This window comes from Nuphar pumila, chromosome 8 (genome assembly GCF_984573655.1).
Source record: "Nuphar pumila chromosome 8, dmNupPumi1.hap1.1, whole genome shotgun sequence".
Classification (NCBI taxonomy): domain Eukaryota; kingdom Viridiplantae; phylum Streptophyta; class Magnoliopsida; order Nymphaeales; family Nymphaeaceae; genus Nuphar; species Nuphar pumila.
The window spans coordinates 89,243,049-89,387,227 of record NC_143256.1 but is presented as its reverse complement, the minus strand read 5'-3'; positions in this window follow the sequence as shown (position 1 = coordinate 89,387,227).

The following is a 144,179-nucleotide window of genomic DNA, read 5'->3' as shown; positions in this document are numbered from 1 at the left end:
GTTTTTAAAGGTTTTAAATTCAAGTTTTAAAAACCAAATGTGGGTCCATACTAGGTGGTGCCACATTTGGTCTTTCTAGGGTTTAATTAGGTGTTAATTAGGGATTAATTAGAGTCTATTTAGGTTAGAATTCTCCAAAAAAATCATCCTCCCCATGTGGTTTATCAAAAACAATTAAAAAGAGTCCAAAAAATCAAAACTCTTCCTAAACAAATCTAAAAAAAAAAAATCTATAAATAGGGGACCTAAAGGGGGTCAAAGGGGGCTCTTTTCTCTCTCAAATTTTTGCGGCTTCTCTCTCGTCTCAAGCACCTCCACCTTCCTCCATTGCATCTGCAGCCCCAAGGTGAGTTATTTAATATTATTTTATTATTATTTTTTTTATGATTTTATATTAGATTTCACCATTGGCACCTCCCCTTTCATGGATTAAACCATGGATTCAAGTTCAATAACCTCAAGAGAGGTTCAAGAAGATGATCTAACTCTGTTTTGGTGTTTTTCCAAGGATTCTAATCCGTTAGAATCGATTGTAGCATGGGTTTTCATGTTCTTAACCATTAAAACATGTGATTTACCCGTTAAATGGGTCAAATCCATGCTTTTTAAGGTAAAATCAAATTCCAGCCATGGATTCCCTGTATTTTATTTATTTATTTGCTTATTTATGTTTATTACACATTTTTCAGCATAGAAATCAATTTTATTTTACTGTTTTGGTATTTTCTTTATTGTTTTCATTGATTAATGCATGCTTTATAAGGTTTTATCAATTTTTTTTGTGTTTTAAGCTTGAATCAGCAAAGAACATGTTATTTTGTATTAAAGTACTCACTATAAATTTTTGATTTTTTAATATGTGATACATGAATATGTCAGTGAACTACTGTAAAAATTTCGGATGTTTTGGAATTCGGGAACTCTGTCAAAAAAATAAAAAATTAAACTGTGATTTTCAGTCGTTTAGACTTGCAGTTGTGATATTTCTTTCATCTGATATTCAATTTGAGATCCGTAAAGTGCAGTGGATTCCTATTGATGTGAACTATGTACTGTGAAATTTTGATAATTTTTAGCCTCTGTTTAGTATGTTTCCTCTGTCAGAGAATCAGATTTAAAATTTAAAACTCGTTAGGGTTTACCAAAACCCTAATCTGACTTGTGTTGATCATAGATCTCAGACCGTAGATCCGATTCATGATCTGTAAAAAAAGAGTTTCATTATTTTTAGGTCTACGATTCACTGATAAAATTTCAGAAATTTTTTATTAAGTTTGCTATTTATTTCTGTATTTTCAACCCAAAGTATCTGTTTTAACCATTGTTAAATTCATTAAATTTTAGTCTAAATTGCCGGAAGGGTTTCTCCCTAACCGGAGATGCCTTTTCCAATCTGTAATAAGGAAAATATCTTTTTTTCTGTCTAGTTTGCCTCTATGAAATTTTAGAAATTTTCATGGTGATTTGACCCCTGATTCAGGTCTAACATTGGAACTGATCTATGAACATGGGAGAAAACAACTTATTTTAGGGTTTTAATGTAATTTTTGAATTAAAATAATGTCAAAAATATATTTTTATGATTTTAATCTGATTTTAGAGTTATAATAAGTGCAAGTGTCGATTTTTATTAAATTTGGAATTCATTTGATGCTTGAATAAATCAAATTGCAAAACAGGGTACTTGAAAGATCCAAAAACACTGCCAAAATCATGATATTCGTAATATTTCTTGATTTTCGTGTATAATTTCACAATTTTTTGGTTTATTCATGTTTAGAAGCATATTAGAATGTTTCATGCTCAATTTTGTGCTTATTTGACTTCATTTAAACCCTAAACCCAAAGTTTTTACCAAAATTTATTTTAAAAAAACCTGATTCCAAGGCCATAGTCTTGTTATCAGGGACATTTTGGTCATTTGACCTCAATTTCGAAATTCTAAACCCTAATTTTTATGTTTTTAATCATATCATGTCATATTATGTTTGATTTATCCTCATTTAAATTTCAAAACTTGCATTTTACAAAATATCTTTCTGAAAACCCTGGTTTCAAGGCCATAGTCTTGCTATCAGGGGTATTTTGGTCATTTTGACCTAAATTTCGAATTTTCAAATCTCATATTTATTATTTGTTTAGTTTTATTTCATATTTTATTAAGTTTATATCAGGGAATCATGGAAAAAGGCTTATATCTAGCAAAATCCAGCAATTTACAGATATTGCTGGATAAACCTAGAAAAGCCAAGATATCTTCACTAACAAGTTTTTTAGTTTTGCAGGGACATTGAAGACTTTGTTTTCCTGTTTTTAAATTTGATTAGTGATGTAAATTGTAATTAAATTTGGAATAAGAATTTCAATTTCTGCATAGAATATGATGCATTGCATATAGTTTTAAAGTTTGGTATATAACTGCTATGTATGCCAATTCATGCACATTCTTTGTAAATCCACTATGGTCTACACGAATGGCACGTGCACTAGATCTTATGGAGTTGACAAACTTGGTGGAATTTGTATTTATGGCCATAGTCAGAATACAAATGATACCCAGATTTGTAATCTTCGTATTAGCCATATTCAGCCTACACTCTTAGGCTAACTTCAAAATGCATTGCATTTCTCAAAAATACAAAAAGATTTTTTCAATTTCTCAAAATCAAGTCTTTCAAATCTATATTCATTCATTTCATTCATTTACAAATTCCAATTTCAATTCAAAGAAATCGATTTTCTCAAAATTTCTAAGTATTATTCAGAAATTGATTTTCTCAACACATTGATTTTCCAATGATATTTCAAGCATTTCCCAAATTCAAAATCCTTATTTTTCAAATTACATTTTCAATTCCTAAGTTCTAATTCAGAGAAATCAAATTTTCCAAAGTTATTGGGGTTTTCTCAGAAATCGATTTTCACAAAACCTCTAAATTCCTCAGAAATCGATTTTCATTTTCCTCAGAAATATTCTCTCACCATGCTTCACGATTTTCCAAGTGTTATCTTTTCCAAGAATTTTCCAAGTATTTCAGTTATTCTAAGCAAACATCATGTTTTCAAATATGCATTTTCAGAAATTCATAGCACATGTCTGATTCTTTGTGCATTTAGGAAATAGAATATGATTTAGACAAATTAAGCAAAGTTAAGCATACAATTGATCCTTGGTTTGATTACCCCTGGTAAAGGCGCCAGTAACGGTTGAACCTCGTACCGACAGGCGAGTCTCATTCTTCGGAATTATCCCGCATTTTAAAACGGAGGCGAGTTATTTTCAAAATCTTTTTCAAAGGTCAGTTTGACTTGCAAAAGTAAAAAATTTGTGATGATAACAGGTTTGGCTACCGTGATGGGACCTGTCTTCGTCTGATCAATTGTGTGCTTAACTTAGTTCAAATTGTCAAAATCGTGTTCCATGGAATGTCAACTTTTATTTTATGATATCATGTGAACCTAGGAGCCTAGACTTGAACCCAGCTGACATGCATTACATGTAGACTAGGCATGGTTTGGTAGGACCATATTAAGGAGAATTATTCATGCTCACATAGACTTAGGTCTAATACAACACTCCTCAATCTAGGAATTGTATGAAAACAATGTTTGCTTCTTCAAAATTTTCAAAAATCTATCTCTCTAGGTCTTAAAGCCTTCTGATTTGCTTGCATGTGCTCATGTTTTCAAAAACCACCCCACCTATCTCTACCCGGTCTTTGCGTTGCTAGGCTTTCTTCCAAAACCATAGTTCAGGACAAAGCCTCACAACTGGGCCACCTATTTGGGTTAACACCCCTCTGCCACGTACCAAGGGCCATAGTCCAACGTATATTGGCAGGTGCTCAAGGATGTTGGAAAACTTGAACCTAGAACCAAAGAAATTGATTTTATGCCACGTACATCGGGCCTTGGCTCGAGTATATAGGCATAGCATGATTGGACACAGATGATCTGAACCTTAGAGTTAGGATTAAGGTCCTAAAGATATTTCAAAACTTGTGCATCTAGAGTCAGCTTTTAGAGAATGTTGTATGTGCATACTTGTTTGTACAGGATGTGATTGAATGCCAGTTTCTTTTATTACATTTTTCCATAAGTTTTCTAAAATACTGGACGATTTTAAAAAATCTCCAATTTTTCCATCTGTTTCCATATACTATCTAAAAATCCTGTTTTATTCTAACCCTGGACAATTTTTCAAATTCCCCTTTATTTTCCTCAAAACTCCAGGTGATTTTCCATCCTTTCGTTCTTCTGGATCTCGAATTTTCTGCTTCATTTTTATCCTGCATGTATTCTTTTCAAAATTCCTGTATTTTTCTAAGTCTTATTCCAAATTTCCATGTTTTTCAGTCTTATGGCATCCAGTCAACTTGATTCAGTCTTTCCTAAGGGTCACATCTCCTACGAGGTGCGACAAAGTCTTCCTGAACATCGAGTCCTCAGCACCAGATCCTCCATTCCTCGGTGATATTATTCATGGCTCAAAAACTTCTCTCGTATGTTTTCGGACCATTTGAGCGATTGTGGACTAGAACTGACATCCGCAGTGGAAAAGCAGACAATCAACGACAATTTGATCCATGCACTGGCAGAGCGGTGGAATCTGAGCACTAGTACCCTCTGGTTCCCATGGGGGGAAATGACTTTACTGATGGACGAATTCTCGAAGATTATGGGATTACCTGAACCAGTTGGTCAACCTGAAGATCCATTAGAGAAATAATTTTTGATCAATGTCAAGGGTCTAGATCCCCGAGACGCTTTAGCTCGCATGACAGGACGCAAGTCTTGGTCCTTGATCGAGGAGAATGGAAACGAATATGTGAACCTGCTCGAAATCTACAGACAGTATGGAGCCTTTGTGGAAGTCAGTTCTTTATCTCAAACAGCTCGAGAAAGAATTCAGCATGTGATGGTCTTATGCACTGTGGGATTAGCTCTCTTTCCAGATGGACGGAACTAGATGGATATCAGGATAGTTCAACTTTTGCGAAGGTGGGAAAGTCGACAGACCAGCCGCCTCTCCATAGCCATGACTGCACTCGCTTTTTTATACCGAGGGTTGACCCGTTTCACACTCGGAGAATCAATTCTAGTCGAAGGGTGCACCTATGCATTGCAATCTTGGTTCCTCCGGCATGTGCCAGCCTGAGGCAGCTCATTCAGATACAATGGTGAAAAGCTTCTTCCAGTTGCGCGATACCAGTTCTTGATCGATAACCTTCAGGAGGAAGAAGTCATATGAGACTACTTTGATCGTCAGGAATCACCTCCCAGATATACTTATGCATATGGCAAGCGATTCAGGCTACTTGGCTCATTCTTCTGCGCGTACTACCATCCAGAGCGGTGCGTCAGACAGTTCTCTCAAAGACAAAAGCGCATAGAAATTCGCCCACTATCAGGGATCTTGCCAGAGTTCGATCTCACATCAGATCAGTAGTCCGGAGCATACCATTCTGTCAGACATGGCTGGGATTCTTTTGTTACCCTCACTATTTTTCCTGGTCCTCGAGTGTCCTCTAATTATCAGGAGTGGTGGAAAATTGTTCGACCCCCTCCCCTTTGTCAAGTTTATTATTAATAAAATCAAAATTCCTTTAATTTTCATCCTATCTTGGTTTGACGACCTCGCCTAGGTGACACGATATATTTTTTAGTTGTTTATTTTTGCAAAGGAATGACAACGCAATTGTTGTAATCTCAGCGACGACTCAATCCCTAGTAATGGGATACTCTTTCAATTGTCTACCAAAATTCTCAGTAAATATTTTACTCCAATCAAAATCTCTTTTAAAAGCCTAACCATCAATTCTACCCTGCAGAGAGCATTAGTGACATTCAAGAAAGCTTTTATGACACTCAATGGTTCAGACAAGATCCGGAAAGAAAACCGCACCAGTCAAAGGCATGGCATACTCAACAGCTTCAGAAGAAGAGATGGGCTCCCCGCATTCCGGCAAAAATCAAGGGCAGCAGGTTGAGGACGACATTGATCCTCAAATGTATGCCATGTTCAAGAAAATGATGACCAAAATGCTGGCATAGCAAGCTGAAGCCAGTACAAAGCAGACTCAGGTCAAACAGAAGGCTAAAGGTCATACAACCAAGAATGTAAAGATCACTAAAAAGCAGAGTCGTCATGAAGAAACATCTGATAAAGCAGAATCAGCAGATGATACTGAAAAAGAATATGAGACTCGACAAGAATTCAGAAAGTCAACTCAGGGGCAGGGGTCGGCTTATAAGTCCAGGAATCAGTCCGTTGATGATCCTACTCAGTCACAACTCCGAGATGTGGTTAAAATGGTCAAAGATCTTCAAGCTCGTGACAAGGGCAAAAGGGTCTTCACAAGTGAAGATTTTTATGACGGACTGGATGGGGATGATGATCTCGACAATCTCCTCAAGAAATTTATCAAGTTTGATGGTTCGGGCGATCCGAAAGCATATCTCGCCTTATTCTTCGCAGAATGTTTCAGGTTCAGGAGGAACAACCGAGCCTTATTTCTTTGTTTTCCCCGCAGTTTAGAGGGTATCACAACAAAATGGTATTCAGAACATATTAACTCTATAGAGCTGAAAGAGTTTGACAAAGTGGTCAATTTGTTTATTGAGCGCTTTTTATTCAATGCTGAGGCACCCCGACTCTCAATCATCTCTGCAGTCTAAAGCAGAAGAAAAATGAGAAAGCCAGGGATTTTATTCATAGGTGGAGATCCACTTGTAACAAGATGCGTGATCCGATATCAGAGGGACATGCACTATCTTTGATCTTGAGTAACTTCTCGCAACCTCTAAGGGGACTGATTTTCACCTCTCCATCCAAGACCTTTATAGAATTGACAGAACGAGCTGAATGGCTCGAGTTGAGTATGGAAAATGGATCTTACGAGGGTTTCATCTTCACCAAGAATAGCAATCAACAAGAATCAAAAAAGAAAATCAATTTCACCTTCTCTTTTAACGACGGCCACAGTGACTTCAAAAATAGCAAGAGCAACCATACAGGCCAAAAAGAAAAGTCTTCAAAGCAAAATAAAAAGTTGGATCAACAAAAAGAAAAGATAAAGCGAGATGGTTGGGGTAGCGATCGCCAGTTTACTCCTCTCAAACAAACACTCGAAGAAGCCCTTGAATTCATGCTAACCAAGGGATTAGTGAAGCTCCCAAAGGCCACAACTCCTCCCACCATCATGGGAGGGTTCATGAATCAATTCTGCAAGTTCCATCGGGCAGTAGGGCATGACATTGATCATTGTTTTGTCTTCAAAATATTGTTCAGGACTGCATTGACAAGAGCCTCCTTGCTGACGATGAAGAAGAAGACGAGTTGGCCATCCTGACCAAGCCTTTCCCAGATCATTCAGAAAATTGATGATGCCAAAATTTTTTGCTTTCTTCCTTTCGTTTTGCCAGTCACCTCGTAGGGGAAAGTCCGCCCAGTTTTTGCAACCTTTTGGTCGAGTACTTATAAATATGCAGTCTTTTTGTTATCAGTTCTGCTTATCAATAAAATGTCCATTTTCTTCATCCAATACTTCTTTCTTTTGTCCCATTAGGGCACCTTTTCAAAATAAATAAATAAATAAATAAATAAATGTAACATTTTCGTTTTAAAGAATCCTCTTTGCCATCGGCTTCTATTAAGCCACATTAAATTCCCTTTCTTTTCGAGATGAGGGGCAATCCCAACATCATTCATGAGAGAAATGAAATTACCTATGAGGGTTTTTCAAAAATCGTGAAATTTTAAAAATTTCTACGAACATCTTCATTATGATCACCCAAAAGTTTAATACTTCGGTCCAATCTTTTTCAAAAATCAACCATCGCGATGATTTTATTTTCTTAAATTTAATTTTGAACATTATCTTTAAAAATCAACCCTTGTGTTGATTTTCTTTTCCAAAATTATTGTTAAACCAATTCGTTTTTAAAATCAACCCTCATGATGATCTCTCTTCAAAATCAACCCTCGTGTTGATTCCCCTTTCAAAGATCAACTCTCACACTGATTATTCTTCAAAATCAACCTTGCAGTTGATTTTCTTCCCAAAATGATTTCTCACTTTCAAAGTAACATTCTCCTTTTACTTTAAAGATCCCATGCGCAAGCACTTTCTCACTTCTCATTTTGATTTTATCATTTCAAAGGTATAATATAATTCTTTTTCCTTTCCTTGATTTTTAAGCATCAATAAAATTATTAAATGTGCCAATAATTTGGCACCATTTTATTTGCGTCTCTTTCCTTTTCACAATATGTCTCTTGTGAGGAATGACCTTGAGGATGTCTCTCAATCAAGAAGTCTGTCACCTTATTCCTCGATTATCCTTCTTTGTATTCAAAATCTTCCTCCCTAGTTACACTGGGGCATTTTTTTTGAAAAATCTATCTTTACCTCAAAACATCCTGTATGCAGGCAGGATAAACCAATCTCTCTTTTTGCATGTATATGCACCCACTTGCATTAATTTTGCATTCATTTACATTTCATGTGCATTTGCATTTCATTTTGCATTAATTCTACATTTATTTTCTTCCCCTTAGGGTTAAGGGATAAACCTGAATCATTTTCCATGATTTTCCCAAAATTCTCTAACTTCTATTCATATCCCCGTTTAGGATACAAGGTTAATCCTGAAAATCAGACCACATACATCTAAACATGATGGACTTTTTCATTGCAAGTCCAATAATCCAGTCCTCAAACTAGCCATTCTCAAAACTTTCAATCCCAGTCCTCGCACTGTCGATTTTCAAAATTCAATCTTCTGATTAAAGATTTTCCTTTAAGATTCGAACTCAACTCGACCTTTCAATTTTTCATGTTTCTACTCGAACTTCTAAATTTTCTTTAAGATGCGAGTTTTGACTCAAATTTTTCAATTTTCCTTAAAGATTCGAGCCCCAACTCGAACCTTCCAGCTTTCCTTTGAAGATTTGAGTTTTAAACTCGAGTTTTCTTTCCTTCAAGATCTGAACTTTTAAGTTTTTCGAGCCCTGACTCGAACCTTCCAGTTTTCCTTTAAAAATTTTGAGTTTTAAACTCGAGTTTTCCTTTGAAGATTTGGGTTTCGACCCAAATTTTCTCTCCTTAAAAACCAAACTTCCTAACTTTCCTTCAAAGGCTCGAGTTTCGACTCAAATTTTTCTGTTTTCCTTGTAGAACCTTAGTTATGATTTGGTCGTTCTTTCAAAACCAACTTCTGAATTGGACTTACCTTCAAAATTCATCATTGTGCTAGGACTTACCTTCAGAATTCCAATTTCGTATTGGATTTACTTTTAGAGTTTAGTTTCGTGTTGGACCTTCATCCAGAATCCCACTGATGTGTCAACTCGGATATCAAGCAATTTCTTTCACCAAAGATTTCAAGAATATTTTGCCAATTTGTCATAAAAAATAGTTGTTGATCTCAAAACCTTTATTGCATAAAAGAATTACCTCAAAATTACCTTCATTATTACTTCCAAAAGGACAAATCTTTTGCGAAAAAGGATTCAAAATTCAAAATCTTTCTATTGGCCAACCAAAAGGATGAAGAATAAATCCGCGATATGGCCAGCAAAGAAAATTCAATGTTGTTGCAAAGCCATAAGTGATTGATATTGATTGCAGTCAATGGCACACTTTTAAAGATCATTCTTGGAAAATAAAGCAGTCGAAATATCCTGGGTGATATAGAAAAATCCACTCAATCTCCATATCTCCTCAATCACCTAAGCTGCAATTAAATATTTGCAAAAGGGATCTCTCAATTGTCGTCGAGATGAAGACGAATTATGCGAGTAGACCCCCGGGGCCAAAGAAGATTTGAACCATCTCCAAGATGACGGAGTTTGTGACGGATCTTTCCAAGGAAAGTCCAAAGCACTGTCGAGATGAAGGCAGATGCGATGAGCCTCCCGACAAACCCTAAAAGATATTTAATTTTTGCTATCACCAAGAGATTTCCAACTCATGAGCCAATAATCGTCAATATAATCCCTAAGAGAAAAGAAGGATCAGAAAATCTCTGAGATGAAGGAGTTTGTGACGTACCCTTCCAAAAAAAAAAAGAGAAAGAGAGAAAAGTCAGGACATCTCTAGAATGAAGGATGATGTAATCCCCGAATACCCAAGAAAGCTCCAATTCTGTAAAAAAGAGAGTGCAAAAAGATCATCATGAGAAAAGAATCCCAGGATATCAGACTGCCAAATCTGCCAAGAATCCTCTTTAAATTTTGTGAAATTCTACTATCAATATTCTTTCACCAATTGCTTTCACAATATCAAGAATACTCTCTTTTCTGCTCATATCAAGGAAATTGATAGCTTCCTTGAAAGAAAGCCAATCGCAAGCAATTTGAATTCAAATCTTGATTCTATGGAGTTAAGCCTAGTCGGAGGTAATACTTCAGGTGGAAAAGAGGAAAGATTTTCATACTAATATACATCAATTTCAAGCATTTTGAATCAACAAACAATTTTTAACATTTTTGCAATATTTTCTTACTATGTTGACATGAAGTGAAGAGCTCAATGTCCATCTTGACACATCCTGGTATCACCTTTTACCTCCTTGAAAGAGTAACCTTTATCGTCTTTCACGTTGTTGAAAGATTGGCCTTTTCTCTGAAAGGATCGCCTTTATCATCTTTCGCGTTGTCAAAAGAATTCATCTTTTGCATTGACAAAAGAATCGCCTTTCTCCTTTGGATCGCCTTGTCATCTTTCGTATTGTTGAAAGAATTGCCTTGTTCCTTTGGATCGCCTTTGTCATCTTTCGCGTTATCGAAAGCATTCATCTTTTGCGTTGACAAAATAATCGCCTTGCTCATTTGGATCGCCTTGTCATCTTTCACGTTGTTGAAAGAATCACCTTGTTCCTTTGAATCGCCTTTGCCATCTTTCGCGTTGTCGAAAGAATTCATCTTTTGCGTTGACAAAAGAATTGCCTTGCTCATTTGGATCGCCTTGTCATCTTTCGCGTTGTTGAAAAAATCGCCTTGTTCCTTTGGATCTCCTTTGCCATCTTTCGCGTTGTCGAAATAATTCATCTTTTGCGTTGACAAAAGAATCGCCTTGCTCATTTGGATCGCCTTGTCATATTTTGTGTTGACAAAAGAATCGCCTTCTTCATTTGGATCGCCTTTGCCATCTTTCGCGTTGTCGAAAGAATTCATCTTTTGCGTTGACAAAAGAATAGCCTTGCTCCTTTGGATCGCCTTGTCATCTATCGTGTTGTTGAAAGAATCGTCTTGTTCCTTTGGATCACCTTAGCCATCTTTCGCGTTGTCGAAAGAATTCATCTTTCGCGTTGTCGAAAGAGTCACCTTATTCTTCTTCAAGAAAATTGTCTTATTCACCATCCAACTTACTATTTTCATTCTCGTTCAGGTTAAGGGTTAAACCAGAATTTTCTGCAAAAAGGTCATCTGTCTTAAAAGCCATTCAGTCTCAGCAATGAGACGCCCAAGATCAATCCCTTTTCAAGCTTTAGGGAACCCCCTTTCTTCCTTTTGCAAACCCCTCTCGGATTTATTGTGCAAAATTCGAAGGTCCCATCATGGTTTCTTCATTTGAGGATTCTGTTTATTGTCCCCTTTTTGGTTAAGGGTTAAGCCTAAACCGCGTTTTTCCATGAGGTATCGTCCCCTTTCAGGTTAAGGGTTAAGCCTGAACCTTGTTTTTTCATGAGGTATTGTCCCCATTCAGGTTAAGGGTTAAGCCTGAGCCTCATTTTTCCACGAGGTATCATCCCTTTTCAGGTTAAGGGTTAAGCCTGAGCCTCGTTTTTCCACGAGGTATCGTCCCCTTTCAGGTCAAGGGTTAAGCTTGAGCCTCGTTTTTCCATGAGGTATCGTCCCCTTTCAGGTTAAGGGTTAAGCCTGAGCCTCGTTTTTCCACCAGGTATTGTCTCCTTTCAGGTTAAGGGTTAAGCCTGAACCTTGTTTTTCCACGAGGTATCGTCCCCTTTCAGGTTAAGGGTTAAGCCTGAGCCTCATTTTTCCACGAGGTATCGTCCCCTTTCAGGATATGGGTTAAGCCTGAGCCTCATTTTCCCACGAGGTATCCTCCCCGATCAGGTCAAGGGGTTAAACCTGAGCCTCATCCTTATGAGGTATTTCGTTTCCCATCCCATCCAGGTTAAGGGCTAAGCCTGAGCCTCATTTCGATGAGGTAAATCTTCCTCTTTGTTCTCTATTCCATATCTATCATCATCATCTGAATTAATTCTTTCACACCCAGTCAGATTTTTCTAACTGGGGCATTTTTATAGTCCAAATTTGGTGTGTTTTTCTTTGCCACTAAGCTCGGCCCTATACCGGCTTAGTAGCAAAGAGGGGCATCTGTAAACACCCCAAATTTCCACTCTCATCCAGTGTTTGCATTTCATATATCATCGCAATATCATTTCATCCATTTGACATGCCATTTCATTGCATTGCATGACATTGCATGTCATTACATCTCATTTTCGAGATCCAGCACTCCTGTTTTCAAAATATCTAATCCAGATGCGGGTTTTAAAAATTTTCTTTCAAAATCAATTTTAAAACCTGGGTTTTTAATCAACATTATGTCATTTGTCAACCCCCAGGATCTTACATTTTGAAGTGTTTTTCTCAGAAAACAATTTGGATTTGTTTTAAACTCCATTTTCAACCGATTTCAATTCTCAGATGAGACACATTCTGGTGGCGTCGCTTTTGAATTCCTTTACTTGTCAAAATTTCAAAAATCTTAGAGTCCTAGTTGGATCAGGACTCTTTTTTCAGAGTCCAGTCAGATCAAAACTCTACCTTTTACTACCTTTTCTACTTGTTTTGGAGAAAACCTTTCAAAATCTTACGTTCTGGCCAAAATCCTAGAGTCTTAGTTGGATTGGGACTCTTCTTCAAGAATCCTAGTCGGATTAGGACTCTTCTTTAGAGTTTCAGTCGGATTAGGACTCTGTCTTTTGTCACTATTTTTACCTGTTTTTAACCAAATCTTTCAAAATTAATCAAAAATTCCGAGTTTTAGTTGAATCAGGACTTTGTTTAAAGAGTCCTAGTTGGATCAAGATTCTGATCCTGATTCCAATTTTGAGAGAATCTTTAAAAAATCTTTCCATCTATCAAAACTATTGCACTTTTATCAAAGAATTTCAAAATTCTGGGATTTTATTTCAGAGTCCTAATAGAATCAGGACTCTGCCCAAGAGTCCTGATCGAATCAGGACTCTATCCAAAATTGGTTTTCATACTTCATTTTCACTGGTTTTCAAAAGCTTTGCCTAAATTTCATCATTTTCTTATCAGAAAACCAAAATTCTTAGAGTTCTGATCGAATCAGGACTCTTTCTTAGAGTCCTAATCAGATCAGGACTCTGAAACAAAACTTCAATTTCATCCTATTTTTAACTATTTTTTTTAAATTCTCTCATTTGTTTTCTCAAAAAATCCAAAAATCTGAGAGTCCTAGTTCAATCAGAACTCTAGTTTATTTCAATATTTGTTATTGTTTTCACTCTTTTCACAAGTTCTTTCATCTGTTTTTCAGAAAAATATCAAAAAAAATTTAGAGTTTTAGTCCGATCAGGACTCTGTCCCTGAGTCCTAATCCAGTCAGGATTCTGTTTTAAAGTTCGTTTTTACTTCCATTTTTATTTATTTCCATTTGTTTTCTAAAATTAGGACATTTTATAGAATCCTAGTTGATTTAGAACTCTATTTCAGAGTTTTTGTTGAATTAGGACTCTAACCTTGACTGCATTTTCTGCCTTATTTTACCATTTTTTTTATAAAATCTTTCAAAAACTCCTTCATTTGGCTTTTAAAATCCAAAATCTCAGAGTCCTAAAAATTCAGGACTCTAGCCCAGAGTTCCAGTTCGCTTAGAACTCTATTTTCAAAACTTTGAATTTCAACTGTTGATTTTAACCCTTTTTTAAAGCCATTTTTAGTATTTATTTCAAGTTTTTCAAAACTTCGATGTGGGGCCCCCTCAGTTGGCGCCATATCCAGAGGAGTTCTGGCTCAGTCAAGACTCTGTATCATTTCAAACATTTCAATTTCAAAGTCTACTTTTGAATCTCTTTTGAAAAACCTCTCATTTTCACGTTTTAAAATCGTTTCTGAAAATTCAAGTGGGGCCCACTCGAGGTGACGCCACATTTGAAGAAGTCAAGGTTAGACTAGGGTTAGTCATTGTCCTAGTTAGTCTAGGGGTTTAGAGGAGTCAAAAGAAATCTTAAAAATCCATTTTATTTATGTTTTAAACCATTGGTTTTTAAAAGTTTTAAATTCAAGTTTTAAAAACCAAATGTGGGTCCATACTAGGTGGTGTCACATTTAGACTTTCTAGGGTTTAATTAGGTGTTAATTAGGGATTAATTAGAGTCCATTTAGGTTAGAATTCTCCAAAAAAATCGTCCTCCCCATGTGGTTTATCAAAAACAATTAAAAAGAGTCCAAAAAATCAAAATTCTTCCTAAACAAATCCAAAAAAAAAAATCTATAAATAAGGGACCTAAAGGGGGCTCTTTTCTCTCTCAAATTTTCGTGGTTTCTCTCTCCTCTCCAGCACCTCCACCTTCCTCCACTGCAGCTGCAGCTCCAAGGTGAGTTATTTAATATTATTTTATTATTTTTTATTATTTTTTTATGATTTTACATTAGATTTCACCATTGGCACCTCCCTTTTCATGGATTAAACCATGGATTCAAGTTCTAGAACCTCAGGAGAGGTTCAAGAAGATGATATAACTCTGTTTTGGTATTTTTCCAATGATTCTAATCCGTTAGAATCGATTGTAGCATGGTTTTTCATGTTCTTAACCATTAAAACATGGGATTTACCCGTTAAATGGGTCAAATCCTTGCTTTTTAAGGTAAAATCAAATTTGAGCCATGGATTCCTTGTATTTTATTTATTTATTTACTTATTTATGTTTATTACACATTTTCCAGCATAGAAATCAATTTTATTTTACTGTTTTGGTATTTTCTTTATTATTTTCATTGATTAATGCATGCTTTATTAGGTTTTATCAAATTTTTGTGTGTTTTAAGCTTGAATCAGCAAAGAACATGTTTTTTTTATTGAAGTACTCACTGTAAATTTCTGATTTTTTAATATGTGATACATAGAAATGTTACTGAACTACTGTAAAAATTTCGGATGTTTTAGGATTCTGAAACTCTGTCAAAAAAATAAAAGATTAAACCGTGATTTTCAGTCATTTAGAATCGATATTGAAATTCATGGGTAACTTGCAGTTGTGATATTTCTCTCATCTGATATCCGATTTGAGATCCGTAAAGTGAAGTGGACTTCTATTGATGTGAACTATTTACTGTGAAATTGTAATAATTTTTAGCCTCTGTTTAGTATTTTTCCTCTGTCAGAGAATCAGAATTAAAATTTAAAACTCGTTAGGGTTTACCAAAACCCTAATCTGACTTATGTTGATCATAGATCTCAGACCGTAGATCCGATTCATGATCTGTAAAAAAAGAGTTTTATTATTTTTAGGTATACTGTTTACTGATGAAATTGTCAGATATGTTTGATTAAGTTTGCTATTTATTTCTGTATTTTCAGCCCGAAGTATCTGTTTTAACCAATGTTAAATTCATTAAATTTTAGTCAGGATTGCCGAAAGGGTTTCTCCCTAACCGAAGATGCTTTTTCCAATCTGTAAATAGGTAAAAAATTTGTTTTTTTGTCTAGTTTGCCTATGTGAAATTTTAGAAATTTTCATGGTGATTGGCCCCTGATTCGGGTCTAACATTGGAACTGGTTTATGAACATGGGTGAAAACAACTTCTTTTAGGGTTTTAATATAGTTTTTGAACTAAAATAATGTCAAAAATATATTTTTATGATTCCAATATGATTTTAGGGTTATAATAAGTGCAAGTGTCTATTTTTATTAAATTTGGAATTCATTTGATGCTTGAATAGATCAAATTGCAAAACAGGGTACCTGAAAGATCCAAAAACACTGCCAAAATCATGATATTTGTAATATTTCTTGATTTTCGTGTATAATTTCACAACTTTAGGGTTTATTCATGTTTAGAAGCATATTAGGATGTTTCATGCTCAATGTTGTGCTTATTTGACTTCATTTAAACCCTAAACCCAAAGTTTTTACCAAAATTTATTTCAGAAAACCCTGATTTCAAGGCCATAGTCTTGCTATCAGGGGCATTTTGGTTATTTGACCTAAATTTCGAAATTCTAAACCCTAATTTTTATGTTTTTAATCATATTATGTTTGATTTATCCTCATTTGAATTTTAAAACTTGCATTTTACAAAATATGTTTCTCAAAACCCTGGTTTCAAGGCCATAGTCTTGCTATCAGAGGTATTTTGGTCATTTTTGACCTAAATTTCGAATTTTCAAATCTCATCTTTATTATTTGTTTAGTTTTATTTCATATTTTATTAAGTTTGTATCAGGGAATCGTGGAAAATGCTTATATCTAGCAAAATCCAGCAATTTCCAGATATTGCTGGATAAACCTAGAAAAGCCAACATATCTTCACTAACAAGTTTTTTAGTTTTGCAGGGACATTGAAGACTTTATTTTCCTGTATTTAAATTTGATTAGTGATGTAAATTGTAATTAAATTTGGAATAAGAATTTCAATTTCTGCATAGAATATGATGCATTGCATATAGTTTTAAAGTTTGATATATAACTGCTATGTATGCCAATTCATACACATTCTTTATAAATCCACTATGGTCTACACGAATGGCACGTGCATTAGCTCTTATGGAGTTGACAAACTTGGTGGAATTTGTATTTATGGCCATAGTCAGAATACGAATGATACCCAGATTTGTAATCTTCGTATTAGCCATATCCAGCCTACACTCTTAGGCTAACTTCAAAATGCACTGCATTTCTCAAAAATACAAAAGGATTTTCTCAATTCCTCAAAATCAAGTCTTTCAAATCCATATTCATTCATTTCATTCATTTACAAATTCCAATTTAAATTCAAAGAAATCGATTTTCTAAAAAAATTTAAGTATTATTCAGAAATTGATTTTCTCAACACATTGATTTTCGAATGATATTTCAAGCATTTCCCAAATTCAAAATCCTGATTTTTCAAGTTACATTTTCAATTCCCAAGTTCTAATTCAGAGAAATCAAATTTTCCAAAGTTATTGAGGTTTTCTCAGAAATCGATTTTCACAAAACCTCTAAATTCCTCAGAAATCGATTTTCATTTTCCTCAGATATATTCTCTCTCCATGGTTCACGATTTTCCAAGTGTTATCTTTTCCAAGAATTTTCCAAGTATTTCAGTTATTCTAAGAAAACATCATGTTTTTAAATATGCATTTTCAGAAATTCATAGCACATGCTGGATTCTTTGTGCATTTAGGAAATAGAATATGATTTAGACAAATTGAGCAAAGTTAGGCATATAATTGATCCTTGGTTTGATTACCCCTGGTAAAGGCGCCAGGAACGGTTGAACCTCGTACCGACAGGCGAGTCTTATTCTTCGAAATTATCCCGCATTTTAAAACGGAGGCGAGTTATTTTTAAAATCTTTTTCAAAGGTCATTTTGACTTGCAAAAGTAAAAATTTTGCGATGATAACAGCTAGGCTTGACCTTGGTCTTTCTTAGCAGATCTTCTAGCACTTGCTAATGTTCAGGCGAAGCGTGGGTCAAATCCAGGATAGAAATGTTTGATAAGGCAGTAATTGGCTTCTGAAATGACCCTAAGGTTTCACCTTTTTTCGAAGCTGCCTTAACGAAGCGCTTCGGAATCCTGGGAGTTAGCTTGGCAATTTTTGCCGTTACTTTTGCTGGTTCCTTGTTTGTTTTCTTGTTGCTGGAAAATGCAGTAATATCCACCCTCTTGGCGGAAGACTGCGCTTGACGGAGGACGAGGACCTGATGTTGATCCTGAATATCCTGACTGGAACATGGTCGAATACTGCCTTGAAGGGAAAATACCTGCTCTGTAATCACTGAGGTAGAATGCTTAGGGAAAGGTTTGGACAAGATCTCCGACTGCTCTTCATCTTCGTCCTCAATCAACAAATTCTTGTCAATACACTCTTGAATGATGTTTTTAAGGACAAAGCAGTGCTCTGTGTCGTGTCCAACAGTCCGGTGGAACTTGCAGAACTTATTAGTCCATTTTCCCACAGTAACGGGAGGATCTACCACCTTGGGGAGTTTGATCATTCCCTTCGACATCATATATTCCAAGATGTCTTCGCGGGACTGCTCTAGAGCTGTAAACTCTCGATCATAACTCCATCCCTCATGTTTCAGCTTCTCTAGCTGCTTTGTTTCTGGCTGCGGCGCTGATTGGACGGGTTGTGGCTTAACAAACTTCCCCTTCTGGGCTGCGGAGTTTGCTCTTTCGGCCTTAGAGTGTCCGGCATTCTCGTTGCAATTTTTCTTGCCCTTCTTGCTGCCAGAACTACTGTTGTTGTCTGAAAAAACCGTGGAGTAAGCCATGTGAGACTTTTTCTTTTGATCAGGATTCCCTCTGACAAAAGGATAACCTTCATACAGGCCATTGTCCAAGCCGATCTCGAGCCACTCGGCTCTCTCAATCAACTTGATGAATGATTTGGCAGGAGACGTAGAAATGAGGTTCCTTAGAGGCTGAGCAAAGTTGTTCAAGATAATCTGCAGAGCGTACTCTTCTAGGACGGGAACCTTCATTCTGTTACAGGTGCTTCTCCACCTGTGGATGAATTCTATAGCTCTCTCATTCTCATTCTGTTTCAAATTGTACAGATGGTTGAGGGTTGGTGACGTTTCGACATTGAACATAAAGCGCTCAATGAACAGGTTCACAACTTTATCAAACTCTCGTAGTTCGATAGGGTTAATGTGGTCTGCATACCACTGGGCCGATGTTCCCTCTAGGCTGCGAGGAAAGCAAATGAATAACGCCCGATTGTCTTTCCTGAAACGGCCGCACTCAGCATAGAAGGTGGCCAAATGCGCCTTAGGGTTGCCTGTTCCGTCAAACTTGAGAAACTTCCGAGGGAGATTTTCCAGATTGTCATCCCCATCTAGGCCATTATAAAAATCCTCACCAGAATAAGTTTGTTTGCCTTTGCTTTTGGCCTGATTGTCCTTAATTGCCCAATTCATTTCCCTCATCTGCTCATGCATTGGATCATTAACTGGAATAGGCTTATTTACAGATTCAGGCTCTGCAACGATCTTTACGAATTGCTGTGGAGGATTCTGATGGTAGACAAACTGCTCTTCTTCCTCTGATTCTTCTTCAGCTGATTCTGATTCCTCAGAAGTGGTGTCAGGTTGGACTTTCTTTTTGACGATCCTGAGTGGCTTCTTCACAGCTTTCTTTTTCGGTTTGCCTTTTGGAACGACCTTCTTCTGACTGGCCTCAGCTTGCTCTGACATCATTCTGGCCATCATTCTCTGAAACAGGTTGTACATGGCAGGATCGATATCATCGCCTTTGTTCTGATTCTGCCCTCTGACTGACTTAAGAGAATTTGTTGCTTCGACTTTGCTGTCGCTGTGTTGAGGAGCAGTCTCTTTTCCATCTCTGGTCTGAACCATCTTGCCAATGCCAATGATTTCTGCGGAATAAAGGAATAGTTAGAGCTCGAAAGAATTTTTGAAAATGCGACCTTTTGAGAAAAAGACCGGAAAGGAGGAATTGATAGACAATTAAACAAGTTATCCCATCACCAGGGATCAGGTCATCACGAATTTTATGATAATTGTGTTACCATTTAGTGATAACGGAAAATATATGCCTTGTTACCGAGGCGAGGTCATCCATCATGATAAGAGATAATTTGAAGAAGAATATAAGGCAAAGTCTCATCACTAGGGATGAGGTTGTCACAGGGATCGTGACCACATAAAACAAAAATAAAAGAATAAAATTTTGGCCACAAGAGAGCTTTTTAACAGAACATAAAGTTGCATTTTTATTGATGACGAAATTCAAATACAAAGAGAAGGTGGGCAGACAGTTTGCCACCATTCTTGATATTCCAAAGATACATTAGGACAAGGAAACATAGACAAAGGAATGAAGGAGTCCCAAGTGTATTTGGTTACATGGTATGCTTCAGACCACTGATCCGACTGTAGATCGAATTTTGGCATGTGACCCATCAGGAAGCGAGTGTTGACACAAACCTGCCGTTACGAGAACTGTTTGAGACACCTCTCTGGCTGATAGTCGACACAGAAGAAAGGGCCAAGCAATCTATAATGCTTGCTACAAGCATAAGTGTAGCGAGGAATTGACTCTTTCCTGTTGAAGTAATCCCAAAGGATCTCTTCTTGATGCAGGCTCTCGATCAAAGCTCGATACTGAACTATAGACTTTGGCTTCTTGCTGCTGAATCTGAAGGAACTGGCTTTTGATGGCACATGTCGCAGGAACCACGACTGCAAGGTATAAGTGCATCCTTCCACCAGAATGGTCTCTCCGAGGAAAAAATGAGCTAAGCCCCTGTAGAGAAAAGCTAGAGCTGCCATGGACACTGAAAGCTGTCGGGTCTGCTTGCTTCCCCATCTTCGAAAGAGTTGGGCGACTCTGACATCGATGAAATTCTGACCGTCTTGAAAGAACGCTAATCCTACTGTGCATAGGATCATGGCGTGTTGAATTGTTTCTTTCGCTGCTTGGGACAAGGTGTCAACTTCCTCGTAGGCTCCACACTTGCGGTAGAGTTCGAACAGGTTGATGAACTGGCTTCCGTTGACCTCAGTGAGAGGCCAAGATCTGCTCTCTGTTGCTCTAGCTAATGCTTCTCGAACATCTATCCCCTTGACATTGATCAGGAACTGCTGCTCGACTGGATCATCTGGCTGACCAGATGGCTCTGGCAATCCCATGATGTCACTGAATTCGTCCATTAGCAGAGTCATCTCTCCCCATGGAAACCAGAATGTGCAGGTACGTGGATTCCATCGTTCAGCCATAGCTTGAATTAAACTGCCGTTGATGGTTCGCTTACCCACTGTTGATGCCGTCTCCAATCTATAGTCATCCAAGTGGTTTGGGAACCTACGCGAGAAGGTAGCAAACCAGGAATAATACCACCGAGGAAAAAAGGAATGAGACTGGATAACCCGATGATCTGGGGTTCCATCCCTCATTTGATAGAAGACATGATCTCTCGGAAAGACATCATCAAGGGAATTGGACGCCATTGGATTGATACTGAGGCAAAGAAGAAGAGATTTTAGATAGAATGCGGGACTTACGGATAGACTCTCAATGAGAAAGAGGATAAACACAATTTCTGGAAAATTTTGAAAGATCAAGGGATTTAGAAAAAGAATTTCCAGGGTTTTTAAAGAAAAAGTTTGACACAAAAAGTTAAAAGAATGTAGGTAAAGGAAGAATATACACCTGGGGTTTTTGAAAATAAGGGGAAATTTTGAATAATACACCCAGGGTTTGAAAAGATTTGATATATATAGGAGAATACAAGAAACAATGCATAATCACAGCTGCACAAACAAAGATGCACACACAGCACTAGACTGACTCTAAATGCAATATTTGAAATAGATTGTAGGACCTTAATCCTAACTCTATGGTTCAGATCATCTGATTCCAATCAAGGTATGTCGATATACTCAAGCTGAAGCTCGAAGTACGTGGCATATAAATAATTCTCTGGTTCTAAGGAAATGACTTCCCAACATCTTTGAGCACCTACCGATATACCTCGGACTATGGCCCTTAGGTACGTGGTAGGGGGGCGCGAACCCAAATAAGTGGTCCAGTTGTGAGGCTCTGTCCCGAACTATGGTTCAGTGAGACAACCCAGCAACGTGAAGACCGGGACAATATTGGTATGGATGTTTTCAAAAATATGTTCAACATGCAATAAACCAGAAAAGCTCTAATGCAAGTCCTAGAAGAGATAGATTAAAATGAAGAAGAGCATACACTTGCATATATTGTTTTGCATTCAATCCCTAGAATTGAGGAGAGTTGTATTTCAGACCTAAGTCTAATGTGAGCATGAAATAATCTCCTCAATACAGTCCTACCAAACCATACTTAGATCCTATATGCAATGATGTCAGCTTAGGACAGAGTCTAAGCTCCTATGTTTTTGCATGAAAAATGAAGCTGACATTTGTAAAATAAAGACTTAGATAATATAAAAGCAAAGCAAAGGGCATAAATTCGACCGAACGAAGACGGGTCCCATCTCGGTCGCCAAAACTGTGATCATCGCAAAAATTTTCCTCTTGTATCTTGTGGTTTTTCTCTCTCTTCCTTCTCTTTTTCCTTTCTGACCTCTATTTCTCCCTTTTGAGGGGAGAAATGAAAAGACAGAAAAGAAGAGAAAAGAGAAAAGAAAAGAAAGAGAGAAGATGAACTCTTTTGCGGGGTCTCATTTGACCTTGATTTGAAAATATTTAGGAAAATTACTTGCCTCCGTTTTGAAATATTGCAGGAAAATGGAGAGACGGGATTCGCTCGTCGGTACGAGATTCGACCGTTTCTGGCGCCTTTACCAGGGGTAATCGAACCAAGGATCGAATTTATGTCTTTTTGCTTTGCCTAAATATTATCTAAGGATTTATCCTAAGTCTAAATGCATAAAGAATCATGCTTGTGCAATGCAAGAATGTATGCTCTTTTAAAAGACGTTTTGAAAATTCTCAAGTGTTCTGATATGAAATTGATAAATAAAGTGAAGAAATGGTTTTTGAAGCGTAAGATCTAACTTAGAACTTAAGATAGATCAGAGAAATTCTAAGTTTTTGGAATAATCAGAGTTCGGAAAATAAATTTTGACTTGAAAAGAATGATTGGAAGATGAGTGAAAAGGAAATGAAATTTCAAAGTCAGAAATGGGCTTTGAATTAGAATCGATTTTCAAGGATCGATTTTGAATCCAATATCAAAATAGGAACTTGAATTTAGACTTGAGAAATAATTTTGAAATTGGCTTTGAGAACAGGAGGTGAAATTAGATTTGAAATGAAATTTTAATCTAACATCTGAGATGGAACTGGATCTGAAATTTGAGATCCGAGATAGGGTTGGGTCCGGGTTCTGGAATTCTAAGTGGGATTGGATCCAAAGTCTAAGATCCGAGATAAAGTTGAATTCTGAATCATAAGTGGAATTGGATCAGAAGTCTAAGATCTGAGATGAAGTTGGATCTAAAATCTGGATCCTAAAGGAGAGTTGGATTCTGGACCCTGAAATGGACTATGGATCTCAAGTCTGAGATCCAAGGTTGGATTGGTTTTTGGATCCTAAAATGGATTTTGGATCTGAAGATCTGAGAACCAAGGTGGCATTGGGATCTGGATCCTAGAATGGAGATTGGATCTGAAGTCTGAGATCCAAAAGTGGAGATTATACCTGGAAGTCTGGATCCAAGTTGGGATTAGGATCTAACTTTGGATTTTGGATTCTGAAAGTCCAAATGGGGCTTTAGGAGATGGATCTGGGTTTTGAAAACCCAGATTGAATTTAAAATTTAGGAAGGGTTAAGTTTTGAGATTCAAAATCGATCTCAAACTTTGGTTTTGAATTTGAAAATGGGAAAAGTAAACTTGATTTTGAAATTGAACTTTTGAAGTTTTGGATTTTGATCCAGAAATTGGAATTTGAATATAAAATGATTTTTTTAAAAATTCCAAATTCAAATTGGACTTTGAAATTGAATTTTTGAATCTCGAGAAATAGAGTTGAATTTGAATCCATAAATATGGTTTGATATGAGAAATGAAGGAAAAAAAATCACTTGAAATTTTTGAAAAGGGAATTCTGAAAATATGATGCAATTCTATCCTAGATGATGAATGAAAAATAATTTTGAGATTGGATTTTGAAAATCATATTTCATTCTTCAAATGAATGTAAATAAGATTAATGATAAAATACACTCCTGACTATGGTCATTGAATGTATCATATAATAATCACATTTAAATTCAAATGAAGAATAAAATACATCCTTTTATGTTTTTATAGAGTTTAAAATAAAATTAATTCTCAATATATCCTGACTATGGCCATTGATATATGTATTGAATCAATTTTAGACTAAACTTTGATAAAAGAGGAAAATATTTGAAGAAGATATGATGAATTTTGAAAATGATCCAGTGGGGATCTAGTGCTATTTCATAAAAGATGAAAATCTTAAGTCTTGTTCACACCCTCACTATGGCCATTGATGTAAATCGTCATCTTAGGATTAATCACCTTTTACAAAACAGTGCACGTGCCATTCGTATTTCACCATGGTGAGATTTTGAAAAATAAAGGTAAAAAGCATGAAAACAAGCAATTTATGACTTTTATAATGCTCATTCATTTTATCTAAAAGCTGGAAATGTAAATTCTCATTAAGATCTAACTATTACAACACAAAAAATTGAATTTACATTTCCAAGTAATGACCGTTTCCATATATTCCCCTGCAAAAATATTTGGTTAGTATGAAAAGGGAAGAGAATTTACATACATTGCAGGGATTTCACAGATGCCGATGAAAAGAAAAAAAAAAGCTCATATGCCAAGATATTTAAAATCTAAAAGTATAGAAAGACGAAGAGGAAGATATATATATATCTATGTGCATATATACATGCGTGTATGTATATATATGTAGATCTGTATACATATGTATATATATATATATATATATATATATATATATATATATATATATATATATATATATGAATATACACATATATAGGTATATAAAGGGGATAGTGAATGTGAAGGAAATGAACCTTAAATGGGATGGATATATAAAAGGTGATGACATATATGAGAGTATGTAATGCTTATGAATGACCACTGACCCATATCTGAAATATGTGGACAAACTGACTTCTCAATCTTGAATGTAAATCGACTTCATTGAATTGAAATCCCTTAGCAGTTCGGCTTCTCAAACTGATATGCCATAGCACAACAGCCCGGTAAGCCGTCTCCAGTAGCAACCGAACATTTTACGTCCATATTACTCAAATGATATCAGAGATACTGCCTAGTTGTGTTTCCTTTGCTGATTTGGTGAAATATAACAGTTTATCCAGCGAATCAAGGTGATCGCGCACAATGAAGCAAACTTTCTGTAAAATCGAATCAGTGATCTTCCTTTCTCGACAGCAATGAATCACCAAACCTTTTTCTTGATAATATCAACTCAATTATAGTAAAACGGCCTTCACCAAAGAGCCACTATGGTGACTGGAGGTTCAAACAACAAATGATTATATACAGGCAGTGTGTAGGAAACACAGGAAACAAAACACCTAATCGCATAGCAGAATATATTGCAATTTGCTGGAAATAGAGATATACCTGGTGACAATGTGCAGGAAATGTAGGTATTGTGCAGCAGTGCTGACAGTGAACCACACATAAGTGGAGACACAAAGACATTATACAGGGGATATTGCTGGTGAATGACATGGGGGTTGCTTGCTGGTAACAGTAGGATGTTCTCTTGAGACACCTACAAGAGGTAGTGGGATGCGGTGGCAGCAATGTTCGGTTAAGTGTAAATGCAGAGAAATCAGACAATAAAGTGTAAGGGGATGATGATGATATATTGAAGGTGAGAAAGTGGGTGAATAGTGATGATATAAGCTAGCAATTAAGTGTTCATGCTAAAAAAAAATACCCTTAACCTCATCGGGCGGAAAATGAAATACCTCATCAAAGGAGGCTCAGGTTTTATACCCTTAACCTGATCGAGTGGAATATGAGATACCTCATCAAATGAGGCTCAGGTTTATACCTTTAACCTGATCGGGCAAAAAATGAAATACTGCATCAAAGGAGGCTCAGGTTCATACCCTTAACCTGATCGGGCGGAAAATAAAATACCTTATTAAAGGAGGCTCAGGTTTTATACCCTTAACCTGATCAGGCGGAAAATGAAATACCTCATCAAATGAGGCTCAGATTTGTACCCTTAACCTGATCGGGCGAAAAATGAGATACCTCATCAAATGAGGCTCAGGTTTGTACCCTTAACCTGATCGGGCGGAAAATGAAATACCTCATCAAAGGAGGCTCAGGTTTATACCCTTAACTTGATCGGGAGGAAAATGAATAGAATCCTTGAAGGAAGAGACCATGATGGAACCTTCGGTTTTTGCACAATAAATCCGACAGGGGTTTTGCAAAAGAAAGGAAAATGGGGTCCCTAAAGCTTGAAAAGGGTTTGATCTTGGGCGCCTCATTTCTGAGACTAAATCAGTTTTTGAAATTGCCTTCTGCGATAAAATGATTGGTGGTTCGACCTCGAACCGAAATGGGACTGTTTGTGGTTGGACAGTGGGGACATAGGAAAGTGTGTGAATCTGAGAGCTCACACTCTCAAATTATAAAAAGAAGGGAAGAAATCTTGAAAACTCCCGTAATGAAGTCCTAAAGAGGGATGAAAATGGTGTCAGGATGTGTCAAAAACGGACATCAAGCTCTCACTCCATGCCAGAATAGCTAGAAAATATTATCAAAATGTTGAAAATTTTGTTGTTGATTCAAAGTATTTGAAAATGGTACACATTGTTGCAAATAATATTCCTTCTTTTCTACCTAAAGTATTACCTCCAAACGAGATTGACTTCATAGAATCAAGATTCAGAATTCAAATTGCTTGCGATTGACCTTCTTCAAGGAAGCTATCAATTTCCTTGATATGAACAGAAAAGAGAGAATTTAATATTACGAAAGCAATTGATGAAAGAATATTGATAATAGAATTTCACAAAATTAAAGAAGATTCTTGATGGATTTGGCAGTTTGATATCCTAGGATGTTTCTCTCATGATAATCTTTCTGCACTCTTTTGGACTCTCTTGGGCTTCGGGGAAGTTTATTACATCATCCTTTATTTTGGAAGATGTCCTAACTTTTTTTCTCTTTCTTTTCCCTCTCTTTCTCTTTTTTGGAAGAGTACGTCACAAACTCCTTCAACTTGGAGATGTTTTGATCCTTCTTTGCCTCAGGGATTATATTGACAATACTAGCTCATGGGTGGCAGATCTCTTGGTGGTAGCGGAAATTAAATATCTTTTAGGGATTGTCGGGAGGTTCATCGCATCTGCCTTCAACTCAACAGTGCTTTGGACTTTCCCTGAAAGGATCTGTCACAAACTCTGTCATCTTGGAGATGTTTTAAATCTTCTTTGGCCTCGGGTGGTTACTTGCCTGATTCATCTTCATCTTGCTGACAATTGAGAGATCCTATTTGCAGATATTTAATTGCAGCTGAGGAGATAGGGCTTGGGTGAATTCTCTCTTTTTCTAGCGCTCATGATATTTCCACTACCTCATTTTTATAAGAATAGTCTTTAGAGATATGCCATAACTGCGATCAATATCAATCATTTATGGCTTTGCAATAACATTGAATTTTCTTTGCTGGCCATATCGAGGATTTATCCTTCATCCTTTTGGTTGGCCAATGGAAAGAATTTGAATTTTGAATCCTTCGCAAAAAGCTTTTCCCTTTTGGAAGTAATGCTGAGGTAAAGATTTGTGCAATGAAGATTTTGAAATCAATAGGTAATTGATTGACAAATTGGCAAAATATTCTTGAAATCCTTAGTGAAAGAGAGCATTTGAAGTCCGGCTTAACGCATCCGTGACGAAAATTATCCTCTCCTTTCCCCAAAGGAGAAGACTCAGACTTAGCCCTTACCTGAATGGGAAATGAAAATTACTCCGCTCTTCCCTGAAGAGGAGGTGTTTGCAAAATAAACTTTCGAAGAGAAATTGTGCTTTCGTCAAAGCTCCCTAATATTAGGCTTCTCTTATGTAAAGGGGGCCGATAATAGTGAGGTCGGAGAATTGGGTCATGAAAGGAACGAGTCCATCACACTCTCCCTGAAAAGAGGGTCCTCCATGACGAAAATGGCCTAGTATGAAAATTGGGGTGGCCACAAAGAAATCGAGTCTTTGTCGAGCCTCTCCCTATAAAAAGGGTTCCTTGTGTGAAATTGGAAATTGTTTTGCAAACGGTTCACGAAGACACGAGTCCCTTCAAACTCTCCCTGAAAAGGGGCTAAGTGAACAAGTTTGATATCATGCGAAAAGAACGAGCTCCCTCGGACTTTCCCTTAAAAATGGTCTCTCGCAAGAGAAAATGATTGAAATTTGGATATTGGGCCAATAGGCGAAATGAATACGACCATGATTGGCAAAGGTGACCCGCAGGTCGAAAATGATTGAGATAGAATTAGTAACCCGAAGGTTTGAAATTGAATGACCTAACGGTTGAAATTAAGAATTGGTTGACCCAAAGGTCGAAGTTGTGTGATCCGGAGGTCAAAATTGAAAATTGAAAATTGAGAGTATGAAAATTGGGCGACCAGGAGGTCAAAATTGAGAATTGAATGACCCGAAGGTCGAAATTGGAAATTGGGTGACCCGAAGGTCGAAATTGAGAATTGAATGACCCGAAGGTCGAAATTGGAAATTGAATTTGAAAAATTAGAAATTGGGTGACCAGAAGATCGAAATTGAAGAATTGAATGACCCGATGGTCAAAATTGAAGAATTGAATGATCCAAAGATTTAAATTGGAAGTTGGTGGACAAAAGGTCAAATTTGAGAAAGGAAAATAAAGGTAAAGGGTTCACAAGTCGGAACTCGGAAGTTGGAACTCAGAAGTCGGAAGTCGGAACTCGGAACTCGGAAATTCGGGTTAGAGCATCGAATAAGGTAAAGGGTTCACAAGTCGGAACTCAGAACAACAAAGGAAAATGAAGAGCTCGAGTCGGAGCTCGAATACAGTAAAGAGATCACGAGTCGGAACCCAGATCAACAAAGGAGAAATGAAGAGCTCAAATCAGAGCTCGAACAAAGTAACGAGATCACGAGTCAGAACTCAGATCAACAAAGGAAAATGAAGAGCTCGAATAAGGTAAAGAGATCACGAGTCGGAACTCGGATCAACAAAGAAGAATGAAGAGCTTGGGTCAGAGCTCAAATAAAGTAAAGAGATCACGAGTCAAAACCTAGATCAATAAAGGAGAAATAATTTGAAGAAAAACCTGAGTCAGAACTTAGATCTTCAAAGGAAAAATAATTTGAGGGAAAACCCGAGTCGGAACTCGGATCTTTAAAGGAAAATATAAACCAACTTGAAAGTTGGATATTGAAAATGTACACGTTCGAGCATTGAATTTTTAAAATATACCAGTTTGAACACTGATTTTTGAAATAATTCCAGTTCGAGTACTGGATTTTGGTTAAGTGCTAATGACTGTCTTTCAATTTTGAATAACAATTAGGAATTATGGTGGGACTATTTGCTGAAATCTCAATAATGACCGAATTTATATTAATGCAGTTGAATGCAAATGAATGCAAATTGATGCACATGAATGCACAAGTGTGTAAAATAGGAGATTTGTTTATCCTGTTTGCATACAGAAATTTTTTTTTTTTTAAATGCCCCAGTGTAACTGGAAAAAGAAAGTTTGATCCTTATTGAAGGAAATAGGAAGACTACAAAGGAAGAATAGATGCTTCAAGTATAGAACTTTTTCAAGTGTCGAGCATTAATGGGATCTGATAATTCTACCCCATCGGCATTGATGAGCCGATATGAGTTGCGGGGTAATGCTTATTTGACAACATAGGGACCTTCTCAATTTGGCGACCATTTGCCGCCAGGATGATGCTTGAGATAAGTTATTGATCGAAGTACTAGATCATTGACTCTGAATCTCTTTTCGATGACAGACTTCACATATTGTCTGACTATTCTTTGGCGATAGGATTGAGCATGCTCTGCTGCTTTTAGCCTTCTTTCGTCGAGCAAGTCTAGCTGAATTAATCGCTACTGTTGGTATTGATCAAGAGGTAATTCTAGAAGTGACGCGAATTTCAAAGCGGGCTTTTGAACATGTAGCAACAATGCTACTTTTGTTCCATAGACCAATTCTGATGGAGTTGCATTTGTTGGAGTGAGAATGGTGGTCCGGTAGGCCCATAGTGCATCGTGGATTTTCTCATGCCAGTCACGGTCTGTTTCTACAGTTCGTTCTAAGATACGAATTAAGATCTTGTTGGTAGCTTCTGCCTCACCATTCCCTTGAGGATAGTAAGGAACGAAAAAATGATGATGGATTTTGAACTTTGAGCAGAATGTCTTCATTCTTTCATTCTTGAAATGACTGCCATTATCTGACACGATGTCATGCGGTATGCCGAAACTGCAAAGGATGCTCTTGTGAATGAATGAGACCACATGTCGTCCTTCTACTGTGCGAAGAGCGATAACTTCTACCCACTTGGTGAAATATTCTGTTACGGCCAGGAAGTATTTCTGGTCATTTGAAGCAGAAGGAGTGATGGGACCTACGATATCAAAGGCCCACATAGAAAACGGCCATGGAGAGACAACAAATTGCAAATATGTTGCTGGCGCATGAATAAAGGGTGCATGTATCTGACATGGAACACACTTCTTCACAAAATGGTAACAGTCTTGCTGCATAGTCTTTCAATAGTAACTTGTTTGGGTGATTTGCTTAACAAGGGTTTGGTAGCCGATGTGGCCACCACAAATGCCTTTGTGCGCCTCCCGCACGACTTCTTGGCTTCGTCTTCGTCTAAGCATCTGGAATACTCTGAACTGAATCCCGGACGGTAGAGGACGTTTGCCAAAATGAAATATCTGGTAGACATACGTTGGATTGCTCGATGCTCTTTCTTTCAGAGTTCTGGAGAAAATTCACCAGTTTCTATTAAGTTTTTGATATTGTAATACAAAGGCTTCTTCTTTTGTTCAACTTGGTTTACTTGTTCTGTTGGAAGGAAGGCGGGTTGGTCGAGTCTTTCAATTTCAAAAGAGTGATAAGATTCTTCGTTCTTGAAAGCCATAATGGAGCCTAGGCTGGCTAGGCTATCAGCCACTTTATTAAAATCTCTCTTGATATGGAAGAGCTGAAATTCTTCAAACTTGCTGACAAGAGCTGAAATGATTTTCTGATAAGGAAATAGCTTTTGATCTTTCACTTGTCATTCATCTCGGACTTAATTGACAACGAGTAATGAGTCACCGTAAGCATACACTCTCTTGACATTGAAGTCTAGTAGAATCTTTAGACCTTGTATCAGGGCTTTGTACTCGGCCATGTTATGGGTACATGGGAAATCGAGCTTAAGAGAAAAGGGAATAATCTCATTCTCAAGAGTTATTAATAAAATCCCAATGCCTATTCCTGTCATGTTCTTAGAACCATCAAAAAATAAATTTCAGACTAGAGATTGCTGAATATTGCATATTTCCTCGTTCAGGAAGTCATCTTCGGCTTTCACTTCTTCTGCTAAAGGAAAGTCAGTCAATTGATCTGCAATTGCTTGACCTTTAATTGATTGTTGTGAGACATATTTTAAGTCATACTGCATCAGTAAGACTTGCCATTTGGCAATCTGTCCACTAAGAAAAGGTTGCTTTAGGATGTACTTGAGAGGATTGAGTTTGGACAGGATTTTGACTTCAGATGCCAGCAAGTAGTGTCTTAAGTTCTGACACATCCATACTAGAGCTAAACATGTTTTTTCTATTTGAGAATATTTCTTTTCATAATCTATGAAAGTCTTACTCACATAATAAATGACATGCTCTATCAAGCTGCCTTCTTTATATTGTGCCAAGAATCCACCACATGCGACTTGATTAACTGAGATGTATAACAAAAGGGGTTTTCCCAATTCTGACGGCTTCAGGATGGGGGGATTGAGGAGATATCTCTTGATATGATCGAATGATTGTTGACATTCTGGTCCTCATTTGAGCTTCACTCCTTTTCTGAGTAAGTGATTAAAAGGCTTGCATCTCATAGCCAAGTTGGAAATAAATCGCCGAATTGATTGCATGCATCCCTGAAGGCTGCGTAATTCTTTGAGATTAGTTGGGGGTGGCATATCAATGATAGCCTTTGCTTTGGCTGGGTCAACTTCAATTCCCTTTTTGCTGACTAGAAAACCCAACAGTTTGCCTGATTCAACTCCAAAAACACACTTTTAAGGGTTAAGTCTTAGCTTATAAAGAATGAGTTGTTTAAACACTTGATTAAGAGCTTCGATGTGATCTTCTTCCTCTTTGAATTTCACGAGGATATCATCAACATATACATCCATGATTTTGCGTATTTGATCATGAAAAATGACGGCCATTGCTCGTTGATATGTTGCTCCAGAATTCTTGAGTCCAAACGACATAACGGTATAACTGAAAGTGCCTCAAGGCATAGTGAAAGAAGTTTTTGATTGGTCACTGGCGGCCAATTTAATCTGATTATAGCCGGAATATCCATCCATAAAAGAGAACATGGCATGCCCTGTCGTGCTGTCAATTAGAAGATCAATGCTTGGAAGTGGATAATCATCCTTTGGAGTTGCTTTATTGAGATCTCTAAAATCTATGTAAATCCTCACTTTGCCACTTTTCTTTGGAACAACGACAATATTGGCTAACCAATCTGGGTAGTCAATAGTTTGAATGAATCCTGCTTTGAGCAAATCTTCAAGTCCTTCTTTGACTTGTTGTTCTATTCTGGGATCCATTTTCCTCAGCTTCTGCTTGACTGGCTTAACATCTGGCTTTAAAACGAGGCGGTGTTCGACTAATTTTGGGTCTAAACCAAACATATCTTCATATGTCCATGCGAACACTTCTTCATGTTGCTTGAGAAAGTTGATGAGCCTTTCCTTCTCTTCCGAATTCAGATTGGTGTCAATTTTGAGAATCTTGGGATTGTCTTCTGAACCTATATTGACATCTCCAGTCGGATCTTCTACTAGAGTAGATGGTTTGTCTTGCTTCTGAACTCAGGAAAATTCTGGCAATTCTTGAGGAGATTGATCAAATTCTGCATAATCATCTGACTGCTTTGTAACCTTGCCATCTTTTGTGCTGGCTTTGACTCGGTGAATTATTGTCGATTTTTGGAAAGCCTTTGGATTGAGAACGAGCTTCTTGATTGCTCGTGAATGCATTCTGAAATTTGGAGAAGAAACTTGATTCAGAAAAACTCGCCCATCATAATACAAATAGCATTTGAAAAGAATCATGAATAAAATGACAATGAAATTGTGAAATGAGGAGATAGAGTAAAGAGATAGATGGCATCCAAATAGACAAAGAAACTTGAAATTTTATTGATTTTGAATTGATCAAAGACATTGATAGAATGTGACATTTATTTGGGAAAGAATAGAAAGGAAATACAAAGACGATTCTTAACGTGCCCCCTTAACAAAAACAGTCTTCTTTTGCTAGCTTTTGCTAGAAAACCCTAGTCCTGCTCTATGGGGACGATGCTTTTGAATCATTGGTTCGATGCGACCATCTTCATTTTTGCCCAATCCTTTGAAGGGTTGATAACCATGCTTCAGAAGTAAATCAAATCCCTTTCTTGCTTTTATGAACTGCGAAAACAACGGATGATCTTTGATAGTGTTGTAATCAAGTCGACCTCCAATTTTGAAGAATTTATGACCTCTCCATCAGGTCATGACTACAGTGTGCAGCGATGGCTCTGATGCTTGGAGTGTTTCTAGACTTTCTCTGAGACTGATTTCTTCACTTTCCCTGATGCTGGGGATATCTGCTGTGAAGGTCGGTCGAGGGATCATGGGCTACAAGCGCCTTTCTTCTGGGTCTTCTCCCAGTACAGTTGTGATCATTCCACCTTTGGACCATTTTTCGCATTGATGAAGGGTGGAAGGTACTGCATTTGCATTGTGGATCCACGTCCTTCCGAGCAGTAGATTGTAGGTGGGTGGCACATTGACTACATGAAAAAGGATGGAATGCACTGAATAATTGATAAACACTTCGAAGAAGATTTTTCCTTTTGTCGTTTGACCATGGTTGTCGAATCTGTATATGGTGATAGGATCTGAAATATACTCTTCTTCCTTAATGCCTAGTGCCTTTGCTGTCATCTTGGGACATATATTTAGGCTGCTGCCTCCATCAACCAATACATGGGGTACTGTCATTCCTCTTACTCGAACAATGATGTACATGGCATTATTATGAAAGGAGTGAGGCTTTGGAAGGTCCTCATCCGAGAAGGTGATTGGCGCATTTGTCATGGCTGAATTCACAATCTCAGTCATGTCCTCAGGCGTGGTACTGGGTTTGACTTTAATTTTCTGCAGTAGTTCGTCCAGTATTTGTTGATGCTTGCAAGAACTTTTAGCTAAGTCCAAAATTGAAACATTGGACAAAGCAGTTAGTGGCTTTTGAGTTGAAATTTCTCTCTTTTTAGGCATGGGCTTGATGAACTGACTAAGGAATTCGGGAATCCCTTTTACTTTCTTAGGGGATGCCCTTATAGGTTCTTCAGATACTTTCAGCTTGCCAAATGCTGAAATTATTTCAATCTTCTTAGTGGTTTGGGCTACTTGTCGTAGCACTAACACCTGATGCTGAACTTGGAGATCTTGAAGGGAACATGGCTTGATGTGTTTTTGAGGTAAGAATGGTTGTTTAGATATTACTGTTGTGGTGTGCGGAGGAAATGGCTGATTGAGAATGTCCAATTTTTCTTCTTCATCTCCTTCCACCAAAAGATTCTTGTCAATGTAATCCTGCACAATATTCTTGAGAACGAAATAGTTCTCAGTGTTGTGTCCCACTGTCCTGTGGAACTTACATAATTGGTCTTTCCACTTTCCCATAGACACAGGGGGATCGGCCAGTCTAGGCAACTTGATCATTTCCTTTGACAGCATGTACTCGAGCACATCTTCGAGTGATTGGTTCAGAGGAGTGAATTTCCTGTCGTAACTCCATCCTTCATGTTTGGTCTTTTCACGCAGTTTTGGCCCTTAATCTTGCTGAAGGGGCTTATTGTATTGAGAAGCAGGCTTCCCTTTCTGATCCCCTTTGCTGTTGGGATTGCCTGTGCCATAGCAGTAATCTTTCTTCTGCCCTTTATAACGATTGTTGTTGTTGTTGTTGTTGGCAAAGTAGGTGAAGTGAGTTTTCTTTTTCTGCTCACCTTGGCGGTTATTCTTGGAAAATGTGAATCCCTCATAGACTCCATTCTCCGTGCTTAGCTTGAGCCATTCGGCTCGTTCAGTTAGCTCAATAAAAGTCCTGGATGGTGCTGTGGAGATTAATCCTCTTAGAGGTTGCGAAAAATTGTTGAGGATCAGCGATAAAGCATGCCTCTCTGATATGGGATCCCTTATTTTGTTGCAAGCTGACCTCCATCTATGAATGAAATCCCTTACCTTTTCATTTTCATTTTGCCTTAGATTGCAGAGATGGCTTAATGTTGAGAGTGCCTCCATGTTGAACAGGAAGCATTCAATAAACAAATTCACAACTTTATCAAACTCCTTGAGATCGATGAGATGGATATGCTCAGCATACCATTTAGCAGCAACTCCTTCCAAGCTGCAGGGGAAGCATAGAAATAGTGCTCTGTTGTCCCTCTTAAACTTAGAGCATTCAACGAAGAACATAGAAAGATGTGCTTTGGGGTCACCAGAACCATCAAATCTTAATGAATTTACGGAGAAGATTTTCGAGATCATCATCCCCTTCTAGGCCATCATAGAAGTCCTCGCTAGTGAAGACTTTCTTGCCCTTGTTCCGGGCTTGTAGATCTTTAACAACTCTAGCCATTTCCTTCAATTGAGCTTGCAGTGGGTCTTCTCTCTTCTTTTTTTCTCTTCTCTCTTCTTTTCTATCTTTTATTTTCCCCTTCAAAAAGGGAATAGAGGCTAGAAAGGAAAAGAGAAGGGAAAGAGGGACACAAGAGAGGAAAAATTTTGCACTGATCACAGAAGTGGCGGCTGTGATGGGACCCGTCTTCATCCAGTCGGATCTATGCCTTTGCTTTGCTTTGATATTATCTAAGTCTTTATTCTACAAATGTCAGCTTCATTTCCATGCAAACCTTAGGAGCCTAGACTCTGTCTTAGCTGACATAATGCATACATGATCTAAGTATGGTTTGGTTGGACCATATTGAGGAGAATTTCTTCATGCTCACGTAGACTTAGGTCTGAAATACAAATCTCTTCAATTCTAGGGATTGAATGCAAACAATGTATGCAAGTGTATGCTTCTCTTTATTTAAAATTTATCTCTTTAGGACTTGCATTAAAAATATCTGGTTTTATTGCATGTTGAACATGTTTTAAAAAACATCTCTACCTATATTGTCCCGGTATTCACGTTGTTGGGTTGTCTCACTGAACCATAGTTTGGGAGAGAGCCTCACAACTGGACCACTTATTTGGGTTAACACCCCCCTACCACGTACTTAAGGGCCATAGTCCGAAGTATATCGGTAGGTGCTTAAGGATGTTGGAAAGTCATTACTGTAAACACCCCAAATTTTCACTCACCTTCTTGACATCACCCTCAATCGGCACATTTCAGTTCTTCAGAAGCAATGAAGGGCAAAATGGTCATTTTCCAAGATTGAACCTTGCAGAAAGTCCAAAATTTCATTCTTGAGCCTCAAAATTTCCATATTTAGGTTCAGAGACATCTTCAAATGGCAAAATTTCAAAATCCTTTTTCTGGACAAAAAGCTAAAATTTCCAAGTCCGAGCTCAGAGTGACATTTCATAGAACATGTCTTTGCATAGCATTGCATCATTTCACTGCACAACATGTCATTTTGAGATCCAGAACTCCTGATTTTCAAAATTGTCCATCCAGATTTTATTTTTAAACTTTTTCAAATTGATTTTTAAAAAACCCTGGGTATTCAAAATTACCAAATTTTCCCATTTTACCCCAGGACTTTGAGTTACAAAAATTTTCTCAAGAAAAACAATCTGGATATTTGGATATTGATTTTAAAGATTTTATCTCAAAAAATTTTTTTGCAAAAAGATTTTAAATCTCTTTACAAATTTTTTTTACTTTATCCATATTTTTTGCCCTGAAAAACCATTTTTTTCAAATTCTTGAAAACAAATAATGTTTTATTTCGTATTTTCAAATAAATGGAGCGGGACCCGCCTTTGAACTAGCATCATACTCAGGCTCCCAGGTAAATTTCTTATTCTCAAGCAGGACCCACCCGGAGATCGAACCCATTTGCAAATTCTTCTTAATGTTATTTTTTTTTATTATTTATTCTTTTAGTTAGTGGGCCCACACACATGTGGCACCCCAATTGAAAATAAAAGATTTTACAAAACAAAATAAAGCTTTATTTTCAAAAGGATTTTAAAAGTGGATTGAGGTGGCATTTCCATAAAAGCCTCTCATTTATTTCCTTTTTATTTATTTGTTTTAATAAAAAAAAAAATTTAAGAAGGAGGCATCCTTAAATGGCACAGCCGAACTTCCCCAAAAAATAAAAAAACTAATAAATTTCATTTTTACCTAGAATGAAACATTTGAAAAAAAAAAAACAAGATGCGCCCTTTTGAAAACGGCAGCATTGAAGTCCGATTTGAAAAAAATTTCAAAAAAATGATAACGGACCCTCATGAATGAGGAGGGAGCTGCATTTTTTTTTGGAGAAAGGAAAGTTTTAAAAAGGGAGAGAGCATTCACGAGAAGGAGGGGGAATTGAAATTTCTCTTTTGGGGGGTTTTTGCAGGAGGCTCTCAAGGCGGAAAGGAGGTCGTTTTCACCTTCTTCAACCCAGCCGCAGGGGAGCATCTCTAGGATCTGCGTTTCAACCATCTTCAGCCCTAGCCGGAGGTCTTCCACCATCAACATCCGATCCTTCTTCAGCCCCAGCCGCAGGAGAGCCACCTCCAACGTCTGCGGTTCACCTTCTTCAGCCCCAGCAATGAAGGGCCTTCCACTTCATCCACTGCAGCCCATCAACAGAAGAATCTCCATCCAGCGCCATCCTTCATCCCTCCTTCAGCCCCATTCAAAAGAAATCCAACGCTGCTTCCCATTCACTTAACCCAACCACAGAAAAGCCACCACCGGGCGCCATCTTCACCTCCATTTCAGCCCAGCCTATGATTGTCCAACCCAGCACTTTCCTTTTCACGTAGACCACCAGCAGAAGATCCATCCATCAGGTTCCTCATCTTTCTTCAGCCCCAATAGCAGAGAAAAACCTCTTCCTGCCATATACAAAGCCCTTCGAAAATAGAAGATCTGCAAAATTCCTGTGTATTGCCTTCCACCCAGCAGCATCTATCGATCCCTTTGGCGCAGAAGATCATCAGGTAACGTGACTCTATGCTATTTTTTTTTTTGTCCATGTCTTAATAAGTCAGATTCTATTGCCGATCGTTAAAAGGGAGAGAACCCAATTTCGTGGACGCAGGAATATCTCTGAAACACATAATTTTGGCATAGTGTATAATACCATTTTATGGTATTAAAGCCACCGTTGTATAGTGTAAGCGTGTGGTCCTTTTGAGTTTTTTTTTTTTTTTGTGAATCTTGTAATCTTCCTGCTGGTTATCTTGTTGCTACTCTGCCACACTCATGGTGATCTGCTGATATAGCCTGTTCTTTGCGCTGATTCCTCAATAGATCCTGTATGGTGTTTACTGATTGCCTTGTTACTGCTCTGTTCTGCTATGTTTGCTGTGTTCGAGTATTGCTCTCGTTCGGTTTTCTCTACTCATGGCTGGAAACAACATTATAAACTCCAACAATGAAGGCCAAATCAACCTTGATTTCATTTCTTGGTCAAAAAGCAAGACCTACTTCTGTTAGGTTGGCTTATCTCCTCTCTCTTTGGACCTGTTCACAACCAAGTAGTTAGCCTCACTACCTTTCAGGAAGTTTGGAAGGCCCTCAAAGATCCATATGCGGCCCATTCTAGATCTAGAATCAGTCAACTAAAGGGGCAGTTACAGACCTTCACCTGAATTCTCATGTTCCTGCTCTGATTGGTGTTGTGAACTGCGACTTTCTGAGGCAGATTATGGTGCAGTTGTTTTTCCTGCTGAGATTGTTTTAGCTTGGACATATCTCAGTCGTATATGATTGGGTCTAGCCGAATTAAGGCTGATCGTCTGCAATAAAGTTGTACGAGTTCCAGGAAATGTGACTTATTACATTGTTTTATCTAATATCCACAATCCAGTGCCTGTACTTATTTTTTTTTACAAATCACCCATTTGTGGTTTTATGCTTTCACTTGGAGCACCTACGTTGATCCCATTATCGTGAATACTACCCATCTTAGTATTTTGTCTTTAGCTACCCTAAGTCATTAGCTTATATCAATTTGAATGAATGTCTAAAATTGAGATGGTTACAGGGGAAATTGATTGACCCTCTTGATAAAGAGTAGGATGTAACGAACCATTTTTTTTTTGCAGTAGTACAGTCATGATAATGTGCCACGTTCATGGATGGATGTTTTAATATCCATTCGTGATTTATGAACAATCTTTTGCAGGCTTGGTTATTGATACATAGAAAAGTTCCATACCCAATTCTATTGCAAAATATGTTGTAATTTAGTAACTACGGCTGTGTAAAATCACCTACAGAAACTGTGTATACCCATATTTTCTGATTTTACACATTTTGTAGAATTTCCATTAATGCATATATTTTCTCATTATATGTCTATATATATATATGTATATCTAGGTATATCTACATATATGTATACATATATATGTATATATATATATATATCTACATATATATATACTTATATACATATATATATATATATCCCTTCATGAGCATTGGTTATCACATATATTTTTCTTTTCTTTTACTTTTTGTAAATATATCGTCATTATCATATATCATTCATCACAAATTCAAGTATTTCTATATTTACATGTATATCTTCGTTGTATATAGTATATATACCCATTTTCTTGGTTGTCTTGTACTAATGCTCATTTTTGCAGGAAAATCTAGAAGATGCTGATTCCTTGGCTTCATTTCATTTTTTTTTTTTTTATGTTAGCAATGTAACAATCCAATGTAAACCTTGGAATAAGATTTACTTTTACTGCTTAGATTAGGCCGTATCTCATATAGTTTGATTTCAGTAATATCCTGATTCTATGATGCATATATCTCAATTTTTCAAAATTCACCGTGGATGAACACGAATGGCACGTGCACCAACTCTTAGAGAGTTGATGAACTCGGTGGAGTCCATATTTACGACCCTAGTCGGAATATGGACGAGACCCAGATCCATCATCTTTCTACCAGTCACATTGAGCCTACACTCTTAGGCTATCTTGAAAATGCACCTCATATTTCCAATATTTTCAAAATATTGGGAATTAACTCAAATAAACCCTAAATATATTCATGGCCACAGTCAGAATATGTGAAGGATTTACGTTGGCTTAATCCACATTTTTCCAACAAATTTTTCAGAAATCTTTTCAAAGTGCATTCATTCATTTAAATCATCTGCATCATCTGTGTTTCTCCTGATTTTCTCAAGAAATTTTCACTTCATGGAATCGATTTCTCAAGAAACTATGATGATATTCAGAGTTGGATTTCCCAAATCAAAGTTTTCTTGTGATTTTCCTTAAAAAATTATTTTCTTAAGATCCATTTTCAAAGGGAATTTTCATCTTTCTCAAGAATAAAAAGCTGATTTTCAGATATTTTAAAGATAAAATTCTCAGGATTTCAATTTCCTAAGTTCTAAATTTCCTTCTCCAATGAATTTTCCTATAAATTTTCTATCCTTTTCTTAAGAAAAGTTCTCAAAGTCCGAGTTTTCCCGACAAGTGCTTTCCTTTTCAAATATTCATCTTTTCTCAAGAATTCCTTCAATTTTCCTGAGATTCTCCTTTCTTCATGATTTTTCCAAATCTTTATAAACTTTCTCAAGATTTCCTCGAGACTTTCACTTCTTCATAGTTTTCTAAGTCTTTATAAATTTTCTCAAGATTTTCCCAAGACTCTCATTTCTTCATTGTTCTCCAAATCTTTATAAACTTTCTCGAGATTTCAAACCTTCTTCGTCTGAGTTTCTTAAGAGATTGATTTCCATCTTTTTCCTGAGAAATGTTTTTCAACTCCAAATGTTTTCTAAGCATACATCATATCTTCCAATTTACATTTTCCAAAAATCTCATAGCACATGCCTGAATTCTCTGTGTATTTAGGATAGAACACAATTTCGGTAATTTCACTAAGTCAAGCACAATTTTGGTCCTTGGTTCGATTACCCCTGTTAAAGGCGGCAGGAACGGTCGGACCTCATACCGACAGGTCGAGCCCCATCCCATGGATTTTCCCACAATTTTCAAAACGGAGGCGAGTATTTCAAAATAATTTCCAAAATCCGGTCAAGTTTGAATCGCGAAAGCATTTCCCTCTCTCTTTCGCAAGGAAGGAAAGACGGGAAAATTTTTGCGATGATAACTGGTTTGGCGACCGAGATGGGACTTGTCCTTGTCTGACCAAAAGTGTGCTTAACTTAGTTCAATTATTGAAACTGTGTTCACAAAATGTCAGCTTTTACTTTCAATATCATGTGAACCTAGGAGCCTAGATTTTGACCTAGCTGACATTGACTACATATAGACTAGGCATGGTTTTGTAGGACCATATTGAGGAGAAATTTTCATGTTCACATAGACTTAGGTCTAAATACAACTCTCCTCAATTTAGTATCTGAATGCAAACAATGTATGCTTCTTCAAGGATTTTTCAAAATCTATCTTTCTAGGATTTAGAGCCCTCTATTTCTTGCATGTGATCATTTTTTTCAAACCTCAAATACCTATCATTACCCGGTCTTCACGTTGCTGGGCTCTCTTCCAGAACCCTAGTTCGGGACAGAGCCTCACAACTGGGTCAATTATTTGGGTTAACAGCCCCCTACCACGTACCGTGGGCCACAGTCCGAAGTATATCGGTAGGCGCTCAAGGATGTTGGAAAACCTTACCTTAGAACCGGAGTCGAAATTATATGCCACGTACCTCGAATTTCGGTTCGGGTATATCGGCATAACTGGATTGGACAAAGATGATCTGAACCTAGAGTTAGGATTAAGGTCCTACAGCTGTTTTCAAAATAATGCATCTAGAGTCAGCCTTTTAGGTAATGCTGAATGTGCATAAATGTTTGCGCAGGATGTGATTGTATGTGTGTTATTTCCTCAATTCTTTATATTTCCCAATGTTTTCCAACTTATTAGGCCTTTTTCAAATATCCTTATTTTCCACGAGATATTTTTCTCAAACCCTGGATGATCTTCTCAAGTATCCCTTTTCTTTCAAAACTCCAGGTGGTTTTCCATTCTATCACTCTACTGGATCTCGAATTTCCAGCTGCATTTTTATATCCTGCCTGCAAAATTTTTCAAAAAATTTCCCATATTTTCCTAAGTCTCATTCTGAGTCTTTCTCTGTTTTCAGTTCGATGAAATCCAGTCAAGTCTATCCTATCTTTCCTGAAGGTCACATCTCCTTCGAGGTGCGACAAGGTCGTCCTGAACATCGAGCCCTTAGCACCGGAACTTTCATTCCCCGGTGGTATTATTCCTGGCTAAAAAGCTTTTCCCGAATGTTCCCGGACCATTTGAGCGAGTGCGGATTAGAATTGGCGTCAGCAGTTGGGAAGCGGACCATCAACGACAACTTGATCCACGCAATGGCGGAGCGATGGAATCCTCGGACATGTACATTCTGGTTCCCATGGGGAGAGATGACCGTTTGAATGGATGAATTTTCAGAAATCATGGGATTACTAGAACCAGCTGGTCAGCCAAGCGATCCCTTAGAACATCAATTCCTGATCAATGTCAAGGGTTTGGACCCCCGAGATTCATTAGCTCGTATGATAGGCCGCCGATCCTGGCCCCTGATCCAGTTGGAGGGAAATAAATATGTCGACCTGCTCGAGTTGTACCGCCAGTACGGGACCTTCGTTGAAGTCAGTTCGCTATCCAGGACAGCTAAAGAAAGGATTCAGAATGCAATGGTTATGTGCACTGTAGGACTATCCCTCTTTCCAGATGGACAAAATTACATGGACATCAGAATAATCCAGCTTATGAGAAGATGGGGAAGTCAACAAACCAATCGCCTCTCCATAGCCATGGCAGCGCTCGCCTTCCTATATCGTGGCTTGACTTGATTCTCACTTGGAGAATCCATTTTAGTTGAAGGATGCATCTACGCACTTCAATCCTGGTTCTTCCAACATGTTCCAACCCGAGCAAGCTCTTTCAGATACAATGGTCAAGAACTTCTTCCAGTGGTACAGTACCGGTCTATGATCAACAACATTCAAGAAGATGACGTAGTCTGGGACTATTTTGATAGGCAATTATCTCCTCCCAGATACACATATGCTTATGGCAAGAGGTTCAAGTTACTGGGACCATTCTTTTGCACTTACTACCAACCAGAGAGATGTGTTCGACAGTTCTCCTAGAGACAGCAGTACGTCGAAGCCCGATTGTTATCAAGAGTTATGGCAGAGTTTGATCTCACTTCCGCACAATGGTTCGGGGCATATCATTCTGCCCGCTACGGCTGAGATTCCTTTGTCTCTCTTAAAATTTTTCCTAGTCCTAGAGTGTCTGCTGATTATCGTGAATGGTGGCAAATTGTTTGTCCTCCACCTCTTTGTCAAGATCAATAAAATCATATTTCCTAATTTCAATAAAATTCTCTCTTTTTCTATTGTGGTTTGACGACCTCGCCTAGGTAACAAGGCACATTTTCGTTGTTTGTTTCTCGTGCTAAAAGAATTGACAACACAATTGTCGTGATTCTAGCGACGACTCAGTCCCTAGTAATGGGATATCTTCTTCAAATTGTCTACCATATTTTCAATAAATATTTCTTCCAAAAGCCAATTCCTTCATAATCTAATCAGGTCTTTGCCCTGCAGAGAGCATCCACAGCTACATTAGAGCATCCGCAGCATTTGATGGTTCGAACAAGGTCAGGAAGAAGAACCACATCACCTCAACACTCCTCAGCCTCAGAAGGAGAAATGGATCATCCCGTGAATCAAGATCAACAACAAGAGGATGATGGCATAGATCCGCAAATGTATGCCATGTTCCGGAAAATGATGAATAAAATGATGAGTGAACAGGCTGGGACCAGTGCAGAAAAGAATTCATTCAGAGAAAAGTTCCACGGGCATAAGAGCAAGAAAACTTCCAAGAAGCAGGTTCAGCCAGAAGAAATCTCAGATGAATCAGAATCAACGGAAGACACTGAGGAAGAATATGAGGTGCCACCGGCATTTCAGAAACGTGGCCGAGAACAAAGGAAGAGCCGCAAATCAAAGAATCAGGTTACAGAAGAACCCCTGCAGTCACAATTCAGGGAAATGGCTCGAGTTGTTAAGGATCTCCAAGCCCGCGACAAGGGCAAGAAAGTCTTCACCACTGAGGACTTCTATGACGGTCTCGAAGGGGATGATGATCTCGAAAACCTTCCCCAAAAATTCATCAAGTTCGATGGTTCTGGCGATCCGAAAGCCCATCTCGCCACTTTCTTTGCAGAGTGTTCAAGATTCAAGAGAGATAACAGAGCACTGTTCCTGTGTTTCCCTCGCAGCTTGGAAGGAGTTGCAGCTAAATGGTATGCTGAGCATATCAATCCCATCGAGCTCAAGGAGTTCGATAAAGTGGTGAATTTATTTATTGAACGCTTCTTGTTCAACACAGAAGCCCTCCCGACATTAAGTCATCTCTGCAGTCTGAGGCAGAATGAGAATGAAAAAGCACGAGATTTCATTCACAGATGGAGGTCAGCCTGCAACAAAATGAGAGATCCCATATCTGAAAGGCACGCTTTGTCAATAATCTTCAACAATTTTTCTCAACCATTAAGAGGATTAATCTCTACAGCGCCATCCAGGACCTTCATTGAGTTGACTGAGCGAGCCGAATGGCTCGAACTGAGTGTGGAAAACGGAGTCTATGAAGGCTTCACATTCTCCAATAACAACTCCCAAGGTGAACAGAAAAAGAAAGCTCACTTCACCTTCTCTGCCAACAACAACAACAACAATAGCCGAAATCAGTACAAAGGGCAGAAGAAAGATTACTGCTACGGCGCAGGCAATCCCAACAATAAAGGAGATCAGAAAATGAAGCCTGCTCCTCAATACAGCAAGCCTTCTCAGCAAGACCAATGGCCGAAATTGCGTGAAAAGGTTAAACATGAAGGATGGAGTTATGACCGAAAATTCACTCCTCTCGACCAATCACTCGAAGATGTGCTCGAGTATATGCTGTCGAAAGAGATGGTCAAGTTGCCTAGACTGACCGATCCCCCTGTGCCTATGGGGAAATGGAAGGATCAATTCTGCAAGTTCCACAGAACAGTGGGACACAGCACTGAGAACTGTTTCGTTCTCAAGAACATTGTGCAGGATCTTATTGACAAGAATTTATTGGTAGAAGGAGAAGAAGAAGAAAAAATGGACATTCTTAAGCAGCCTTTTCCTTCACACACCACGGCAGTGGTGTCTGCACAGCCATTCTTACCGCATGAGCACATCAAGCCGTGTTCTGCACAAGATTTCCAGGTTCAGCACCAGGTGTCATTACTACGACAAGCAACTCCAGCTTCTAAAAAGATGGACCTAATTTCAGCATTGGGCAAGGTGAAAATTTCTAAAGCACCTGTAAAGTCAGCCCCCAAGTCAAAGGGACTTCCTGATTTTCTCAATCAAATCATCAAGCCCAAGTCGGAGAATTCAATTCAGAAGCCTCTGACCGCTCTGTCCAATGTTTCCATTCTTGAATTGGCCAAGAGTTCCTGCAAGCATCAACAAGTACTGGATGATCTGCTCAGAAAGATCAAAGTTAAGCCCAGTACCACTGCTGAAGACATGGCACAAATTGTAAATTCAGCCATGACTAATGAGCCGATCACTTTCACGGATGAGGACCTTCCAAAGCCTCATTCCTTTCACAATAATGCTCTTTACATTGTCGTTCGGGTAAGGGGAATGACAGTACCCCATGTGCTAGTAGATGGAGGCAGCAGCCTCAATATATGTCCCGAAATGACCGCAGAGGCGCTAGGCATTAAGGAAGAAGAATACATTCCAGATCCTATTACCATTTATGGGTTTGACAATCATGGTCAGACGGCCAAAGGGAAGATATTCCTGGAAGTGTTCATCAATTAATTGATACATTCAGTGCTTTTTCATGTGGTCAATGTGCCACCCACCTACAATTTGCTGCTCGGAAGGACATGGATTCATAATGCAAATGCAGTACCTTCCACCTTGCATCAATGCGTAAAATGGTCCAAAGGTGGAATGATTACCACAGTGCTTGGAGAGGACCCGGAAGAAAGACTCCCACAGCCTATGATCCCTCGACCATCATTCACTGCAGATATTGCTAGCATCAGAGAGAATGAAGAAATCAGTCTCAAAGAAAGTCAGAAAATACTCCAGGCAACATCAGAATTATTCCTGCACACTGTAGCCATGACCCGATGGAGAGGTCCTAAGTTCTTCAAGATTGGAGGTCGTGTCAGCTACGACACTGTCAAAGATCATCCATTGTTTCCACAATTCATGAAAGTAAGAAAGGGATTTGATTTACTTCTGAAGCATGGTTATCTACCCTTTAAAGGACTGGGCAAAAATGAAGATGGTCGCGTCGAGCCAATGATCCAAAAGCATCATCCTGACAGGGCAGGATTAGGGTTTTTCGGTGGGAGTTCACCAAAGAAGACTGTTTTTGTTAAAGGGGCATACTGAGAATCAATTGTTGTTTTTTCTTTCTATTCCTTTCAAAATAAATGTCTCAATGTCTTTTATCAAAGTCAAATCAATAAAATGTCAAGTTTCTTTATCTATCTGGATGCCATTTGTCTCCTTTATCTCTATTTTATAACTAAATGTCATTTTATGCATAGTTCTTTTTAAATGATTGTTTGTCATATGATGGACGATTTTTTTTAATCCAATTTCTTATCCAAAATTTCAGAAATGTCTTCCCGAGCAATCAAGAAACTCGTTCTCAATCCCAAGGTTTTCCAGAAATCGGCAGCAATTCACCGAGTCAAAGCAAGCACAAGAGATAGCAAGGTGGCAAAACAGTTAGATGATTATGCAGAATTTGATCCGTCTCTTTAGGAATTACCAGAGTTCGCCTCAGTTCAGAAGCAAGATGAACCATCTGCTCTAGTACAAGATCCTACTAAAGATGTCAATATCGGCTCAGAGGAAGATCCCAAGATTCTCAAGATCGGTACCAGTCTAAGTTCGGAAGAGAAAGAAAGGCTTACAAATTTTCTCAAGCAACATGAAGAAGTGTTCGCATGGACATATGAAGATATGCCGGGCTTAGATCCCAAATTGGTCGAACACCGACTCGTTTTGAAGCCAGATGTAAAGCCAGTTAAGCAAAAGCTGAGAAAAATGGATCCCAGAATAGAACAACAAGTCAAAGAAGGACTTGAAGATCTGCTCAAAGCAGGATTTATCCGACCTATTGACTATCCAGATTGGTTAGCCAATATCGTCGTTATCCCAAAGAAAAGTGGCAAAGTCAGGATTTGCATAGACTTCAGAGATCTCAACAAGGCAACTCTGAAGGATGACTATCCACTGCCAAGCATTGATCTTCTGATTGACAGCACAGCAGGACATGCCATGTTCTCCTTCATGGATGGATATTTTGGCTACAACCAGATTAAGTTGGCCGCCCGCGATCAGTCAAAAACTTCCTTCACTACGCCTTGGGGTACTTTCTGCTATACAGTTATGCCTTTTGGGCTCAAGAACGCTGAAGCAACATATCAACGGGCGATGGTCGTTATCTTTCACGATCAGATGCGCAAAATCATGGACGCATATGTTGATGATATCCTCGTGAAATCTAAAGAGGAAGAAGATCACCTCGAAGCTCTTGACCAAGTGTTTAAGCGACTCATTCTCTACAAGTTAAGGCTTAACCCACAAAAATGTGTCTTTGGAGTCGAATCAGGCAAACTGTTGGGTTTTCTGGTCAGCAAAAAGGGAATTGAAGTGGACCCGGCCAAAGCCAAGGCTATCATTGGTATGCCACCCCCGAAAAATCTCAAGGAGTTGCGTAGCCTTCAAGGACGCATGCAATCAATCCGGCGATTTATTTCCAACTTGGCGATGAGATGTGAGCCCTTCAACCACTTACTTAGAAAAGGAGTAAAGTTCGAATGGGGACCAGAATGTCAGCAATCGTTCGATCGAATCAAAAAGTATCTTCTCAATCCTCCTATCTTGAAGCCGCCAGAATTGGGAAAACCTCTTTTGTTATACATCTCAGTCAATCAAGTTGCATGCGGCGGGTTCTTGGCGCAGTACAAAGAAGGCAGCTTGATAGAGCACGCCATTTATTATGTGAGTAAGACTTTGATAGACTATGAAAAGAAATACTCTCACATAGAGAAGACCTGCCTAGCTCTGGTATGAATGTGTCAGAAGCTAACACACTACCTGCTGGCATCTGAAGTCAAAATTTTGTCTAAACTCAATCCTCTCAAGTATATCTTAGAGCAACCTTTCCTCAGCGGACGAGTCACAAAATGGCAAGTCTTATTGATGTAGTATGACTTAGAATATGTCTCGCAGCAATCAATCAAAGGCCAAGCAATTGCAGATCAATTGGCAGATTTTCCTCTAGCAGAAGAGGTGAAAGCCGAAGATGACTTCCCTGATGAGCAAATTTGCAATATCCAGCAATCTCTAGTTTGGAATTTATTTTTCGATGGTTCTAAGAATATGGCTGGAATAGGCATTGGAATCTTATTAATCACTCCTGAGAAGGAGATGATTCCATTTTCTCTCAAGTTAGATTTTCAATGCACCCACAATATGGCCGAGTATGAAGCCCTGATTCAAGGTCTAAAAATTCTACTAGACTTCAATGTCAAGAGAGTGCACGCTTACGACGACTCATTACTCGTTGTCAATCAAGTCCGAGTCGAATGGCAAGTGAAAGATCAGAAGTTATTCCCCTATCAGAAAATTGTTTCAACTTTTGTCAGCAAGTTTGAAGAATTTCAGCTCTTCCATATCAAGAGAGATTTTAATCAAGTGGCCGATAGCCTAGCCAGTTTAGGCTCCATTATGGCATTCAGAAATGGAGAATCTTGTCGCTCTTTTGAAATTGACAGACTTGACCAACCTGCTTTCCTTCCAGCGGAACAAGTAAACTAGGCTGAGCAAAGGAAGAAGCCTTGGTATTACAACATCAAAACTTTCATAGAAACCGGTGAATGTCCTCCAGAACTCTCAAAGAAAGAGCAGCGAGCAATCCAGCGTATGTCCACTCGATATTTCATTTTGGCCAATGTCCTCTATCGTCGTGGATTCAGTTCAGAGTATTCCAGATGTTTAGACGAAGACGAAGCCAAAGAAGTCGTGCGAGAAGCACACGAAGGCATCTGTGGTGGCCACGTTGGCTACCAAACCCTTGTCAAGCAAATCATCAGAGCAGGTTACTACTGGAAGACTATGCAACAAGACTGTTATCATTATGTGAAGAAGTGTGTGCAATGCCAGATACACGCACCTTCTATTCATGCTCTGGCAATTTATTTACAGTCTGTTGTCTCTCCATGGCCATTTTCTATGTGGGCCTTCGATGTCGTAGGTCCCATCACTCCCTCAGCTTCAAATGGCCATAAATACTTCCTTGCCGCAACAGAATATTTCACCAAGTGGGTAGAAGCTATCACTCTTCGCACAGTAGAAGGCCGACACGTGGTCTCTTTTATTCACAAGAGCATCCTTTGCGGTTTCGGCATCCCGCATGACATCGTGTCAGATAATGGTAGTCATTTCAAGAATGAAAGAATGAAGACATTCTGCTGAAAGTTCAAGATCTATCATCATTTCTCCGCTCCATATTATCCTCAAGGGAATGGTCAAGCAGAGGCCACCAACAAAATTTTAATTCGTATCTTGGAGCGAACTGTAGAAACAGGTCGCGACTGGCATGAGAAGATCCACGATGCACTATGGGCCTACCGGACAACCATTCGCACTCCAACGAATGTTACTCCATCAGAATTGGTCTATGGAACAGAAGTAGTATTGCCGCTACATGTTCAGAAGCCCGCTTTGAAATTTGCGTCACTGCTAGAATTACCCCTTGATAAATATCAGCAACAGCGATTGGTACAGTTAGACTTGCTCGATGAGAGAAGGCTGAAAGCAGCAGAACATGCTCAATCCTATCGCCAGAGAGTGGCCAGGCAGTACGCGAAGTCTGTCATCGAAAGAAGATTCAAAGTTAATGAGTTAGTGCTTTGATCCACAGCCTATCTCAAGCATCATCCTGGCGGTAAATGGTCGCCAAATTGGGAAGGCCCATATGTCGTCAAAGAAGCATTACCCCGTAACTCATATCAGCTCATCAACGCCGATGGGGTGGAATTATCAGATCCCATTAATGCTCGACACTTGAAAAAGTTCTATACTTGAAGCCTCTATTCTTTCTTTGTAATCTTCCTATTTTCTTTAAATAATGATCAAACTTTCTTTCCCAGTTACACTGGGGCATTTTTTTTTAAAATTTCGTCTTGTATGCAGGCAGGATAAACAAATTTCTCATTTCACGCATTTGTGCATTCATGTGCGTCAATTTGCATTCATTTACATCCAATTGCATTAACATTAATCTGGTCAGTATTGGGATTTCAACAAACCGTCTCATCACAATTCCTAATGATTCAAAAGCAAAAGATAATCACCAGTACTGAACCAAAACCCAGCGCTCGAACTGGTATCGTTTCAAAATCCAATGTTCAAACTGATACATTTTCAAAATCCAACCTTTTGAGTCAATCTTGAAAAACCGAGTTCCGACTCGGGTTTTTATTCAAATCATTTTCTTTTGTTGATCCGGGTTCCGACTCGAGATCTCTTTATTTACTTAAGTCCTGACTCGAGCTCTTCATTTTCTTTTGTTGATCCGGGTTCCGACTCGTGATCTCTATGGTATATTCGAGCTCTGACTCGAATTCATCATTCTCTTTTCTTGATCCAAGTCATTTCGATCCTCAGGGTCTGTCAATTGCTCAAATTTGATATTTTTCCCACTAATTTCCAATTTAAATCTTTGATCATGCAATTCTCCAATTCCGACCCCTGGGTCACCCAATTTCCAATTTCAATTCCAATTCTCAATTCTCAATTCCAAATTCTCAATTTTGACCTCCAGGTCATTTAATTTCTATTTTTCGACCTTCGGGTCACTCAATTCTCAATTCCGACCTTCGGGTCACACAATTTCGACCTTTTGGTCTATCAATTCCCAATTTCGACCGTTAGGTCATTCAATTATCCAATTTTGACCTCCGAGTCATCCAATTTTCAAACAATCAATTTTCCAATTTCCAATTTCGACCTTTGCGTCAATCAATTTCAATATCCAATTTCAATCATTTTCTCTTGCGAGAGACCCGTTTAGGGAGAGTTCGAGGGAGCTCGTTCTTTTCGCATGCTATCCAAATTGTTCACTTAGCCCCTTTTCAGGGAGAGTTTTGAAGGGACTCGTGTCTTCGTGAACCGTTTGCAAAACATTTCCCAATTTCACCCAAGGAACCCTTTTAAAGGGAGAGGCTCGACGGAGACTCGCTTTTCTTGTAACCTCCCAATTTCATACTAGGCCATTTTCGTCATGAAGGACCCTCTTGTCAGGGAGAGTGTGATGGACTCATTTTTTTCATGACTCAAATTTTCTGACCTCACTATTATCGGCCCCTTTCCATAAGAGAAGCCTAATATTAGGGAGCTTTGACGAAAGCTTAATTTCTCTTCGAAAGTTCATTTTGCAAACACCTCCTCTTCAGGGAAGAGAGGAGTATTTCCCATTTCCCATTCAGGTAAGGGCTAAGCCTGAATCTCTCTTTTGAGGAAAAAGAGAGGAGAATTTTTGTTACGGATGTATTGAGCCGGATTTCAAATACTTACTTTCACCAAGGATTCAAGAAAATTTTGTCAATTTGTCACAGTATTTGTTGATTTCAGAATCCTTATTGCACAAATCTCTATCTCAATTTACCTTCAGCATTACTTCCAAAAGAGTGAAGCTTTTGCGAAAAGAGATTCAAAATTCAAACCCTTTTTATTGGCCAACCAAAAGGATGAAGGATAAATCCTCGATATGGCCAGAAAAGAAGATTCAATGTTAGTGAAAAGTCATAGATGATTGATATTGATCGCAGTCAATGGCATATCTTTAAAGATTATTCTTGTAAAATGAGGCAGTGGAAATATCCTGAGCGCTAGAAAAAGAAAACATTTACCCAAGCCCTGTCTCCTCAAGCTGTAATTAAATATCCGCAAAAGGGATCTCTCACTTGTCGTCAAGATGAAGGCGAATTAAGCGAGTAGACCTCCGGGGCCAAAGAAGATTTGAAACATCTCCAAGATGACGGAGTTTGTGACGGATCCTTCCAGGGAAAGTTCAAAGCACTGTCGAGATGAAGGTAGATGCGATGAACCTCCCGACAATCCCCAAAAGATATTTAATTTCCGCTATCATCCAAAGATCTCTAACCCAAGAAGCCAATATCGTCAAAGAAGGATCGAAACATCTCCAAGTTGAAGGAGTTTATGATGTATCCTTCCCAAAAGAGAGCAAGAGAGGAAAAAGAAAGAGAGAAAAAGTCAGAACATCTCCAAAATGAAGGAGAATGTAATTGAAACCCAAAAGAGCCCAAAAGAGTGCAGAAAGATTATCATGAGAGAAGCTCCCAGGATATCAAACTGCCAAAATTCGTCAAGAATTTCTTTAAATTTGTGCAATTCTATTATCAATATCCTTTTGTCAATTGCTTTCATAATATCAAATTCTCTTTCCTATTCATATCAAGAAAATTGATAACTTCCTTGAAGAAGGTCAATTGTAAGCAATTTGGGTTTCCAATTTCGATTCTACGAAGTGAATCTTGTTTGGAGGTAATGCTTCAGGTAGAAAAAGAAAGAATATTTTGCAACAATGCATATCATTTTCAAATACTTTGAATCAACAACAAAATTCTCAACATTTTGACAATATTTTCTAGCTATCCTGTCATGAAGTGAGAGCTTGATGTTCGTTTTCAACACATCCTGACACCAATTTTAAATCCCTCTTAAGGACTGGATTCCTTCCCTTCTTTGAGAGCGTGAGCTCTCAGATTCGCACACTTCCCTGTGTCCCCACTGTCCCACCATAGACAGTCCCATTTCGGTTCGAGGTCAAACCACCAATCATTTCTCGCAAAAGGCAATTTCAAAAGCTGATTTTAGTCTCAGCAATGAGACGCCCAAAATCAACCCCTTTTCAAGATTTAGGGACCCTATTTTCCTTCCTTTTGCAAAACCCCTGTTGGATTTATTGTGCAAAATCCGAAGGTTCCATCATACCAATCCATTTTTCTCCCAATCAGGATAAGGGTACAAACCTGAGCCTCATTCAAAGACGTATTTCATTTTCCGTCCGATCAGGATAACGGCACAAACCTGAATCTCATTTCTATGAGATTTTTCAATCCCCAATCAGGTTAAGGGTCAAACCTGAGCTTCGTTCCATACGAAGCATTTTCTGTCCCATCCAGGTTAAGGGCATAAACCTGAATTTCACTCTCACAGAGTGAGTCTTTCCTCTTTATTTCTCCATTTCATATCTACCATCTTCCTCGGGCTAATTTTCTTCATACCCAGTCAGATCCTTCTAACTGGGGCATTTTTTTATATATATAGCCCAAATTTTGTGTGTTTTCTTTGCCACTAAGCTCGGCCATAAGCGGGCTTAGTAGCAAAGAGGGGCATCTGTAAACACCCCAAATTTCCACTCACCTTCTTGACATCACCCTCAATCGGCACATTTCAGTTTTTCAGAAGCAATGAAGGGCAAAATGATCATTTTCCAAGATTGAACCTTGCAGAAAGTCCAAAATTTCATTCTTGAGCCTCAAAATTTCCATATTTAGGTTCAGAGACATCTTCAAATGGCAAATTTTCAAAATCCTTTTTCTGGACAAAAAGCTAAAATTTCTAAGTCCGAGCTCAGAGAGACATTTCATAGAACATGTCTTTGCATAGCATTGCGTTATTTCACTGCACAACATGTCATTTTGAGATCCAGAACTCCTGATTTTCAAAATTGTCCATCCAGATTTGATTTTTAAACTTTTTCAAATTGATTTTTAAAAAACCCTGGGTATTCAAAATTACCAAATTTTCCCATTTTACCCCCAGGACTTTGAGTTACAAAAATTTTCTCAAGAAAAACAATCTGGATATTTGGATATTGATTTTAAAGATTTTATCTCAAAAACTTTTTTTGCAAAAAGATTTTAAATCTCTTTACAAAATTTTTTTACTTTATCCATATTTTTTGCTCTGAAAAACCAATTTTTTTCAAATTCTTGAAAACAAATAATGTTTTATTTCATATTTTCAAATAAATGGAGTGGGGCCCGCCTTTGAACTAGCATCATACTCAGGCTCCCAGGTAAATTTCTTATTCTCAAGCGGGACCCACCCGGAGATCGAACCCATTTGCAAATTCTTCTTAATGTTATTTTTTTTATTATTTATTCTTTTAGTTAGTGGGCCACACACATGTGGCACCCCAATTGAAAATAAAAGATTTTACAAAACAAAATAAAGCTTTATTTTCAAAAGGATTTTAAAAGTGGATTGAGGTGGCATTTCCATAAAAGCCTCTCATTTATTTCCTTTTTATTTATTTGTTTTAATAAAAAAAAAATTTAAGAAGTTGGCAGCCTTAAATGGCACAGCCGAACTTCCCAAAAAAATAAAAAAACTAATAAATTTCATTTTTACCTAGAATGAAACATTCGAAAAAAAACAAACAAGATGCGCCCTTTTGAAAACGACAGCATTGAAGTCCGATTTGAAAAAAATTTCAAAAAAATGATAACGGACCCTCATGAATGAGGATGGGGCTGCGTTTTTTTATGGAGAAAGGAAAGTTTTGAAAAGGGAGAGAGCATTCACGAGAAGGAGGGGGAATTGAAATTTCTCTTTTGAAGGGTTTTTGCAGGAGGCTCTCAAGGCAGAAAGGAGGCCGTTTTCACCTTCTTCAGCCCAGCCGCAAGGGAGCATCTCCAGGATCTGCGTTTCAACCATCTTCAGCCCTAGCCGGAGGTCTTCCACCATCAACATCCGATCCTTCTTCAGCCCCAGCCGCAGGAGAGCCACCTCCAACGTCTGCGGTTCACCTTCTTTAGCCCGAGCAACGAAGGACCTTCCACTTCATCCACTGCAGCCCATCAACAGAAGAATCTCTATCCAGCGCCATCCTTCATCCCTCCTTCAGCCCCATTCAGAAGAAATCCAACGCTGCTTCCCATTCACTTAACCCAACCACAGAAAAGCCACCACCGGGCGCCATCTTCACCTCCATTTCAGCCCAGCCTATGATTGTCCAACCCAGCACTTTCCTTTTCACGTAGACCACCAGCAGAAGATCCATCCATCAGGTTCCTCATCTTTCTTCAGCCCCAATAGCAGAGAAAAACCTCTTCCTGCCATATACAAAGCCCTTCGAAAATAGAAGATCTGCAAAATTCCTGTGTATTGCCTTCCACCCAGCAGCATCTATCGATCCCTTTGGCGCAGAAGATCATCAGGTAACGTGACTCTATGCTATTTTTTTTTTTTGTCCATGTCTTAATAAGTCAGATTCTATTGCCGATCGTTAAAAGGGAGAGAACCCAATTTCGTGGACGCAGGAATATCTCTGAAACACATAATTTTGGCATAGTGTATAATACCATTTTATGGTATTAAAGCCACCGTTGTATAGTGTAAGCGTGTGGTCCTTTTGAGTTTTTTTTTTTTTTTGTGAATCTTGTAATCTTCCTGCTGGTTATCTTGTTGCTACTCTGCCACACTCATGGTGATCTGCTGATATAGCCTGTTCTTTGCGCTGATTCCTCAATAGATCCTGTATGGTGTTTACTGATTGCCTTGTTACTGCTATGTTTGTTGTGTTCGAGTATTGCTCTCGTTCGGTCTTCTCTACTCATGGCTGGAAATAGCATTATAAACTCCAACAATGAAGGCCAAATCAACCTTGATTTCATTTCTTGGTCAAAAAGCAAGACCTACTTCTGTTAGGTTGGCTTATCTCCTCTCTCTTTGGACCTGTTCACAACCAAGTAGTTAGCCTCACTACCTTTCAGGAAGTTTGGAAGGCCCTCAAAGATCCATATGCGGCCCATTCTAGATCTAGAATCAGTCAACTAAAGGGGCAGTTACAGACCTTCACCTGAATTCTCATGTTCCTGCTCTGATTGGTGTTGTGAACTGCGACTTTCTGAGGCAGATTATGGTGCAGTTGTTTTTCCTGCTGAGATTGTTTTAGCTGGACATATCTCAGTCGTATATGATTGGGTCTAGCCGAATTAAGGCTGATCTTCTGCAATAAAGTTGTACGAGTTCCAGGAAATGTGACTTATTACATTGTTTTATCTAATATCCACAATCCAGTGCCTGTACTTATTTTTTTTTACAAATCACCCATTTGTGGTTTTATGCTTTCACTTGGAGCACCTGCGTTGATCCCATTATCATGAATACTACCCATCTTAGTATTTTGTCTTTAGCTACCCTAAGTCATTAGCTTATATCAATTTGAATGAATGTCTAAAATTGAGATGGTTACAGGGGAAATTGATTGACCCTCTTGATAAAGAGTAGGATGTAATGAACCATTTTTTTTTTTTTGCAGTAGTACAGTCATGATAATGTGCCACGTTCATGGATGGATGTTTTAATATCCATTCGTGATTTATGGACAATCTTTTGCAGGCTTGGTTATTGATACATAGAAAAGTTCCATACCCAATTCTATTGCAAAATATGTTGTAATTTAGTAACTACGGCTGTGTAAAATCACCTACAGAAACTGTGTATACCCATATTTTCTGATTTTACCCATTTTGTAGAATTTCCATTAATGCATATTTTTTCTCATTATATGTCTATATATATATATATATATATCTACATATATATATACTTATATATATATATCCCTTCATGAGCATTGGTTATCACATATATTTTTCTATTCTTTTACTTTTTGTAAATATATCGTCATTATCATATATCATTCATCATAAATTCAAGTATTTCTACATTTACATGTATATCTTTGTTGTATATAGTATATATACCCATTTTCTTGGTTGTCTTGTACTAATGCTCATTTTTGCAGGAAAATCTAGAAGATGCTGATTCCTTGGCTTCATTTCATTTTTTTTTCTTTATGTTAGCAATGTAACAATCCAATGTAAACCTTGGAATAAGATTTACTTTTACTGCTTAGATTAGGCCGTATCTCATATAGTTTGATTTCAGTAATATCCTGATTCTATGATGCATATATCTCAATTTTTCAAAATTCACCATGGATGAACACGAATGGCACGTGCACCAACTCTTAGAGAGTTGATGAACTCGGTGGAGTCCATATTTATGGCCCTAGTCGGAATATGGACGAGACTCAGATCCATCATCTTTCTACCAGTCACATTGAGCCTACACTCTTAGGCTATCTTGAAAATGCACCTCATATTTCCAATGTTTTCAAAATATTGGGAATTAACTCAAATAAACCCTGAATATGTTCATGGCTACAGTCAGAATATGTGAAGGATTTACTTTGGCTTAATCCACATTTTTCCAACAAATTTTTCAGAAATCTTTTCAAAGTGCATTCATTCATTTAAATCATCTGCATCATTTGTGTTTCTCCTGATTTTCTCAAGAAATTTTCTGTAACGCCCCGGATTTCCAAAACAAAGCTAAGTTAAAATTTTCATGAATTTCTTTTTTTTTTCTTTGCAGCGGAATTTAGAAAAGCTTTTAGCAGCGGAATCAGACGATAATGAGTCGTCAGTTTTAGAAAACTCCGAGCACGTTGCAGGTATGTGGCCAAGCAACTCATTGACCACCAAAGTGTTCCATTTTATCGAAAACCACATGTTTATTACAACACTACTGCTTATAAAAGCAGTGTAGGTTCAATAAAAAGGAAGCAGTACAACTCTGTCTAGAGAAACCCTGGAACTCGATGCCGCCTTGCTCCGCATATCGTCACGCAGGTCCAACACCTGAAATCCCCATAAAACGGGGTCAGAGCCACTGATGGTCTGGTAAGCATGCAGTCATACATCCATTCAACTCAAGTACGGTAATGACCACTCAGGGTCGCAATGCGCAATAACGACGCTCAAGCCTCCAAGACTTAGCGTATATCGCAAGAGCCTCCTCAGGGCTATGAGTTGAACATCCGCTCGAGTCCTCATGATTTAGAGCAAGCCTTTTCAGGGCTGTGATTTGAATAGCCGCTTAAGTCTCCATTACTTAGCCATGACCTCTTCCGGGTCTCAAAGTGATGTCTAGCTCAAGTCTTCATACTTGGCACATCCGTATCCCACGCATCTAAGGACAACTCCTCGAGCTTCGCTTAGTCGTGCGAATACAACACGGGTCTTTGCCCAGTCGGTCCAGTAGTATACCGAACATGACACCTTCACAAAGGTTATGCAGGACTGACTCAACACGACATCCACTCATACATTCAAAGCATCGCTGAACCTAGAACTAATGCATTGTTTGATAATTAACCGCTCCCGCCTTTGGTACGCAGGTAGAGCTATTGTCCGGGCATCAACGCGACGTTCTGGGGGTTGATTATTCTATGTATTTTAGATACCCCAGAGGCCTGTTGACCCTATCCATAGTAGGGCAGTGTGTTTCAACTGGGAGAATCCTACTAGGCCCATATTCGGATGCATCCTCTACTTGCAGTAGTTGGGTTCAATCCTTAGATCTTAAGGATAACCACGACCCCAAAACCCATGAGTGACTGAGGCCATCGTGGACTCTATCAGGTCCAAAGTAAAATACATGTCACTCAAGGCTGTACCATCACTGTCATTCCACAGTGAGCATAATTCCTGAAGGGGTCTGTCAGTCTTACAATTACTTGGACAGAATCTGCATGCCATTTAGGCAGCCCGTGCTTTTAGCACTACGGGAGTATGTACCCGACCCCATTCAGTCTGCCCCAACACAGTCATTACTGAGGGGGTACCCCTAACACGATTTTCAACCGCGGGGTATGTGAGACCTTAAGTCTTATTCATATGCATGCAGAACACCACTCTTGGCACTTCGGCCACCACGAGCATCACACCTCTTTGGGTGGAAACAACACACTCTGGCTCATCAGCCCTTACGAGTCTGGTTGTGTAACCGTTCTCAATGAGCATGCATATGACTCGATCTAAATAGATCGGCTACTCGGCGTATTTTCACGCAACGAGTCCAAACCTAGCCAAGGCACAACCTCTACTCCGGCTCGACGGCCCTTACGAGCAAGGTGCCCTTGCAGGCACAGGGATACGAGCCGTTCTGGCATCGTTCCATCAACGGACATCATTATGCCATTCAACTGGTTCCGGCAGTTCTTCTGCCAACCATTTCGTCAGCACCTCCCCTGCTCTACCGGCAGTGGTGCGACGAACCCTTCTACGTTGTAGAGGGCAAACCATGAACTGGGTAGCACTCTGCTATATGTCAGAGTATCCTGCTACGTTCTTTCTGAGCTATTCTTAGCTTCTTCAGAAATTTCAGCAGCACTTCCTCTCTTTTATGGAGAAAGCGTGTGTTTCTTTTATCCATTTCAGCGGCATCTCCCCTCTTTGGTAGGAAATCGCCACGCTTAATTCGGGAAATGGATGCGCACCGTTGTGCGTACTTTGCATCCATCAAGGTTGCAGGAACCCTGGGCCATAGCCAGGCCATACGTAATTGACTTAGTCTTTACGTAAAGAGCATTTTGCCAAAAAGCGAAGCCTTTCCAATAGGGGCTTCATTCGTCAAGCAGAGTTTTGAACGAGGAGCGGTCAAGGAATCGCATGGGCGATTTGGAGTTGATCTCCATTTGAACGCTCATTTATGCGCTATATATGTAGTATAAGCAGAAGCCTGTGCTTTATACAGCGGCGGCGTAAAGAAATGCATATACTATTGTTCAGGGTGTGTAACTGAACGAAATATTCTACATATATAACAAAGCAGAAGCCTTGGCATCGTTCGACGCGACGGCGTAAGTAAATACATTGCAGAAAGCAGGAGCCTTGGCATCGTTCGACGCGACGGCGTAAGTAAATGCATAATCGGAAGTGCAGTAATCGGAAGTGCAGAAAACAGGGAGCCTTGGCATCATACGATGCGACGGCAAAGGTAAATTACATAGCCTGTGCGATATAAGACGCGTCGGCAGAATCAGCAGATATACACCTAGATCTGTATCCAACGATAGTTACGAGGCGAGCGAGTGAACACCGAAGTGTCCTAGAGGGCTCAACCAAGAACTAGGGTGAGATACTATTTTTGAAGAACGCATATACTGCGCATTCGAACATATATATCCGACGATAGTTACGAGGCGAGCGCGTGAACACCGAAGCGTCCTAGAGGGCTCAACCAAGAACTAAAGCAAGATACTACTTCAGAAAGTATATTCTATATACAAACAATCAAATACTTGAGAGAGATGGATCAACGAAGCGAACTTACTTCAAATCGTGGAAGAAACAGCTCCGGGTCGCTCCTTTGGCTTCGAGCCTTCCTTCGAGAGGTCAGACTAAGTCAGATGAAGCTGACTTAGTTGAGGAAGAGGCAGAGTAGGTCAAGCTACTCAACCTAAGTGGTTTGAACCAAACAGGGTTTGATCCAAGTCAACTGGGTTCAGCAGGTTGGAACTCAGCTCAAGTAGGCTAAGTCTGGGTTCAGAAATCCAAACCGGAATCTGGACAAAAAGGAACTTTGACTTTGACTTTAAACCCAACTAGGTTCAAGTCAAGTCAACTAGGTTAGGACTAGGTCAAGTGGGTTCAGACCCAGGTCAGGTGAGCTAGGACCAGGTCAGGCAGGCTCAGACCAGGTCAGGTGGGTTCAGGCCAGGTCAGGTGGGCTCAGACTCACTTGGGCTCACTAGGGGAGGTTTAGGAGAGAGAGAGAAGGCAAGAGAGAGAGGGGGGGTCGAAATTATGAGAAGAGAGAGAGTGGGGAGGGCTATTTATAGCCCAAGCCCACCTCCTCTTGGGTTTTTCCATGCCCCTTTTACCCCTGAGCTATATTTTAATTCCTGGAGGTTCCTTTTGAGGTGGGGCCCACTAGATATTTCCATAGGATATTTTGTGGGTCCCACAAGATATTTTCTAAGGAATATTCTTGTGGGTCCCACCAACATTTCTGTGGGTCCCGCAAAAATTTCGGGTTTTCGGCGATTTTTTTCCGAAAAATTTTGAGTACGCCATTCTCTTCGTATTGACGTAACTAAGAAAGTTGGCTCGAGGAAATCCTTTGATTTCGTTTAGGTAGGAAGTTATGGCTTCTAGAGTGTTTGAGCATATATTCGCAAAGCGACGAATATCTTAAGTATAACTGGCTCGTACAAATCGATCTGATTCGTATTTCGGGTTCAGATGCTATTTTTACTTGAAAATGCCTCGTGAATTTCTGAAAAATTATGGGTCTTACATTTTCACTTCATGGAATCGATTTCTCAAGAAACTATGATGATATTCAGAGTTGGATTTCCCAAATCAAAGTTTTCCTGTGATTTTCCTTAAAAAATTATTTTCTTAAGATCCATTTTCAAAGGGAATTTTCATCTTTCTCAAGAATAAAAAGCTGATTTTCAGATATTTTAAAGATAAAATTCTTAGGATTTCAATTTCCTAAGTTCTAAATTTCCTTCTCCAATGAATTTTCCTATAAATTTTCTATCCTTTTCTTAAGAAAAGTTCTTAAAGTCCGAGTTTTCCCGACAAGTGCTTTCCTTTTCAAATATTCATCTTTTCTCAAGAATTCCTTCAATTTTCCTGAGATTCTCCTTTCTTCATGATTTTTCCAAATCTTTATAAACTTTCTCAAGATTTCCTCGAGACTTTCACTTCTTCATAGTTTTCTAAGTCTTTATAAATTTTCTCAAGATTTTCCCAAGACTCTCATTTCTTCATTGTTCTCCAAATATTTATAAACTTTCTCGAGATTTCAAACCTTCTTCGTCTGAGTTTCCTGAGAGATTGATTTCCATCTTTTTCTTGAGAAATGTTTTTCAACTCCAAATGTTTTCTAAGCATACATCATATCTTCCAATTTACATTTTCCAAAAATCTCATAGAACATGCCTGAATTCTCTGTGCATTTAAGATAGAACACGATTTCGGTAATTTCACTAAGTCAAGCACAATTTTGGTCCTTAGTTCGATTACCCCTGTTAAAGGCGGCAGGAACGGTCGGACCTCGTACCGACAGGTCGAGCCCCATCCCATGGATTTTCCCGCAATTTTCAAAACGGAGGCGAGTATTTCAAAATAATTTCCAAAATCCGGTCAAGTTTGAATCGCGAAAGCATTTCCCTCTCTCTTCCGCAAGGAAGGAAAGACGGGAAAAATTTTGCGACGATAACAATTACCTTAGAACCAGAGAAATATTTTATGCCACGTACTTCGAGTTTCGGCTTGAGTATATCAACGTACCTTGACTGAAATCAGATGATCTGAACCTTAGAGTTAGGATTAAGGTCCTACAAGCCATTTCAAATATTGCATCTAGAGTCAGCTTCTAGGGAATGTTGTTTTGTGCATCATTGCTTGTATAGCTTGGCTTCTTTTATAGATATTATCTTGTAAATTCTTATTTACTTTACCTTTTTCAAAACCCTGGATGTTTATTTCAAAAAATCTTTTATTTTCTCAAAATCTAGGATTATGTATTTCTTATTCTTTATTCTTTCATAAATTTTTCTTAAAACCTGGACATTCTTTTAAAACTTTTTCTCAAAATATAGGTATACTTTTCTCTTTCCATGTTTCTTCGGAGTCATTTTTGAAGTCTTCTTCTATTTTTCAAAGTCCAGGTGTATTTTTTTTTTTTCTGATTTATTCAATTCTTTTTATCCTGCATGCAAATTTTCAGGAGATCTCTTTTATCATCCATCTTCAAAAATACTCTTCCTCGTACATTCTATCTTCTTCATATAAAATCTCTTTTATCAGGAGATCTCTTTTCAAGTCTTTTAAACTTTTTCTTCACTATCTCCCTTCCTCTAAAAAAAATCTTCGATCTGAACCCTTCCCTTATTTTACATCATGGTTCAAATGAGAGCAGGAAAGAGGGCAACTCGGCAGTACAATGACAGCGATGTAGAGGAAGTGAACTCTCCCAGATTATCCCGAGGACATGGCTCACAAGAAGATGATGTTGACCCAGCAATGTATAAGATATTTCAAAAGATGATGGCAAAAATGATGTCTGAACAGGCTAGGGCAGGTTCAAAGAAAACATCCTCTAAAAACAAGATCAAGAGAAAGCCAATGAAAAAGCATGTCAGGATCAGCAAGAGAAAAATCCAGCAAGACAACACCTCTAAGGGTACAAAATCGGCAGAGGAGGATTCCGAGGAGGAGCAGTTTGTGTTCATCCCAAGACATCTGCGACAACCCAAGAACGTGGCAGAAGAGACCAAATAAGTAAACAAGCCTAGAGATAGGGTCCTAATAGAAGATTCAATCCAAGCATTAACTAAGATAGTCAAGGACCTACAAATCTGAGACAAAAAGAAGAAAGCATACACCAAGCAAGACTTCTATCTAGGGTTGGATGGGGATAGCAGTTTGGAAGACCTCCCCAAAAAATTCATTAAATTTGATGGATTTGGTAACCTAAAGGCCCATCTTGCAATGTTTTTCGCACAGTGTGCTAGATTCAGTGAAGACAACCGTGCCCTCTTCTTGTGCTTCCCTTGCAGTTTGGAAGGCAAAGCAGCTAAGTGGTATGCAAAGCACATCAACCCCGTTGAGCTGCGAGATTTTGACAAGGTTGTTAATCTATTTGTGAAAAGATTCATGTTCAATTCTAAGGCACTGCCCACCCTCAATCATAGAAAAAGCCATAAATTTCAATAAAATGAGAACCCCATCTCAAATTTCATTAGGAGGTGGAGAGATACCTGCAATAAAATGAGAACCCCATCTCCGAGGAGCACGCACTCCAGGTTATCTTGAACAATTTCTCTCAACCTCTTAGGAGCCTTATTTGTACCTACCCATCAAAATCATTCATCAAACTTATTGAACGAGCTGAGTGGCTCGAGATGGGAATGGACAGTGGAATGTATGAGGGCATCACCCTCATCAAGAGCAGTCAAGATTCAAAAAAGAAGGCAAATTTTACCTTCTCAGCCAACTCTGGTGGCAGTAGCAACAAAGATGGCAAGAACAAGCAGGCAGGTCAGCGAGATGAACTCTTCAAGCAGAATGACAAGCTGGTCCAATCCAAAAAAAAAGAAAAGATAAAGCGTGACGGTTGGAGTTATGACCGCCAGTTCACTGCTCTAGAACAGTCCCTCAAACAGGTCCTTGAATACATGTTGGGCAAAGGGATGGTTAAACTTCTGAGAGTTGTTGATCCTCCGGTTCCCCTGGGAAAATGGAAAGACAAATTTTGCAAGTTCCACCGAGCAGTGGGGCACAATACCGAACACTGCTTCATTCTCAAGAACATCATCCAAGAGTGCATCGATAAAAACCTTCTGATAGATGATGAAGACGAAGAGCAGCCCGATGTCCTGACCAAGTCTTTCCCAGATCACTCAAAAAACTGATGATGCCAGAGTTTTTCTGCTTTCCTCCTTTTCTTTTACCAGTCATATTGTACGGGAAAGTTAGCCCTAGTCTTTTGCGATCTTTTGGTCACGTACTTATAAATATTCAAGTTTTTATTTTTAGTTTTTGCTTATCAATGAAATGTCAATTTCCTTCATATCTCTAGTATTTAATTCTTCTTTATTTTGCCATACTGGGGCATCTTTTATTGCTAAAATTATATTTATAGTTAAAAAATCTTCTTTGCCATCAGCTTTTATTAAATTCCTACTCTTTTCAGGATAAGGGACAATCCCGACATCATTCATGAGAGAAATGAAATTACCTATGAGGGTTTTTCAAAATCGTGAAATTTTGAAAATTTCTGTAAAATCTTCATCATGATCACCAAAAGTTCAATATTTTGATCCAATCTTTTTCAAAATCAACCATCGCGTTGATCTTTCTTTTCCAAAAATGGTTTCAAACCATTGTCCAGAAATCAACCCTCGTGTTGATCTTCTTTTCCAAAATTGGTTTCGAACCATTGTCTTCAAAAATCAACCCCCATGTTGATCTCTCTTCAAAATCAACCCTCGTGTTGATTCTTCTTCATAGATAAGCTCTTGTGTTGATCACTCTTTAAAATCAACCTCGTAGTTGATCCTCTTCTCAAAAATGATTTTCTCATTTATTTTTTGAATGAACATTCTCATCTCACTTTAAATATCCCGTATGCAGGTAGGATCAAGCAAACTGCTTTTCCTTAATTTTTCATTAGTCTTTTGTAAATCTTTATTAGTTTTGTCAAATTTTTTATTTATCTTTATTAATTTCATCAACCTATTAATTTCTCATTAATTCTATCAATTTCTTTAATCTTTATTGATTCTTTATTATCAATTTTATCAATTTTTATTCTTTATCAATTTTCATCAATTTTTATCGATTCTTCACCCAATTTTTTTATCAAAACTTTTTTAAATTTTATTCAATTTTTTCACTCGGGTTAAGGGATAAACCTGGATTTTCTAGCTTAGGTTAAGGGATAAACCTGAACCTCGGCCCGCGAGGTCCTTCTTCTTTCAGGATAAGGGATAATCCTGAAGTCTTTCATCATTTTTCAAGCGTCATCAATTTTCCACGAAATTTTATTCTTACCAGATTTTTTTATCCATCCTTGTCAATTCTTTATCAATCCTTCAAAATTCCAATTGGTCCTTCAAAATTATAATGTTTACATTGGTTCTTCAAAATTTCAATTTTCTCAATTGGTCCTTTAAAATTCTAGTTTTACACTGGTCCAAATTCCAATTGGTTTTTCAAAATTCCAATGTTTACATTGGTCCTTCCAAATTCCAATTTCTCAAATTGGTCCTTCGAATTCCAGTTTTACGTTGGTCCTTCAAATTTCAGTTTTACACTGGTCCTTCAAAAATCCAATGTTTACATTGGTCCTTCAAATTCTCAAATTGGTCCTTCAAATTCCAGTTTTACGCTGGTCCTTCAAAAATTCTAGTTTTATGCTGGTCATTCAAATTCCAATTGGTCCTTCAAAATTCCAATGTTTATATTGGTCCTTCAAAATTCCAATGTTTATATTGGTCCTTCAAAATTCCAATTTTCTCAAATTGGTCCTTCAAAATTCCAGTTTTACACTAGTCCTTCAAATTCCAATTGGTCCTTCAAAATTCCAATGTTTACATTGGTCCTTCCAAATTCCAATTTCTCAAATTGGTCCTTCAAATTCCAGTTTTACGCTGGTCCTTCAAAAATTTAAGTTTTACATTGGTCCTTCAAATTCCAATTGGTCCTTCAAAATTCCAATATTTACATTGGTCCTTCAAAATTCCAATTTTTTCAAATTGGTCCTTCAAAATTCCAGTTTTACACTGGTCCTTCAAATTTCAATTGGTCTTTCAAAAATTCCAATGTTTACACTGGTCCTTCAAAATTCTAATTTTCTCAAATTGGTCCTTCAAAATTCCAGTTTTACACTGGTCCTTCAAATCCCAATTGGTCCTTCAAATTCTAGTTTTTTCACTGGTCCTTCAAAATTCCATTTTTCTTAAATTGCTCCTTCAAATTCTAGTTTTTTTTCACTGGTTATTCAAAATTCCAATATTTACACTGGTCCTTCAAAATTCCAATTTCTCAAATGGGTCCTTCAAAATTCCAGTTTAAAACTGGTCCTTTACCAAAAATCTTGTATAAAAAATCCTTTACCAAAATCCCTTTTACCCAAATCCATTTAGTTGGTCCTGCCGAATCCAGTTTTTACTGGTCGAAATTTTCAAAGTCTAAAAGTCTTGCATTATTCTTCCGAGTTTCAACCCAAGGTCCTATCAAAATCTATATTGAGTGATTATTTCACAAAGGATTCTCGAAAACTTTGCCAATTTGCTAAAAATGTGTTGATTCCAATATTTTGCTGCATAAAAGAATCACCTCAGATTACCTCTAGTATTCTTTTCAAAAGGGTGAAGCTTTTTTGCGAAAAAGAGTAAAATTCAAATCTTCTCTCTGTTGATCAACCAAAAGTATGTAAGAAATATCCTTGGTATGATTAGCGAAAGAAATATTCAATGATGTTGAAAAGCTGGAAGCGAATCGATATTGATCATAGCTATGGCACATGTTTAAAGACGACTTTCTGGCAATCAGGCAGTGAAAATATCCTGAGCGATAAAAAGAATTCACTCAATCCATATCTCCTCATTCATTTAAGCTGCAATCAAATATCTACAAAAGGGATCTCTCAATTGTCGTCAAGTTGAAGATGAATATGCAAGCTGGACCTCTGAGGCCAAAGAAGATTTGGATCATCTCCGAGATGAAGGAGTTTGTGATGGATCCTTCCAAAGAAAGTTCAAATCACCGTCAAGATGAAGGTGACTACGATGAACCTCCCGACAAACCCTAAAAGATATTTGATTTCTGCTATTATCTAAAGATTTTTGACCAATGAACCAATATCATTAGTATAATTCTTGAGACAAAGAAGGATCAGAGCATAACCAAGATGAAGGAGTTTGTGACGTACTCTTCCTAGAAAAAAAGAAAAGTCAGAACATCTCCAAAATGAAGAATGATGCAATAAACTCCTCGCCAAAAACCTAAGAAAGCTTAATGCCTCAAAAAGAGTGCCAGAAAGATCATTATGGGAAAAGCCCTAGGATATCAAACTGTCAAAATTGCCAAAAATCATCTTTTCTTATGCAAAATCCTTTCATCAATATCTTTTCACTGCTTGCTTTTATGAAATTAAGAATATTTCTTCTCTATTCATATCAAGAAAATGGATAACTTCCTTGAAGGAACTCAACAACATAAAAATTTGAACTTGACTCTAGAATCAGGGAAGTTAACCTCATTTTAGAGGAAATACTCTAGGTAAAAAGATAGAATATCTTTTGCACATACGTGCACACTTTCAAGCATTTGAATCAATTACAATTTCATCTTATTGGCAAAATTTTCTGATTATCCAAAAATGAAATAAATGTTCAATATCTATTTTGATGCAACATAGCGTTGTTTATATTTTTCAAAGAGAGTTGCCTCATTCTGGTGAGGTATTTCTCCTCGTCCCATCATAGTCTTCCCCATTGAGGAATTCATGCTTTGTGTATCCATTCAAATAAGGATTATACCTGAACCTCGTCTCACGAGGTATTTTTCAAAAATGTCCCATCATGGTTTTTCAAATATCTTCGTCCCATCCAGGTTAAGGGTTAAACCTGAGTCTTTTCAAAAATTCTTATTTTTGTCTCACCCATGAGACTTCTTCAAAATCTCTCCTTTTTACCATTTCAGAATATTTATCTCAAAAGTCCCATTATGATTTCCTCATTTTCTTCTGTCCAAATTATTTTCATACTCGAGGATTTCATTTATTCTCAAAACCTTTTAGGATAAGCTATCAAACCTGGGAATAATGTTTTACAAAAACAATTCTTCCACACCTAGTTTATACCTTCTAACTAGGGCATTTTTAAAAAAATTGGTATGTCTTCTTTGCCGCTAAGCTCGGCTTACAACCGGCTTAGCAGCAAAGAGGGGCATCTGTGAACACCCCAAAATTTCCAAAAATCCAAAAATTTCCTTTCTGCCTCTGACTCACATCTTCTGAATAATCGGACCGACTTTTGATCAAAATCCATTCATTTCTCAGATTCATTGGAATCGAGACTCAATTTTGATTTCTGACCCAATCTCGGATCCAAATTGGATATCCAAATCCAATTCTGATCCTGGATCTCTTATTGTTCAAAAAATAAAAAAAATCAATTCTTTGAATCTTATCGGATGTTTTATCTGGATCCAATCTCAATTCGAGATCCAAAATGCATATTTTCTCAAAATCTTGGATCTAAATCCATTTCGGAGGTCATTTTCTGAAATAAATCATTTATTTTATGAAAATCCTATTTTAGAAAAACTTACAATTTCAAAGCAAATATTTTATAAAAATCTTTCAAAAACCTCATTTTGGATCCCATTTTCCTAAAATCTTTGTATTTTCTTCATATCTTTAGAATTATTATAAAAAATATATATATATAAAAGAAAATTTTCCAGAAAATATGGCTTTTTACATCATTTTTTAAGAAAAACTTGTAAGCAGTCCCTCCTTTCTGAAAATTTCCAAAAGATAGAGGACCTCCCTTGAAAAAATCTCAACGGCCTTTCGTTGCGAGAAAAGTCGTAGAGACCTCTCTCTCTCTCTCTCTTTCGATCATTCTCTCTCATTCTCGATCCTTTTTCTCCTTTCTATATAAACAGACCCTCCACCCTCTCTCGATTCATCCACTATTCACCTCTCCACTGCGCTTCTCTTCTCAAATTCCCTCTTCGTCTTCATTTCGGTTCTGAAGGGAGCCCCACAACAAACCGCCTCTTCACCCCAACACCCCTTTTCTCATTCACGATCGCCTTCACCTCCCCATGGTTCACACATTTACTTCCTTTCTCCCTCTCCTCCCTCCTTTAAAGCTCCTGCTTCGATCAACAAATCCAGTAAGCATCGGCTCTTTCCTCTATTTATTTCCTTTAATTTTAATTTTGTTTGACAATAATGTTCGCTTTTCATCATTTTTTTTCTTTCATTCCTTCTTCTTTACTTCCCCTTTTCTTGCTTTTCTGTTGTTTCTGATTTCGTTAATCTTCTCATTCGTCGCCCCATTTGAAAGCACCACATGTAACGTCATGTTGCCTATAGCAACATTGATCTACCTGCGTGCGATATGAATGGAATCCTCATATTCCAACATCTTTTTCCCTTTGCTGCAATTTTGGTTTTCTTCAGTTTGTTTAACTTTCAACATTTTTTTATTTATTTATTCATTTCTATTTGTTGCATTTTATCCATTTTAATCACATTTGAGCTTCATCAGATGTTATATTTTTGTTTATCATTGTTCATTTCTATTTGAAATCACTCCATCCAACTCGTTTTGATTTTGCCTGCTTGTTTGCCACCGTTTTCTCTGTTTTATTTCCCTCATTCTTTTCTTCAGTTCATACTTTTCGGTTTATACTTTCTTTTTTGTTTTAATTTCTTAATTTCACTATGATTCCCTTTTATTAGTATACCATAGTTAAATCTCAATTTCATTCAGCTAACATTGTTTACGTTTTGATCGTTTTCTTTTTATTTTTCTGTATCTTCCATTACGACATACCTACGTCGATTCAGCATGTTGCCTTTACTTCACTCATTTTCCTGTAACTCATGCATTTCTTTTCCTGTAAATTCATTTGAATGGCCTACCATCCGATGCATCTTACTATTAGCCCTTAAATGGTAGATACTTAGATACTGGGTAATACCATTAAGAAGAATTTAGAAATTCCCATTGCTTTGACAAGAATCCCCTCTCATTGAGGTTGCACGCTATCTGATCCCAATCGATTTTGCATGCTTTGACCTGAGTTCTTGTATTTGATATACATTTCTTTAAATTTTCATATGTTTTGACATTGCATAATATCATCATCAGGTGATTTCTTTTCAGTACACTTTTAAATATCCTCCAGCATCACATAGCATAAATTCTCATGTTTGCGTGCCTTATTGAAATTTTCTTGTAAATGTTTTGGTTTACCCTGGACTGTTGTTTATATAACTTCTGTATCTTCATTTTCGTATGATCTTTGTTCTCCTGATATGTTTTTATTTGTTTTATCAGTGTCATTGTTTATGATTGCCATTCACAATAATCAGTTTCATCATAACATAATATATACTGATTTGGCATCCTTTGATTAGCGTCTATGGTGTTACTGTTACATCCCATGGTACTTCTTGTTCAGAATTCATCATATAGCATCCTGCTTTTATTTTACATCATTATCTAAGTCTCAATTCCAACATTCGCTTTGTTTTTATTTTGATATTTCAGCAAGTTGAATGTTAATCGGTTCAATATTTCCGTGCGTTTGGGTCCCATTTCTTTTCCTCATGCTGATTTTGATCCTCATATTTATGTTTGATTTTCTGTTTTTATTTTCCATTGTCTGTTTCTTATCTGCATATTAATTTTCTATGCTTATTTTATTTCCAAATTACATTAGATTCCTTGCTTCCCTTTTGTACATTGCATTATATATATAATTAGCATCATCTCCTCTATATCCCTTACATACCATCATCGTCTTTCTGCTGTAATGTGCCACTGTATAATGGGTTTGTCCCCTGCTTATACAACTTGAGATCGTGGAGCTTCAGAAGTATTTAATAACAACATGGCTTCTGTCCTTGAAGTCAGGCCTGCATAGCATATCTCAGACAGAACTCCTGCATCTCGGTTCATCAGGATTGTGTGTATTGTCGATTGGTGTAGCTTGGTGCTCAGGTCATTCATCTACAGATGCCTTCTGGAGCCTGTGAAATCGGGAACATGAATTGGACCCCTTTATTTTATTCCCTTTACATCTGTAAATAATCTGAGTTCCATACTGAGTTCATCTTTTGGTTTAGTTTATAAACATCTAATCGATTGCTTTTTAGCAGGTTTTTCAGTCTTATTGCCATCCTTGGTATTAGAAGAAGCCACGGGGTTATCACGGTGACCTATTAGTATCAATTTTTTTTTTACTATTGCTAAGAAAATTCAATTTAGCACGATGTGTAACGATTCGCTACAGAAAAAAAAAAGTTAGATGATTTAATTGCTAACAAATACAATGGCTTGTTTTCTATGTTGATCTCCCAAGATCTGTCTGTTGATAAATTCATCATAATACCTCATATCTTGGCCGTCCACTTCCTTTACTCTTACCATCTATATCCACTTTATTTTCTGTAGTATCTTCATATATACCCACACCCAACATTCCATCCCTTAGTTATCTTACATAATGCTTGAAAACCTATCTGCCTGTATCGCCATCTGTATGTTCACCTCCCACGATAGCACACTCCTCCCCCTGCGTGCTCACAACAATGGCGAGCACTGCTGTGGCTCCCTGTATTTTCGTTCATTTGCTTCATTACACCACTTTACAGCATAATTGCATTCCTGGCATCTACACAGTATCAGCATACTACATTGCATTATCTTCACTATTTGCATATATACCACATCACTTTTATCACTGTGGCTTTCTGTGCACAGCATCACCATCCTTGTTGTCCATACCTACAACATTTCAACCAATCCCAGCCCCTGTTGTAGCCTTCACATTCACACACCCCAACACTCATATCTACCTGCTAATTGCATCCATTACAGGCTCCATCTACTTGCACTCACATGGCTGGTCACCTCTCCATCATCTGTCATAGCATCCCCTGTACACTACAGCATTTATGCCCATCCACTTGCACCTCCTCATTTCCCACATCTTAGCTATTTCACAATATCACTTAACATCATTTCCCTAACCTGCAAACCTTCACTCATACACTATCCGGCAACCTCCAATCCTTTCCCTGTTATAAGTATTCACAGCAATTTACAATTGTTGTGTAGTCACCCTGTAGCAACACATTGCAGCTGTCACCTTCATAAAACCTTCACCTTAGCACTTGCATAATACCTCCCAACCTCATTTCATCACTAACTTCATTCACCATCATCCCCACCTACCTCACAACCACCTATTGTTGGAGCGCCACCACAAGGATACAACAGTCAACCACCATCTGCTGCAGCAAGCTATCCTTTTCAAGCACCTAGCTAGCCTGGTTGTGGGACGCCACCTTCTCAGCCTGACTATGCAACCCAGCCTCCTGCTTGGCCAGGTTATGGATAGTTATGGTTAGCAGCCAGTTGCACAGAAACCTCCTGGTCAGATAGTATATGGGCAAAACCCAAACCTTTCAAGAAAGATATCCTGCACCTCAGCAACCAGGTTATGTACCTTCATAACTTACTCCAGCACCTCACCCTGTTGCAGCCTAAGGTAATATCCCCCTTTGCTGGATCATACTTGTGTTCTCAGCATCATTTTCCTATGCATATTCTTGTTGAGAAACTATGTTTTGATGAGACATGATAAATATGATATGCTTTCATGTTATATTATGACTAGATATGATGTGTTATGAATCCAACGTGTATTTGATGCAAGGTTATTTCACTTAAGAAGAGTGAAGACAACTTGATCAAGTGCAACAATTTGATGCAATCATACTACTCTAAAGAAAAAGCTTGATGGGTCATACATTCATAAAGTCTCTCTAAGAAGATCGGCTACTTCAAGATGAAGTTTTTTTCTTCTTTAGAGTCATATGTAACAAAACCTTTAGAAGCATGCATATTTCATATTAGACTATATGCTTTAAAATCATACAAGCCATTCATACACAAAAAGACAAGCTTTCATAAAAAGAATGTTATGTATTTCAAAAACACCTTTTTGAAACAAATCATTATACTTCATACAAGCATTTATGAAAAAGACAATTTGACAATACATAAAAGCTCATGATTTCAAAAGCGTTTATGTAAGAAAAGACAAAATGCATTGGTTCATAATACACAAATATTTACGTAAGAAATTTTGGTTCATAATACATAAACATTTATGTAAGAAAAGACAAATTGTGAAAAGATGTATTGGTTCATAATACACAAGCAATTAAATTAGAAATGACGATTTGAGAAAATAAATATTATTTTCATACACAAACATTTATTGTTGAACAAAACATTTAATTTAATAAATGATCATTTATTTCTTTAAGCATTAAATATAATTTCAAAAATACTCACTCAAGATGTGACGACTTATATTTGAAGTCATCATTCTTTTAGTAAGCATTAAATGGTACTTCAAAAGCATTTACTCAAGAAATGACCATTTGTAAAATAAGGTACTAAACAAACATTTATTGTACTTTCATGCATTTAAACAAAGAAGTGACGATTTGTAATAGAAAAAAACTCAAACAATTAATGTACTATAAATCATTTATTTGAGTAATGACAAATTACAATATAAATTACATTTCTAAATACTTCAACGTTTAATGTACTACAAAACATTTATTTGAGAAAAGACACATTACAAATTAAATCTCATTTATAAATACACCAACGTATATTGTACCTCAAAATATTTAATTTAGAAATGATGACTTGAAGAAACTATCAATATTTAAATACACCAACGTATATTGTACCTCAAAATATTTAATTTAGAAATGACGAATTGAAGAAACTATCATTATTTAAATACACCAAACATTTATTACTTAACAATTATTTAATTTATGGAATGATGATTTTTGAAAAAGTAATATAGTACACACACTATTACACACCTTTTCTCATAAAAGTTGTTTTTGAAATGACTAGTCATCTCACATCACAAAAGGACAATAATTTCAAAACATTTCAAAAAGCAACAACTATTCTTGAAGATCTATATATACAGACAAAATATTTTTTCAAAGATAGACATGTGAGCTTTAAAAGAGAAACATTCTTACTCGACACACTGAAAAAGTGCTTAGAAAAAGAAAGAGAAAAAAACAATAAAAGCTCTCTGACAAAAGAATCAAGTGTGTGAAGAAAAAGAAAAAGAACATTTTGTTCTCCTGAAAAGATTATTCTGCCTATTTTTAAAAGAGAGAACATTCTGAGAGAATCTTCATACGTGCATTCATACTCTGCATATTATTCTGAAGGTTCTATAGGAAAGTGTTATAACTTTCTGTTTTCTGCTATTTCCCTTCTCTGTTGAGAGAAGTAGACCTCTGAGGAAGAGGGTGTTGTGCTATTTATCCCGTAACACGGATTATATAGTAAAAGGCTCAAGTGATTTACTTGGGGACTGGATGTAGGTCAGTAACTCGGCCGAACCAGTATAAATCCTATGTTTATTGTGCTGTGCCTAATTGTCTTATTTTTTATATTATTGATTTGAAACAAATTTCACTATTCACCACCTCTCTAGTGAAATTTTATTTGGTATTGGTTTGACTTTTGGAGATGCTATTTTTAAAAGATATTTTTCAATGAAACCAAGGGAAAATCGTCAACCAAAGATATAAAAACCGACTTTCCACAGACGTGGCGAGTACGGGTCGAATCCACAGGGAACGAGATACATTCTGAAATAATTTTAAAATAACACTTTATTAATATAACAAAGTTTACAACTATGTCAATATTACAATTTAAATTAAATAACAATCTAAACTATGTAAATAAACTAAAGTAGGAAGCTAAGTCTTCTGCAGATCTCCAGGGGCAAAATTGTCTTTTCACCACATGTGCAGTTGCACTTCATCTTTGAAATACACCTGTAAACCTGTTCTAACTTATCAACCTACACAATGAAAATAAAAAGTCAGTAAACAAATTAATAATTAAACCTAAATTACATCTACGATTATTTCTAAACAAAGACATAAAATAAACTACATTTAATTAATTAAAGAAAACTAAAATTACAACTTCTAACTAAACTAACTAAGAAAATGCATGCTAACTACTCTAACTACTGTTAATTCACTAACTACAATACTAGAAAACACGAAAACTACACTAAATCAAACAATTAACTAAATGACTGTTTTGTCCCTAAAGAATGCAAAAGTGGACTCTGACAGCTTTTTGCAAATCGACTGATTGACAGATCAAACAAATTCCAATTTTTCCAAAATCACTTATGTTCTGTAACTGACAAATTCAAGAATCTGACACATTTTACAGATTCGAAAAATAGATTCTGGATCCCCAGATATAAGCATTTCAAAATTAGGATAATCTTGGAAATCGCAGGACCCGAAATTTGAAATTCCGAAAAAGCTATTTTCACAAAACGCTTAAAACCCAGACCAAATCAACTCGGATCGAGCTGAATTTTGGTCTGCATACAGTTAACACACGTATGTGAAGAATAGAAAATAATTTTTAGAAAACTCTAGAAAAATCCACATAAAATGATGAGTGCCAAATATGATAAAAATCAGTTTTAAAAATCAGTGCACTATTCATTTGTGCCGATCCACAAATCACACTTCGACATTAAACCACGAACAAAGACAGTCTTAAACTAATTTAACCTACTATTAAACTATAGTACAAAGGCAACAATTAAGCTAATTATAAAATAACTAAGAAATACCCTAAACAACTAATAGTAATTCTAATCTAAACCACTCATTAAATCTAATCTAACCTAAACTCACTAACTAACTAACTAAACTATTGTTACTTCTAACACTTAATTAAAACAAGTATTATCCTAATAATATGACTAGGGTTAGCCACTAACTAAGTTAACTAACTATCTAAGGTTAGTAGAGGTTAACTATCTGACTAGGGTTCTAGGGTTCTAGGGTACGGTTAGGCAAGGATTAGCTACTAGGGTTACTAGGATTATTCACTAACTAGGGTCGGTGGTTAGGGTTAACTAACTAGAACTAATAATTAACTATGGTTAGTTGACTTAGGTTAGACTACTAGAATTACTAAAGTTAATTACTAACTAGGGTCGACTAGGTTAATTTCTAACTAAGGGGAGTTAGGTACTAACTATTGTTAACCTTATAACTAGGGTTAGTAGGTTTTAACTAATTAGGCTAGCTAATTAATATTAACTAGGGTGGTGGTTTTAGATATGGCTTTAAACTACACGCCACCCTATATGGGCTAACTATGCTAACTACATAATATTTACTAAAACACTAACAAAAACCTAATCTAGATCCTAAATTAAATGTAACCTAAAATGAGTACCTACCAAAAAGGGTCAACTCCTAATTAATCTATCTAATTAAAACCCCTAAATGGAATATAAACTAAGGTTAATAAATACCTAAATAGGTCATACACGATTTCTCTAATCTAATCCTAATTCTAAACTTACTAAGTTAACTAATATCTAATTAATGCTAAGTCAAACTAGGCAATTAGTAATTAAGGCTTATAAAAGATAAAACACGAATTTGGTAGGGGCCAACTCCATTATTTTTTACCTTAATAGCTTATTTGGAAAGCTTTTAATTTCAAAAACTGTCCAGCCTATTAATACCCCCCCCCCTTTTCAATCATTTTCTTTTAAAAGCATTAAATCACTTGTTTGAAACTCTTACCTAAAGCATGGTTCACGTTTTTGGCTGGCTTTAAGAGAGAATGTAATATTTCAATTCTTGCCAAACTCGTGTAAACCAATTTATAAAATCTTTTGAAAACATAAAAAGGGGGTTTCCACATTTAAAACAATAGCTCCTTGGCAAAGTGGCTGGACCAAATTTATTAAAACTTTCCTTCAATGACATTCACGAATTTGGAGGTGTTGGTCATCTACCAAAAACGGTTTTTTCAACTACAAAGACCATAATGCCCTTCATCTAATCTAATTAAGTAATTAATCTAACCTAATATTATCCTAACTAATTTGTCCTAACTACCAATGACTTAAGGGATAAAAAGGGGAAATCAAATATAAATTAGAGATGGATAACTATGTTACTTGCTACATGAAACTCGACCTATCTAATGTAAACATAATATGACTAAAATGAATTTATCTAAATCTAAATTTCCTACATAATCTATAATTACAATTAACTAACATAAATCAAACCTACAGAAAGTACACAAACTAAGAAATAAACAACACATAACATGAATCTACGAAACTGAATTAGACTTAAAATGAACTGTAACTAACCTTATGACAATAATCAAAAATATATTCTGCACTACACTAACACACGTTCATAACTGGAATTGTAAACTATTAGATGCACAAACTAAATTAATGAATATCAACACTATGTTGTAAATAAAACCCACAAAACAGAAAATGTTAAATCAACAATTTAAATCCAAAACCGAAATTTAGAAATAACAAAATCTGCTACATGGTTAAGACTAAATCTAAACAATAACTAAAACACAGTAAACTAATTTATCAAAATATATTTAACCTAAACACTACAGCCGGTTGGACGACCTACCTAAAAACTAGAAAAACAACACTCGACACTTAGTTTTCTCAAGATCTAAAAACGCACAAAACAGAAAATGACATAGACACGTTTCCTAAGGTAATGTATTCGACCAAAATAAAATATACAAGATTGGGAAACACTAAACAGACGCAGACACACAGCAGAAACTTTGGATCACTTGCACACACCCACAACTACTAGTCGATGGATTACAAATAACATTTAATTAAAATAAAACACCTAAACATAACTACGTGCTGGTTTATGCACGAAATACCTACACTAAGGCTGACGAAAAACATAAAAACACAGCACACCACTCACGCACAGTTTGGGTTCTATCTAGAAGCAATGGATGGGAAGATCTAACCTCCAGGGCGATCCGACGACTGAGGGGAAAGGCAGAGCGGACTTTGCAATGATTTCGCGTCATGAAGGACCTCGTTGATGCTGAAAATACACCATGGGACTGTATTAGGCTGCTGCAACACGTTTGAAGTCCACCGAAGATGGAGGATGAAGCCAATTCTCGATCGAGTGGCTTAGAAGATCGGATGGAGGTAGAGCCGATCCCTCTCGTTGGAGTGTCTCGCACTTCCATGCAAGAGCAAGTGTCTTCAACCTCTGCTTCACCTGCAAAACACAGCAAACATGGGATTAGCCAACATGGATGTAAAAGAATCGAAGGGATTTGAAAGGGAGGCAAGAAAGGATGCTTGGATCTCAAGCATTTCTTCAAGCTTCAATGGCAATGGCATGGGGTGAGGGATGAGAAGGGGCTGGACCAATATTCGTGCCCCTAGGGCACGAAAACCAAAGCAAAGACAAAAAACAATGGGTGTCCCTCTCCTCTTTTAACGATTTGCCTAGTTTGGGCATTTTTTCCAGAAAAGGGTTTAAAAATAAAATAATCACTGGGCGCCTCTTTCTACAGGGGTTTTTTGGAAAATCATTTATGATAAGACATGAATGGGCTGGCTGGAGTGGTTCTACATGTGTTTTGGTCCAGATCCAAGTCCCAGATGGGCGATTTGGATCTTGAATACCCGATTCAACTCCAAGGTTTGACCCGCAACACTAAAAATGCATTAATTTCCTCAAATTAAGTCCGATTTCGATGAAATTCGAACCATAGCTCTATAACATCATTATGCAGACCTTAAACCTATATATGATGCATTTATGCAGTGAAATTGTATTAATAAAATGTAATATTTATGCATCATCAGGTATCAAAGTAGGTTCTGCTGGTTTTGACATAACAAGTCTTCAAGCACAAAAATGGCATCAATATCTTATGCTCGTGACATCGAAGGTCAGCACTCCTCTCATCCTTCTTTTTTTAATGACACAAACTATGGATATTAGAAGTGCAAAATGGCCATATTCCTCAAGTCTATAGACTTTGTTGTATGGAAGATTGTAGAATGTCCATACACATCTCCAACTTCAGACTATGCTTCTTGGTCTGATGAAGAAAAGAAGATGGCAAACCTAAATGCAAAAGCTATGAATGCATTATATTGCACCATCAATAAAATGAGTTTAACATAATATCAGTTTGTGAATCTGCCTATGATATATGGCATTCTCTGGAGGTTGTCCACGAAGGAACTAACAGAGTAAAAGAAGCAAAGATCTCATCTCTAGTTCAAAAATACAAGCTATTCAAAATGAATAAAAATGAATCCATCATAGTGCTGTTTACCAGATTCACCAATATCACCAATGATCTTAAATTTTTGTGAGAAACCTATTCCCAGACTGATAAGGTGAAAAAGATCTTGAGATCTCTTACAACTGACTGGGAGAAAAAGACAACAGCTATTGAATAAGCCCAAGATCTTTCCAAGCTTACTATGGACAACTTAATAGGCAATCTTATGGCCTATGAAGTCTATATAAAAGAAAAAAAAGAAGAAGAACAACCTCCAAAGAAAAATCTAGCCTTCCCAGCCATTTCTGAGAATAAGGACTCAGAAAAAGAATCTGAAATTGCACTACTTACTCGAAGATTCCAGTGCTTCATGAGAAAGAACAGGCTGTCCAAAAAGCACAAAAAAAAAGAAAGATTCTAAAGAGGACACCATGTGCTATCAATGTAATAAGCCAGGTCACGTAAGACATGATTGTCCTCTTCTAAAAAGAAGATCCAAAGTTGAGGAACCAAAGAAAAGGTTCTTTAAGAAAAAGGCTCTCCATGCTCAATGGGATGATTCAGAACCATCCACTAGTGAAGAGTCAAGTGATGATGAAGACGAAACTGCAAACATGTGTTTCATGGCAGAAGAAAGCTCTGTAAGTGAAACTTCTGACTTCTCCTTTGAAGAACTTCTAGATGCTTTTCAAGAACTATTTGAAGAATCTAGAAAAATGAGTCTCAAAAATAAAGTTTTAAAGTCTGAGAATTTAGAGCCTTTCCAGAAAAATGAAAAACTCATTATTGAAAATTCTGAGTTGAAAAAGAAAAAATTCATGCTTACTTCTGAAATCTCGTCTACTAGCTCCAAGACTAAAAATCTTCAAGTAGAAATTTCAGGATTAAAAGGTAAAACTGAAAACCTTATGAAAATGGTTTTCAAGTTTACCAAAAGAAAAGAGAACCTGGAGAAACTCCTATCCTCTCAAAAAGTCTCTTTTACAAGAATGGCATTGGGTACTCATTTTAGTAAACCTTCTTGCATAAATCAAAAGACCATTTTTGTCAAAGGTTCTGCTGAACCTAAACAGAAGTATTATAATTTCAACTTCATGTACTCCTCTAAGATTATAGATAAACCCAAATCAAAATGGATATGGATTCCAAAATATAACAAAAAGGGACCCGATTGGGTACCAAAAAGAGTTTTTACTTGATCAGATTGCAGGCATTGAAAAAGAAGAACAAATGGATATTAGACAGTGGATGTTCAAAACATATGACAGGACATCCAGATCTTTTTGTTGTTCTTCATCATAAAGAAGGAAGAATCATCACCTTTGGAGATAACAACAAAGGTTTAATAATTGGGATTGGAAATATTGATAATATCGATAAACCCCTTATTAAAGACGTTCTCCTTGTTAAAGGTTTAAAACATAATCTCTTAAGCATCAGTCAAATGTGTGACATAGGATATAATGTCAGTTTTAAACATGATGCATGCCTCATAGTGAACACAAATGAAAATATTATTTTAAAAGGTCTAAGGAAAAATAATGTATATGAATTATATTTAGATAATATTTCTGAACATTGTCTCATAGCAAATAACGACTCTCAAAATTTATGGCACATGAGAATGGGACATGTTAACTTTAAATACATCTCTAAACTAGCTAAAAATAACTTGGTACATGGGTTACCTAAAATACCATTTAAAAAGAACTATTTTTGTGATGCTTGTCAATTAGAAAAATTGTCAAAATCATCTTTCAAATCAAAAAATGTTGTGTCATGTAAAAGACCTTTAGAGCTTCTCCACCTGGATCTTTTTGGTTCTTCTAGGGTAGCTAGTCTCAATCATAATAGATATGCTTTTGTAATTGTTGATGATTACTCAAGATTCACTTGGGTAATATTTTTGAAAAATAAAAGTGGCACATTTTGTGAATTTGAAATTTTATGCAAAAAATTACAAAATGAAAAATCCTCTACAATTGTTAAAATTCGTAGTGACCATGGAGGAGAATTTGATAATGCTATTTTTATAAATTTTTTTAACTATTGCATGGTATCTCACATAACTTTGCCTTTCCTAGAGCTTCACCTCAAAATGGTGTAGTAGAAAGAAAGAATAGAACCCTTCAAGAATCTGCCAGAACTATACTTCAACATAACAATCTTGCTAAATATTTTTGGGCTGAAGTTGTTAATATTGCATGCTATATTTCAAATAAAGTACTTATTAGGCCTTTGTTGAATAAAACTCCCTATGAATTATTCTATGACAGAACTCCAAGAATAGACTATTTTAAAGTCTTTGAGTGTAAATGCTTTATCCTGAACACAAAAGATAGCCTTGATAAATTTGATGCTAAATCTGCTGAAGGCATATTCCTAGGATATTTAAGTCATAGTAAAGCATATAGAGTTTTCAATAAGAGTACTAATACTATTGAAGAATCTATGCATGTCAGTTTTAATGAATCTATTGGTCAATCTGTTCATAATAATACTAATGATGATGACCTTGAAAGTACAGATTTTCTTTTAGATAATACAGTTGAATCTAATGAAGATCATCAAAGAACATTTTCTGAAATCAGAGATCATCCTCAAAAGCAGATTTTGGGAGACCTAACCAAGGGGGTTCAAACAAGAGTTCAGTTGGAATGTATTGCAAATATGGCTTTCCTTTCTCAACTTGAACCTAAGAAGATTGATGAAGCCATCTTAGACGAGTTCTGGATGCTGGCAATAACTAAAGAACTTAACCAGTTTCAAAGATATGATGTGTGGGACCTTGTACCAAAACCAAAAGATCATCAAATCATTGAGATAAGATGGATCTTGAGAAACAAGCTGGATGAATCAGGTAATGTTGTAAGAAACAAAGCAAGGCTAGTGGCACAAGGATACAATCAAGAGGAAGGTATTGACTTTGATAAAACATTTGCTCTTGTTTCTAGACTTGAATCCATTAGAATGTTTTTGGCATATGCAAGTTTTATGGACTTTAAATTATATCAAATGGATGTCAAAAGTGCTTTTCTAAATGGTTTTATAAATGAAGAAGTATATGTAAAACAACCTCCAGTTTTTGTAAATGAACAATTTCTTGATCATGTCTTCAAACTAAAATGTGCTTTATATGGATTAAAACAAGCACCTCGTGCTTGGTACGATAGACTTAAAACTTTTTTATTAAAAACTGGATTTTCTATAGGCAAAGCAGACTCAACTTTATTTATAAAAATAGTGGATGCTCATACCTTAATCGTTCAAATATATGTGGATGATATCATCTTTAGCTCTACTAATAATGGTCTTTGTCAAGATTTTTCTAAGTCTATGCAGAAAGAATTTGAAATGAGTATGATGGGAGAACTCACCTACTTTCTTTGACTGCATATTAAGCAAACCAAGGATGGAGTGTTCATCAATCAATCAAAATATGCACATGAACTTCTAAAGAGGTTCAACATGAACTCAACTACTTCAAAGAATACACCTATGAGTATAGCCACTGCATTGGACAAAGATGAAGATGGTAAGACTGTAGATACAAAATTATTCAGAGGTATGATAGAATCACTACTATATTTAACTGCTAGCCGTCCAGATATTATGTTCAGTATTTGCTTGTGTGCTAGATTTCAATCAAATCCAAAAGAATCACATCTTAAAGCTGTAAAAAGAATAATGAGATATCTAAAAGAAACTGTTGATTTTGGGTTATTTTATTCAAAATCATCCATATTTGATTTAATCTCATACAGTGATGCTGATTTTGCTGGTAGTAAACTTGATAGAAAAAGCACAAGTGGAACATGTCATTTGCTAGGGCACTCATTAGTTTCATGGTTCAGTAAGAAGCAAAATTATATATCTTTATCAACTACTGAAGTTGAATATATTGCTGCAAGCCTGGCATGTACTCAAGTAATCTTGATGAAACAAACTCTAAAAGATTTTGTTTTAACATTCGAAAATTCAACTATTTTATGTGATAATACCAGTGTAATTAATCTATCTAAAAACCCCATTCTTCACTCACGTACAAAGCACATACAAATTCAACACCACTTTTTAAGAGAACAAGCTTTAAACAACATAATTAAACTTGAATTTGTACCCACTAATCTGCAATTAGTAGACATTTTCACTAAAGCTTTAAAACATGAAGACTTTATACAAATTAGAAGAGAATTAGGAATCTGTAAACTAAGTGATTTATAAGTTGTAATTAACTTGTTTAAATTCACTTAATCTAATATGTGTCTAACCAGAACATAGTAAAACCATCCTACATGAGTTCACATTTTTTATATTAAACTATAATTTTACTATTGACTTCTTTTTCTTCACGATTTTTTTCGAATTCTTATTTAACCATATTTTATACTCTTATGATTATTTTATTGTATTCTATCTTGTCACCCATGTCACTCACTTTGGTTCATTCATGCATTGTGTCCTTTTAAAACCAATTATTTTTTTTGTTTTTCTCGCCACTTTTGGTATCCTCTCTCAAAATACTATTTTTGATTTATTCTACTTTATGTCTCATCATTTTTACACACCATTTTTTTTAACTCATTCTCTTCACACTATTCAATGACATAATGTATGTCTAGTACAATATGTCTCTTTCTAATTCACGTATACTCATATAATCTATAAATATTAAATCACTTTAATCATGACAAACTATTTATGTCATTCATCTTATGTCACTCTTTAATCACTTTTGTCTTCTTCTCAAAACATCTCTCACATGAACTTAGCCTATCGTCTTTATGTTGCCTCAAATCAAATATATTGACCCATGTCTTGTATTTTAAATTTCCAACTTGTTATTTGTTTTATTAGGCCATTATTGAACATCCTCTTTTACGCCCAAAATTGAATCCTTCTTTATGTCTCATATCTAACATGACATGATGACATGACTTCAAAAAACCTGATTTTAAAGGTATAACCTTAATATTATGGGTATTTTGGTCATTTTGACCATAATTCCAAATTTCAAACTATTTATTATCAGATTTTCATGCATTTGCATCATTCAAATATCAATAAAGTATGAAAATCGGGTTTATATCCAGCTAAATCCAACAATTTCATGATATTATTGGAAAATCTTGGAAAAACCCACATATTTGAACTAACCCCATTTCAAGCTTGGCAGGGACATTCAAAAGAAAAAGCTGGAATCTGCAATTTTCTTTCTTTCATTTTATTTAGTGATGTAATAATGTAACTTTGGAACAAGAGATTTACTTTTTCGCTTAGATTAGGATGCATATTATATAGTTTGAATTTATGCAATATCCTGATTATGTGATGCATGCATTTCCTTTGAAAATCATTGTGGATGAACATGAATGACACGTGCACTAACTCTTAGGGAGTTGAAGAACTCTGTGGAGTCCATATTTACGCTCCTAGTCGAAATATGAACGAGACCCAGATTCAGCATCTTTCTACTAGTCACACTGAGCCTACACTCTTAGGCTATCTTCCAAAATTCACTGCATATCTTCAATTTTTACAAAATATTTTAGAATTAACTAAGTAAATTACAAGCATATTTACGGCCATAGTCGGAATATATGGTAATCTTACCTTAGTTTAATTTTAAAATTGCATATTTTTCTGAAAAGATATTTTCACAAAAAGACATTCATTCATTCAGGATAGTTTGCATCATGAAATCATATGATTTTCCTTTTTATAAATTCACAAAATTTCCATTTCCAAAAAATCGATTTCTCAAAGATATCCTGAAATCTCTTTAAAATATGTTTTCTCAAGATTTGAATATCCCATTCTTAAAAGGAGTTTTCTAAGAATTCTCAACTATTTTCCAAAGTCCAAAATCGATTTTCAAATCCTTAAGGCTATACTTCTCGGAATTTCAATTTTCTAAGGTGTGATTTCCTTTCTCAAAAGAGTTTTCCTACGAATCTTCAATCATTTTACAAAGAAAATTTTCAAAGTTGGAGTTTTCTCTGACAAATGGTTCCTCTTCAAGTGTTTTCTCAAAAATTCTTTCTACTTTCCCAGGATTTTCATCCATTCATGATTTTCTCAAAATCTCTAGAAACTTCCTTAAGATTTTCAATCTTTTTATCAAGATTTTCTTGAGAAATTGATTTTCATCATTTGCCTTATAAACATTTTCCAACTCCAAAACATTTTCTAAGCATATATCATGTTTTTCAAACTGCATTTTACAAAATTCTATAGCACATGCCTGAATTCTCTATGCATTTAGGATAGAACACAATCTCGATAATTTAGCTAAGTCAAGCACACATTTGGTCCTTGGTTCGATTACCCCTGTTAAAGGTGGCAGGAATGGTCGAACCTCGTACCGACAGGTCGAGTCCCATTCCATGAAATATTTCCCACAATTTCAAAACAGAGGCGAGTATTTCAAAACAATTTTCAAATTCTGGTCAAGTTTGACTCACGGAAGCGTTTCCCCTCTCTCTCGCAGGGAAGGAAAAAATTTTGCGACGATAACACAAACCCCTCTCAGATTTATTATGCAAAATTGGAAGGTTCCATCATGGTTTCTTCATTTGAAGATTCTGCTTCTCATCCTCTTCAGGTTAAGGGTCAAGCCCGAACCTCGTTCTTCCATGAGGTATTTTTCGTCCCCTTCAGGTTAAGGGTCAAATCTTAATCTTGTTCTTCCACGAGGTATTTTTCGTCCCATCTGGGTTAAGGGCTAAGCCTGAGCTTCATTCTGACGAGGTGAAATTTTCTTCTCTATTCTCTATTCCATACCTACCATAATCATTAGAACCAACTCTTTCATACCCAATCAGATTCTTCTAACTGGGGCATTTTATAGCCTAAATTTGGTATGTTTTTCTTTGCCACTAAGCTCGACTTTCAACCGGCTTAGTAGCAAAGATGGGCATCTGTAAACATCCCAAATTTTTACCCTTATTCACAAACACCTCCCTCCTGCCACGGAGACCCACTCTCTAAAGCCTTCAGGGAACCAGCTGGTCGATATTTGAGCCAGGGTTGTTCATAGCCCAAATTTTACTATAAATTTCAATACTTCATCCTACACTGAAGATTCAATCCTCATTTTGGCTCAATCTCAATTATCAGTTCTCATCCTTAGATGAGAATTTCCAATCCTTTGTGTCTCCTAGGGGTTCAGGATTCCAAGTCCCTCATTCAGAGTTTACATTTTATGTGTTATTGCATATCACTGCATGTATTTGGCATACCATCTCATATCATTTCATGGCATTGCATGCCATTGCATCTCATTTTTGAGATCTAGCACTATTATTTTTTAAAATCTTTCAATCCAGATTCAATTTTTAAACTTTTCTTTCAAGATCGATTTCACAAACCTGGGTTTTAAATCAATATTTTCCATTTGTTAACCCCCAGAACCTTATTTTCTTTAGAAAAACAATCTGGATTTGTTTTAAAATCAATTTTTAACTAATTTCGATTCTCAGATGAGACCCAACTAGGTGGTGTCGCTTCTGGATTCCTTCATTTATCAAATTTCTCAAAATTTCAGAGTCCTACTCAGACCAAGATTGTCTTTTCATCTTTTTAAACCTTTTGAAGACTCTATTTTGATTTTAAACCAGATGTTGTCATATCCCTTATCCACTTCTGTCATTTTGGCCAAAATCTCAGAGTCCCGGTCAGATTAGGACTCTTTTTCAGAGTTTCGGTCAAATCATGACTCTACTTTTCACTTCTATTTTTATCTTTTATAGAAAAAAACCTTTCAAAATCTTTCATTTTGACCCAAAGTTTCAGACTTTTCAGTCAGATTAGGAGTCTTTTTTAGAGTTTTAGTCAGATTAGGACTCTATCTTTCGTTGTTGTTTTCACCTATTTTTGAGGAAATCTTCTAAAATCTTTCAAAAGAAGTCAAAAACTCAGAGTTTTAGTTGAACCAGGACTCTATTCAAAGAGTCCTAGTTGAATCAGGACTCTGACCCTGACTTTGAATTCTCATGAAACCAAAAATTCTCAAAAAACCAAAAATTCTCAAAGTTCTAGTCGAATAAGGACTCTTCCCTAGAGTCCTAGTCGGATCAGGACTCTGAACCTGAATTCAATTTCTATCCTACTTTCACCTGTTTTCTAAAACCCTCTCATTTGTTTTCTAGAAAACCCTAAATTGTAAGAGTTTTATTCAAATTAGGACTCTGTCCCAGAGTCCCAGTTGGATCAGGACTCTAATTCTAATTTCAGTTTTCACTTTGTTTTCATCTATTTTTGTAAAAAAACTTCTAAAAACTCCTTATTTGTTTAAAATTCTCAGAGTTTTAGTCGAATTAGGACTCTATCCCATAATCCCAATTAAATCAGGACTCTAATTCTGATTTCAGTTTTCATCTTGTTCTCACCTGTTTTTGCGAAAAGTTCTCAAAAGTTTCTTGTCTTTTTTCATAAAAATCAAAATTTCTAGAGTTCTAGTCGAATTAGAAATCTGTCTCATAGTCCTAATCAGATCAGGACTTTGTTCTGACTTCTGTTTTAACCCCCATTTTCACTCATTTTTAAAACCTTTTCGCCTATTTTTCGAAAAAGTCCAATTTTGTAGAGTTTTAGTCAACTTAAGACTCTATTTCAAGAGTTTCAGTTATACTAGGACTCTGACTCTAACTTCGTTTTTCAGCACATTTTATCAAATTTTGAGAAAACCTTTTTAAAATTCTTTTATTTATCTTTCAAAAGTCCCAAAAATCTAGAGTTTCAGTCCGATCAACACTCTGTCCCAAAGTTCCAATCCAGTTAGGACTCTATTCTAAATTTTGTTTCTACTTCCATTTTTATTCTCTTTACCGGTTTTTCAAACATTAGTCCATTTTTACAGAGTTCTAGTTGATTCAGGACTCTATTTTAGAGTTTCGATTAAGTTAGGACTCTAACCCTGACTGCTTTTTCTAACTTATTCTCACTTATTTTGAGAAAATCTTTCAAAAACCTCTTAATTTGGCTTTCAAAAACCTAAATTTTAGAATTTTAGTTGGTTTAGGACTCTAGTCTAGGGTTTCAGTTCGCTTAGGACTCCATTTTTAACACTTCTGATTTTCATTCGGTGATTTTTACTCTGTTTTGAAACCATTCTTAGTTTTTATTCTAACTTTTTCAAAACCCTGATGTGGGGCCCACACAGTTGGCGCCACCTCTGGAAGAGTCCCAATCCATTTAGGACTCTATTTGGTTTAGAACCTCGATTTTATTTTCAAACTTTCCTTCAAAAACTTTCCTTTTTAAAAATCCTTTATTTCAAAAAACCTGATTTCTAAATCAGTTTTCAACCTTCTTCAAGCGGGACCCACCCTACAGGGATGCAAAACCCTAATTTTCAATCTCATATCATTCATATCTCAAAAATACAAAAAAAATACTTAGCATAGATGTTCTTTTGAAGTTTCTAAAAAAAAAAAAACATTTTTAATCCTTTATTTTCAAAATTTTCAAAATTGTTTTCTAAGAAATCAAGTAGGGCCCACACTGGGTTGAGTCACACTTGAAAGTTTTGGTTAGTTTAGGATTAGTCAGTGTCCTAGCTAGATTAGAAGAGTCAAAAGTGATTTTAAAACTTCATCTTTGCTTTTTAACAATTTTTAAAGCTTTTAAATTCGAGTTTTAAAAAAACCAAATGTGGGCCCGCCTAGGTGGCACCACATTTGGAATTTCTTTTTACTAATTAAGTCAATTAATTCAATTAGGGTTAGATAGAGTCCCATCTAGGCTAGAATTTTTCAAAAAATTGCGCCCCCTCCCCCCCCCCCCCCCCCCCCATGTGCTTATCCAAACCCAATTAGGAAACTGTTTTTTTCTTTCTAAAATAGCTTTCTAAAAAAACTATAAAAAGGGGCAAATAGGGGGGTCGACCCCTAGGCTTTCTCTCATTCTTTCTTGCTCTCTCTCTCTTCTCCAGCAGCTCTCCTTCCTCTATTGAAGCTGCAGCCCCAAGGTAAACTTCTTCCACATTATTTCACTAGTTTTATTAAATTTTTAATGTTTATTTAGTATATCTCACCATTATCGCCCCATGTGTATTGGATTGAAGCTTGGATTTCGTTCAAGAACCATGAAATCGATTCAAGAAGATGATCTAACACTGTTTTAGGATGTTTTACATGATTTCAAGCCATTAAAATTGTTTATATTAATGTTTTTTATGTTTAAGCCAATAAAAAGAGGAGATTCGCCCGTTTAATGGGTCAAATCCCCCTTTCGAAGACTAAATCAAGTTCTAACCATGCTTTTCATGATTTTTTTTATTTTATTTCACTGTATTAATGTTTATTTTATTCACTCAAGCATCAAATCCAAATTCATGACATTGTTTGCATATTTTTTTTATTTTTTTTTAATGTTTAGATTAGGGTTTTTCAAGCTTTATCGCCAATATGTGATTTTCAATCCGGAGCATGCGAGAACAACGTTATTTCATGTGCATTTTTCTGTCAGAAAAATCTGTTTTTTTAGGTTTGGTTCACGGATTTGTCAGTGACTTTCCACAAAAAAAATGAATTATTTTGGATTCTATAACTCTGCCAAAAAAATAGAAAACTGAACCATGATTTTTAAACTGTGAAATCGCTATTGGGATTCGAGAGCAACTTGCAGAAGCAATATATCTCTCGTCAAAGATTCGATTAATGATACTTAAGTTGCAGTGGTTTTTTCTTTATGTATAGTATTTACTGTATTTTTTTCATATTTTTTTGTATCTGTCTGCTATTTTTCCTTTGTCAGAAGGTAAAGTCAGTTTCTTAGAGCTCGTTACACCTTGTTTAAACCCTAGATCGAATTGTGTCAATCGTATCTCCCTAACCGAAGATCTGATTGATGATCCATAAATAGAAAAATCTTCCTATGTTTCTTCTGTTCACTTCTAAAATTTTATAAATTTTGAATGTGATTTGTTATATTTCCCTGTACCCAAAACCGGATGCATGTATTTCAACTTGTTATATATTTGTTATAATTGATCATATATTATCAGAATGATATCTCCCTAATCGTAGATGATTTTTCCAACCTGTAATAAGGAAAATCTTTGTTTTTATGTCTAGTATCTGTTTGTAAATTTTTATGAATTTTCATGGTGATTTGATCCCTAAATTGGGTTTGACACTGTGACAGGTATGTGCCCACAGGCAAAATCATGTACTTTTAGTGTTTTATTTAATTTTTGTGTTAAAATAATGTCAAAAATATATTTTTTTAAATGAAATTAAATTTTAGGGTTATCATAACTATCCATGTCAATTTTTGTTATTTTTTAAGTTCATTGGATATGTTATTTGATTAAATAATGAAAACAGGGTGCCCGCAGAATCCCGATTCGAGTAAAACACTTAAAAATTACTCTTTTTGTGATATTTCAAATTTTTATGCATTTTTTTCATATTTTTAGGGTTTGATCATGTTTATAATCATGTTAGGGTACTTCATACCCTATTTGGCTTTGATTTGAATCCATTTGAGCCCTAAATCCAAAGTTTTACCAAAATATTTTCTGAAAACTCTGGTTTTAAGGCCATAGTCTTGTTTTTAGGGGTATTTTTATCATTTTTCTCCAAAATCCAAATTTCAAAGTTATTTATTTTTATTATTTCTTCAATTTTATATCATCTTTTATTATTTTTATCTTAGGGAGACATGAAAAAAGGCTTATATCCAGATAAATTCAATAATTTCTAGATATTATTGGATAAATCCAGAAAAGCCAACATATTTTTACTAACAATCTTTCTAGTTTTGCAGGGATATTCAAGACTGTATTTTCTTTTATTTCAATTCAATTGATGTAAAAATATAATTGTAACTTTGGAATATGAATTTACTTTTCTGCTTAGCTTAGGCTGCATTGCATATAGTTTATTCTTTTATAATATGATTCATGTGATGGATGATGATTCATGCATATTCAAACTCACCATGGTCTACACGAATGGCACATGCACTAGCTTCTAAGGAGTTGATAAACTCGGTGGGCTTCGTATTTGTGGCCATAGTCAGAATACGAATGAAACCCAGATTAATCATCTTTTTCTAAGCCACAATCAACCTATACTCTTAATCTATCTTAAAAAACCATTGCATATTTCAAGGTTTGTTAAAACATTTTTCTCCTTTTAGAATCAAATGGGTTATATTCAATCCATATCTGTGGCCATAGTCAGGGATATGAGGCGAATCTATTTCATGGATATTCTATAAGGCACATAAACTTCCTTTTTCAAATGATTTTCTTAAATTCTTCAGAAAATATCTTTCTCAAGAATTGCATTGATGCATCATCTAGGTTAGTTTACATCATGAAAAGTTTTCACAGAGCCACACGCCCATCCTTTTGATGTATTTTCCAATTCCATCTCATAAAATCGATTTCCTCAAAAATCATTTGAATTTCTCCAGAATTCGATTTTCTCAGAAAGCTCCCCTTTTCTTCAAAAATTAATTTTTCTTTCTTCAAATTACTTTTCAAATCCTGATTCACGATTTTTCAATCATCTTCTTTTCCAAGTATTTTTCAAATATTTGAAGCATACATCATGTTTTCAATCCGCATTTTTCAGAAATCCATAGCACATGCCTGATTCTTTGTGCATTTAGGAATAGAACATCGATTTAGACAAGTTGAGCAAAGCAAAACACATGGTTGATCCTTGGTTCGATTATCCGTGGTTATGGTGCCAAGAACGGTTGAACCTCGTACCGACAGGCGAGTCCTATTCTTCGAAATTATCCTGCATTTTAAAATGGAAGTGAGTTATTTTCAAAAACTTTTTCAAAGGTCAGTTTGACTTGCAAAAGTAAAATTTTGCAATGATAACACTCCATAAGCATAAACATTATACTTAGGTAGATGCATATGCATTTCTTCATAAGCATAAGCATTGCACTTAGGCAAATGCATATGCATTCTTTCATTAGCATAATCATCACACTTAGGTAGATGCATATGCATTTCTCATTTAGCATAAGGATTGCATTTAGGCATATGCATGTGCATTTCTTCATTTAGCATAAACATTGCACTTAGGTATATGCATGTGCATTTCTTCATTAGCATAAGCATTTGCACTTAGGCCAATACATATGCATTTCATTCATGCATTAGGCATTGCATCTTCATTAACATATGCATTTCCATTATAGCTTAGGCATAACCATATGCATATTAGTTTTAACATGGTATTTTCAATTCATTTTCTATATTTTGCATTTCTTTTGCCTTGTGTTATCTTGTGTTTACAAGAAAGCCTGGAAGATGCTGATTTCTTTTCTTAGATTAGGAATTTCAATGTTCAACTTCAATTGTAATAATTTTGTATTAATAAAAATTTCTATTTTTCTATTTAGATTAGAATGTATGATCATATAGTTGAATTTTAAATTCTCGTAATTACTTATGGCATTTCATTTTACTTTATTTTTCAAAAAGCACTATGGGATAACATGAATGACACATGCACCATTCTAATAAGAGGTAAATAACCCTAAGTAAATGATTCACATTTATGGCCATAGTCAAAATGTGAACAATACTTGAGATTTTTATCTTTTATGGAATAAAATTTGACCTACACTAGGTCCTTTTTGAAAAACATCATATTTTCAAAAATGCATTTTTCTCTTTTATCAGAATTAAAAGTAAAGATTAAATCGAGATATATTTGTGGCCATAGTCATGAATATATTCAAATTTAATCTTGCCTTAAATTCTATAAAAACACAAAAAATAATTTTATTCTTTCTTGGAATTTAAATGAAGATAAAATTAAAATATATTTGTGACCATAGTCATGAATATATTAAAATTTAATCTCATTTCAATTCTATTAAAGAATAAAATTTGCTTTTAAAATTCTATTTTTAAACAAATTCTTTCAATGCATTCATCATTTTACATCATTATTTGCCATCTTTGCAAATTATCTCAAATCATTCTCAAAATTCTAAGTGATTCTGAAATGAATATTCAGAAATACAGTCTTTCTAAGATTCAAAATCATTTGTTTAACTCCCTTTTACGAATGCAGATTTACCTTTTATTTCTTAATTCCACTCAACTTTAAATCTTATTTCAAATTTCAAATTTCAATCCTATTTCTGAACTTCACATTTCTAAATTTCATATTTTAACTTCGAATTTCATTTCAAATTCAAATGCTAAATTCAAAATTATTTATTTCTCTTCAAAATTCCAAAATTTTGAATTCTCATTTTTAAATTCAATTTTAAATTCTGAAGTTTATTTCAATTCTCAATTCAATTCTAAATCAAATGTTTAAAATTTATTTCAAAATCCTATCTTAAATTCCAAGTTCAATTTCAAATTTCAAATTTCAAATTTGAAGTTCAAATTCAATACCAATTCTAATTTCAAGTTCAAATTTAAATTTCAAAGTTCAATTATGATTTCAAAACTTAGAATTGATTTCTAATATTGATTTTCAATTCAAAATCAATTCAAATTTGATTTTCAGTAAATTTTAGATTTCTAAATTCTCAAACTCTGAATCCAATTTCCAAAATCCTCAATTGCAAGTTTTCAAAGTAGATTCCCTTTCAAAATTCAACCTTTCAAAAACCATTTTCTGAACTTTAAAGGACATTTCTAAAAGGATATTCCCAGTCCAATTTTCAAAATCTAATCCAGTTTCAAGTTTATCTTTCTTCAAAACTCAATCTTTCAGAATTTGTAACTTCGTTCTCAATCTCAAATCTATTTTCAAACTTGGATTCAAAGTTTAAAACAAGTTCAAATTCTGAATCACTTCTTCAAGGATATTTTCAAACTTATTTCAAAATCACTTGAAAAATCCAAATTTCTGAAATATTTTCAAAAGCATACATTAAAACACAAGCATGACTCTATGTGCATTTAGGATTTCAGAATAATCACTTAGACAAATTTAGGCAAAGCAAAATGCATAAATTCGATCCTTGGTTCAATTACCCTTGGTAAAGGTGCCAGGAATGGTTGAACCTTGTACTGATGAGCGAGTCTCATCTCTCCATTTTTCCCGTAAAATTTCAAAACAGAGGTGAGTAAATTTCAAAACATATTTTTCAGAAGGTCAAGTGAGACCTTGTAAAGTGTTTATTCTTCTTCCCCTTAAAAAAGAGGAAGAAAGGAAGAGGAAAATTTTTGCAACGATCACATTCTCCTTGTCATGGGAGTCATTTATCTATTTACATACAATTAATGTGGTTTAGTTTCTCGATATATATAGGAAAGTAAAACAAATTACTTGTATATATATGCATTGCATTACAAACAAGCACACATCGCCTTTAATTACAAGTGTCACGCCTCACTAGCAGACATAGGCAGTGAAAACCTCACACACAAGTCCACTGACTCAAAACATAACTAGTTCCTAAAGACTGGGTTTCTTTTTTGACATAAACAACCTCAGATAGGCATGTCGATTGCCACATTGCCTTGGCTTGGGTGCAGTTGGAGTGTACTCAGGCGGTACTTTTGCCTGTCTATTCTGAGGCATGGCAGCATGATGGCTCAGAGAGTTTGAGATCAAAATTGGTGAGTATAAGGAGTTATATCCCTCATTTGGGTCGTTCAGGCTAGGTGTAGGTGTTTTCGGATGATAGCTCAACAAGCGATAGAATATAGTAGAGAAAAGCTAATCATTTCCTCCGAGACTCAATGATTCTACTGAGGTCGATGGGGTACTGTTACTCCTCACACTAGAGTGATGGGGTCCACTAATGCGTGAGGTCTCATCTTTAAGACCAAGCAATGCCTATCGACCCATATCGATAGTATATTTTCTTTGACATTTGTTGGTGGAATACCCCTCTTTGCCACAAAACTGTCACTCCTGAATTTCGAACAGACATAGCCATTCAGAGTGTATGATACATCCTCGATAACAGTACCCTCACGAGTCGTGGGTTGCCATCTATACTTAATTTTTTTTTATATATAATCATAACATAGAAACAATACTTACAGTGTGATATTGAGGATATGACGAATCTAAAATCAGGTTTCTCAAACTTAGGCTCTGATACCAATTCTGTAACATCCTAGATTTCTAAAACAAAATTTAGAAAAGGTTTTTAACAGTAGAAATAGACGATAATGAGTCATCGGTTCTAGAAAATATTGAGCAAGTCATATGTATATGGCCAAGCACTCATTGACCACTAAAGTATTCTATTTATGAAAATGAGTTATTTATTATGGACATTACTACTTAGAAAAGCAGTATTCTATCAAATTGGTTTTATAAATGAAATGTTCAACATTGTCTTGAGAAACCTAGAAACTCGATGCCGCCTTGATCTAGATATCACATCACAGGTTCAGTACTTGTACCCCCATAAAATAGGGTTAGAACCATCGCTGGTCTGGTAGGAAAGCATATAAGTTTAAAAAAAGTAAAAAGCTTGAAAATACAAGTAGCCTCTTAGAGCCACAATTCAAAACAATATAGCTCAAGTCTCTACGACTTAGAGAATAACACGAAAGCCTATTTAGAGCCACGGTTGGAACATCATTGCTTAAGTCTCCATGACTTGGCATATCAGTATTCCATGAATCCAAGCAAGAGCTCATCGAGCTTATCTTAGCCATGTGGATACAACTTGGGTCATTTGCCCTATCGGTCCATCAGTGTACCGATATCAACACCTTTCACAAGGTTATGCATGAGTCATAATAAAAACACACATTCATTCATTCATCGTTGAACCTATAACCAATGCAATATTTTGATATTAACCATTCATCTCCTAGTATGGGAGAGAAGCATGACTTCGGCATCAATGCGATGTTCTAGGGGTTTATTATGCTATGTATTTTATATATCCCAGAGGCTTTATGACCCTGTCAATGGTGGGGAGACAATCAAAGCTCATGCCGAAAGACCCCTACCAGGCCAGTTTGGATACATCCTTCTACTGCAGTAGCGGGGTTAAATCCCTAAATCTTAAAAATAACCTGACCTCCAAACCTCTTGAGTGACGGGAGGTCCCTTGAACTCTTTGGTTCATACATAATACAGGTCACTCGCGGTTGTACCATCACTGTCATGCCATGGTGAGCGTAAGTCCTGAAGGGATTCGATGTTATAATCTTTCTTATTAGAATGTCGAGTACTACTTGGGCAATCCAATGCATTCTACACCAAGAGAAATATGTGCCCCAACTCCACTCAATATTTTGAAGCACGGGGCACCCGTGTGGTCCATGGACTACTGTTATGTTTTATTCATATGCATATAGGACCCCTCTCTTGACATTTATGGCATTCACGAGTGCTTCACTTCTTTCGGGTGGACAACCAACTCTGACATAATGACCTTTACGAGTCTTGTTATATAACAGTGTTTCACATGGGGCATGCATAGACAACGATCACTTTGGATCGACTGTTCGGTGTATGTAGCCGTAATGAGCACTAGCCTAATCAAGGCACAACGACTACTTTGGCACATCAGCCCTTACAAGTATGGTGCCCTTGCAGGCAGAAGTGGAACGAGCCATTCAGACAGGGTTCCAACAATAGGGGCATCATTGTGCCATTCATACTAGCTCATGCAAGTATTTTGCTAGAAATTTTGGTAGCACTTTCTCTGTTTAACGAAGGAACCGTGGCGATCCTTTTTACTATGAAAAGTATCTTGTCAAAATTTTGGCATCACCTCCTCTGTTTGATGGAGAAAGCGCTATGCTCTTTTAAGCTCGGTGAACATCTTTTCAAAAAATTCGGCAACACTTTCTCTCTTTGACGGAGAAAGTGTTATACTTATTTGGGGATAGATGTGCACTATTGTGCATACTTTGCATCTACCATGGTTTATTGGAAACCTAGGCCATACGCATGTGACTTAGATGTTTACGTAAAAGCAGTTTTGCGTAAATAGCAAAACCTTTCCAATAGAGGTTTCATTGCCAAACAACGTCTTGAACGAGGATGGGTACTTGGAATCACATTTGGTGATAGGTAATAGATCTCCATTTGTACACTCACTTATGCATAACTATATGTAGTAAAAGCAGAAGCCTGCGCACTAAATAGTGCATTGACAAATATAAAAGCATATGTAAGGTTCGACAAGTGAAACCAGACTAAATAACTTGTAGAAAGTAAATACATATATATTACGAAAAGCAGGATCCTTGGCATTGTTCGGTGCATGTAAACACCCCAAATTTTCCAAATTCCAAAAATTATCCTTTCTGACATTGGGTCCCACCTTCTGAGTTACTTAGAAGGGAAATTGTGTCAATTTCCAATCATTTCTCACTTCTCTATTGAAGATCTAAAATCCAATTTCATTTTCTATATTGGACCCAATTTTGAATCCTGATCAAATATTCAAATCCAGTTCTGAGCTCGATTCCCTTATTTTCAATTCAAAATCTAAAAATACAAAATCAATTTTCTGAATGGCTCATTTCATCTAGATCCAATATCCATTTGGATTCACTATTCTCTTTTCCCCAATTTGAGATCCAAACTTGAATGTTTTCTCAAAATCTTGCATCCAGATCCATTTTGAAACTCAGTGTTTGAAATTTAACCATGTATTTTCATAAAACCTTATTTCAAAAAATCCTTAAATTTCAAAGCAAATATTTTATAAAAGTCCCTCAAAACTTCATCTGAATTCTCTCCCTCAGATTTGTAAGTTTTTTTTTTCAAAAACATAAAAGAAAGATTTTTCAGAAAGTAGTTTTACCCTCTTATTGAAAACCCTTGTAAACAAAACCCTCTTTTTGGAATTTCTTTAAATCTTGAGGGACTCATTGTGAAAATTTTCTAACGGCTTCCTGTTATATAAACAGCCATTCGGGAAGGCATCCAGCATCGAGCATCCATCGAGAGAGCATCATTCAAGTTTTTGGCAAGAGGCTCTCCTCTTCTCCCTTCTCCCTCTTCTCTTCCCCCTTCCCTCTTCTTTCTTCTTCTTTTTCCCTCTGGTGAAGAAGCTTGATCCACCATTAGGAGCAAGCATTCCTACCCTCTCAACTAATATACGGTGAGTATCATCCTTTTCCCTCTTTATTTTTCCACTTTATTTTATGTTTCTTCTTTCTTTCTGAATTTTCATATCATAGGTCTCTACTCCTTCTCCATTGAAGCATAATATGCAACATCAATCTGTCTATAGTAGAATCAATGTGCATTTTGCAATAGAATTTTGACCCTCTTTTGGGTTACATTTCTTTCATTGTTGGTTTATGCATTTTGATTTTCTGCACCTGATGGCCTTCACCCGTATCATTCATTCATGGCATTCTCATTTTTCATTCTCTGCTACTCACTATTTAGCATTTGTTCTTCTTGTCATTTCTCACTTTGCATTTTGTTTCCAACATTTTATTACAATTTTATGCATTTTCTCTTTAGTGTTAAGTTTGATATGCATTTCATATGATTGGCTTTTGTTTATCTCTGCTTTGAAAGCACGAAAGCAATAGAGATCAATCTGCTTCACAGGTGAATGCAGCATTTGATGATATGAAATCAGATCACACAAGTGGTTGTGGTTTCTTTTGTTCAGATCTGCATTAAATAATAAAAAAATGAATCTAATAGGCCGTGCGATATGAAGGAGTTCACCCTGAAATTCTGTTGTGGGCATTTGTTTCCGCATCTGTATCCATTCATGCCTCCTCTCATCTCATTAGCATCAATTGATCTCCTACTGTGAATTCCAGCAAATGCATTCGATCTATAATAAAAAGATTGGTTGTTTGCTGTGAAAGGTACCCTCATTGAGTTGCATGTACTCTGCACAGGGTCATCTTGTATCATGTGCTTTATTTCATCAATTAGCTCATTTGTTTATCATCGTCGTTTTTGTATCTTCATCACACATTAGTTAATCACATGTTTTTTGTTGTCTTACATTATTACATATCATCTAATTCTGCATTTCATTTCATAATTTGTGTATTTAATTGGCATTCACATTGGTTTTATTCTTGTAATCTCATTGGAGAACAATTATAATCCGTTATCATTTTTGTTTTGGGGCTTTTGCTTATTCCTCTACACTAAGAACAAGACAAGGGAGGAGAGAAAAAAGCTAGCCTACTAGGTCAAGTGGTTTTGACCAAACTGGGCTCATACTAGGCTAGGCAGGTCTAAGCTCACTGGTGGGCTTGGTTTAGTCTAGAACCAAGAGAGAGGAGAGAGGTGTAAGTGGCTAGAGAGAGAAAGAGTAGAGAAAGAGGGGGAGATGTTTTCTAAGAGGGGGTCACCTCTTATTTATAGGAAAATTTTTAGGTCTTCGATCCCCATGGGGTCTGGATCTAATCCAGATGCCCACTTGATTCAAAATCCAAACTTGGTGATAAAGCAATAAAAAGACTTCTATGTCCCTATGGGGCCCATCTCATGATTCCATGAGATATTTATGTGGGGCCCACAATATATTTTTGATGAGATATTTTTGTGGGGTCAACCAAATATTTTTATGGGGCTCGAATATTTTTGGGGTTTCACTGATATTTTTCATAAAAAATATAAATACACCATTTTCTCTTAATTTTGTCCAAGGAGGGAGTTATGGCTCCCTAACTGTTTAAGCATGTATCTCTGAGGATATATACGCCCTAAGTATAATTGGCTCGTTGAATTTTACTTGTTTCGCATTTAGGATTTTGTGATCGTTGCAAAAATTTTCTCCTTCTTTCTTCCTTCTTTTTAAGGGAAAAAGGAAGAGGAAGAGAAACTCTTTACAAGGTCTCGCTTGACCTTTTGAAAAAGATTGTGAAATTTACTCGTCTCTGTTTTGAAATTTTGTGAGAAAAATGGAGAGACGGGATTCGCTCATCGGTACGAGGTTCAACCATTCCTGGAGCCTGTACCAGGGATAATCGAACTAAGGATCGAATTCATGCCTTTGCTTTGCCTAAATTTGTCTAAGTGATTATTTAAAATCCTAAATGCACAGAGAATCATGCTTGTGTTGTGATGCATGCTTTTGGAAATATTTCTGAAATTTGGGTTTTCCAAGTGATTCTGAAATAGATTTGAAAATATCTTTTAGAAAAATGACTCTGAAGTTCAGAAATTGATTCTGAATTAGAAGGTTTGAAATTTTGAAAATGGACTTGAATTGAGAGTTTGAAATTTGAAGATTTTGAAATTGGACTCAAAGTTAAGAACTTTGAAATCTGGAATTGATTGAAAATTGAATTTGAGTTGATTTTGAATTGAGAATCAAACTTAGAAGTCGATTTTGAGATTTGAGATCAGAATTGAAATTCGAACTTGAACTTAAAATTGAAATTGAAATTGAAATTAAAGTTTGGATTTGAAATAGGAATTTGAATTTGAAATGGAAATTGAAATTTACTTTGGATTTTGAAAATGATTTTAAAAATACTTGGAATTTGCAAATGATTTTGAATTTGAAATTGAAATTCAATTTCAAAAATAGTTTTTGAATTTAATTCTTAAAAATGATTTTTTTTTTCAAAAATCACTTGGAATTTAGAAAAATGACTTGAAATAATTTGAAAAGATGGCAAATAATGATGCAAAATGATGAATATAATGAAAGAATTTGTTTAAAATTGGAATTTTGAAAGCAAATTTTATTCTTTAATAGAATTGAAATGAGATTAAATTTTAATATATTCATGACTATGGTCACAAATATATTTTAATTTAATCTTCATTTAAATTCCAAGAAAGAATAAAATAAATTTTTTTGCTTTTATAGAATTAAAGCAAGATTAAATTTCTATATATTCATGACTATGGCCACAAATATATCTAGATTTGATCTTTACTTTGAATTTCAATAAAAGAAGGAAAATCAATTTTTTGAAAATATGATGATTTTCAGAAAGGACCTAAGGTGTAGGTCAAATTTTATTCCATAAAAGATAAAAATCCTAAGTATTGTTCGCATTTTGACTATATCCATAAATGTGAATCATTTACTTAGGGTTATTTACCTCTTATTAGAATGATGCATGTGTCATTCGTGTTATCCCATAGTGCTTTTTGAAAAATAAAGTAAAATGAAATGCCACCAACAATTACGAGAATTTAAAATGCAACTATATGCTCATACATTCTATTCTAAACAGAAAAGTAGAAATTCTCATTAATATGAAATTATTACAATCTTAAGTTGAAATTGAATATTGAAATTCCCTAATCTATGAAAAGAAATCAAAGTCTTCCAGATTTCTTTCAAACATAAGATAGCACAAGGCAATAGAAATACAAAGTACAGAAAGGAATTGAAAATGTTATGTTAAAACCAACATACATATGATTATACCTATGCTTTGATGAAAATGCATATACATATGTGAAGGTGCAATGCCTATGCTAAATGAAGAAATGCACATGTATTTGCCTAAGTGCAATACTTATGCTTATGAGGAACTATATATGTATCTACCTAAGTACGATGTTTATGCTAAATGACGGAATGCATATGCACCTACCTAAATATAATGCTTATGCAAATGAAGGAATTCATATGCATCTACCTAAGTATGATGCTTATGCTAAATGAAGAAATGTATATGCATCTACCTAAGTATAATGCTTATGCTAAGGAAGGAATGCATATGCATCTACCTAAGTATGATGCTTATGCTAAATAAAGAAAAGCATATACATCTACCAAAGTATAATGCTTATGCTAATGAAAAAAAGCATATGCATCTACCTATGTATGATGCCTATGCTGGTGAAGAATGCATACAGATGTGCAAAAAGGGAAAGTGCATATGGCTTGCTAAAGTGGGGTTGCATATGCATATGCATATGCACAATAGGGATGCATTTGCAATGCTTATGCTAATAAAGAAATGAATAAAATGAAGTGTACAACAGAACATGGGCATGATGTGAGTGCATGTGAAGCTACAACAAACTCATAGGAATGTGATGTTGTGAACTAACTAGTGTGGGGGATGGATTAACTAATAATATGCTAATATGTTAACTAATATTAAATGGATTAACTGACTAATGCACAATTTTATATAATCAAGGTTGGCATGCCTGTGGGTGTTCAAGAGGAAACTGAATGGAAAAGGGATGCCCATAGCAGCTCTCAGCAGTAGGCTTGAGTTGATCACAACAGCTCTCTTGCTGAAACATTGATCCTTTTTACAGTATTTATAAGGCCAAGTAATGATTGCTGGACAACCCACTTTTCAAAGCATATATGGCAATAATCTTTTCAGTTGCATTGCCAAGTGTAATTATAGAGCTGCTACATGCGAATGTGGAATTGTAAGACTAGCATGCTGCTTATTTCAGAGTTATCTGCAGGAACTGAGTACTTCATTCACATACTATATCCGCTTGTTGTAAGATTAGACAGTGAGCTACAATTTCCACCAGCATACTCCATTGTGATTTGCATTGGATTTTTCAGTCTTTAAGTTATCCAAATTCCTAAGAATAGGTAAGCTCATTTTCTGCTGATGCTAACATAATTCTTCATTTGGCTCATATTTACTACAATCTTCAACATCCTTATCTTTTCCATATAAATGTTCCTCAGAGTGTAGTTTAGTAGATAGGGTAAATTGAGAACCAAGGTACTTCCCTGGCACATCAACTTCTGATACATTGCAAGAGCTTGCAATAAGTGATCTATTTAAGCCAAAACTCTGAGAAAATTGGGAAACTGAAGAGCATGGAACATGACACAGTGATGCGTGGCCAGACAAAGAGTGTGGAACTAGAGATGCAACAATTTATTTTTCTTGATGCTTATCAATCTCCAGATTTCTTAAGAGCACTGTATTGCCATTTGTCTTGGTGTCCTGCTTTAACGGATGGCTATGTGTGTTTTCAACATGGCCACCACTGGAATCAATTCTGATCCATTTACGAAAAGACTTAATCTTATTTGCAGACAATTTACCAGAATCAAAGTTTGGTTTAGATGATCCAATACTCAACAATGACCAGGGAAAAGGTGGCAGGCAGGCAATCAACAATATGCAGATGGTAAGTTGTGTAGGTAATACACTGAGGTGATGTACAGGTGATGGTATGCAGGATGTAAAGGTACAACTAAGCCTATCAGACGCTAATGGAGGTGCAGTTAAACCTATTAAGCGTTGATGAAGATGTAGTGGATGAAGGTCAGAGTCCGATTCTCATTCAGCAAAAAGGAGCAGATCGAAATTCTGTTTCACCTTGGTAAAGCATGTGCTTTCAGAAATTTTATTTTTGATTGATAGAGCATGGCTAAATGCAAAAGGATTTGCATAGGAAAATTGATTTCACAAATTGATTACAACAAATCGGGGTGGTTAAGGAAACAGGAGATTATAATGCGTGTATATTACAGTGTGATGAACATAGTGAGTGTGCACACAGTGAATGTGCACACAGTGAGGTGAACTCCATGAGGGTGCACATGGTGAAGGTGTACACAGTGAGGTGAACTCCTTGAGTGTGCACACAATAAAGGTGCACATAGTGAGGTGAACTATCTCATGTGTTGGGTATCTAGTCTTGAGCCTGAGAACATAAATGGCTCACCTATAACCATCTAAAACCCACCTCAACATTAATGGCATTCTAAACTTGATTAAAATTTTGAGAAAAGCAAAATTAATACCATAGCATATAAGTGTCATGGTTTCAAACATCTATTTATACCATTCATAAAGTTGACCAGAATCACTTGGAATTGTAAAGGGGAGGCATGTTTTCTGATAAAGCACATCAATGTCAAACAGCTATGCTATGAATAAACTATGATATAATGGTAAGTTCAGGCTAAGCATCAACCAACGAAGCAAAGGGAAGAGATCTTCGTCAACTGGTTTGGTCATTGTGCAACATACCCCTTGTGACTTATCGCAACAAATAACCATCTATCTTGTTTCTTCTCAGCCTCACACTTGGGCATTATATAAGGCTCCACAAAAATCCTTAATTATAAAAATTAAATGTTGAAACACAGAGAACTGCACAACACTTATTTAGGTTCAATGTTCTTGAGAGTGCATATTTGCTCCTCACTCATGACAGACATCACGGTCACCACGAGGCCCTTGCCTTCATTGAATCCATCTTTGGTCTGGGCAAGGAGGGCCTCATCAGTTGGGAGTCTAAGATCATCCTTAATGTTTCCATTTTCCATCAAAAGACTCACAAAACCATCTTCAGAGATATCAATCAACTGATAATCAGTATGATTAATATGAGGGGCATCATAGTTGTGTGGATGTTGTGAAAGATGGAATGAAGAACACAAAATAGAAGAAACTGTGAAATATAATACAGAGTAAAATGAGATGCAGTGACACAATGCAGCAAAATGCAACTAATATGAATGGTATGCCGGCAGAAGATGAAATGCACAGGGGATTGATTTACAAGGTTGCTATGGAATGCGTCAGGGACTTGCCGCCAAGCTGCGATACTCAAACAAACTTCGAATGCAGGTGTTATGCAATTAAGCATAGATGCAATTCAATGCTGCATATGCCAATTGCAGGATCAACTTGCTATGGACTAGATGAGAATGAGAATGCAGCGATGAGAATCCAAGTCAGATGAAAATGGGAGTGAAAAATGTAGTGTGAAATGATGATCTAGTGTAAATGAAAGGAAATTATACTAGTGGAATGGAATTTTGATATAGATCTGAAGCTAAAGAGCTTGCAAATCTGATGCTAATGAGATGTAGGGATCGAAGAGCGGATCAATAGATTAAGATGATGCAGGGATTATCATGAAACAAAAGGAATGTAAAATAATAAAACAAGATGAAAATGCACAGATGCAGATGCTCAAGAATGCGATGCAGAGTAATGCGATGCAAAGCAAGGTTGCATCAGATGCAATCGAGATGCAAAAGACCTAATGGATTAATGGCTAGATGGAATACAGATGAGGCAAGATGCACACAGTGATGCGAATGCAAAACATAACGAATTCACCAACTGAAATACACAGGTAGATAATGAAAGAAAGAACAAAAATATGATGAGTGTAAGAAAGAAATGCTAATATGTAGTGAACAAATGTTGCAAAGACTGAAATATGATATGCATGATGAGTGAATAATGATGAATGCTATCAGATACAGAGAATCACAATACATGAACTAACAACGAAAGAGATATAACAAAGAAAAGATCAACATCTTGTTGCAAAAATGAAAATTGATGCTGCTTATAGGAAGATCGGTGTTGCATATTATGCTTCAATGGAGAAGAAACAAAAATTGATGCTATGAAAAATAAAAAAGAAAGAAAGAAGAAAAAGATAAATTCCAAAACAAAGAGGGAGAGAGGATGGTTCTTACCGTAGCCACTTGTTGCAGATTCGAACTTCTTCACTAGATAAGAAAGAAAATAGTGAAAAAAAAGGAAAAAAGAAAAAGAGAGGGGGAAAGGGAAGAAGGAAGAGGGAAAACGAGAAGAAAAAGGGGCAAGGAGAGGAGAGAGCAAGGGGAAAAGGAAAGAGGGAGAAGAGGAGAAGGGAGGCTCTGTAAACACCCCAAATTTTCCTCATCCATTCTCAGACAACCTTCCTCATGTGGATGCCAACCCTGGTAGATCAATGTAGGAGTCCAACCCCGAGTCTGTTTTAGAAAACTACCATTTTACCCACTTTTATTAGGAAAATTACCATTTTACCCCTAGGTCATCCCAGACCCCTGGTCAGTCAGAGTCAACCAAGCTCATTTGTGAACTCAGAACAGTTAGAATGTCAGTCATTTCTAGCTCACCTGAGCTCACGATGAGCAGACCATGTTCATTTCTGACCATTCCTGCCAAAATGGGATCATTTCTTCAGAAATGAACTCATTTCTCACTCAAATCCAAGCCAATTGTCTCCAAGTCAGTCATTCCCAGTCAATCATAGTCCTCTGAGTCTAGCTTGAACTCACTAGGAGTTCAAGTGCTCCAGTTTAGTTCAAATCCACTTCCAAGTGTCTAGGATCCCATTTTAGCTCATTTCAGCTCATTTAGATGAAATTGAGTTGAGTCTAGTTAGTTGAGCTAGTGTTCGAGCTTCAGTTTTAGTTCATCTCAGTATTACTAATCTTTGTTTCAGCTCAAACCCAGTTTTGGTTTGTAACTCACTTCACTCTAGTGACCATTTCTCTAAAAATAGCAGTTTTTCTTGAAAATTTAGTCTAGGAGTTTAGTTGAGTTAGTGTCTTGTCAGTTCATTTGAGTTTTAAAACCCTAAAACCTAGCTCAATCTAGTTCATTTCAGTTTAATCCAGTTCAAACCTAAATTTTCAGTGTCACTCTAGCCTGGCAGAGACAAAAATCACTTCTTGAACCATTTTGCCAATTTTTATCAATTTTATCACTTTCTGAACTAGTACGACTGTCAATCGGGGTCCAATATCCAAATTTTTTCATTCAGGGTTAGCATTTTGCATGACATTTCAAATCATTTCTTATCATTTTCCATCATTTCATGACATTTCATTACATTTCATTTTCGAGATCCAGAACTCCAGTTTTGAAATTTTCAATCCAGATTTGAGTTTTAAAGTTTTCAAAAAATCAATTTCAAACCCTAGGTTTCTAAAATTGATATTTTTACCCCCAGGATTCTAAATTTGGAAATATTTTTCTGAGAAAATAATTTGGATTCTTTTCAAACTTGGTTTTTCAAATTCTAAATTGGATTTGATTCGCAACGGGGTATAGAACTTCAAATTCTAAGCTCATTTTAAAAACTGCCAAAAATAGCCCATGTCGTCCAAAATTTTTCTGAGAGATCATTCTACCCCTCTGGATTTCAAAATGAATTTCAAAAATGAATGTGGATCCATTTCCAAGGTGGTGCCACACTTTGACAATTAGGCCCGCTTTATTATATGGTACAAAATGCTGAGTGGCCAAGAGACATCATATTCAAAAAATGAATGTATCTGAGATGAGTATGCTTCGATGGATGTGTGGAAATACAATAAAAGATAAGATTCAAAACGAGGAGATACCTAAGAAGGTAGGCATTGCATCTATTAAAAATAAGATGAGAGAAAATCGTTTACGGTGGTTTGGATATATTCGGCGAAGGCCTAATGATGCTCCAGTTAGAAGGATGGACAAATAGAAAAGTATATTAGTCAAAAGAGGTCGAGGTAGGCTGAAAAAGACTTGGATGGAGATGATAGGAAAGGATATGAATGATTTGAACCTCACCGAGGACATGGCATTGGATAGAAATGATTGGAGGAGAAAGATTCATGTGGAGGACCGAGAATGATTTTCTTTTTTGGTTCATATCGCCGACCCCAATTGTTTTGGAATGAAGGCGTAGTTGTTGTTGTTGTGTTTTATTTTTTTATTTTTTATTATTTCCACCTAATGAGAGGTGGTGGGACCCACAAGGAGGTCGACCAACCCTCTCCTCTCTTTCCTTTTCTTCTACCCCATTTTCTTTCCTTTCTCCTTTTGCCTCCTCTTTTTCCTTTGCTTTCTTCTTCCCTTTTCTTTCTTTTTCTTCCTTTTCTTCTTCTTTCTTTCTTTCCTTTTCTTTTTCTTCCTTATCTTTCCTCCCTCTCCTTTTCATTCACGTACAACCCTATCTCCCTCTTCTTTTCCTCTTTCTTTCTTCCCTCCTTCCTTCTTTCTTTCCTTTTCTCCCTTCTTCCTTCTTTCCTTTCTTTTTTTCCCTTTCTTTCCTTCTTCTTTTCCCTCCTTCCTTCCTTTCCCTCTTTGGTCCAGCCCACACCATAAGGTGTGGACCTTTCCAAATCCCAAGGGAGAACACATTCACGCATAACCCATCTTTACACTCATATTCTCTCAGCCCTAACACCCTATCTCTCTCCCAAGAACCATATACGGCTGCTACCTTGAACTTGGCTAACTCTCTCTCTCCCAAGGCATTCACACCCTCTCATTCAACCTTCTTTCCTCCACTACCACACCTCCATGGCTCCAGCTTGCTGCCCTCCTTGAGTCTTCCTTCAACAAGTGCAACATATCAACCAAGGCAACACCATCCTTTGCTGCAACCTTTCCACCACAACAACTTCACCATCTCCAGCTTCAACCACACGCCCAGCAGCCCCTTAGGTCTTCAAGTGTCCAACCTCCATCTCCAACACGGTAGCTCCCTGTTGACGCTCATCCAAAGCCTTCACCTTCAGCACTTGGTAGATGCCCAGCACCTTGGCAACCTCCTCTACAATCGGTCTAGCCATTGCCCAGCCTCCATCTTCCATTGACAGCAGCCCCTTTCAAGTGGCCTCCACCTCCGACAGCTTCAAGCTTTGCAGCCACCACAAGAGCAACAACTTCAGCCTCTAAAGCCTTCCTACAACCTTGACGCATTCCCTTTTCAATCTTGAAGGAGCCCTTCTTCAGCCGATCCAAGGTAAATCCATGGATTCCACCATCTCACCGATCCCCCTTGTTATTTTTATTATGTATAGAAAGATGATTTTAATGTGAAGCCAGTTTAAAACTGGATCCACCTGGGTGAAAGGCTTCATTTATGAAAGTAAATAAACAAAAAAAAGTCTTTTACAAGGAGGCAATCGGATATGGTGTTTCCCCCTTCCGTGGGTGAAGCCATCCGATCCAACAACCAACATCAAAGTAAGGTTATGTCCCTGATTTTTTTTTATTATGTTTTATTAGCATCCTCATATAGATTCTATGTACCTCTTTTATTTAGATCCATTTTCTAGTTTGCAGTCATGTTATTCATTTAGCTTAATGATATTAATATCCAATGTTTTAGTTCATAGCTTTCTTTCATTTTTGCACGTAGTACCATTGTTATTTTATGTGCAAATTTTAATTCATAAATCTCAAAATTTTTAGGTTAATTAGGTTTGCTTGTTACTGATCCCCTACGCAAAACCTAGATCCATTTGAGTATATAACCCTAGCAAACAAATCAAACTCCAGATCGGGTTTTTAACCCTCTGGAAATTCCAGATTTCCCTTTAGCAGGGTTGTCGGTTTGAGATCTCCATCATGGGAGATTTGATTCATTCCCAAAAAAAATGATGTAAATCCCTGATAGAACCTATTATTTTCCAGTATTTTTTTGGACTTTTCAAAAAAGATTTAGTCTCTTCCAAAAATCAGATTTTCCAGCCCCCTGTGAAAATCTGGTGATATCTTTGTTAGGGTCTAGACCGACCCTAATCCTCTGTGGTACTCCAATCCTTGGGTCCAATGCCAAAACTATAAAAAAAGGAGTTGTTACTCATAAACTCCTGTACCATGTTCCAGAATTTCAGAATTTTTAGGGTTCGGATTCATATTTTTCTAGATTTTACAAATTTAATGGCTAAATCTCTGTTAATTCGATTTTATCAGAATTAGAGGTCTGATAAACGTTTGTGTCCATCCAATCCGTAGGTACATTACAAAAACAATCAAAAAAGAAATTGTTTCTCTGTGTGTCAGGTCATTCTTCCAAAATTTCAGAGGTTTTGGCCTCTGTTTACTATTTTTCCACAAATTTTTATAAAAACTTGTCAGTCTGCCCTAAATTCCAGAGTCGTCGGATTCTGATCCAACTTGTTAGAGTTGTAAAACTCCAACCATAGGCCAAAACCAAAACCTATAAAAAGAAAAAACCTTTGCCTAACTGTCCTTTGTCACCCCATAAAATTTGGTGAATTTTTATGGTAGGTTAGTACTTCAAATTCAATTTTCATTAGGGCAAATCTAGATTTTTAGGCAAAAATCATGTAATTTAGGGTTTTTATTTGAATTTCATATTGAAAAATACCAAAAATATTAATTTTCGAATTTCATTTTGTTATTAGGGTTAGTTTAGGTGTCCATGCCAAATTTGAGCCAATTCCAAGCTCATTTTCCTTTTATGTTTAGTTAATTTTTAAAATCAAAAGTGAAATTCAAGCGAAATTCGGTGTTCTTATGATATTTTCATATTTTTTGGGTTTTAACATGCATACCATCATCTCATATCATGATATATTTGATTTTCATGTCATTTACTTGCATTTGAATTTCAAAATTTGCATTTTTACAAAATTTATTTCAGAAAACCCTGATTTCAAGGTCATACTCTTGCTATCAGGCGCATTTTGGTCATTTTGATCTCAATTTCGAATTTCCAAATTTTGATTTTCATATTTTCATCATACCATATCATCTTGTGTTTGATTTATTTTCATTTGAATTTCAAAATTTACATTTTTACAAAATATCTTTCTGAAAAACCCTGATTTTAAGGCCATAGTCTTGCTATTAGGGGCATTTTGGTCATTTTGACCCCAATTTCGATTTTCTAAAGCTCATTTTCATATTTTCAATCCAATTTTGTCATTTATGTTTATATCAGGTAGGTATGAATTGGGTTTACGTTTGGATAATATCCAATAATTTCCCAATATTTTCGAATGAATCAAGATAAACCTACATTTTTGTGCTAACTTGTTTTCTGGTTTTGCAGGATTATTCAAGAAGAAGACTTTTATTTATTTTTCTTTATTCAATTCAATGTAATATCAAGTTGTAATAATTTGGAATAAGAGTTACACTTTCTGCATAGAATAGGACTGCATTGCATATAGTTTAATTCTGCAAATTTCAATATCTGATGTATGATTCATGTACATTTATTTCAAATCCACTATGGTTGACACAAATGGCACGTGCACGAGCTCTTAGGGAGTCAACAAACTTGGTGGAATTCGTATTTATGGCCATAGTTAAAATACGAAGGAAACCCAGATTTGTGATCTTCGTATTAGCCACATTCGGCCTACACTCTTAGGCTAATTTCAAAAATGCACTACATTTCTCAAAAATACAAAAGGATTTTCTCAATTCCTCAAAAAAATATCTTTCAAATTCACATTCATTCATTCAATTTGCATCATTTTCAAACTCATTTCCCAATTCCATTTCAGAGAAATCGATTGTCTCAAGATTTTCTAAGTCTTTCTCAGGAATTGATTTTCTCAAAACTCTGGGTTTTCAAATGATATTTCAAAGTATTTCCCAAGTTCAAATCATGATTTTCCAATGTTTCAACTTTCTCAAATTTCAAAATCTTAAGTTTTTTAGAAATCGATTTTCTCAAAATCCTTGAATTACTTATGAAATTGATTTTTCTCAGAATTCTCAAATCCATTTTCTCAGAAAAGTAGTCCAAATCTCAAAATTGATTTTCTCAAAGTCCAAGTTTTCTTGAGAATCAATTTTCCCTTCAAGAGTCATTTTTCAATGCAAATTTCTGATTTCTAATGAAATTCAATGATTTCCCCAGAAATTCCCTTTTCCAAGCACTTTCCAAGCATATTTCAATTTTCCAAGCAAACATCATATTTCTCAAACTTACATCTTTTCAAAATTCCATAGCACATGCCTGATTCTCTGTGCATTCTAGGAAAACAGAACATGATTTAGATATTTGAACTCAGTCAAAGCACACTCTTGATCCTTGGTTCCATTACCCCTGGTAAAGGTGCCAGGAACAATCGAACCTCGTACCGACAGGCGGATCCCATTCCACGGAATTTTCCCACAAATTTTCAAAACTTTGGTCGAGTTTGACTCACAAAATCGTTTCTCTCTCTTGCAGAGGGAGGAAAAAATTTTGCGATGATAACAGGCTCGAGGGATGCTAATGAATCATAAAGCTTGCTGGTCGAGAGTCTTCTCCTGCGTTGTTTGTTATATAGGAGGAGACCGTTACAACAATTTTCAAAATGGTCCCTCAATTTTGCAAAAAAAATCGGAAAGAAGGTTTTATTTTCAAAGTTTTTCAAAAGCTTAAGGTTTATTTTCTGAAATTTTGCCCCCTTTGCATTTTTTTTGAAAGAAGGCCTAAAATATAAGAGAAATGTGGGGAAATTAAGAGATGAGATCCAGATGAGGGTTTTGAAAAATTTATGAAAATATTAAATGTGAAATTTAAAGGATTTTACAAAAGGAGGGTGTTATGAAATAACATAGTTAAATTTTAAAAATTGAGTTTTAAAATGGATCTAGATACGAGGTCTTGAGCAAAATATCGAGTTTGGATCTCAAATTGAGGAAACAAGAAATGAGAGGAATAGATCCAAATGGAGATTGGATCTGGGTGAAATACCTGATCCCATACAGAAAATTGATTTTAGATTTGGATTGAAAATAGGAGATCTGGACTCAGAATTGGATTTGGATATCTGATCTGGATCCAAGATTGGGTCAAATATAAAAAATAAAATTGGATTTTGGATCTTCAACAAGGAAGTGAATCCGAGAACTAACTAGAAATTGACTCAATTGCTCAAAAGGTGGGGGCCAGGGGCAACAAGAAAATTTTGAAATTTTGAAAATTTTGGGTGTTCACATGTTCATATGATAGTTTTACATAAAATACCTCTTAGTTTTATTCAGAATTTTCTCTGAAAAATTATGGGTCTTACAATATAACTATGAAGATTTTAAATCCTACTGATACGTTAGCAACATAACTCCTTATATAACTATGCCTTATACATCACAACAAATACTGTATCAAAGAGAAAAAATATGACCCTATTGTATATGATTAGATTCATGTTGACCCATGCAAACCTTTCTACAAAATTTTGAGGAAAAGCTATAAGCATTGTCATGTATATTCTCAATAGGGTCTCATTTAAGTTATTAGAGCTAATACCATATGAGTTATAGAGTAGCCGAAAGTCAGATCTTACTCATCTATAAAAGTGAGGTCACCAACACATTGTTAATTCCTATCAATTGAGGGATAAGCTAGATAATAAAACTATCAGATATATTTTTATGGGGTCCCAAAAGCATCAAAAGGTTATAGACTGTATAATTTTATAGAAGGTAAAGAAGTCAAATTTTTAGAAGAAAAATAATATGGTTTTAATCCTAAGGAAGATTATGTCCCTCTTGATATTTTGAGTGACTCAAGGTACCAATTTGAGAACCCAATTCATTTAGTGAACATCAAGATCCAGTTGTGAATGTCAAGCAATCTCCATAACCTGTAGTTGGTCAAAAAAGAACCAGAGTTTATCTTATTTAGATTATTGTTATTTGTATTTAAGTGAAGAATTATGTTATTCCATGGACATGATGAAATATTAGATAATTTGAGTTTTCATGATTTTATTGCCTTAAATGAATCCAAAGAATGAATAAAGGTAATAAAAGATAAGTTGGACTCTATAGAAAGAAATAGAGTCTATAGATCATCTCCGGTTAGGGAGATATTGTTTCAACAATATGAGTTCAATTTCGACGAATATATAACGAATTGAAATAAGTACATCTGGTTTTGGGTACAAGAAAATATAACAAATTACATTAAAAAATTATGCACTTTTAGAAATAAACAGAAGATACATAGAGGAAGATTTTTCCTTTTACAAATCATCAATCAGATCTTTGATTAGGGAGATACGATCAACACAAGTTGATCTAGGTTTAAACAAGGTGTAACGAGCTCTGAGAAACTGACTCTACCTTATGACAGAGAAAAAATAGCAGACAGATGCATAAAAATATGAAAAAATATAGTAAATACTAGACATCAATACAAAACCACTTCAACTTACGAATTGTCAATCAAATCTCTGACAAAAGAGATATTGCCTTTGCAAGTTGTTCTCGAATCCCAATAGCGATTTCAAGGTTTGAAAAATAAGGTTCCGTTTTCTATTTTCTTGACAGAGTTCCAAAACCCAAAATAATCCAATTTTGTTGCAAGAAATCACTGATAAACCAGTGAACCAACCCTAAAAAAACTAGATTTTTCTGACAGACAAACACACATAAAATAATGTTTTTCTCGCGTGCTTCGGATTGAAAATCACATATTAGCGATAAAGCTTGAAAAACCCTAATCTAAATATGGAAAAAAAAGAAAAATATGCAAATAATATCACAAATTTAGATTTGATGCTTGAGTGAAAAAAATAAACATTAATATAGTGAAATAAAATAAAAAAATCAGGGAAAGCATGGTTAGAACTTGATTTAACCTTCGAAAGAGGGATTTGACCCATTAAACGGGCGAATCTCATATTTTATTTGGCAAAAACATAAAAAATAACAATTTAAATGATTTCAACAGGTTAGAATCATGAAAACACCATTAAACAGTATTGGATCACTTTTTTGAATTGATTTTACGGTTCTTGAACAAAATCTAAGCTTGAATCCAACACACAAGGGGCGATAATGGTGATATCTATAAAATAAACATTAAAAATTAATAAAACTAGTGAAATAATATGGAAGAAGTTTACCTTGGGGATGCAGCTTCAATGGAGGAAGGAGAAGGTGCTGGGAGGAGAGAGAGGCAGCAAGAAAGGGAGAGAGAAAGCATAGGGGTCGACCTCACTATTTGCCCCTATTTATAGTTTTTTTTTTTAAACCTAATTTAGAAAAAAATTTAGGTTAATTAAAACTTTTCTAAAATAACTACACGAGGGGGGAATTTTTTTGGAGAATTCTCGCCTAGGGGGGACTCTATCTAACCCTAATTGACTTAATTAACTTAATTAATAAAAAGAAATTCCAAATGTGGCACCACCTAGGCGGGCCCACATTTGGTTTTTAAAACTCGAATTTAAAAGCTTTAAAAATTGTTAAAAAGCAAAGATGAAGTTTTAAAATCACTTTTGACTCTTCTAACCTAGCTAGGACACTGACTAATCCTAAACTAACCAAAACTTTCAAGTGTGATGCCACCCAGTGTAGGCCTCACTTGATTTTTCAGAAAACGAATTTGAAAATTTGAAAATAAAGGGTTAAAAATGATTTTTTTCTCAGAAACTTCAAAAGAAAATCTAAACTAAGTAATTTTTTTTTTGTATTTTTGAGATATAAATGATATGAGATTGAAAATTAGGGTTTTGCATCCCTGCAGGGTGGTCCCTCTTGAAGAAGGTTGAAAACTGATTTGGAAATCAAGTTTTTGAAATGAAGGATTTTAAAAAGGAAAATTTTGAAGGAAAGTTTGAAAATAAAATCGGGGTTCTAAACCAAATAGAGTCCTAAATGGATTGGGACTCTTCCAGAGGCGGCATCAACTGTGTGGGCCCCACATCAGGGTTTTGAAAAAGTGGAAATAAAGGCTGAAAATAGTTTTGAAGCAGAGTTGATCACCAGATAAGAATCAAAGGTTTTAAAATAGATTCCAGACCCAATTAGAACTCTGGGACAGAGTCCTAAAAATTTAAAACTCTTCATTTTTGAGGTTTTTGAAAGAAAACAAAGAGGTTTTGAAAGATCTTTTTAGAAATTGACACAAATGAACAAAATACAAGACTAGAGTTAGAGTCCTAATCCAACTGGAACTCTAGCATAGAGTACTAAATCAACTGGGACTCTGGGATAAAATCATGGAACTTTAAAATTTGGTTTCTAAAAAAATAAATAAAGACGTTTTTGAAAGATTTTCTCAAAAATGAAGTCAGGGTTAGAGTCCTAACTCAACCAAAACTCTGAAATAGAGTCCTGAATCAATTGGGACTCTGCAAAATGGACTAATTTAAAAAAAAAAGTTAAGAGAATGAAAATGGAAGTAGAAATAGAAATCAGAATGGAGTCCTAACCGGATTAGGACTCTGAGACAGAGTCCTGATTGGACTGAAACTCTAGATTTTTGGCATTTTTGAAGGATACATAAAAGAATTTTAAAAGTTTTTCTCAGAATTTGATAAAATGAGCTGAAAAACGAAGTTAGAATCAGAGTCCTAGTTTAACTGAAACTCTTGAAATAGAGTCTTAAGCTGACTAAAACTCTATAAAATTGGATTTTTTTCGAAAACAAGTGAAAAGGTTTTAAAAACAGGTAAGAATGGAAGTTAAAACAAAGATCAGAACAGAGTCCTGATCCGATCTGGACTCTAAGATAGAGTCCTAATTCGACTGAAACTCTAAAAATTTTGATTTTTCTAAAAATAGATAAGAAGATTTTGAGAGCTTTTCGCGAAAGCAGGTGAAAACAAGATGAAAACTGAAATCAAAACTAGAGTCCTGATCCGATTGAGACTCTGGGACAGAGTCCTAATTCGACTAAAACTCCTAAAACTTTGAACAAACAAGAAGGTTTTAGAAACTTTTCATAAAAACTAATGAAAACAGGGTGAAAACTGAAATCAGAATTAGAGTCCTGATCCAACTAGGAATCTAGGGAAGAGTCCTAATTCAACTGAAACTCTTAAAATTTAGGGTTTTCTTTGAAAACCAATGAAAGGGTTTTTAGAAAATAGGTGAAAATAAGATAGAAATTGGAGTCAGGTTCAGAGTCCTGATCCGATTAAGACTCTAGGGAAGAGTCCTAATTTGACTAGAACTCCGAGATTTTTTGGTTTTTTGAGAAGCAAATGACGATATTTTAAAAAAAGACTTTTGAAAACAAGTGAAAATAAAATAAAAAAATGAAATAAGGATAGAGTTTTGATTCGATTAGAACTCTAGGCAGAGTCCTAGTCTAACTAAAACTCTAAAATTTTGGCCAAAATGAAAGGTTTTCTCGAAAAGAGATAAAAATTAGAAGTGAAAAGTAGAGTCCTGATCTGACTGAAACTCTAGAAAAGAATCCTAATCCGACTGAGACTCTCAGATTTTGGCCAAAATGACAGAAATGGACAAGGGCTAAGACTACCTTTGATTTAAAACCAAAATAGAATTTTAAAAAAGGTTTAAAAAGTAAAAAGATAAAGTCTTGATCCAACTTGGACTCTGAAATTTTGAGAAATTTGATAAATAAAGGAATCCAGAAGTGACACCACCTAGCTGGGTCTCATCTGAGAATCAAAATCAGTTAAAAACAAATCTAAATTGTTTTATAAAGAAAATATTTTAAAATAAAAAAATATAAGATCCTAGGGGTTAATAAATGAAAAATATCGATTCAAAACCTAGGTTTGTGAAATTGATCTTAAAAAGAAGGTTTTAAAACTCGAATCTGGATTAGAAAATTTGGAAAATTAGAGTGTTGGATCTCGAAAATGACATGCAATGCCATATAATGCGATGAAATGCAATGAAATGCCATAAAATGATGAGAAATGACATGCGATGATATGCAAATTGCAAATCCTGCATGAGGGATTTGAAGTTCCGGACCCCTAGCAGAGATAAAGATTTGGACTTTTCTGTTTGGAGGTAAGAATTGATGATTGAAATCGAGCCAAAATAGATATTAAATCTTGATTGCAAGATGAAGTGTTGGAATTTGGTATAAAATTTGGGCTTTGAATAGCCCTGGCTCGGGTGTCGACCCACTGGTTTCCTAAATGATTTAGAGAGTGGATGTCGGTGGCAGGAAGAAAGGTGTTTGTGAATGAAGATGGAAAATTTGGGGTGTTTACAGATGCCCCTCTTTGCTACTAAGCTAGTTGAAAGTTGAGCTTAGTGGCAAAGAAAAACACACCAAATTTAAAAAAAATGCTCCAGTTAGAAGAATCTGACTGGGCTTGAAAGAATTTGCTCTGGTGATAATGATAAATATGACATGAAGAATGTAGAAGAAAAATCACCTCATCAAAATGAGGCTCAGGCTTAGCCCTTAACCTGGATGGGACAAAAAATACCTCGTGGAAGAACGAGGTTCAGGCTTGACCCTTAACCTGAAGAGGACGAAAAATGCCTTGTGGAAGAACGAGGTTCAGGATTGACCCTTAACCTGAAGGGGGCGAAAAATACCTTGTCGAAGAACGAGGTTCAGGCTTGACCCTTAACCTTAAGGGGACGAAAAACACCTCATGGAAGAATGAGGCTCAGGCTTGACCCTTAACCTGAAGGGGACGACGGAATTCTTAAAAAGAGAAACCATGATGAAACCTTTGAATTTTGCACAATAAATCCGAGAGGGGTTTGTAAAAAGAAGAAAATGGGGTTCCCTAAAACTTGAAAAGAGATTGATCTTGGGCATCTCATTGCAAAGGCTGAATGACTTTTAAAACAGATGACCTTTTGTAGAAACAATTCAGGTTTAACCCTTACCCTTAACGGGAATGGTCTATAGTGGGACAGTTGGGAACATAGGGAAGTGTGCAAATCTGAGAGCCCAAAAGCTTAGATTAAAACAAGAAGGAAAGAATCTTGAGAACTCTTGTTATCAAGTCTTAAAAAGGGATAAAAACAACGCTAGAATATATCAAAATGGACATCAAGCTCTCACTTTATGTCAGGATAACTTGAAAATATTGTCAATATAATAAAAATTGTAGTTGATTGAAAATAATTGAAATGTAAGCACATTTGTTTGAAAGATATTCCCTCTTCTACCTAGAGTATTACCTCCAACTAGGTGTTAACTCCGTAGAATCCAGAATCAAAATCAAATTTATTGTTGTTGAGTTTCTTCAAGGAAGCTATCCATTTCTTTGATATGAAAAGAAACAAATTTGTTCTCAGTATCATAAAAGTGATTTATGTATGGATATTGATAAAAGAATTTCATACAAGTAAAAAAGATTCTCTGCAGTTTTGGCAGTTTGATATCTAGAGTTTATCCATGATGATCTTTTTGCACTCTTTTTGAGACATAGGAATTGAGATTTCTTGGGATTTTGCGAGAATTTCATCACATCAGCCTTCAACTTGGTGATATTCTAATTTTTCCTAAAAGGACGCGTCACAAGCTCCTTTAACTTAGAGATGATCCGAGTCTTCTTTGGTCCCAGGAAGTACATTGATAATGTTGTCTCTTTAATTGAAATCTCTTGATAATCGTTTGCGCTCTTTTGAGACATGAAAAGTGAGTTTCTTGGGATTGGGTGAGAATCGCATCACATCAACCTTCAACTTAACGGTGTTTTAATTTTCTCTAGAGGGACACGTCACAAGCTCCTTCAACTTGGAGATGTTTCGCATCTTCTTCATTCCCGAGAATTAAATTGATAAAATGGTCGCTTTGGTTGAAAATCTCTTTATGATAACAACAATTAAATATCCTTTAGGGATTGTCGGGAGGTTCATCACACCGGCCTTCAACTTGATGATGATTTAAACTTTCCCTGGAATGACACATCACAAGCACCTTAAACTTGAAGATGATCTGAGTCTTCTTTGGCCCCAGGGGTCTAGCTCATCCATCAGTCTTCAACTTGACAGTGATTGAGAGGTCCCTTTTGCAGATAGTTGATTGTAGCTTGATTAATTAAAGAGATATGAAATTGAGAGGATTCTTTTCATCACCTAGGATATTTCCACTGCCTTATTGCCAAAAAAATAGTCTTTAAAAATGTCATAGCTATGATCAATATCAATTCACTTATGGTTTTTCAACATTATTGAATTTTCCTTTGCCGGTCATATTGAGGATTTTTCTTCGTCCTTTTAGTTGACCAACAGAAAAAAGCTTAAATTTTTTTCTTTATTTGCAAAAGTCTTATCCTTTTGGAAGAAATACTGAAGGTAATATGAGGTATGATTTTGTGCAATAAAATTTTTGAGATTAATAACAGTTTTTTATGACAAATTGGCAAAATATTTTGAAATCCTTGGTGAAAGAAATCACTTGAGGTCTAAATGACACATCCGTGGCTAGATTCTCCTCTCCTTTCCTCAAAGGAGAGCTTTGTCTTTTTGGAAGGAATGTTGAAGGTATCTGAGGTAAAGATTTGTGCAATAAAGATTTTGAAATCAATAAGTATTTAATGACAAATTGACAAAATGTTCTTGAAATCCTTAGTGAAAGAAATTGCTTGAGGTCCAATTGACAATATCAGTTCAATGAAGAACAACTATCAGTTCACTGGGAACACGATCGGTTCAATGAAGAACAACTATCAATTCACTGGGAACACTGCCAGTTCAACGAAGAACAACTATCAGTTCACCGAGAACACTATCAGTTCACCGAGAACACTATCAGTTCAACGAAGAACAACTATCAGTTCACTGGGAACAACTATTAGTTCACTGGCAACAACTATTAGTTCACTGGCAACACTGTCAGCTCAACTAAGAACGATTATCAGTTCACTGATAACACTATCAGTTCAACTAAGAACGACTATCAGTTCACTGAGAACACTATTAGTTCAACTAAGAACGACTGTCAGTTCAATTAAGAATGACTATCAGTTCATTGAGAACACTATCAGTTCAACTAAGAACGACTATCAGTTCACTGGAAACACTATCAGTTCAACTAGAAACGACTATCAGTTCAACTATCAGTTCACTGTGAACACTATCAGTTCAACTAGGAACGACTATCAGTTCACTGGGAACACTATCAGTTCAACTAAGAACGACTATCAGTTCATTGGGAACACTATCAGTTCAATGAGGAATAACTATTCGAGAAGGAGATTGATTCAACTGGTTGGTTAAATGGACCATCATAGTTAGTTGTATGTGGTCTGATTTTCAGAATTAACCCCTTATCCTGAACGGGGAGTTTAGGTTTATCCCTTAACCTGAAGGGGGAATGAATAAAGATTTGAGGAGAATTTTGAGGAAGTTATGGAAAATGATTCAGGTTTATCCATTAACCTGGGCGGGAATAAGTTTGATGTAAATGCAAATTGATGCAAATGAATGCAGATGAATGCAAATGAATGCCAATGTATGCAAAATGATGTAAATGGGTGCACATGCGTGCAAAATGAGAGACTTGTTTGATCCTGCCTGCATACAGGACATTTTGAAGTAAAACAAATTTTCAAGAAAATGCCCCAGTGTGACTAGGGAGTAAGATGTTGGATGAAACGATAAGTAGTTGATATTTGACGAAAGCTCTCTGAAAGTAACAAGGTGAAAACTGACAATGAGCTTCTTAATTGATTCGGGAAGCCTTTGGAAAAAAGAGGAATATAAAAGATGGTGCCAAGCCATGAGAAAAAATGATAAATTTATTAATGCATTGAAGAGGGAAATAACAGATTGATAAGAGATCTGGGGCTGCATTGTCCCTTCAAAATGACAAAAAGGACAAAATGATTGAAGTGACATAGCCTTGGCTTTAAAATTTTCTTAGAAAAACTTGATCAGGATGATCGACTGGTGTCTTCCTCTTCTTGAATAAGGAGATTCTTGTCGATGCAATCTTGGATGATGTTCTTTAGGACAAAACAATTCTCGGTATCATACCCTGCTGCCGGATGAAAATTTCAGAACTTCTCTTTGAATCTGCCCATGATTGCTTGGGGATCAACTGCTTTAGGCAAACATATAACATCTCTTGTGAGCATCTATTCCAGAATACTCTCGAGTGTCTGGTCCAGAGGGGTGAACTTTCGATTAGTACTTCAATCCTTGTGCTTTGATTTTTCTTGATCTTTCTCTTTATGCAGAGGACTAGATTGAAGAGTCTTATCATTGTTGGACAACTTTCCTTTTTGGCCCTTGGATCCCTCTGAATTATTATCACGATTTTTCTTGTTGCCTTTGCTATCATTGACAGAAAGTGTGAAGTGAGCCTTTTTCTTCTGCTCTTTCTGATTGTTGCTCTTGGTAAAGATGAAGCCCTCATAAACTCCATTTTCCATGCTTAGCTCGAGCCTTTCGGCTTGTTCTGTCAGTTCGATGAAAGTCCTTGGTGGTGCAGTGGAAATAAGACCTCTCAGGGGTTGCAAAAATTTGTTTAAAATCAACGACAATGCATGCCCCTCTGATATTGGGTCTCTTATCTTATTGCAATCTGACCTCCATCGGTGAATAAAGTCTCTAGCCTTCTCATTTTCTTTTTGCTTGAGGTCGCAAAGATGATGAAGAGTTGGAAGTGCCTTGGTATTGAATAGGAATCGTTTAATGAACAGATTCACCACCTTGTCAAACTATTTCAGCTCGATGGGATTTATATGCTCTGAATACCATTTTGAAATTTTTCCTTCCAAGCTGCAAGGGAAACAAAGGAAAAGAGCCCGATTGTCTCACTTGAATCTTGCACACTCGACAAAAAACATGGCCAGATGTGCCTTCGGATCACCAAAACCATCGAACTTAATAAACTTTCTGGAGAGATTGTCAAGTCTATCATCCCGGTCCAAACTATCATAGAAGTCTTCGCTCATGAAGACTTTCTTGCCCTTGTCGTTGGCTTGCAGATCCTTGACCATTTTGACCATATCTCTGAGTTGTGGTTGGTTAGAGTCATCGACAGATTGATCCTTGAACTTGTGGGCTGACCCCTGTCCCTGAGTTGATTTATGAAATGCCTGCTGGGTCTCAAATTCTTCATCGGTATCACCCACCGATTTTGATTTATCAGATGCATCCTCATGTTGGATACGCTTCTTAGATATCTTCACTTGCTTTTTCAGTATCCAGCCCTTGATCTTCTTCTTGGTAGACATCTTTTCTGAACTGGCTCCAACCTGTTCGCTCATCATCTTTTTCATCATTTTTTGAAAGAGGGCGTACATCTTAGGATCAACATCATCATTGTCCTGTCAACCCTGACCCTTGGAAGATCGTTGAGATGACATCTCTTGCTCAGACTCGAAAGAGTGATTGCTATGCTAAATAGGGGCAGTCTTTTTACCAGACCTTGTCAGCACCATGAAGAATTGTAAATGCTCTCTGAAGGGCAAAACTGAGGGTTAGGTTTTGAGAGATGATTTTGAATGAGAAGAAAATATTTGTTGGGAATTTGGTAGATAATTGGAAAGATATCCCATTACTTGGGATTGAGTCATCGCTGAAATTACGATAATTGCATTGCCATTTTTTGCAAAATAAACAACTGGAAATGTGCCTTGTTACCTGGGTGAGGTCGTCAAACCATGATAGTATGAAAATTAAAGGAATTTTAATGAAGAAAAACATGATTTTATCAATAACAAACTTGACAAAGAGGAGGGGGACACATTTTTCCACCACTTCTGATAATCAGCAGACACTCGAGGACCTGAAAAAAGTGTAAGAGTAACAAAGGAATCCCAGCCATATCTGGCAGAATGGTATGCTCCAGACCATTGCGTTGTTGTGAGATCGAACTCAGGCATGATTCTTGATAGTAGTCGAGCTTCTACTCACTTCTGCCTCTGAGAAAATTGTCTGACACATCGCTCTGGATGGTAATAGGTGTAAAAGAATCAACCAAGTAGCTTGAACCGCTTGCCATATGTATAAGTATATATCGAAGGTGATTCTTGACAATCAAAGTAATCCCATACGACTTCTTCCTCTTGGAGGTTATTGATCAAGACTCAGTATCGTGCAACTGGAAGAAGCTCTTTGCCATTGTACTTGAATGAGCTGGCTCTGGTGGGCACATGCTGGAGGAACCAGGATTGTAATGCGTAGGTGCACTCTATGACTAAAATTGATTCTCTAAGCGTGAAGTGGGTCAACCCTCGGTATAGAAAAGCAAGCGCGACCATAGCTATTGAGAGGTGGTTGGTCTGTCGACTTCCCCACCTTTGCACAAGCTGAACTATCCTGATATCCACATAATTCTATCCGTCTGGAAAGAAGGCCAGTCCCACAGTGCATAAAACCATTGCATGCTGAATTCTTTTTCGAGCTGTTCTGGATAATGAACTGACTTCTGCGAATGTCTGATTCTATCGATAGATCTCAAGCAAATCTACATATTCATTTCCATCTACCTCGATCAATGGCCAAGATTTATGTCCTGTCATGCGGGCTAAGGCATCTCGGGGATCTTGACCCTTGACATTGATTAGGAACTGCTGCTCCAATGGATCTCCACGCTGACTGGCCGGCTTGGGTAATCCCATGATCTCTGAAAATTCATCCATCAGTAGGGTCATCTCTCCCCATAGGAACCAGACGGTACAAGTGTGCAAATTCCACCACTCTGCCAGTGCATGGATGAAGTTGCCATTGATTGTCTGTTTTCCCACTGTTGGTGTCAGTTCTAATCCGCAATCGCTCAGATGGTCCAGAAACGTATGAGAGAAGATTTTGAGACAAGAATAATACCACTGGAGAATAAAGGATCTAGTGCTAAGAGCTTGATGCTCAGGAAGACCTTGCCACACCTCGTAAGAGATGTGGCCCTCAGGAAAGACAAAATCAAGTTGACTGGATGCCATTGGACTGAAAAATGAAGGAAAAATCAGGACTAGACTTGGAAAAATACATAATTTTTGAAAATTGCAGGCAGGATAAAAATAAAGCTAGAAATTCAAGATTCAGAGGAACGAAAGAATGAAAAATCACGAGGAGTTTTGAGAAAAAGTAGATAATTTGAGAAAAATCTTCCCGGGTTTTGAGAAAAAAGAGATATTTCACAAAAAGATGAAAAATGAGGTATTTTGTAAATCATCTAATATTTTAGAAAAAATGGGAAAAATATGAGAAAGTAAAGGGAAAATGATTACAATACATTCAATCACATCTTGCACAAACAATTATGCACATACAACTTTCTCCAACAAGCTGACTCTAAATGCATCAATTTTGAAATAGCCGTAGGACCCTAATTCTGACTCTAGGCTTAGATCAGTTGTGTCCAATCATGCTATGCCGATATACTCAAGCCGAAACCTGAAGTACGTGGCATAAAAATTCATCCTCGGTTCTAGGTTTGTGTTTTTCCAACATCCTTGAGTGCCTGCCGATATACGTTGGACTATGACCCTTGGTACGTGGCAGGGGGGCGTCAACACAAATAAGTGGCGCAGTTGTGAGGCTTTATCCCGAATTATGTTTCTGGAAGAAAGCCCAACAACGTGAAGACCGGGTTGAAATAGGTGAGGTGGTTTTTTGAAATATGAGCACATGCAAACAAACAGAGGGTTCTAAAACCTAAAGAGATAGAGATTTTTGAAAATTTTGAAGAAGCAAACATTGTTTACATACAAATCCCAGATTGAGGAGGGTTATATTAGACCTAAGTCTATATGAGCATGAAAATTTCCTCATCAATATTCTCCTACCAAACCATACCTAGTCTATATGCAATCCATGTCAGCTGAGTTCAAGTCTAGGCTCTTAGGTTCACATGATATCAGAAAGTAAAAGCTGACATTTTGTAGAACACGATTTTGATAATTGAGCTAAGCCAAGGCATACGATTGATCAGACGAAGACAGGTCGCCAAACCTATTATCATCACAATTTTTTTCCCTCCCTGTGTGAGAGAGAGAACCGATTCTGCGAGTCAAACTTGACTAAAGTTTTGAAAAATGGTTTTTGAAAATTACTCACCTCCGTTTTTGAAATTTGTGGGAAAATTTCGTAGAATGGGACTCGTCTGTCGATACGAGGTTCAATCGGTCTTGATGCCTTTACCAGAGGTAATTAAACCAAGGATCAATGTGTGCTTTAACTAGGCTCAAGTATCCAAATCATGCTCTTTTTCTTAAATGCACAGAGAATCAGGCATGTGCTATGCAATTTTTGAAAAGATGCATATTTTGAGAAATATGATGTTTGCTTTTGATATTTGGGAAATACTTGGACAAGATATTCATTGGAAAATAACTTTTGAATAGAAAATGGATTCTCAGGACAATTGGAACCATGATAAAATCGATTTTTGAGATTTGGATTGCTTTTTGAAATAAAAATTGATTTCTAAAGAGGATTTGAGAATTCTGAGAAAACCAGTTTTAGAGATAATTCAAAGATTTTGAGAAAATCGATTTATGAAAACTTTGGATTTTGAAATTTGAGGATGTTAGAGCATTGGAAAAATCATGATTTGAACTAGGAAAATGCTTGAAATATCATTTGAAAACTCAAAGTTTTTGAGAAAATCAATTTCTGAGAAAGACTTAGAAAATTTTAAGAAAATCGATTTCTTTGAATTGAAATAAAAAGCATATGATTGTTTGAAATATTTTCATGATGCAAATTGAATGAAATGAATGATTGAATATGGATTTGAAAGATATTTTTTGAGGAATTGGAGAAAATCCTTTTGTATTTTTGAGAAATGCAGTGCATTTTGAAGTTAGCCTAAGAGTGTAGGCTGAATGTGGCTAATACGAAGATGACAAATCTGGGTCAAATTTGTATTCTGACTATGGCCATAAATACGAATTCTACCGAGTTTGTCAACTCTTTAAGAGCTTGTGCACGTGCCATTCATGTCAACCATAGTGAATTTGGAAAAATGTGCATGAATCATACATCAGATATTGGAATTACGAAAGCAAACTACATGCAATGCAATCCTATTCTAAGCAGAAAATGTAAATCTTATTCCAAATATTACATCTGATATTTACATTGAATTGAAATAAAAGAAAAATAAATGAAATCTACTTCTTTAATATCCCTGCAAAACTATAAAATAAGTTAGCATAAAAATGTAGGGTTATCTGGATTTATTCGACAATATCGAGAAATTATCGGATTTTGCCCAGATATAAACCTTGATTCATACCTTTCTGATATAAATATAAGAAATAAATGATGAAAATGGATTGAAAACATGAAAATAAGATTTGAAAATTCAAAAACTGGGATAAAAATGACCAAAATGCCCCTGATAGCAAGACTATGGCCTTGAAATCAGGGTTTTCAGAAGGATATTTTGTAAAAAATGAGATTTTGAAATTCAAATGAAAATAAAATCAAACACAAGATGATATGATATGATTGTATGTATAAAAATATAAAAAATATAAGTTTGGAAATTCAAAATTGAGGTAAAAATGACTAAAATGCTCTTGATAACAAGACTATGGCCTTGAAATTAGGGTTTTCAGAAAGGAATTTTATAAAAATGAGATTCTTGAAATTCCAATGAATACAAATGAGATTGAAATCAAATGTAATATGATATAAAATGATTATATGCATGCTAAAACCCTAAAAATGAAAAAATATCACAAAACACTGAATTTCGCATGATTTTTGCTTTTATTTTGGCAATTTAACTAACACACATGGTAAATGAATTCTAAATTTTACCAAATTTGGCATGGACACCTATGTTAACCCTAATAACATAATGGAATCCGAAAATTAAATTTTTTTGGCATTTTTTAATATGGAAATTTATGAAAAATCCTAGAAAATCATGATTTTTGCTTTTTAGTTTATATTTGACCTAATTACAACCTAATTTCGAATAGTAACTTACCATAAAAATGCACCAACATTTATGGGCGGATATAGGACAGTTGGGCAAGGATTTTTTTCTTTTACAAATTTAGGATTCGACCTATGGTCACAGAATTACAACTCCGACAAGTTGGATCAAAATCCGGTGAGTTTGAGATTGAAGGCAAACTGACAGGTTTTCACAAAAACTAAAGGACAAATAGCAAACCATAGCTAAAAGATCTGAAATTTTAGGAGGATCTCTCAGACAAAAATAAGAACAATTCATCTTTTTACTATTTTGGCATCTAACTTATGGTTACAGAAGACACATCGAGCTAAGAGGCCCCTAATTCTGATGAAATTGAACTCACAAGTAATTGATAGGTAAACTTGTAAAATCTAGGAAAATTCAAAATCTAGATCCTAAAATCCTGAAATTCTGGTAAATAACAGAGTATGTTCTGACTAACAATTCCTATTTTGAAAGTTAGAGCATTCGACCTACGGATTGAGAAGCCACAATGTATTAAGGTCGGTCTAGACCCTGACAAGCCTGTAACAGGCATAACCTACTGGACCGTAAAACCTGAATTTTGAGAGATAGTAACCCTTATCATAAAAATCCCATAAAATACAGTAAAATAGTAGATCTAATCATGAATCTACTTTATTTTTTAGAGGGTGAATCAAATCTCCCATGGGGGAGATCTCGAATTAACAAGTCTGCTACAGGGGGGATCTAGTGCTTCCATAGGGTTAAAAACCCAATTCAGTGTTTGATTTTTCAGATGGGGTCACAAAACCTGAATTTGATTCAAATTTCTTGCAGGAAATTGATAACAAGCAACTCTAATTAGTCATAAAATTTTTGAAAATTACATATGAAAACTTGCACATGAAATAACGATGGTACTATGCTCATAAATCAAAAGCTAAACACAAGCTATATTACATGAACAAAATAATTAAGGAATGATAAAATGACCCTAAGTGCAACTACAAAAATGTAAAACCTACATGAAATTGATAAAAAAAAGAAGAAAAGAAATACCCAGGGAGGCTTGACATTGGTTTGATGTTAGCTTTTAATGAGAGAAGATTCGATCCATCCATCGGATGGATCCCTTTTCGTACATAGCTTTAACATAAAAGATAGAATCTCTTTTTTTTTTTTTGTAATGTAAACCCAGTTCTACACTGGTTTTTCATATTGGATTTATCAAGAGTAAAAGATGAAACAGGTTTTTACCTTGGGGAGCTTGGCTTGAACTGATCGAAGGAGGAGCAGAGACAGCTGCGCCAAGGTCGAAGATGATGGCACTATTTGAAAAGGGGAGTCTCCTTGTGTATGTTGGAGATTGAAGATGGAGGTTGTGGTGAAGCTGTTGCTACTTGGACTCGTGCTTGAAGAAGCTAGAGGTGGGCTGAAGGTGATGAAGCAAGATGTTTGTGCCAGCCATGGTAGCACTGTAGTGGTGGTCACCACGGTTGGAGGTGGCTAGAGGTAGGCACTGGCTAGAGGTGTGCTGCTGCCTTGGTGTGGAGATTGTAGCAATAGCTGGAGAGGAGCTGGACCTGCTAGGCATCAAAAGGGAGTGAGAAATCTGGGGCAATGGAGGGCCGCAAGCTGGAACAATGGAGGGCTTCAAGGAGGAGCAAGAGAGGGAGAGAGAGAGAGAGAAGTAGAGAGGTGAAAGGAGAATGAGTGAGAGGTGGAGTTCTAGGCATGAAGGGGAATTGGAATTAGGGCTGAGAGGGAGTCCACCGTATGATAGATAGGGAATTGGAAAGAAGGAGAAACAATAAAAAGGGAGGAGGAAAGGAAAAAAGGAAAGAAAGAGGAAGAAGGAAAGAGAATGAGGAAAGGAAGAAAGAAAAAAGGGGAGGAAGGAAAGAAAAAAAGAAGAGGAAGGAAGGGCTGGCGTCAAGGAGGAGAGAGGAAAGGGAGAAGGAAGAAAAGAAAAGAAAGGGAAGGAAGAAGAAATAGAAAGAAAAAAGGAGAAGAAAGGAAGGAAAAAGAGGAGGAAAAAGAAGAGAAAGGAAATAAAAAGAGAGAAGAAGAATGGACAAAAAATGGAGAGGAAGAGGAGAGAGAGGGGGTCGACCACCTTGGTGGGCCCCACTCTCCTAGGCCAAAATAATAAAAATAAACAAAAAGAAAATAGAGAAAAGAAAGACTATATTTTTTTTATTTTTGAAAACTCAGAACGTGGCGCCATCTTGGGAATGGGCCCACGTATTATTTTGAATTTTATTTTGAAAACTAAAGGGGGCAGAATGGTTTCAAAGAAAATTTTTTGGACGAAATGAGCTATTTTTGGCAATTTTGAAATAAAGCTTAAAATATGAAATTCTATACCCCTTTGTAGAGTAAATCCAGTTTGAAAGTTTGAAAATTGAGTTTGAAAATAATCCAGATTATTTTCTCAAGAAAATATTTCCAAATTTAGAGTCTTGGGGGTAAAAATGTTCATTTTAAAAACCCAGGGCTTGAAATTGATTTTAAAAAGCTTTAAAACTCGAATCTAGATTGGAATTTTCAAAATTGGAGTTTTGGATCTCGAAAATGAAATGAAATGACATGAAATAATGAGAAATGATATGAAATGCCATGCGAAATGCTAACCCTAGATGAAGAATTTTATGTATTAGACCCCAATTGGCAGTTATACCAGTTTAAACAGTGATAATTTTGACAGAAATGAGCAAAATGGTTCAAGAAATGGTTTTTGTCCCTGCCAAGCCAAGAGTGACACTGAAAATTAAGGTTTTAGTTGTTTTAAACTGGAATGAACTGGATTGAGTTGGGTTCTAGGGTTTTAGAACTCAAATGGACTGACAAGACATTGACTCAACTAAACTCCTAGACTGAATTGTCAAGAAATATTGTCATTCTTAGAGAAATGGTCACTGGAGTGAAGTGAGCTATAGACAAGAACTGGGTTTGAGCTGGGACAAAGGTTAGTAATACTGAGATGAACTAAAACTGGAGCTCAAATACTAGCTCAACTGATTGAATTTAGCTCAATTCCAGCTAAAATGAGTTGAAATAGGCTAAAGTGGACTCCTAGACACTGAGAAATGGATTTGAACTAAAATTGGAGCACTTGAACTTCTGGTGAGCTCAAGCTAGACTCAAAGAAATATGATTGACTAAGAATGGCTGACTCAGAGACAATTGGCTTGGATTGGACTAGAAATGAGCTCATTTCTTAAGAAATGATCCCATTTTGGCAAGAATGACCAGAAATGAACATGACCTGCTTACTGTGAGCTCAGGTGAGCTAGAAATGATTGACATTCTAGCTGCTCTGAGCTTGAAAATGAGCTCGGTTGACTCTGACTGACAGGGTTCTAGGATGACCTAGGGGTAAAATGATAATTTTTCTATTAAAAGGGGGTAAAAGGGTAATTTCCTAAGATAGACTCGGGGTTGGGTTCCTATACTAACCTACCAGGGTTGACATCTGCATGAGGGGTGTGTCCGAGAATGGATGAGGAAAATTTGGGGTGTTTACAGATGCCCCTCTTTGCTACTAAGTCGGATTAGGGCCGAGCTTAGTGGCAAAGAAAAACACACCAAATTTGGGATGTATAAAAAAAATACCCAGTTAAAAGGATCTGACTGTTTTGAAGAAATTAGCCCTAATGAAAATGGTAGGTATGAAATGAAGAATGACGAAGAAGGATTCACTTCATAGAAGTGAGGTTCAGGTTTTTCCCTTAATCTGGATGGGACGAAAAATACCTCATGTAGAAACGAGGGGTCACAAAGAAGACAATGAAAATGGTTTTCCTTAAAAGCTTTAGAAAAGGGAGTGATTTTGGGCGTCCCATGACTGAGACTGAATAGTTTTTGAAAATGACATTTTGCAGAGAATGATTCAGGTTTAGCCCTTATCCTGAAAGGGAGATGAAATACCTCATCAGAATGAGGCTTACGTTTAACCCTTAACCTGATCGGGAAATGAAATACCTCATCAGAATGAGGCTCAGGTTTAAACCCTTAACCTGATCGGAAAATGAAATACCTCATCAGAATGAGGCTCAGGTTTAACCCTTAACCTGATCGGGAAATAAAAATGATGGGATCCTTGACTGAAGAAACCATGATGGAACCTTAAGATTTCTCACAATAAATCAGATAAGGGTTTTGCAAAAGGATGAAAATGGGGGTCCCTAAAGTTTGAAAAGGGATTGATTTTGGGCGTCTCATTGCTGAGATTGAATAACTTTTGAAATTGATGACCTTTTGCAAGAAAATGATTGGTGGCTCAACCTCGAACCGAAATGGAACTGTCTATGGCAGGATAGTGGGAACACAAGGAAGTGTGTGAATCTGAGAGCCCAGACGCTCAGATTATAACAAGAAGGGAAGGAATCCTGAAAACTCCCATTATCAAGTCCTAATAAGGGATGACAAAATGATGCCAGGATATGTCAAAGCGGACATCAAGCTCTCACTTCAAGCCAAGATAGCTAGAAAATATTGTCAAAATATTGAAAATTGTTGTTGATTCAAAATAATTGAAAATGATGCACATTGGTGTGAAAATATTCTCTTATCTTTCTTGAAGTCTTACCTCCAATTGGGCTTAGCTCTGTAGAATCAAGATTCAAATTCGAATTGCTTGCCATTGGCTTTCTTCGAGGGAGCTATCAATTTCCCTGATATGAACAGAAAAGAAAGTATTCTTAATATTGTAAAAGTAATTGGTGAAAGAATAATGATAATAGAATTTTACAAAATTAAAGAAGATTCTTTGCAAACTTGGCAGTTTGATATCCTGAGATTTTTCACATGATGATCTTTTTGCACTCTTTTTTGACTTTTTTGAGACATTGAGCTTTCTTGGGTTTTTGGCAAGAAGTTTATTACATCATCCTTCATTTTGGAGATGTCCTGACTTTTCTTTTTCTGGGAAGGGTACGTCACAAACTCCTTCAACTTGGAGAGGCTTCGATCCTTCTTCTTCTTTTTTTTAGAAGGGTACGTCACAAACTCCTTCAACTTGGAGATGTTCCGAGCTTTCTTTGTCTCAGGAATTATACTGACGGTATTGTCTCATTGGTTGAAAGTCTTTTGATGATAGTGGAAATCAAATATCTTTTATGGTTTGTCAGAAGATTCATTGCATTCACCTTTAACTTGACGATGCTTTGAACTTTCCCTGGAAGGATCCGTCACATACTCCTTCAACTTGGAGATGTTTCGAGTCTTGTTTGCCCCCAGGGATCTGACTCGTCCACCATCTTAAACTTGACGATATTTGAGAGATCCATTTTGCAGATATGTAATTACAACTTTGATATTTATTGAAGAGATATTGAGATTGAGTGAATTTTCTTTATCGCCCACGATATTTTCACTGTCTTATTACCACAAGAATGGTCTTTAAAAATGTGCAATTGACTACGATCAATATCAATCACTTATGGCTTCACAACAACATTGAATTTTCTTTGTCAGCCATATCAAGGATTTATTCTTCATCCTTTTGGTTGGCCAAGAGAAAGATTTTGAATTTTGAATCTCTCTTTGTAAAAGCTTTGTCCTTTTGGAAGGAATGCTGAAGGTATCTGAGGTAAAGATTTGTGCAATAAAGATTTTGAAATCAACAAGTATTTGATGACAAATTGACAAAATGTTCTTGAAATCCTTGGAGAAAGAAATTGCTTGAGGTCAAATTGACAATATCAGTTCAAAAAAAAACCATTATCAATTCACTAGGAACACGATCGGTTCAATGAAGAACAACTATTAGTTCACTGGGAACACTATCAGTTCAACGAAGAACAACTATTAGTTCACCGAGAACACTATCAGTTCAAATGGAAACAACTATCAGTTCATTGGGAACACTATCAGTTCACTGGAAACAGTATCGGTTCAACTAAGAATGATTATCAGTTCATTGGGAACACTATCAGTTCAACTAAGAATGATTATCAGTTCATTGGGAACACTATCAGTTCAACTAAGAACGACTATCAGTTCACTGAAAACACTATCAGTTCAACTAAGAACGACTATCAGTTCACTGGGAACACTATCAGTTCAACTAAGAACGACTATCAGTTCAACTAAGAATGACTATCAGTTCACTGAGAACACTATGAGTTCAACTAAGAATGACTATCAGTTCACTGAGAACACTATCAGTTCAACTAGGAATGACTATCAGTTCACTGGGAACACTATCAGTTCAACTATCAGTTCACTGCAAACACTATCAGTTCAACTAGGAACGATTATCAGTTCACTAGAAACACTATCAGTTCAACTAAGAACGACTATCACTTCACTGGGAACACTATCAGTTCAATGAGGAATAACGGTTTGAGAAGGAGATTGATTCAACTGGTTGGTTGAATGGACCATCATAGTTAGTTGTATGTAATCAGATGTTCAGGATTAACCCCTTATCCTGAATGGGGAGTTCAGGTTTATCCCTTAACCTGAAGGGGGAATGAATAAAGATTTGAGGACAATTTTGAGGAAGTCATGGAAAATGATTCAGGTTTATCCCTTAACCTGAGCGGGAATAAGTTTGATGTAAATGCAAATTGATGCAAATGAATGCAGATGAATGTAATTGAATGCCAATGTATGCAAAATGATGTAAATGGGTGCACATGCGTGCAAAATAAGAGATTTGTTTGATCCTGTCTGCATACAGGACATTTTGAAGTAAAACAAATTTTCAAGAAAATGCCCCAGTGTGACTGGGGAGTAAGATGTTGGATGAAAGGATATGTAGTTGATATTTGATGAAAGCTCTCTGAAAGTAATAAGGTGAAAACTGACAATGAGCTTCTTAATTGATTCGGGAAGCCTTTGGAAAAAAGAGGAATATAAAAGATGGTGCCAAGCCATGAGAAAAAATGATAAATTTATTAATGCATTGAAGAGGGAAATAACAGATTGATAAGAGATCTGGGGCTGCATTGTACCTTCAAAATGACAAAAAGGACAAAATAATAGAAGTGACATAGCCTTGACAATAAAAATTTCTTAGAAAAACTTGATCAGGATGATCGACTGGTGTCTTCCTCATCTTCAATAAGGAGATTCTTGTCGATGCAATCTTGGATGATGTTCTTTAGGACGAAACAATTCTCGGTATCATACCCTGCTACCCGATGAAATTTTCAGAACTTCTCTTTGAATCTGCCCATGATTGCTTGGGGATCAGCTGCTTTAGGCAAACAGACCATATCTCTTGTGAGCATGTATTCCAGAATACTCTCGAGTGTCTGGTCTAGAGGGGTGAACTTTTGATCAGTACTCCAATCCTTGCAGTTTGATTTTTCTTGATCTTTCTCTTTATGTTGAGGACTAGATTGAAGAGGCTTATCATTGTTTGACAACTTTCCTTTTTGTCCTTTGGATCCTTCTGAATTGTTATCACGATTTTTCTTGTTGCCTTTGCTATCATTGACAGAAAGTGTGAAGTGTGCCTTTTTCTTCTGCTCATTTTGATTGTTGCTCCTGGTAAAGATGAAGCCCTCATAAACTCCATTTTTCTATGCTTAGCTCGAGCCATTTGACTTGTCTTGTCGGTTCGATGAAAGTCCTTTGCGGTGTGGTGGAAATAAAACCTCTCAGGGGTTGCAAAAAATTGTTTAAAATCAGTGACAATGCATGCCCCTCATCTTATTGCAAGCTGACCTCCATCGGTGAATAAAGTCTCTGGCCTTCTCATTTTCTTTTTGCTTGAGGCCGCAGAGATGATTAAGAGTTGGAAGTGCCTCAGTCTTGAACAAGAATCGTTCGATGAACAGATTCACCACCTTGTCAAACTATTTCAGCTCGATGGGATTTATATGCTCTGAATACCATTTTGCAATTTTTCCTTCCAAGCTGCAAGGGAAACAAAGGAAAAGAGCCCGATTGTCTCACTTGAATCTTGCACACTCGACAAAAAACATGGCCAGATGTGCCTTCGGATCACCAAAACCATCGAACTTGATAAACTTTCTGGAGAGATTGTCAAGTCTATCATCCCGGTCCAAACTATCATAGAAGTCTTCGCTCATGAAGACTTTCTTGCCCTTGTCGTAGGCTTGCAGATCCTTGACCATTTTGACCATATCTTTGAGTTGTGGTTGGTCAGAGTCATTGACAGATTGATCCTTGAACTTGTGGGCTGACCCCTGTCCCTGAGTTGATTTATGAAATGCCTGCTGGGTCTCAAATTCTTCATCGGTATCACCCACCGATTTTGATTTATCAGATGCATCCTCATGTTGGATACGCTTCTTAGATATCTTCACTTGCTTTTTCAGTATCCAGCCCTTGATCTTCTTCTTGGTAGACATCTTTTCTGAACTGGCTCCAACCTGTTCGCTCATCATCTTTTTCATCATTTTTTGAAAGAGGGCGTACATCTTAGGATCAACATCATCATTGTCCTGTCAACCCTGACCCTTGGAAGATCGTTGAGATGACATCTCTTGCTCAGACTCGAAAGAGTGATTGCTATGCTAAATAGGGGCAGTCTTTTTACCGGACCTTGTCAGCACCATGAAGAATTCTGAAGGGCAAAACTGAGGGTTAGGTTTTGAGAGATGATTTTGAATGAGAAGAAAATATTTGTTGGGAATTTGGTAGATAATTGGAAAGATATCCCATTACTTGGGATTGAGTCATCGCTGAAATTACGATAATTGCGTTGCCATTTTTTGCAAAATAAATAACTGGAAATGTGCCTTGTTACCTGGGTGAGGTCGTCAAACCATGATAGTATGAAAATTAAAGGAATTTTAATGAAGAAAAACATGATTTTATCAATAACAAACTTGACAAAGAGGAGGGGGACACATTTTTCCACCACTTCTGATAATCAGCAGACACTCGAGGACCTGAAAAAAGTGTAAGAGTAACAAAGGAATCCCAGCCATATCTGGCAGAATGGTATGCTCCAGACCATTGCGTTGTTGTGAGATCGAACTCAGGCATGATTCTTGATAGTAGTCGAGCTTCTACGCACTTCTGCCTCTGAGAAAATTGTCTGACACATCGCTCTGGATGGTAATAGGTGTAGAAGAATCAACCAAGTAGCTTGAACCGCTTGCCATATGTATAAGTGTATATCGAAGGTGATTCCTGACAATCAAAGTAATCCCATACGACTTCTTCCTCTTGGAGGTTATTGATCAAGACTCAGTATCGTGCAACTGGAAGAAGCTCTTTGCCATTGTACTTGAATGAGCTGGCTCTGGTGGGCACATGCTGGAGGAACCAGAATTGTAATGCGTAGGTGCACTCTATGACTAAAATTGATTCTCTAAGCGTGAAGTGGGTCAACCCTCGGTATAGAAAAGCAAGCGCGACCATAGCTATTGAGAGGTGGCTGGTCTGTCGACTTCCCCACCTTTGCAGAAGCTGAACTATCCTGATATCTACATAATTCTATCCGTCTGGAAAGAAGGCCAGTCCCACAGTGCATAAAACCATTGCATGCTAAATTCTTTCTCGAGCTGTTCTGGATAATGAGCTGACTTCTGCGAATGTCTGATTCTATCGATAGATCTCAAGCAAATCTACATATTCATTTCCATCTACCTCGATCAATGGCCAAGATTTATGTCCTGTCATGCGGGCTAAGGCATCTCGGGGATCTTGACCCTTGACATTGATTAGGAACTGCTGCTCCAATGGATCTCCAGGCTGACTGGCCGGCTTGGGTAATCCCATGATCTCTGAAAATTCATCCATCAGTAGGGTCATCTCTCCCCATGGGAACCAGAAGGTACAAGTGCGCAAATTCCGCCACTCTGCCAGTGCATGGATCAAGTTGTCATTGATTGTCTGCTTTCCCACTGCTGATGTCAGTTCTAATCCGCAATCGCTCAGATGCTGTGCAGTGAAATGATGCAATGCTATGAGAGAAGATTTTGAGCCAAGAATAATACCATTGGGGAATGAAGGATCTAGTGCTAAGAGTTTGATGCTCAAGAAGACCTTGTCGCACCTTGTAAGAGATGTGGACTTGAGGAAAGACAGAATCGAGCTGACTCTATGCCATTGGACTGGAAAATGAAGGAAAAATCAGGACTAGACTTGGAAAAATACATAACTTTTGAAAATTGCAGACAGGATAAAAATGAAGCTGGAAATTCAAGATTCAGTGGAACGAAAGAATGAAAAATCACCAAAAGTTTTGGGAAAAAGTAGATAATTTGAGAAAAATCGTCCCGGGTTTTGAGAAAAAAGAGATATTTCACAAAAAGATAAAAAATGAGGTATTTTGGAAATCGTCCAATATTTTAGAAAAAACGGGAAAAATATGAGAAAGTAAAGGGAAAATTATTACAATACATTCAATCACATCTTGCACAAACAATTATGCACATACAACATTTCCTAAGAAGCTAACTCTAAATGCATCAATTTTGAAATAGTCGTAGGACCCTATTCCTGACTCTAGGCTTAGATCAGTTGTGTCCAATCATGCTATGCCGATATACTCGAGCCGAAACCCGAAGTACGTGGCATAAAAATTCATCCTCGGTTCTAGGTTTGTGTTTTTCCAACATCCTTGAGTGCCTACCGATATACGTTGGACTATGGCCCTTGGTACGTGGCAGGGGGGCATCAGCACAAATAAGTGGCACAGTTGTGAGGCTTTCTCCCGAACTATGGTTCTAGAAGAAAGCCCAACAACGTGAAGACCGGGTAGAAATAGGTGACGTAGTTTTTTGAAATATGAGCACATGCAAACAAACAGAGGGCTCTAAAACCTAAAGAGATAGATATTTTTGAAAATTTTGAAGAAGCAAACATTGTTTACATACAAATCCTAGATTGACGAGGGTTATATTAGACCTAAGTCTATATGAGCATGAAACTTTCCTCATCAATATGCTCCTACCAAACCATACCTAGTCTATATGCAATCCATGTCAGCTGAGTTCAAGTCTAGGCTCTTAGGTTCACATGATATCAGAAAGTAAAAGTTGGCATTTTGTAGAACACGATTTTGATAATTGAGCTAAGCCAAGGCATACGATTGATCAGACGAAGACAGGTCCCATCACAGTCGCCAAACCTATTATCATCACAAAATTTTTCCCTCCCTGTGTGAGAGAGAGAAACGATTCTGCGAGTCAAACTCGACTCAAGTTTTGAAAATTGGTTTTTGAAAATTACTCACCTCCGTTTTTGAAATTTGTGGGAAAATTTCGTAGAATGGGACTCGCCTGTCGGTACGAGGTTCAATCGGTCTTGATGCCTTTACCAGAGGTAATTAAACCAAGGATCAATGTGTGCTTTAACTAGGCTCAAGTATCCAAATCATGCTCTTTTTCCTAAATGCACAGAGAATCAAGCATGTGCTATGCAATTTTTGAAAAGATGCATATTTTGAGAAATATGATGTTTGCTTTTGATATTTGGGAAATACTTGGATAAGATATTCATTGGAAAATAACTTTTGAATAGAAAATGGATTCTCAGGACAATTGAAACCATGATAAAATTGATTTTTTAGATTTGGATTGCTTTTTGAAATGAAAATTGATTTTTAAAGAGGATTTGAGAATTCTGGGAAAACCAGCTTTTAGAGATAATTCAAAGATTTTGAGAAAATCGATTTCTGAAAACTTTGGATTTTGAAATTTGAGGATGTTAGAACATTGGAAAAATCATGATTTGAACTGGGAAAATGCTTGAAATAGCATTTGAAAACTCAAAGTTTTTGAGAAAATCATTTTTTGAGAAAGACTTAGAAAATTTTGAGAAAATCGATTTCTCTGAATTGAAATAAAAAGCATATGATTGTTTGAAATATTTTCATGATGCAAATTGAATGAAATGATTGAATGAATATGTATTTGAAAGATATTTTCTGAGGAATTGGAGAAAATCCTTTTGTATTTTTGAGAAATGCAGTGCATTTTGAAGTTAGCCTCAGAGTGTAGGCTGAATGTGGCTAATACGAAGATGATCTGGGTCTCATTTGTATTCTGACTATAGTTATAAATATGAATTCCACCGAGTTTGTCAACTCCCTAAGAGCCTGTTGTGATCATCGCAAAATTTTTCCTCTTGTATCTTGTGGTTTTTCTCTCTCTTCCTTCTCCTTTTCCTTTCTGACCTCTATTTCTCCCTTTTGAGGGGAGAAATGAAAAGACAAAAAAAGAGAGAAGGAAAAAGAAAAGAAAGAGAGAAGATGAACTCTTTTGCGGGGTCTCACTTGACCTTGATTTGAAAATATTTATTAAAATTACTTGCCTCCGTTTTGAAATATTGCGGGAAAATGGGGAGACGGGATTCGCTCGTCAGTACGAGATTCGACCGTTCCTGGCGGCTTTACCAGGGGTAATCGAACAAAGGATCGAATTTATGCCTTTTTGCTTTGCCTAAATATTATCTAAGGATTTATCCTAAGTCTAAATGCATAAAGAATCATGCTTATGCAATGCAAGGATGTATGCTCTTTTAAAAGACGTTTTTGAAAATTCCTAAGTGTTCTGATATGAACTTGATAAATAAAGTGAAGAAATGGTTTCTCAAGGGTAAGATCTAACTTAGAACTTAAGATAGATCAGAGAAATTCTAAGTTTTTGGAATAATCATAGTTGGAAAAATAAATTTTGATTTGAAAAGAATGATTGGAAGATGAGTGAAAAGGAAATGAAATTTCAAAGTCAGAAATGGGCTTTGAATTAGAATCGATTTTCAAGGATCGATTTTGAATCCAATATCAAAATAGGAACTTGAATTTAGACTTGAGAAATAATTTTGAAATTGGCTTTGAGAATAGGAGGTGAAATTAGATTTGAAATGAAATTTTAATCTAACATTTGAGATGGAACTGGATCTGAAATTTGAGATCCGAGATAGGGTTGGGTCCGGGTTCTGGAATTCTAAGTGGGATTGGATCCGAAGTCTAAGATCCGAGATAAATTTTAATTCTGAATCATAAGTGGAATTGAATCAGAAGTCTAAGATCTGAGATGAAGTTGGATCTGAAATCTCGATCCTAAAGGAGAGTTGGATTCTGGACCCTGAAATGGACTATGGATCTGAAGTCTGAGATCCAAGGTTGGATTGGTTTTTGGATCCTAAAATGGATTTTGGATCTGAAGATCTGAGATCTAAGGTGGCATTAGAATCTGGATCCTAGAATGGAGATTGGATATGAAGTCTGAGATCCAAAAGTGGAGATTATACCTGGAAGTCTGGATCCAAGTTGGGATTAGGATCTAACTTTGGATTTTGGATTCTGAAAGTCCAAATGGGGCTTTAGGAGATGGATCTGGGTTTTGAAAACCCAGATTGAATTTAAAATTTAGGAAGGGTTAAGTTTTGAGATTCAGAATCAATCTTTAACTTTGGTTTTGAATTTGAAAATGGGAAAAGTAAACTTGATTTTGAAATTGAACTTTTGAAGTTTTGGATTTTGATCCAGAAATTGGAATTTGAATATAAAATGATTTTTTTTTAAATTCCAAAGTCAAATTGGACTTTGAAATTGAATTTTTGAATCTTGAGAAATAGAGTTGAATTTGAATCGATAAATAAGGTTTGATCTGAGAAATGAAGGAAAAAGAATCACTTGGAATTTTTGAAAAGGGAATTCTGAAAATATGATGCAATTCTATCCTAGATGATGAATGAAAAATAATTTTGAAATTGGATTTTGAAAATCATATTTCATTCTTCAAATGAATGTAAATAAGATTAATGATAAAATACACTCCTGACTATGGTCATTGAATGTATCATATAATAATCACATCTAAATTCAAATGAAGAATAAAATACATCCTTTTATGCTTTTATAGATTTTAAAATGAAATTGATTCTCAATATATCCTGACTATGGCCATTGATATATGTATTGAATCAATTTTAGACTAAACTTTGATAAAAGAGGAAAATATTTAAAGAAGATATGATGAATTTTGAAAATGATCCAGTGGGGATCTAGTGCTATTTCATAAAAGATGAAAATTTTAAGTCTTGTTCACACCCTGACTATGGCCATTGATGTAAATCATCAACTTAGGATTAATCACCTTTTACGAAACGGTGCACGTGCCATTCGTGTTTCACCATAGTGAGATTTTGAAAAATAAAGGTAAAAAGCATGAAAACAAGCAATTTATGACTTTTATAATGCTCATTCATTCTATCTAAAAGCTGGAAATGTAAATTCTCATTAAGATCTAACTATTACAACACACAAAATTGAATTTACATTTCCAAGTAATGACCTTTTCCATATATTCCCCTGCAAAAATATTTGGTTAGTATGAAAAGGGAAGAGAATTTACATACATTGCAAGGATTTCACAGATGACGATGAAAAGAAAAAAAAAATGCTCATATGCCAAGATATTTAAAATCTAAAAGTATGGAAAGACGAAGATGATGATATATATATCTATGTGCATATATACATGCGTGTATGTATATATATATATATATATATATATATATATATATATATATATATATATATATATATATATATGAATATACATATATATAGGTATATAAAGGGGATAGTGAATGTGAAGGAAATGAACCTTAAATGGGATGGATATATAAAAGGTGATGACATATATGAGAGTATGCAATGCTTATGAATGACCACTGACCCATATTTGAAATATGTGGACAAACTGACTTCTCAATCTTGAATGTAAATCTACTTCAATGAATTGAAATCCCTTAGCAATTCGGCTTCTCAAACTGATATGCCATAGCACAACAGCCTGGTAAGCCGTCTCCAGTAGCAACCGAACATTTTACGTCCATATTACTCAAATAAATTCAGGGATACTGCCTAGTTGTGTTTCCTTTGCTGATTTGGTAAATATAACAGTTTATCCAGCGAATCAAGGTGATCGCGCACAATGAAGCAAACTTTCTGTAAAATTGAATCAGTGATCTTCCTTTCTTGACAGCAATGAATCACCAAACCTTTTTCTTGATAATATCAACTCAATTATAGTAAAACGACCTTTACCAAAGAGCCACTATGGTGACTGGAGGTTCAAACAGCAAATGATTATATACAGGCAGTGTGTAGGAAACACAGGAAACAAAACACCTAATCGCATAGCAGAATATATTGCAATTTGCTGGAAATAGAGATATACCTGGTGACAATGTGCAGGAAATGTAGATATTGTGCGGCAGTGCTGACAGTGAACCACACATAAGTGGAGACACAAAGACATTATACAGGGGATATTGCTGGTGAATGACATAGGGGTTGCTTGCTGGTAACAGCAGGATGCTGTCTTGAGACACCTACAGCAGGTAGTAGGATGCGGTGGCAGCAATGTTCGGCTAAGCGTAAATGCAAAGAAATCAGACAATAAAGTGTAAGGGGATGATGATGATATATTGAAGGTGAGAAAGTGGGTGAATAGTGATGATATAAGCTAGCAATTAAGTGTTCATGCTAAAAAAAAAATGAAGTTATAAAGGTGGCTGGAGACGTGTATAGTGTCTATAGCAAGTGGGAGTTTTGCTACCATATGATAACAGCAGTAACCTATGTTAGGGTTGTCAAGGTGTTGACATAAGCATACACAGGGGAGGCTAATTGTGAGGCTAAGGTGCGCAGGTGGGTCGTAAAGAATGGATCAATATACACAGGATTATGACCCTCATGGCACAAATGGTAAAACTGAATATTGACCTGTTTGAACTAACTCAGATTTTCACCCCACGATCCTAGTAACATCTGTCACGAGTCTCCAAGACTGCTGAATGACCTGTACAGAGGCTCCCTCCAATGCTTGCTCATGCCCAACCACATGACTTCCTAACCACAAGTTCACCTTCCCGTAGACCTTACATCATTTGACGACTCTCCATCCATACCAAATATACAGGGCCACCATTCGGGGAGAACAAATTGGATGAATTAAATAGGTCAGAGCCCATTAACTGAACTCATTTCTTTAGCACCTTCTGTGTGCCGCCATCGATCTCAAATTTTTAGAAAATATGCTGGAATGAGATGAGTGCCTCAAAACTCTATGTAGGGGATCTAACTACTCATGGTCAAGATTTTGCAGAGAATAAACTGGTTAGCTTTGAAACATTACGATCGCAAGGAAAGAGAAAGTTATGAGCAACCCAGTGAAACATATGTAGAGCAAGTTACTTTCGGGTCAGCCATGCTAAATATAGATGAAATGAATGGTTTTAGTAGCATGTGAGTGAGTAAGAAATTCTGCAAAATCCAGAAAATTCTGGTTCTAGAATAAAAATAATCTTAGTTTCATTGACATACCTATTAATGCCGCTTCCACCCTGCGAATACCAGACCGCAATGATATTTGTACTTTGCAGAGTTTTGTGAAGGATGGGATTCCCCTCCTTTTTTTTCGTGAAACTCCTCTACTGTTGATAGTTGGACCTCCTTGGAGAAAGGAGCAACGCCCTTTGGTAGGGGAGGGTCAACTTTTTCCTTCAATCGATCGAGAAAGGTATGCAGGAACAGAAGTGATGAATGGATGATGAAGCTTTTTTTCCTCCTTTCTCCCCACCCCTTCCTCTGTTCCCGTTCTTATAGAGGAGGAAGAATCATCAAGAAGGTGGAGGTTAGAGATCAACGGATGATCCGTGAAGGATGAAGCAAATGGAGGAAGTTGGAGATGAA